Genomic DNA, 143,316 nt, shown 5'->3' on the forward strand with positions numbered 1-143,316 from the left:
CAAGTACTTGTGTCGGCTCCATCATTGTTCGCCCAAGCACCAGCTATGAATGGCTCTAGTTACAAGGATTTAGCTAGACGTTTGCACCATGATCGTATAACTTTGTAAGCGCGGCCCTTTCACACACAGTTTAATAAAATTACAACTAAAATCCTTTTAGCAATTAAGCTGCCAGATTCTGTTTGAGCTCACGCTTTTTTTTGATCTTTTTAATTCTCACAAAGGCAAATTACTTTAGAATACTTGTTATTTTTCACCTTAATTAATATATGGATTTATAATGGCGAAATATACATTTCGCCATTAGTTCGAAATATACATATATAGTTTACGAGTCGTTAGTCTAAACTCCAGGTGGTATAACTTTGCTACAAAGTGGAAGAGAAATTAAGTTAGTCCATTGCAGATACCAAACGTATACTGCACGGTAGAGTATGCAAATATTGTACCAGTTTGAAAGTTTAGAATATTATAATATTGTATTAAATTATTAGTAAACTTATCAAGGACAAGAAGCTTTTGCATGCTCAATATACAACAAATAAACAATAACATACTTTAAGATCAAGCTCTTTCTAGGTTTCTAGTCCGTTTAATTTGCAAATTTACGAATTATTTATTAATTATTAGATGTACAATAATGAAATCACTCAATGCTTGTAACAATAAAAATGCTTTTCAAACCATAAGGTTGTAATGCTGTCTTGATGCTAGAATGCATCGATGGCTCCATGTTGTTTGAAGATAACTTCACTTTAATAAGATATTTCAAATTTACAAATGAAAGGAAAATAAAAATTCAACACCACATAATTGCATTTTCATTTCGCTTTACGGACGATACAGATGTAGCGAAGCAATGAAACCTATAAGCAAATATTATTACGGGAGCAGATCTGAAAAATTCAATTTCAGACGTGATCTATCTCCGGAGTTGATCATGCTTTCCAATACTGATTCCAGTGTATTTTTTTATTCGAAATTTGTGATTATTTTTCAATTTCAATAGGTTTCTGAAATCTATAGATTTTTGATCACTGATTGATGGCCTGTTACCTTGTATTGCGTTATACCATGTGAAACCTCGATATTGATCGAAAACGGGTTCTCACAGCTAATTTCCTGTCTAGGAGATAAGTTCCGTAGAGTCATTTCCAACTACGGAATATGTATCGTAGTTGGAAAGACCTTGATTTGGAGATGCTTTGTTGACAATTTTCTTCTACATAAACCTGACAATAAAATTTATTTAATCATATTGGTAACTTTTTACACTTATGAACGTCAATATTTAACAAAAGGAAGATTAAGTACAAATGAGAAATATCGTTGATGGCCGCTATATTATTTGTATTTTTTTTTATTTATCTTAATTTAACAGGTAAGTATTACGATCAAGTCAGAATTTTACTTGTATTTACGTGTACAATATGATATCAATATATCCAAACCACCGCACTAAATACAAATTTAAACCATAATATGGTTTAATTTGTATTTTGAATCTAAATGCCGCTATCCAAGTAATGAGATTTAATTTCAATTAGAGCCAGGCTCGAAATCAACTCTGCCTCGAAGCCTTGAAGCGCCCCTAATGGCATGATTTACATTCATTTTTATTAACGTAAACAGATAATGAAACGGAAAGCGAAAATTTCTAATGGACAATTAATATTTCCACAAAGCCTGTTACAATATGTTGAGCATTTTATTAAAATATAGAAACGTACGAATTGCAGTATATAAGATAATGTGCCGTATTAAGGCTATGGTTTTTTAGTTAAATTAATTAGTGGTTTCAGCCTTTGGGAACACTCTCAGCCCACTAGCTTTGCGACTCAAAATGTGTCATGGCGTCCGAAATGAAAATCTTCCAGCCGTTTCTATCAAACCTTCCAAACATACAGTTCTGCGTTTCATCCTCCAAATCTTCCTTCAGTGTAAAACTTCTGATAATATGCTGCATGCAGAATTATTTTTGTCTAATGCCTGGTAAGGATTGATACCCACAACTATACAACACTCTTTTCGACATGCTGGACTTTGTACCAATTCTACGATTCATGATGTGGAAACAGAACCTGAGTTTGATAGCGCCGACGTCTTTCCATTAACCGAGTGGATTCAGATTCCCTGAACAGTTCAACATGGCAGGTTAACGCCAAATCTTCAAACTCCCATCGAAGTAGACAACTGCCTGCTTACAACGGCTTCACTCACAGACAAATAAAATTGGATTCAGTAAGAAACACTGAGGATTGAGAACAAGGTGATAAAGAAAATTCTACTACTTCCTTTATCACCAAAATGCCTTGATATCGTAGGATAAAATAGGTAAAAAAATACAACGAATTTACTGGTGCAGCCAAAGACATCAGACAAAAATAAAATACTATACGCAATAGCATTCAAATAAAATTCTTTTTTATGTACATAACTAATAACGCTAGTCTGAAATAAACGTTTTCCTTTTTCCAATTCAGATTTTTCTTCTCTCCATTTAACGACGTATGCATAAAATGCACAGTCCCATCAGTGTCATTATATAGAGTTTAAACTGTATAAATATTAGAAAACTCTCATATTACGAAACCGATTAACAGATTTTTCGTATAAAGTGAATATAAAACCGTTTATAATAATATCGTGAAGTTTTAAAATATTGGAGAAAATTAAATGTTACGTTTATTACGAGATACACCCTAATTTTTCCGGAACGCTTTCGACATCTCATGTAAAATTTAGCTCTCCATCTTCGGTTAATATCGTGAAGATATTATTTGCGTTTAACTTAAAACTTAGCGCAAGTTAAAAGGTGTAGATCCGAGAACATGTGGCCGCATTTCAATGTTTTATTCATCTCGTTATGATTCGAATAAATATTCTTGCTTCGTCTAGACAATCGCTGAATCTATTCTGAAATGTACAAACCCTATATCAAGCCTTCATAGATTGTGTAGAATTATTGCCATCATATCTTGTTAAATTGGCGGAAAATTTTGGCTTTTCAAATCTCCAAATGGGCAATAAATATTTCATGAGGCTTTATATAAACATTGCTTTTGAGTATCAGCACGCTTACGCTAAGTAAGTTTTTATCGCGTAAAAAAATGTCTTGTATTAAATAGACCATAATATATGTATACTCGGTGGCCAAAAAGTCGTGGAGCAACTGAGAGTTAGATGAGGTGATCAGCTGCAAAAAAATGTTCTACGGGAGGTCCTTAAGCTCAGCCCCTCAGCAAAGTTATAATTTCTTTAGCGAATATTCGAGAAAATCTATACCTGTATCTTTTTCATAATTTTCCCTGAGTTTAAACACGTTATTTATGGTAGACTAATGGTGTATAGAATTTATTAAGTTTTACGAAAAAAAATTACTCGAATCAAAACTTTTTAATTACTTCGGTAAAGTACTTATGCTTATTTTCGTATTAAATATATATTATTTCTGAAATATATTCTGAGTATACTTTTAGTTGGTGCGAAAGTAGATTGGACGTTCGACACATTTCTTTGACGAGAAATAATAAAACAGACTCAGAATTTGGTATACGAGCGGTTCCGACTGTTGGAATAGATTTGGAAATAGTTATTTTAATTTTGGTATACACTGACGTCAATTTACCACAGCGCTAGATTATTTATATTACAGATTGAAGCGAAAATTTTCTAAAAAGCTTTGGACATAAAAAGTGTAACTATTCTACATCTTTATTTTCTTATGTGTTAAAGAAAACTGATAAACTAAAAAATATAAGAGAAACTGTTTTATTATTCCCTGAATTATTCCTAGTAGGCATGTTATTCCTAGTAGTTTAAATCAGAAGTATTAATAGTAAAAACAATAATTATTATGATTAATAATCACCTATACAACCAAGAACAACAACCAATCCTGTCAAATACAAACTACTGAAATAAATAATTTAAGCTACTGCGAGCCGAAAATCTGTTCAGCAATATTAAAAAATGGTTTAATAACATCAAAAATCTATAAGTTATTGAACCCAGCGTTCAAATAGACTTATCGGCTAATTCAAGCTTGAATCCCGGCTGGGTCGACTACCCCGCCATTTTTGTATACTAAATGAACTTTGAATCCACTTTAAGAAAATTCTAAGTTGAAATTTATTGTTCCATCATGACTTAAGCCCCGTAACGTTTTTTTGGAATTTCATTTAACCCGAAAAGTACTCCTCGATAATACTACATGCATTCATTAAGGTATAGAGAAAAATACACTTAACAATTTAACAAGGTTGTATAATTTTACATAATCAATAATTACTTATTCAATACCGTGTTTAATTCTATAACAGCTAGTACATATCCGCACAACTTGCAAATAAATTTGTGCCTATATAACATGAATTTCTTATTAATGCTACAATGCTGAAAGCGCTACATTACGTAGCACTTGTGGAAACTAACGTGTATCTGAGCTTGGTTGCATTTTGAACCGACTTCAAAAAACCCAAAGAAGGAGGTTACTTATTATTTTAGTTTGTCTTTCTTAGTATTAGACTTGAAAATGTGTGTGGTATATAATTAGTATTTAGACATTTTCCAGTCACTTATTTTAGAACTTGACTTTTGGCGACCGACCTTTGTCGTTCGAGGCAAACCTTTGAAGTGCTAAAAAGTCAAATACGTCGCTTGTTTGTGTAAACGAGTTTCAGGTATTAAAACGTGGGTCAAGTATAGGGGTCGCTCGCTACTAACTTATTAATACTGACATCAACCTCGCTATCTCTATGCTTCTAGATCTACGCGATATTTACACTACATGAATAAAACATTGTATGAAAGCACCTTGCTGAAAATACGTGAGAAAAAATACTTTTTAACTTTTAAAACTTGTCGTTGCATTTACATTTTCAATTTCTTTGTTGCTTAATTTGTAAGTTACTTTCAACGTTTATTTATTATAGCAAATTGGTTATTTGAAATTTTACGCCATTCGACCTAAAAGAGTCTTGGCATTATTTTTCTCTGATAAAATACGTAACGTATCTGTGGGTTATATGCCGCTTTACAACGCCATAGAGGCAGTTGTGAGAACGGGTTTATAAATTAAGGCTTATTAGCACTTTCCCAACATTGATAAAAAAAAACTTGTACTATAACTATTTATTCCATTAAAAAAGTTTAAAGTGCGTGTCACACGCGAAACCTTTACACCTTAATATTTACTTACCCACAGGTAACCTATTTAATTCAGAGCCCATTGAGCGGGGCTGGTCTGTAATATGATTCCGATTTTCAATAATTCACTAAATAATTGGCGTTTACAATGTGAATCCAAAAAAATGTTCTCTAAAGTTTTCGACCGAGTCGGTGCTCTGACTAATTATGAACTCTCAACAGCGAATTGATTAATTAAACCAAAAATAAAGTTAGTAATTGGAATTCAATATTACAAACCTTTTTTTTGTATATATGAAATACATTCTGGCCGCTTGCGCTCCAGGACAGAAGAGAAGGCTGTATTTGGGTGAAACACAGTAAGTGTTCCGATTACATTTTTATACGGTGTACACGTAATTTGTAAATTGTATATTATACATCTATTGTTTTACAATTCCTTCATTTTTGTGACGTGTTTGCAAAGGATTTGTTCCCAAACTTTGGATCGTTCTTGGATTTTTACAATAAACTAAAAAAGACAACACCGATATATGTCATGGTAGCTACTACATAGGCGCAATTTGCATAAGGATTCTAAAAATTAATAAGTTAATGAGAATAAAAATCGATGTTAAATTTAAAATTGCATATATTTTTTTTACTTAATAATGCAACTTGTGTTATACTAATCTCATCGACATTAACGACATACCCATTGGTTTATCTTTTTATGTGTAATTGGTAATATTTTTTACTATATCTAATTAAGTTTTTTAAAGCGTTATCAGAATCGCAAGGGTTCTCATTAAATCAGATCAGAGCAATAAGAGATTTTCAAAGTTCGAAGTAAAACAAATCCATGTACATATTCCTTCAATGTTTGTGAGTCACAATTGACATAATTTCATTCAGATATAATCGCAGATGCGGATGAAGAAACTTGTATTTAATAAATCCAATACAAGGCACTAGAAATGCTGTACGTGGTTAGTAACAAGTCTACGTCGCTTTGACCAACTATACTAATTTATACAACTGGCGATACAAAGCTTAGGTCGACAATCTCATTTAAATTTCGTTCCAGCAAATTATTTTCATTTGTAAGATTTCCTGTAGCTCTCCGCATTGTATTAATTTATTGTACTGGAAATAGGGTTAAAAGAATCTGAATAGTGCTCGAGGGTTCCATGCAAATTAAAAAAGCCTTTAAACTAAATATAAAAAGAATCATTTGTTTTGTATTGACCGCTTCTAGATATTGATTTCTTGTTAAAGAAACCTGTAACATATGTACAGCTTGTAGTAATAAGACAGTCATCGCGTGTTACACAAATATCTCACATCTTTCATTGGTTGTTGTTTTAAATGCAAGTAGGTGATCAGGCATACAAGTACTAATTAAATAAACGCGTACTAGTAACATAGTATAATAATGATGGTAATGTATCACGTAGATATTACTATAGTGTAAGTAATTGCTAAAAGCGCATAAACTTCTCTATACTAAGCATTAAACGTAACATAACGTAAGTATAGAAAGGGAATGAAAAAGCAGTTATATTTTATTCGTGCGTCTCGTTATGATGTCTGGTTGAAAAGCGTGTAAATTATGAGAAAATGCTGAAATGTTGCCAGAGTTCCTTCGCATTTAAACAGATTAATAGCTCTTGTAAGATTTTCCACGAAGAAATGAAAGCAATTGACGTCCTTCTTTCATTTCTTTTTTATTGTATAGTGATTATAATGTTTTATTTTAAATACTTTACTATAAATTCACTTAAACCTTAGAAGGTTATATAAAACTTTCTACGCTTATTTGCATATATGTACTATATTTTGTATAGTAGTATACATTAGATGTAGTAATGTATACTACTTTAATAAAAAAATAGTACGACAATTCGCAAGTAAGGTTTGTTGTTGTTTTTACAGTATACTTTTAATAATAAAATCCGTGTCATATTAAAAAAAGATAAGGTATTATTCGCAAAATGTCAAGTAATTTCCAAAGTTATTTAAAGTACCAGTACTGGATCAGACAAAATTTGGATATTTTGAGCATGAAAAGTTAAATAAAGGATATTTGCATGCTCAAAATATTTTGTCCAGATTTTGTCTAAACAAGCAGAAAGTTTGAATAAGTATGAGTATACCTGATACAAAAATGTAATTTAAATATTTACACAGAAACGTCATAAATTTTCCTCTTGTAAACTCATTTGCAAGACTTGAACCTACGTAACAATATTTCATCCAAGTTTTGAGTCAGACGCGGAAAATTGGAAAGTGCATTCGCCAAGTTAATATAAGGAAAATGTTTATTTATATAATTGTATGTGTTACAAAGTTACATATAATATATACATACATAAATAACATGTATATGTTTTAACGACTTTCTCCTTTGTATTTTAAGGGATAGGCAGTTGGTAGGTTTGTGATGTTTTTATATTTATTAACCTTATTTACAGGCTAATATGTTTATCGTAATTACAAATTACCAGACATTTTATAGATTGATGCCCCAGAATTACTTTTTTATTTGCATATAGAATAAATGCGCCTGGTGAATGAGAGATCTGGGGCGAATCTCGAATCTATGTATATCGTTCTACTCTTAGAAGGGGCATTAAAGCATAGAAGGAGAGATTATATTATAGCTACTTAACAAAATGGCCATAGAAATAGCGATATTTTTTAATTGATAAGACCTTTTTCTTTATTCAAATTAATAAGAAAAAGACATTACTCAGTACTATCCACAGCTAAGTTTAAGTAAAAGACGTTGCACGAACGTAGTGCAAAGTGTAATTGGCAGAAAAGTGGTGGATCTCGAGTTATCCAGGCGTATATAAATCTACAACTACCTCCGAGATCTGTAATTGAGTTCCGTCTGTACCTCCTCCAATTAATTACGTGTGAATTTTCAATGCGAACTACATTTCTAGACTAACATTTAAACAAAGCAAATCTAAGCTCCGCAAACGGAATGAAATTTATACAGAATTAAAAGCTATACAAACAATAGAATTAATACTTATTATATAATAAGTACTATTGTGGCACTTAAGTCTTACCATTTCACGTGGAAATTGGATTTGTTATCTGCCTCAAGGAAATAATTGAAACAAAGGCCTGAAAGTCTTAGGAGTAACAGGAGGGATTGAAATCGTTAGGAAGATCCAATTTTCTTATAGTAATACACTGCATTTGATAATAAAAATAGCATTAGACCATGACGCTTACAACTGATAAAAACAACATTGTCTATATATGTAATTTAAAAACAATTGCCTACGCTGATAAATCAGCACAATTTCAAGTTTCGCTTGCATCAATAAAGGAAATTAATGTTGTCAATAATTTATCAACATGTGTGACTACATTTCACTGACAACTACCTCGTATCTAAATAATTCATGCGATAGAGGAGGTTCAAATTCCATCTCACTGACTGTTTAAGACGCAAGCCACTGAACAGAATTTAACATGACAGTTACTAAAATAAATCTTTCAAATAACCTAGATTTTCAATTTAAATTTGTTAGCTGGTAGATTAACTTTCAAAATCATATTCTGAGGGTTACAACAATGTTAGCAAGTTAGTATATTATTTAAAACAACAAAATATCAGGATGGCTGAAAAAGATCGCTTATTCAAGCCAGTCGCACTATTTACGTAATTTTTATTTCATTATATTGTTTCTTCTGTGTTTATACTTAATTTTCACGTACAATACAAGAATTTTTAAGTCTAACGTGTGCCGGTTTTCTCACTTTGTTTTCCTTTAAAGTACGGGCGAGTATTAAATGCGCACACAAAAATACCATTGCACAGCCGGGGTTCGAATTAACGATCTCAGGAATGATATTCGCACGTTTAAGCCACTAGAGAAATACTGCTTACTTTTATTTATCTATTTAAACAAAGAATCCACGGAAGCGACGAGATTCTTTACAAAATTATTATTAAAAATAGATTTAACTACAAAAAAATCAAACGAGACATGATATTTATTTTACAATCAACAATTAGGTACAATGTGTGAGGATCGAAACCTGTTATTGATGTCCGTGCCAAGTTTGGAGTTTCAGAATGTCTTAAAAAATTAACTTTATGTTTGCACAAATAGGTAGGTAAATAAATAAAAAACAAATAAAATAAAAATATATATTATGAATACTATTCTATGGTATATATTAGTTAAGATTATATTTGATATTTTTGCTAATCAGTTTTTCATTGAATGATTATGGTAAGGAGCAAACTCAAATTTATTTAAAGGTCAATTCTTTTCGTGCATGGTTATAATCCTGAGCAAATAACTTTCGATAGGCTTTCTATTGATATCTTAGGTTCATTATTTCTTTTACAATTTTCAGTTGTCTGGCCAATATATGTTTAAGATTGGTTTTACTGGTTTTTCCATAGCTGGATAAACGGTAAGATAAAGTAGATTCCGCCAATACTTAATACAGTACTAGAATTATTATAAAGGTGTCGTATATTTTAAAATTATATATTTTTTGTTTTAGTTTGTCACTAACAGTGTAACAGCGGTTTCCAATTTAGACTAAATTGGAAACCGCATATCATCTATAATTAGGCTCGAGGCAACAATTTAAGTATAATAATTCCCTATCTCCATGAATTTACCTGGTAACCATGCTCTGTATATAATATATTAATTAAAAATATAGGCTAGCCTAGAGCTATTTGTGTAACTCTATTTTGTGCAAATACAATTAAACACCCGTTCTTCTGTTGTTGTCAGAAAATGTATAATAACAGTTGGATTTCTATTGTACCTAACACTTTGCATCGAGACTTCTTTATTCAATTGCCTTAAGAGCTTGCCCACTTTCCACAAGTCGGACCGTTTTCCTGCATTCATATTGAACAACATAAGTGGCTTCATATCTGCTCTTCATTTTATACTCCACATAAGAAACCACTCAAAGCCAGAAGGCAATTTCCTTTATTAAAAAAACTATAGCAACAGTTGGCTTCTATTGATTTTTAGATTTATTTTATTATAATATTGTGTTTTCTATTCCCTCCCAATGCGAATAATGCACGTAGGTACATACATCTACGAAAGATTGGTAATAATTCAATTAATTACCGACAGTTAACTTTTTGTTTTTTTCTATATCATACGTGGCTATACGTGGCTTTAGGTGTGACAATTATTAGAATAATTAGATTTCCCTTTATAATCTAAGTTCGACGGATGTTATTCATTACATCTGTCCAACATTATCAAATATACAGGTCAAAAGTCAGAACCTAACCTCTCCTTGAAGCACTTTAAATATAGTAACAGCAGTTCCTACATCAGTCAAGATTTCTAACGCGCATAAGTAAACATACGTTTTTTTTAAATATAACTGATAACCTATAAATAAGTTGACACTAAGTAATAATGTTCCTCTCATAAAATTATTTTTCAAACGAATTGATGGAAACAAGAGATGGTTGGTAACACGGTAATCCTGTAAAATTTTCCGAGTATGAAGACCTGCCGATGTCTTGCTCGCCAATCCCGGGATTTACGATACTAAGTCCTTGCATTTTTACGTCTTCGCTGTTCTTTGATATTATAATTTTGTCCTTTTCTACCTACTTAATATTTATGAACTTATGAAGTCATTGATCTACTTTATAAGACATGTAGGGTCGATTAATATAGTAGCAAGAAAAAAACATACATTATTTTTTAAAGTTTTTCGTCATCTATAATTATTAAAAATACTTCCTACCAGTATTTGCTTTCGTTTACACTACTTAAATAAAAAGGACTGTCGACTATTAATGACTTCTTGCTATTGGATACTTTCACATTTTAATGCATTTTAAAATATCTACTTAAGGATTATAAGTATAAATGGAACATACTATGTATTGTAAATAATAAATAAAAAACGAATGAAGCGACATCTAGCAAAATTTTAGAAAAGTATTTCAACTGTTGCAACATGTTTTGTATGATATTAGTCTTTTAATTTTCTACTAGATGTCGTTATGACAAAAATAATAATTTATTTTACAAATATTGTATAATACTAATTGTATTGTTAATTAACTTAATTAAGAAGTTTCTGTACTAATGAAGTATAATTATTGGACATATCTCTTTATATGAAATTCGTTATATTGTATTGATATGAATCATAGAGCTGCTAGCAATTATTTTAAAATATAGATTTCTTTCAATACTGCGAATATAATACAATCAAATTATTGAAAATGTTGTAAAATTATATTAATTATTATTAATTTAAAAAAATATTTCATTATTAACGTGTACAAATTTGTCATGATGTATTGTAATTAATATATGTATTTACACTAATTTGATTAATTGCTAATTGAATATTACAGAAATTCAGATAGCTTCTATGAAAAACAAAGTTAATTAACCTAATGAAAATCTCCCAATATACATTATTATAATAAATTGTTGTATGTATGAAGTCTGTGTAATACGTTTCGGTACATATCCGTGAATAATAAATACATTCTTTATAAGATATTAGTTAATGAAGGTTGTAAGACTTAAATTTACCATCAATCGCATGTGACGAGGTGGCCGAGTGGTTAAGGCGTTGGACTGCTAATCCAATGTGCTCTGCACGCGTGGGTTCGAATCCCATCCTCGTCGATACTTTTTGTTGTAATTTTTCTTTACTTTTACATACTTTTGAATTGCTATATTTTTTTAAATAACAATTGCGTCTTTTAAGAATGTACTTATTTTGATATCTCTGCTAATACTTTACTACAATTTTTTAATTGTCAACTGTACTACACACTTTCGATGCACTGAACGAATATTTAGCTCTGGAATCTTAAATATTCCTAACCAAATATAATATAGAATGAAAAAAATCTGAACAGCAATTTCCACATAATCGCTATCGTCGTAATCACTTGTGAAAAACAGATATAGGTAGATAATTTTGAGCCCGCTACGAATTTATCTAGACCTGCTTTTACTATCTTATCGTAATACTGCCCTTTATTTTAGGAGTTTGAATAAGCTAGGTGTGCCAGCAGTAACGTGTCGAGTGCGATATATACATGAATTTTGTTTTGTTTTAAATATATGATATTTATAAATATTAGTTACAGTGCTGTGATTGTAAATTGTTCCTAAAAAGATAAGGCGTTTGCTGAAAACAACAGGTATGTATCTTGTTGACTATATGAGATATTTTGTAAATAGTATGACCTTCAACGATTTTAGATGTCTTTTAATAATTTGGATTTTACGTGAATTCATACAGTTTTATTTAGCAAGAATCCTTGTGGGAATTTTCTTATTCTTTTTAAGCGAAATTTTCTTACTCCTTTACCAAATACCAGTTTCTTCAGTTGTATTTGTTAAACGAATTCAGGTTCATCTGAGCCTATAAATTTACGATAGATTAACCTTTGAAAACAAAGAATTTACAACTGCTACATATTTTTGTAATAATACAAATGCAATGTATATTGCACTGACTAATTTTTGATAGCTTATCAAGCGTCCTATTTTGAATCAACCTGATTATAGTGGAAGTACAAACTTGACATACTTTTTTGTTCGGATTTAGTTTACAAAGGGCTTTATTACTATACATTTAGTTTGTAAGTCTACTACAGTAATAATTTTTATGATTAATTGTATTACCAGTTATACGCCTGCCAACACTTTCTACGTACGAGACATTTTCATAGGTTATATTTTGGGGACATAATATTATATACAGTGCATGCGATATATTATATTTATTGTTTTTGACTTATTGCATATGGATATAAAGATGTTATTAATTCAACAATTTGTTGATGATATTTTCAGTTAATTTCTTCTAGGGCGTAACGCTATAATGATAAAATAATTGAAATCTAAATTATGGGCCATGCACATTTTTTATAAAAATATAATACAATTAGAATCTCTTTACTAATACATTCTTATAAATTACTTTATTTTCAGAAACAGCATGTTTTGGTTACTAACAATTGCGTTGTTAGCAAGCGGTGCAAGCGCCCAGCTCACAGCGCAAACGAGTGTAGCCCCAGAGCTTCGAGAATGCTATATGAATGTAACGTTATTGGATAGAAATAACATACCACCTACAACTCTACCAGTATTAATAGATATCATACAAAAGATCGAAGATGATCCCAACGTTAATATGGATCTGCGGCAATTAGTTGTTCAAATATTGCGCACGTAAGTTCACCCTTGATTTTGATTTGTAGATATTCACCTACCTAGTTTTTATAAAAAGAAGCTTATCTTAATCTGGTCTAGTTTCAATCGATATTGTTTGAAAACACAGATTAAAAAATATTATTTGAAAAATACAATTTCGTCGGATTTAGGAATCACATTTCACCCTTAGTAAAAGATTAAATCAATATATATTTTAAAAACTCCATTGTATAAGGTTCTAGATTCTAGTTGAATTTACAAATCTCACTGATCCGGGAAAACCCTGTAAATTGACTTAATTTTTGTTATGACCTTTTAGATATAGACAAGACGGTATAGAGTACCATCAGCCAGATGCCAATGCCGATCGGTCGGGAAATGTGCTCCCATATGCGCCTACATTTCACTCATTTCATAGACACAGAATTGTGTTATCAAAAATTCTTCCCGGCAATATACAAGAATTGCCAAATGTCCTCACACCTCCTTTGAAGGTAGTTTTAATCTTTTTGTTTACAAATTGATGTGGCTCAATACGTGATAAAGTAAAAGTGGGCTGTTATTGGCTCCAAGACAATAAAACATTTGTTCAAACAAAAAATAAGGCAACAGCCAACGATTATGTTTGACTTATCTATATGAGTGAAACTGAAATTGCGACTTTGTCTCCCAATATTGTGATATTGCATTACCGATATTATATATGAGTATATTTTATATATGAGTTTTTGGGTATAAAATACCGTTAAAACTTCAAAGAGGAAAAAAGAGTACATGATGTCGATTCGGGCAATTTATTTTAGACTTAGGTATTTGCATAAAATCCGGTTTTAATGTAATTCTAAAATGGACTTCACTGACAGGAGTAGTCGCAAATTTTACATATTTCCATACAATTTTCTTAACGGCTTCTTAATTAACAGTTCTCATGTTTTAGTGTGCCTTGCATTACATACTATCTACAACCGTGGATGCTAGAGTCCGCGGAAATGAACAAAATTGTAATCAACTTTCTCAATTCCGCGCATTAAGGACAGCCAGGAATATACCAAGTAACTTGAAGATGGATGATGTGGAAATTTTAGATCTCGGTAGTATGTAAGTAAGCGCATAGTTCATTATTTTTTCTAGGTGAAAACTCATTTTGTGATACATTTTTCGTGGCATTACTTTATGTTACAGAGCATACCTTATCATATTAAATTTAAAATATTTTATAGTTCTTACGTTTATCCAACATAAAAATTATTAATATCATTAGAAATCTCACTTATGCTAATATTTTTTTTTTTGTAAAAATATGCTATATGATAGGTTTGTATATGTTTATTTCAGGAAACTCACAAAATCTATGGGTAAAATCAGACACAATCCAAAGGATGACGTAGAGTATACTAGTATGGGAGTTTTAAAATCTGAACGACAGTTATTAGGAGACAGCCAATGTCCTTTGTTGGGTGGGGTAATATCTACAAGATGGGGGGCAGTTTCAGCCGGTCATCTGTTAGCCGGTATAGCAGGAGGTGCTCAGTTCCAACGTATAAGGGTATCAGACTTAGTAAGAGGGTCTATGTCCAACTACGCGAACCTTCAGGACACTGTTTCTTCAATCTTTGCCAGTACAATTTCAGGTTTGTTTCATATTCTTACAGCAAAGGAAACAATCATTGATATTACTTTACTCGGGATGTCTGATTATTTGTTTCTGTGACATGTACAAAATATAAAAGCTTGAGTACGAAAGTTTCCGTTAGATAGTTTTATCTATTAATAAGTATACAATTAATACATGTACAAATTGTAACTTTTGGATTTATAACTGTGAAATATTTGTCTGCTTGTAGGCGATTTAGTGGAAGCTGTTCTTATTCAAGGAACAGAAAGAGGCACGAATGCAATAACAGTCGGCACAGCTGGTAACTGGAATTCCACTCAAGCACCAAGATATTTTATGCTTCACAATCGTGTCAATGTAGAAGCAACAGACCCAGAACTACGTGGCGACATTGATGGTTTCGTACTTGGAACTCTGATACAGTCCAACGTTGTCGACGCTGCTTCAATAAAGCTATCACAGCTTCTAGATATGTACTATAGTCCCAGGGTAAGATGATATCCTCTAGAATTAAGATTCATATAGCGCCATTACATTGTATAAATAGTACATAGCGCGTAACATCATTGAGTACGGGATTGTAATTTAGATCATATTTCACCTTTCGAAAAAACCCACATTGAAAGCATAGAATCAGATCAGCGACAAGTAATTGTTGTGCATGACAATAATTTTAATGCTTTTTTGTATTTTTGTTAACTATCATACACAATGTTTGGGTACAATAAATACCAGTGCTAATACTGATGTTGAATTCTAAACAAAAACCTCTTATTTAGATTCTACTAAAACTTAGCATTACCTCGAAAATGAGTATGGTAATTTGAAGTTTTAAGTGTTACTTTAGTATTATCATGTAAAATGTTTGGGGGTAATATTTTAGTAATTGGTACTAATGTTTGCGTGGAATCTAAACGAATCGTGATCTATTTAACTCCTATTTCAGAACGGTGTCTACGATGCCAACAGAAGGGCGTGTAATCGCCGCGAGTTAAGACAGCAGTTCATAAATAGAGATGCGTTAATTGGTGAAACGTCAGCATTCGCTGCCGCATTGGATACCAATATACCTCTACGTGGAACTATTGTTAGTGGTCTTGATCAACTGGTCTCAACAGCAGTGGAAAACTTCCAGTCCTATACGAGTAACTTATTCTTTTTATTAAAACACTAAATTTATGGCCTTCGTTCATTGTAACAAACGAATATTCAGTTTAACCAAAAAAATTATAAGAGATGGCTAAATTTATTTGTATACTATTAAATGCTCGACCTAGTTGGAGTACTAAAAGCTTCGCTTTTTTATGGTACGACTGTTTACCGCCGCTCATGGACACCTGAAACACCAAGACGTTTGTTAGCCATTAAGATAATCCTGTTCTCTTGTATGCCCCTAATTAGGTGGAAGATGGTTCCATAGAATGCTAGACATCGAAGTAGAACGAGTGAAATTTGAAGTCTTATAGACGATTTAAATCTAAAGTTAGCCGACTTTTAAATCGACTTTCGTTCTGATTTTAATTCAATTTACAATTTTCAGCGAACAGCCTAAACGACTTAAACTGTGTGAATACAGTTACAACAATGGATAACTTCAGACTTAAAACAAATCTTTACATAGTGATAGATTCTACTTGGCCATACCAGGCTGTATATCCGGCGATATCATATCTATTGGACAACATTGAAGTGGGTAAATTCGGTTCCAGTATCACCCTACTGAATGCTTTTGATGGCAGTATTGTATTAGACAAAACTTTCTCTTTGGCTGATTTCCACTCCAACTATACCTTGGCTAGACATCAAGCTCGTAAGTAAAGTTTTTTTTATGTTATAATCATCACTCAAATTTAAATCGCTATTAAAACGCTGCGAATCCCGACTGCGTCTATTTGAGTTGAGTACAATGGATCTGCATTATTTTATAGAAAATTATTAAAGAAGCTGTTTCAGTAGGTTCTACAAATGATGAGAATGTTTATGTTAGAATCTACTTAATTAGGCGATCTGAATGGAATATAAATATTATGTTTGTTTCAGTATTCAATGGAGTAAATTTGGAATCGACCCTACAAAATGTAAGATTGTTAATGGAAAGAGAACTAGAAAATGAAAAGTCATTAAACTATGTAGGTGGAAATTCAACTGTCTTACTATTTTTACTTAACACCGCAAACTTACAAATAACTGTTCCTGTTATTGTCGAGGCTCGGAAAATCAACGAAACAATTCCAGGTAATTTTTTTTAATACGATTTGTGTATATATGGGTACTTATATTCTTATCTAGACATTACAACTACTATAATGTCTAAAACATAATTAAAAATCAATAATAATAATCATTTATTTGCCAAGATTTTTTTTAAACATATGTAAATTTAACCACTTAACTTACTAATGCAATTTGGTAATTTATTTTATTTTTCAGACCTACGTGTCTTATTTGCAACGTCCACAAACCAGTTCGACAGTCTGTGGCAAATGGTTCGTGATATGCATAATGATATTAAAGTTGTGTCTTTGAATGTGGAGGGAACTAATGTCGAAGTTACTATGAACCCAGTACTTACCAGAATTAAATCAGGTGATTATGAAATATCGTAGACTATGTAAAAGTGTACATTCCGCCAAATAATGTATTTATTTCCGTCCACTTATTTCTGCTGTGCGTTCGTGCATAGGATTTTTGTTTATCTTTATCTGCCCATATAACACTCGCTTGTATAGTGAAACATGTTGAGTAAAAATCAAAAAGGCATGCCTTATTCCCAATAAGTCCGCGGCGTGTGTTAGGCACACAACATTGCTGACCTACTTACTGACTTACTACCAAGAGAAATAAATGATCACGAAACAGATACAGTAGACTGAGGCCCAGACCTAAAAAGGTTGGTCGCGATAGGTTGACTTAATACCTCTTACAAGAAAAGTCTTTCGATAATCAGTGGTACCATTTAATACGATTAAAACTTTCAGTTGGAAGAAGAATAGTTAACTCGAACTGTGGTTCCACATTTAATGGAGAATTAACTTCCGGTAACAGACAATTTGACGATTACCTAGAACCAGGCTATATAAATTACTATGCAATAAGTCCAAACTACTTCTATGGTAATGCCAACAGAAAAGTTCGCATTTCGAGAACAGGAGCCGGTGCTGGTAGTCTTATTGTTTGTCAATCACGAAGATTTGAACAACCAAGGTAAAATATAAATGTGGTCATAAATCATGAATAATCTATCATGATAAATTGAAATAACAAATGAAATCATAGGTTTCTACACTATAAAAAGTTAACTACATACTTAGTCTCTATTCTAAATCCACCCTTAAGTATGTTTTCGTTGAATAATAAAAAATACGTTTGGAATTAACAGCTATAAAAAAGTACGTACGTACAAAGTACACATAACAGAAGTGAAACTTTTTTGGCGAACTATTTTTTAAGTCTTGTTCAATACAAATCTAAAACTTTAAATTTCCGAGACTAAGAGGGAGGGAAAATGTAAGGAATTTAATGAATTTAATTGCCATTAAAATATTAAAAGTGTCAAAAATTTATACAAATTATAAATTTAAGTCTTTTTAATTTATTTCTTCGATATTTACATAATTCGACGCGATTTCTATTGGTATTGTTGTGACTAAAGCATTTTGGTAAGTAAAATATGCAATATAAGTTCGTCTTTCAACATATGTAAATATCATTTAAAAATAGTATCTATTGTCATTCTACTATCGCTCCATGGCTATTTGTTTCATGTTACGTTCGCCCTTTCTCGCTCTCTCTCAATCGCTCTCTCCCTTTTCTTCGACAAAAACGCTGCACATCTTCGTGACGCTAATATTATTACTTTTTCGTTTCATCGTTAAAAAAATTACCGTCATTGCGCCTAAAAAAGTTTCACTTCAAAAACATCACTCCTGCTAGAATTAATCAGCAAATTAAAACGAGACGGGGTACTTAATTGTAATGTTTATTTGCTGTTAGTCCTATTTAGAATTAATACTTGTTATTCCGCAACTTATTTTGTTATTGCTATGAATAATATTTTTCAGTCAAAACATGACGGCTGCCGGTGCTGATCAGGATTCGGTTAGTTGTCAAACTCTTGCATCGGGTAACATAGAAATCAGTCTTCAAGGAGCATGCGAAGGTCATTGGACGATTGGTTCCTGTCCATCTTTCTTTATTTCTGTCCAATCACAAGTTCCCGAGGGCTCCAGTTTATCACCAAGTTGTACTGGTGAGTTATGTAATTGTTTCACTAATTATATATTTTTTATACACAGTATCATACGATACAAATAGGTTTTCTGTAAGAAGTGTATAATGAAGATATACTTATTATGTATTAAATATATACGCGTGTGGTCTTGATCTATTTTTTTTTTGGTATGATCCAAACATCCATGGCAATCAAAAGATGTTGAGAGTTATTTCGATAGTATCATCTTTATAGAAATTCTCCCTACAACCATAAAAATCTTAACCATTTAAAACATTAAATTTTATATAGTCTTTCTCAGTAAATGTGTGTTTCAACGCGATTTTTAACAAAAACTTTTCAAAAAGTTTAATCTCAAAGATCATCATACAACGAAATATTTTTCAGTTTTTTAGTACATATTTGAAAATAAGTTGATGAGTACAATGACGGAATAACTATTTTTTGTCTAATTATTTTTTTAATTATTTTCCTTTTCAGACCCTGCCTGTAGATTTCCCTACAATATGAGATATCAAGTTCAAATTGAAGAATTTGGATGTTTTAGTAGCGCGGGAACTATTGCATTAAGTGTAATTTTAATTATTTGTGGTATTTTTATTCATTTATTGTAATTAAGTGTTGTAGGAGCTACTATTTTAATTATTACATATATTCTTATTTTAGCTACTGTGTTTTCTATTTAACGTGATACACATATTATGAAAATGTATAAGGTACCAAAAACTTATTTTTGCAAGCAAGGTCTATCACTTAGAATAATAATTCATGTTGTACTTAAGTAGAAATCCCACCTTTTTATTTTGTAACAAAAAATATCTTATTAAAATAACGTTAAAAATATGTGAGATTGTTGTGTAAAGTTCGATTTTTTTATTAATAAAATTGAATTAATATTATTTTTGGATACTTTATTACCTTTTATGTATCAAACATTATTTGTCCCTACATATAATTAATACGAACAACTTATATCCACGCCATCTATGGAACCAATAATATATTTGTACATAGGAAATAATATAACAACCTTTATGTTAAAGGTGTTAACCTTTATTTGCTTAAAAAATAAATAAATTGATAAGTACTAATATTTATTAATTGAAATAACAACAATTTTGAGTATAACATACTTCCTAACGGCTCATACGGCTATAAAATCGTAAAATAATTTTAAAAAGCTGACTGCTCATTGATAACGGATAACTGACAACTGATAACTGACAACAAGTTACGGGTTTGTATATATGTCAAAATCAGATGTTCAACTCTCAGATTTATTAAAACTTGTTTTTTAATCGTTTGAAAATTTCATGAAACTTACTGTCAATATTGTGTTAATAAAAGTCTATGATTTAATTATAGTAAGTAGTCTACGTTAAATAGCATTTAAAATGTCTGGTGAAGATTGTGAAGCACTAGATAAAGGTGACAATGATAGCCAAAAACCAGATAAGATGTTTACTCTTAAGAAATGGAATGCTGTAGCTATGTGGAGTTGGGATGTCGAGTGTGATACTTGTGCTATATGCAGAGTCCAGGTTATGGGTGAGTCATATTATCGTTTACCTTATTTTAATATACGGTGGTATTAATATTTACTTTAATAAACAAATATACAATAATAAACAGCCCTAAGTCAGCTCAAAACTGATCCCAGTATTTATGCGCCTTCAGTTCTGAAACTTATGTGATTCTGGGTAGACACCCTACCACCCAGACAAAATGGTAATTATCAGTCATAAAAGAAGTTAACCACACTTGTATTCACTTTTATATCACTATTGAAAATTTGGCAAAAGAGTTATTGTTTTAGTGACTGCAGGTTTAGGCAGAAATACCTTATAGTTCTACATATTAATGTTCATTGCATTGTTTATGGATATAAAACTGTATTGAGATATATAAAGTGATGCTAAAGTGGCTGAATCCCTTGAAAAATTATTTCTCCTTCCTCTATCTTCTAATTAAGACTAAGAGCTATGAATCATATGTTAAAAATATTGTATTTTATAATGAAGGGTCACTCTAAATTTCTACATAATCTTACTCTAGAAATGTTAAGCACACTTGGCAGCAAATAAAGAAAATAATAAGGACAGTAACTTAAACCCTGATAATTATAAATTATATAACATTGGAATGGTTCAACTTCTATTATATTTACATATTTATATTACAACTACTTTACAAAACAGTAATAAATAACTACACTTAACTATATTGTAATATGTTTTTGGTTTATTTCTAAGCTTATAAAGATATATTTAGAAAGCAGGTTCTTTAGAACAATTGGTACAGTTCATGAAACTTGATAATTTTAACATTTTTTATATTGAAGTTGGATGACTGTATTTTGTTTGTTTCTTGTTTAGTTTAGTGTAAATATACTACACATCATATTTTTTTTATTAATTCAAATAATTTTTATAGAAATGTTTGAGGAAGTCACCATATTAACATAAAATGTTAATTTTTTTACTGCTGATGCATATAACATTATTTTACAAGGTAAACATTCAGTAGTAGTTCATGCACATGTTTCAAAGATCAACTGTAACTAACACAAACTTTGACATCTGTTAAATAACAATGAATTAATGTTTAATTACTTTGCTTATACCGAACAATTTTAATTGTTTCTGTGTTATACTATACTGTCCAGTTAGTAACTTGAAATGAGCACTTCATATTTAACACCTTTTTCATAATGTCGTTAAATTTTAAAGATACTTACTCAATTTAGTTGGTATCTAAACAATGCAGATTTGAGAGCTATCAAACTTTATACAGAAAACAACTGCTTTTAGAATAGATATAAATGTAGGCTTAGACTAGAAACTGGTTTAATTTATTTTTATTATTTAGGCGTTTAGTAGCTTAAAGCTACTAAAACGCCTTTGCATATACATTGATTTTACTTATATTATTTATGTAGTAAAACAAACAAACTATCAACAACCACTTGGCAGAGGTTTAATGTTTACTATTGAACTTAATCTTCGTGATCTGTTACGCCTACGAGTAAGTTTATTTTCTATTTGTTCGAGACTTTTTCCTCGGGTCTCAGGCACACATATGATCACAAAAAATAATCCTGTAAAACAAATGCTACCAAATAACCAAAATGCACCCGATGGTTCTATCGCTTTTACGAGGTTATAGAAAGTTTTTGTGACTATAAATGAACATAAATAATTAAATGAAGTACACATTGAAGCTGCAGCTCCTCTTATTTTAGCAGGTAGAATTTCACCCATCATAAGCCATGGTATTGGGCCAAAAGCTAATGAAAATCCAAGCAAATAAACCATTATACATGTAAGTGGTATCCAACCTAGACTTGTCGCTTCTAAATTAACAACATAGAAAAATGTACCTAATATCATTAGTGTTATAGTCATTGTAACTGAAGAAATGTACAATAATAATTTTCGACCCGCTCTATCAATTATTGCTGTGGCGATGAATGTTGATACAAAGTTGACGACACCTACAATAATCGCGGATAAATTCTCATCTACAGAACTCCCGGTCATTTTAAATATTCCTACCGTATAGAATATGACAGCATTTATCCCTGAGAATTGTTGAAAAGTCATTAAACCGAGACAAATTGAAATCGATTTTAGATATTTTTTATCAAAAATATCTCTAAACGATGACTGGTTTTGGATCTCGGCATCGGATAGAGCTATATCTTGCATTTCTTTATCAATCTTTGCATGCTTTCCTCGAAGCCATTGTAGTGCTTTTCGGGCATCTTCTGTCTTACTTTGCGATAAATACCAACGCGGCGTTTCTGGTAAAGGCAGCATAAAGACAAGAAATGGAACAGAGAGAGCAGCCCCCAAATACGCCAGCGTTGACCAGTCTAAATATTTACCCGCTGCGTTACATATGAGGATTCCGATGTTTCCGATTGCTGTAGGCAATATTCCTAATGTGCCTCTTACTTCTGGCTGAATGGTTTCACCTAGATAAACTGGAAAAGCTAATGATGCAATTCCAACACATAAACCGCATATTGCTCGTCCCGCAAGTACCAACTGGACAATATTTGCTGATGCTATCAAAATCCATCCGATAGCAAATGGTATTGCAGTCAGTATTAACGTTCTACGACGTCCTAAGTAATCTACTAGAGGTCCACCGATAATACCCCCGATCGCTGCAGTCAAAGGTAGTAACGCACCGACCCAACTTGCCTGAAAATATTTTTTTTTTATTATTCCCAATGTCAATCCATAAACATTCATAGATGTTATAAACGGCCTACTTACGTCTTCTTCGGACACCGAAATAGTTGTTGAATTTTTCATAGTAACAAGTGCTGGTGAAGTGTAAGCTGAAGAGAAACCAACTATCATTGAACCCAACGAGACTCCAATAGCTGCCAGTACCTAAAAATTGATAAAAATAGTTACGTTATAATATAATAAAATTAAATATTTCTAAATAATTATTACTATTAACAAAATGTTAATACTTTAGTATCATGACGTGTTTGAAACAGACTCTTATTCTAGATAAATAATGTTAATTTGCAAAGCATAAGCAAAATGCCTATCGTCAATTTAAGCAATCGACGATGATTGTGTCCACTTTGTCTCATAGTAAATCACAGATGTATTGCACACGTAGTATGCGGTAATATGAGATCTCATGTTTCGAAGACAATAAAGTATTAACAACAACAAAAACTTGATATGCCCTCTCAAATTATTAATTAATTAAAAAATAATAATAAACAAGTCATTATTGTTATTTATTACAGTTTTCAAAAAAGGCACATATGTTATACATTTCATTATTAAAAACGGACACACCCACAAAATAAAATGTTTACAAGCAGGAAGATACTGTAATTATGAGGTTTCCTTATTTGACTAATGTACAATAATTACGTCAAGATGTCAAGTACTTTACTACCTAAAGTAAATAGGTAATATCGATTAATATTTATTAACCAGTCAAAATACTTGTATTTAAATAACGGGAGTAGTGTTGTATATTTTAAATGGAAAACCTTTTTTTATTTAAATATTCTATGATTTTATTATATATTTAAAATTATTGAAATAAAATTTGACACCTACCTGCGAAAATGTATACTTTGGTTTGCCATAGTCACTTTCACCCACTATGATACTACAGTGTGTATCAGCTCTCATTAAAATCTTCATTTTTAGTGTTTAACTACGTCAATTTAAAAACTTTGAACCCTTCCTCTATTTTCGCATAAGATGTGAAACCTTCATGTACAAAAGTACAAATGAGTCTGTCTTATGGCGACCGTCGTATTTTATATGAACACAAATTGATTGACAAAACTGATTGGATTCCGAGGTTGGACCATCAAAACAATGTTTTCATTGGTCATTTGCAAAATGTACTGACAATTATACATTAAATATTATTTTAAGGATAATCAATAATGTACAGTTAAATTTGATTCATTATTCACCGACGATTTAATGTATAAATAATGCAGGGAGTGTTATTTTTATATTTCATTTAAAAAGATACGTTAATAAGGTTTTGTAGTTATTTTCAACGTTTAAAATTATCTGTTAATTCTTAGACATCTACAATTCCAGCTACGAACAATTAATGATTTAACATCTATGTTTAATGTGATTTTATATATAGATATATAACGTTTTTTGCTAACCATACTGTCATGTTTGTGGACTCTACTTGATGAAGAGATACTTAGCAATACCGTTTAATATAACCTAACAGAGGACCTCCAAAAAAGCAATGTTATATTTTATAAATAAGTATTAAGTATGCTCAGCTATGGTCTTTTGCCGAAATCTCTGCAAAAACGGCGCAAATTAACGCGTCTGTTTTAAAGTTATTGTTAGGAAATACTGTCTTCTATAACATTTGCAAGACACTGACCTTGAAATTGCATTTGCATTTTAAGTATAATTAATCAAACTATAGAATTGGCTGGTTGTAGTTAATCTTGACAATGACATCTTCAGTTAATAATTAGCTAACGAAATGTCAAGATTTTATATCAGCAAATATGTCTAGGCATATAAGTAGTTACCATTATATAATAGGTTGGCCGAAATGTTTCTTCGCATTTAAAAAAAAATTCACAACACTTTTTATATAGTTTATTTACATTTAACTAAAGTATGTAGGTACCATTTTGTTCGATAACTTTTTGCCATCTTGTAGGTAAGATGCATCATCCCATTGCTATAGAAATTTTGAGGCTTCTAATCAAAATACCGCGACAATTTTTGGCAGTCCTCTCGTGTTGTTAAGCTGACGCTAAAAAAAAATTCTGAAGAGACCGAAACAGGAAGAAATCTGAAGGCGCAAGGTGACACGGCGGATGCATTAACCTCCCAAAAGTTCTCTTTATTTTTGCCGAGTGGCTAAAGATGTGTGAGGTCTAGCGTTATCATGATGAAAAGCCATTGTTCTGTTGATTTATTCCGGCCACTTTCTCTCAATTTCTTGCTTTAATCTCATCAGTTGTTCCCATTAGAGTTCAGAATCGATGGTCCTGCCTGATGGTAACAGTTAATAATTAATAATGCCCTTCCAATCCCACCACACACAAAGCATCGCCTTCTTTCGAGTTAACCCGGCTTTCACCACAGTCTGTGAAGCCTGACCGGCCTTTGATCACGACCTTTTTCGCACGTTCTTGTTGTACGTAATCCAATTTTCATCGCCAGTTATCAGCTTCTTCAAAAATAGTTCGGTTTCATTACGTCGTAAAGAATCACAAATGAGTACACACGGTTCATTAGGTTTCTTTCAGTGAGCTCGTGACGTACCCAAATATCGAGCTTTTTTGTTTACCCAGTTTTTTTTAAAGGTGCCATAACAGTTTTGTGGTCAATTGTCAGTTCTTCAGCTACGTCGTAACTACTGATATGCCGATCTTGCTCCACTTTTTCAAAAACGGCATCCATTTTATCCGTAATAGGGCGGCCAGAACGACGTGCATCTTTGACATCAAAATTTCCGGATTGAAGACGCTTAAACCAAATTTGTGCAATTCTCACAGCGGCTTGCTTTGCATTTTTACCTTTTTTGTAGTAAAATTTTAAACTGTATCGAATTTCTTCATCTTGACAGTGGGAAAAATAACACACTTTCCTAATTTGAATTTGGATTATCATCTTTAAAATTTAAACTTTTAATGATACCAAAACCAGCCAGATACTAATAGTATAGCCAAATAGATTTTATTACAACATCTTACACGTTCTTACACTATAATACGAAAAGCCTTTTTCCCCAACCTAATATTTATACGATCACTCATACAAAAAAAAAAGATTTTCGCATTGTATTGTTATTTTGTATGTAGGGTAAAAAATCCTTTCTAGGTTCTATAAAAGCATTGATTGTAGGAATTATGATTGATTAAACTTTTTAAAAAGCTAGTTGAATAGTTAATCTATGAATCTGGTATACATAAAATATAATAATAATAATTTAAATGTAAATAAAGTATTAAAAAAATGTGAAGATATTGTATTTTTTTACATTTTCCCGGCCACTTGCCAAACGTCCGAGATTGCGGAAGAATATTTACACTTTTTATAACGTCATATTTCGTTCATAATGTTTGTGTTAAAAGTGATTAAAGGAGTAAAAATCTGAGTTATTGTAACTTTAAATAGACTTCAAAATAAGTTGTATCTGCTACTAAAAAAATAGTTTAAACGTGTACAACATCGTAAAATTTGAAAAAAATGTAATGAAATTCTTCTCGAAAATTTGCATGAGTAGACGGCGAGCGCGACTTAACTTAAGCTCCTACGCTTATTTGCGTTAATGATAATTTTGAGAATAAAGTTTTTAAAATTGCTGCTTTGAATATTAAAGATTTGCTTTGTTAAGTGAATCATATATAAATGTTAAACTCTGATGTTTTCATCTTCTAAGCTCCTTAAACAAACAATCTCAATGTAAGTATATAAATAAAAAAAACATATTTAGTACCAAATATTTTATTAAAATATAACAAATAAATATTGCCTCTGTAATATACGGAGTCAGATATAAGATTCTTTAGACTTTTCTACGGACTAATCCATAGATTACACTAAACACTAATTTAACATACAGCTTATCTGTTTCAAATACCAAAGTTCATCAAAGTTCATACCAAAACTCGAATCTTGTATCTGTACAGTTCTTGATAGTGCTCTGGACTAGAGTGCGAGATTTGGATTTTCGGACTACTTACTTACTACTTACATAGTATTTGAAACAGAATACATTATTTGGTTACGAAACTAATTGTCATGATGTGAATAATGCCACTAAGATTTACCTATTCTATGAATTAACTTAGTTTATTTGTACGTTACATGATGTACTGGGCTATTTTCATATAATTTATTTGTTTAGATATAAGCTACACTTAGCCTATTACCAAATTTTATAAATCAAAAGGAACTATGACAGTTATTCATCTAAATAACTATATTTACAAATATTAGCTAAATACAATCCATATCAGTCTTCAAACGCCGCTCGCAAGCATAATGTTGTATGCTGCAAATGCCCACTCAATTTCGTCCCTATTACAAAATATAACACAGCACAGGATAATCATTCAACATTAACATTCCTTTAACTTATCCTTTACTAGCACGCGTTTTGTGTTTGTTTGCTACTATTTATCCGAATTCTCCGTGAACCAGTTAATTTCTTCTCAATCTCTTCCAAACTTTTGCCTCTGGTCTCTGGTACGAAAAATATAACGAAAAATAGTCCAACTATACATAGAGCAGCAAATAACCAAAATGTACCATACATTTTTATAACAACAATAATATTATGGAATGTTTTCGTAACAATGAATGTACATGTCCAGTTGAAACCTGTCGCAAGTGAAGCGGCTGTACCACGAATTTTTGATGGCAAAATTTCTCCCAACATTAACCACGGAATAGGTCCAAATCCAATTGAGAATCCCAAAACATAAATCACGAGACAAGCTAGTGGTAACCAACCGTATGCACTGAGGTCAATTCCAACAGCTCTCACATAAAAGTAAGCTCCGAGTGTTACTAAGGTTATAATCATTGATACCGAAGAAATATATAAAAGCATTTTTCTTCCTAAGCGGTCAATAATGGCTGTTGCAATAAATGTAGACACAAAGTTTACAACACCGATAATTATACTGCATACATTTTCATCAAGAGTACTGCCAGCCATTTTAAATATTGTGGAAGCATAGAATATTACAGCGTTGATACCACTAAGTTGTTGGAACAACATAAGACCTAAGGCTATTAAAACTGAACGCATATACTTCCTTGAAAATATTAGGCCCAACGCATTTCCGCCAGATCTGTTTGAATCCTCTTGCGAGAGTGCAAGAGCTGTCAATTCCTTATCGATGTTTGTGTTTCGTCCTCTTAACCATTGTAAAGCTTTTCGTGCGTCTTCAGCTCGGCCTTTTGTGAAGTACCATCTTGGCGTTTCTGGTGCAGCTAGCATAAGCAGGAAAAATGGTACTGGTAGAGCTGCGCCTAAGTATGCTAAGTGAGACCAGTTCAAATATGTTCCAAAAAAGAACGCCAGAAGGATTCCAGTGTTTCCTAAAGCTGTTGGAAGCAACCCTAGGGCACCTCTTACTTCCGGTTGTAACGTTTCTCCCAGGTATACGGGAAAAGCAAGGCTTCCTATACCGACGCATATACCACAGAATGCACGACCCGCAAGTACCATAAATACATTAAAAGCAGTAGCAATTAACATCCAGCCTAGGAAAAACGGTATTGCAATACCAATTATTGTTTTCTTCCGTCCAAGATATTCTATTAGTGGACCGCCCACAATACCTCCAATTAGTGCTGCCAAGGGCATTAGGCCGCCAACCCAGCTGCTCTGTAATAAAGAAAATAATAATTAGTAATCATTCATAATAATTAGTACTCCTGATTAAGGGTATTTTATATGGGATTGTGATATAAGATTTAAAAAAAACATTTTATATTTTCAAAAGTGAAAATTTGTCCTTTAGCTCTCCACGTCTGAATCACACAGCTTATGTCTGTCACATGTGTGTGAGTTTTAATTTTTTCACATATTATTTATGAAACGCGTATGTATAATTTAGAGTAATTGACATTTACCTCTTCATTTGTGATGGCTAATGTGGCGTTCATACTAGGTAGGGCGGGCGAGGTATATCCAGATGTAAACCCGACGATTAATGAACCCATAGATACGGCAATCGCAGCAAATACCTATAAATATATAAAAAAAATATTATATTAAATACATTAATCTCTATGAGTATGTAGCAAGACAAAGTATTTTTAACCTGAAATAGCTTTGTCATGTTTATAAATTACAATTGTTTTTCGCAAAACGTCGGTCCTAAAAGCTGACTCAAAAGTTCTGAGCTTTCATGGGCATGCATTGTACACATTTCTATGTTTGGCTAAGTAATAGTGGAAGGTTATTTCGAAGTTTACGAGTATTTTATGGTTCACCCCTAAGCATACAAAACTAGTTCAGTTGCATCACTCTTGACTCAAGTCACTATAGGTTGTTACGATTTTCAAACTTTAGATCTAAATATACTTGTTTTATATGTGGTTATATTATCGATTTCAAAATATTTATGATTTTTCTCTCACTTACTGCGTTTTTGTATTTATTTATTGCACAATGCATTGAGTTAAAACAATGAAAGTTAGGAATGCTATGCTGGACAAATTGCTGAAGTTAACTGCGCATGTAATATGCACCCGTTTAATTGCGTTTTTATCGCATATATATGAATTCTAAAAGCTTCGATAGTAATCTTAACTATTACGTATTAAAACATGAATAAACTAACCTGAGTCCAAAGATAAAGGGCCTGAGGAGCAGCCCCAAATGTCGGTCCATCGCCATTTATTGTATAGTCAGCTTTCGTTTTGTTATTTTCCGTACTCAACTGCTTTACATATGGCACAGAGTTGCGCAAGTTATCCTCTTTTGCGCTCTGGATTTCCATTTCCATCTTGTATTTGAATTCGTTTCCTAAACTTATTTGGCGTAGTTGTTGAAAGTGGCGGCGAGTATTTTCAAGTGAGTCCGGTTCGTCTTCACTGCTGCTCTCAGTTGATACAATTTCTGGTATAGTTGCGTAGTTGGGGGAAAGGGTTCCCTGGGAGCCACAAGATGTTGCTAGAGATGTGCAGGTCGTCGAAGCGGAGAGAGTAGGCCTAGATGGGACCCTGGCGTACTTAGGACCACGTGTCCGGTAAAGTCGCTCCTCGTCGTTTTGAACTCGCCGACCTTGGTCGCTTCCACCCTTTAAAGAGTAAAAAAAATATTATCTTATTCACGCGACCCTTATTAGCAAATATTTAGTAAACGAGACCGCTAAACAATACATACTGGCATCGATATCCGCAAACATGTCCCATTTATTACATTTTACTATCTTATGTACGTAAGCCAAGATAAATAGGTTTGAACTTAACATCTCTGGGGTCACAACAGTATGCTTACGAACCATATGGTCTTTGCATGCTGACGATAACCTTAGGTAAATAACGAATACCCTGACCTCATTCTCGGAAAATTGTAATTTTACTTAGACATAACAGGATCACTAGTTTCCTTCCTATGTAAGCACAACATAAGCGCTCCTATACCAGAAAAATAATGAACGTCGTTTAGGTGTTCCGATACAAATGATTGTTGATGTTATCATTTATTCCTGTCACAGAATAATGGTGTTTATAAAATATTTAACCAAAACAAAGTCTTTCGCTTCGCACCATCCAAAATGGTCCATATTTCTTTCACTAAGGTTTTGTTATGGTTAGGTATTTTTGTTGTCTATTTCAAAAATATGAAAGTGTACCTCGAATTCATTAAAAAAAGTATTGTAACTAATGCTTTTTCTTAAGTCGTTAGTTGCATTATGCATAATTTTTGATAGCGATTATGATTACAAAATTGACATTTTTGACAAAATTGTCAAAATCAATTTAGCAGATCAGTAGATAATATAGGCCATAGACAAAATCCTATTTATCAGGAAACCCTATACGTAAATAATATTTTAATTATTCCAATCCCTCAGGCAGCCCTTAGGTCACGAGTCACACTCATGCGTACGAGAGACTTGTTTAAATATAGATATTTATATTTACATTTTTAATGACCATATCATGGTCCTTCTAGAACTGTCAACTATTAAATTAACAATATTGATAAATTTACATGGCTATAAGAAACTTTGAATATTTTTTTACTATAATTGTCGCAAATTTTGTATTTGTCTAATTTCATGAGTTCTGCTTTTATTCTTATCACTAAAATCATTTGTTGTTCCGGGTTCAATAAAGGTAAAGATTCCAAGATATTATTTATAACTTTCGAAGTAACCTTGACTTTTATCAAAGGTCTCCTCTTGGCCGCGGCCCTTTAATAATTCGGCGTAAGCGCATCAGCCTGTGGTCCGCGTTACCAGCAGTTACTAGACTTATGTGTTATTAAAACAAGGAACACGTCTTTCTTAGTAAACAAAAACATATATATATATATATATATAATTTATTGTAATATTTATATTTACGATTCCTTATTACCCAAATTATAAATTATGTTTATGAATTTTCTATGGGGCGCAACAGCACATAACGTATGTACCATATCGTTTGACTAATTTGCGAAATTGCAATGAAAACTAGCGGTTATTGATGTTTCTTTTAAATTTAATGTAAATAATGCCCTCTATTGGATTTCTATTAAACCTCGTGGTTATCAACGTTTACAGATTTGCGTAGTTTCCAGAAACGCCGTAGCGCCACTGTCACGGTTTTTGCACAATATTTAAGATAATTGTTATTTAATTATTACGTAAATTAAGTGATTTTAATAATTTTGAATTGTTCATAATTTATTACTACATTTAATATGAACGAATTGTTCGAAAAAGCCATTTATAATGAAATTATGAAATACTAAAAAAAACAAGAGTGTTTAATGCATCAAATAATGAATTTTCATGAAGTAGATAATATTTAATGTATTCATGTATTTTATTAACCTTTTAAACTAATACTTTTAGTACATTTTTATGTTCGTTAATTCAGTTGCCTTTATTGGGTATATTTCACTATACATATACTATGTGTATAAAAAATTAGTTTTATTTTTCAAGTGTTTTTCTGCATGGCATTGTTTGTTGTTGATAGTGGTTGCCAGGCAACGGAGAAACAATCGACCGGCTGCCGGCTCCACTGAGTATCTTTCCAGAGCTTTCTGAAGAGTCGCGAAATGCAATCAGTATAGCGACGTTAAATATTCAAGTAAACAGAGTTATAATTCAGTCTAGGCCAAACGGTTACACCAAGGTTGTATTAATTTAAAGAGTGGTACTCACCATTTCGGTGGAAAGTTGTTTTAAGTAACCCATAATTTTCCCCATGGGGTTGGGATTGTTCTTGTTAAAACTCATCTTGTCGTTAGTTTCTTGTACTTGCAAATCCTATTTCCTCTAACGAACGCTGAAGTTATAGAAGATCACTTTAAGTTACAGAAACTTTTCGAAACTTTTTGTCTTTATAATCCAGATACGTGAATTTCACTTTAAAATTGTACACATCACTACTGTTAAAAGTTATTAAGGTCGTATGCGGTTACCGCGAAACGATCGCAGCTCGAACTAAAACTGTACTTCCTGATATTGAAGCATGCACTTAAAATTGTACTATTAAATATATATTCATTCAAGGGAATTTTCTATTCCGCGCCGTTCGTAAGGGCACAACATTTATTTGGACCAACAAGCGAAATGTTGGTAGCGCGTACCGATTTCTTCAGAGTTCAAGTTATCTATTGAAACTTGCAGATGGCAGCGCAGTATTATATAGCGACTTGGTAGAGCGTTGCCGCCCCCTCCCTTTCCCCCCGTGTAAACGTGTTACAGCAGTTTCACTGTGTGCGTTCACGTAGTAGACATGTGTGCATTTTCCTAATACGCACACACGAATTTCCATCTCTGCAACTGAATATTACTTGAAATGTTCGTATGTGTTAGAAATGTAAATTTTATAGTATTAGACTAACTAATCCTTATGTATTAACATTTATTAGACACTTATCGTGCTCTTTTATGTGGAAAATGAATATTATTGGTTATTAAAGTTAAGTTCTATTTTAGGTACGTAGTTAATAACATTGTCAAACTTTGCGTAATGCCACTGTCCATGACTGTCGGCTATTTTTAATGTATATGAACGGTGCATGATAACTTTTGGTTAAAATACCGAATTGGGTAAACATTCTTCTTGAGCCTTGAGCAAATATTTTCCCTTAAATTAGGTGAGCTTGGTTAATATTATTATATATAAAGTTATAATACGAAGACATTAAAGCACATAGATTAATCGATGTTTTACAATACTGAGTACAATAATATTTACCGTTATTTAATGAAATATTGAACGATGAATATAGCGGTTTCATGTAAGTCATAACGATATTGTTCATTATAAAGGCGTGTTTAAAATTGTTTATTATACCTGGTCATAACTTATATACATATATGTAAACAATAGTAAATAAATAATGTTAGTTATCCTATGGTACTCCAATTGAAAGGCAGTCTGGGAGGCGGGACGCACGCGTCATTCTGGTTTTGCCTTTTGCGTGCAACATTCAATTTGATCAATTGCCTTAATGGTTTGATTGCTCTTACATGGCGCTTCTGTTTAATATATTTAAGAAGTTGAGGCCTAAGAAGTTAAGGCTTTGAGTAAATCTGCTTTATTTAAGAGTTTATTACAAGGTATACATTAAATAAAGTTATAAACTTAGTCAGTCTGCGTGAAATGAAGATTCGTTTTTTCAACTTCACGATGCAGTTCAAGAAATCGTAAAATTCAAATGTAGAATATGGGCTGCAGTGGTGCGTGCTCTACGTCACGTGCGCATTGGAGATAGATTGGAAGTTGACATGCCATAGAGGCCAATTGCCAGCTGGCCGCCCCGCCTCCAGACACACACAAGCCTCGTCACACGTGCGTCATCTAACCCCAAATACTGACATGCAATAGTAGTGCAATAATTGAAATATGAGGTAACAATTAAAGTTTGTTATTAGTCTTTCTAATAGTTTGTGCTCTGTATAACTATAATATTCCGTAAAACATTAAGACGTGTACGCAATGCTGGGGTTGCATAGTTTTATGGTGAACGCGTGAATCGCACACACGCATAGACAACCGCATACATCTAAATTCTGTATCGAATTGAATGAATCAATGGAACAAAACTATTGCCGTGCGCCAGTGAGCCCTGTCGTTCTCGAATGTTCCGAGGAATGCTTTTGAAGAAAGTCCGGTGGTTATTGATAACGAGTGTGTCCACTTAGGTGGTCGTTGTTGTAACGATTGCGATGTTTTAACCTATCAGTTCAAGGGTTTTAATAATCCTATAGAACATTTAATGGAATCATATTAATTAAGTACAACGAATAAGGTAAAGCGAATTCATAAATAATAAACCAACATTTTGGACTTTCTTTTACGTGCGCTTTAATATTCGCTCGAACGGTGTAGGAAACATCAGGAGGAACAACATATGGAATCCAAAAAATGTCGACGGCGTGTGTCAGGCACAGGAGCCTGAGCCCCATCTCTTAGCCTATTTGATGATCATGATGTTTCATGATCATACATACATGAACATATCTGTTGATACAGAAATCTGAGGCGCAGACAGAAGGTTGTAAAACCTTTTCAGGTGTGAGCCTCAGATTATATATATATGTTTACATACGCTGTGAAGGATAGCACTGATAAAAAAATTGGTACAGATAAGAAAGTGCAGATTCGTATGCTTCGTCTAAAAATACGTCCTATTTGGTTTATTTCCGAAATAACTGATAAAAGATTCATCACTGATAATGCGCATGCGTCACGCGTCTCGCCGGCGTATGTTTTCTTTAAATAAGATAAAACTCTTTAAAAAATTCCATCATAACCCAGGGGAAAGTATTACCCTTAGTAATTGATTTCATTATAGTTGCCGCGTCTGTATAAATGCGATAAACTTAAAAACTACTAAATAGGTTTTAATCCAGTTTTTCTAGTTCGCGTTTTAAGGAAGGTTTAGATTTACAATTCATAATGGTTTTATCTAAATTGAGTAAAATATAACTATTTCTGTTGAAGCCAAATAAAAATGTTGCCAAATTTAACGCTTATGTGAAGAAAAGTTAACACTGGTTATATTTTCTGACGTCAGTGGATGATCGGAAAATGGCAGTTTATTGCCCCGTTCACCTTATATTCACTTACGTCATAATTCAGGAAACGAATGTGGAGAAATAGTTTAATGTGTAGAAAATGTATCCATTTTACCTACACTCTACTACAGCTACTAGACTGAATACAGTCTGTAGCTTTTTTTTATAGAACAGCGAGCAAACGGGCAGGAGGCTCATCTGATGTTATGTTGCTCTATTCTTGAAGGATCATAAGTCGAATTGGTTCGTATTTCCGTTTCAGTGGGTAGTTAGTTCAACATAGGTGTGATGTATGAACAAGTCCTCTGAGGTCTGAACATTGTCCGTGGCAAATGCGGTAGATCTTGTCTGCGTCGTGGTCAGCAAGGAAAAGAAGCGGACCATATTTTAACTAATAATTATATTAATTATTTGAAAACACTAATGTCTCGTACCTACCGATTATTGCAAGTGTTATGAATGTCCTATAAAAGCCTCGTTAATTATATCTATTCAAAAGTATCTTTTAAAATAGATAAATTATATTAACCGTAACATGTCTGGAACGTGAAAGGCCTTGTCTTGAACCCTTTCATCACGGACCTAATAAAATTTATATAGATATGTATTCATAAAGTTTAATGACTCAGCAGTAGGGCGACCATGTAACTTCCATGTATCATTAATCTATAATATATCAGTTGCGAACGTCCAATGCGTCCAATTTTGAAGTTTGCGCCACAATTTCGAATATTAAGACATTGATATCGGGTTTTATATTAGATAATGACAGGTCGAGTGTTTCGTTAGAGGACGTATTTTTATCCGATCCGAAAAGCAAACAAAACTCGGAGCATATCTGCATAGTTAGGCATGTCTTAAAAATGTTTCTAAATAACTGTGCTATGTTAATGAAAGATAATTCTAATGATGGTGATTTTAATCAATCGGTCTAAAAGTTTTGAATCGTTACTAACATACAATAATAAGAATCTCTTTATACAACACAAACCCAACTATTTCAAATTCCTCGGTCTAATACAATTTGTATTTACTATAATTTACGAAACTCTTTCATCGTATACATATATGTTTTATTTGAGAATATGTGCCGAAAAATCACTTTAAAAAAAACCAAGCATCTTTTGTTTACTCTCATCTATAATGACCATCTTATAATTTATGTACGTGTTTTATATAAAAAAATATTATTGTGTTTTTTTATATAATTGCTCATTGTTTTTAGTTTTTATGTATTGCGTAAGTATGTAGATATTATTGTTACTGTGGGAATACCGGAAATCAAATGAATTAATATTATATTTATAGATAACTGATAACTCTTAACATTATTTATGTTAATTAATTATTTGTTAACTCGCGTCGGCAACATATTGCCACATACTGCACTTATAAATTTTAAGTGATTTCATCATAGTTATATAGATATGTATAATACAATATATATAAAATATATTTATGCGGTTTTATTTAAACTTAAAAGTTATTGTTACATACACTGGGCCATCAACAAATCAATAGATGTCATCAGGGTTCATTCTAAAGAGCCGATTAACTAATTATATATTCAAGTATTGCAATAACTTCATTATGACGTCAAATAAGGTTGAGGCCCAATTTGGATGCCGATTTTGCGAAACATAGAATCAAATACATACTTTGAAGGTATCAGAATCTCTATGAAATGTACGTAGTAACGGGTTTTACTTAGCTTATAGGATATCTCTACCAATATTAAGAATTTATACTTAAGTTTCCTTACAGGCATGTCTTCTTTAGTCTCATACTAAGGCCCTATGATGCATTAGTTAATTCTAACACATTTTTAAAATTATATCTTATGCTATAAAAGATTTATCTTCTCTTTGCTCATCTTTGGTCACGGATGATTTCAGAGTGCAGGGTTGGCTAAGGGCTGGTGATTAAGGTTTATTTGGAGGTTGTACTTGTTTAGGTTGAGTTAATAACAGTTTTTATTGTTTAGTTTTAGTACCTACATAAGAATGAGTTGCGTCTCCACAGTTCTCTCCAGAGTCTCTACGCTCTTGATTTGGAAATTGGTAGTCATTTTTTATTTAATTTTAAATACGATCATAAGCGTAAAGTTTATAAGGTTGTAGAAGGGTGATCTCTTCATTTGGTAGTGAAATAAATGAAAATATTGAAGTTCATAGTGATGATCAAATAAATTTTAGATTTTATATACTAAACCGATTTGGAAAATTCTTCTACCAAAAGATAGCCATGTGAGTTTTGTAGGCTATATTAACCCACGTCACAATTGTCTGTGTAAAGCCGCGCGAGACCACAGTAAATAAATAATGTTATTAATTTAACAATACTGCTTTTTAGCAATAATATACCTCATGAGGCGTCTCACGTGCGGCAATCGCATGATATCTTTTTTTGCTGACCACTGATTAGACATGGCGTGTCCGGTGACCTTGAGTTCAATCCAGAACGAAATAACAGAAATAAAACTATTGGATGATAATAGTTTGTTAATATTTATTATGCTAAATAACATAATAATTGCAATGTAACAGGAAAGTCTGAATCGCTTATGTACTTGCTGTCTATATCCTTATTTCAATTACTATAATATATATTCAAGATTTTAATTCTTTCTTGTTACTTGGCTAAGTTTCGAGTTGAAAAAAGCATTATTTGGTTAAGCTCCTGCATACGCGGAGAGTGCTTATTTGTTATTTAAAATAAATATTTATTTGAAGAAAACCATGAGTTAAAAACGTAAAAGTTACAATAATAATTTAAATTGTTTAAAAGAGTACAATGAGACTGATTTATTTATAAAAACGTCAGATCGGAACGAAGGTATACTCTCGTATGTATACGCTATAATATTCTCAAATATATATTGTTTTTTCCTTAACTTTCGTGTCTTTGCAAGTGAATAATCGGGACAAAACATTAAAACTTCAGACAAGACTAACCGTTTCATTCCACACTACATGTGAGTATTAATATTCTAACATAATGTCTCTATTCAACATTTTTATTAATTATTTTCATGTTTTACAATAAACAAAGACTAGAAAAACTTAAAAGAGAACAAATTATCGTGATTCGCCGGCTTAGCTCATAAAAACGGACTGAACTGGTTCTTGAACTAAATAAGGATAGGTCCTGGCGACTGATGCTATTTCTGGTTTATAACCATTTTAAAAATAAACGGTCTTCACTATTCTGGCGTAGAGCATTCTGTAAACGTTATACATTTACATCAATACGATTAAATTACTTAGTAAACTAATTGGTTACTTTTTCATTGTTTTACTTTTGCTTTATATGGCAAACGAGCTTACGGAACATAAAATCAAAAGTTTTTTATTACAAATAGGCCTTTGCAGGCTCTTATGAAACATCTAGTTGCACAAGAGGAGGAGGATGGTTAATAGCCGATTAAATAAAATTGAAACTAAGAAACAGATAATAAACTAAAAAAGTTCTACAGAATTATTTGTTCCCGAGTTATGTTACCTATGTAACCCAAATGTTAGCAATCATTGCACACTTGAAGCCAAAATTAAGACTTTACTTTCTTACACTCATAAAGCGTAATATAACATTCTCGTTTCCGATAATGTCCAATAAGTCGACTATACTTATATTCATGTGTCACTTATATTTAAAAACTGATAAATAAGTCTTGTTTTTTGCGTCGCAGCCCCACTTTTAAACGATTGAAGCCAGTTGACACCCAGCTTCAAACAAAGAGTTTCATTTAACATACATACAACCCTTCAATAACCGCCACCAAACTTGACTCCCGTATAGGATATCTTAAGTAAAAAATGTCAAAAACAACTATATATTCTTTTAGTAGGTATAAGTAATTTAGGATCTATAATTTATGAAAACGTCATACAATACATTTTATAAATTATTACAATGTATTTATATAAAGAACCTATAAAAAATGTCCTAACTTCTAAGTTTTAAATATTCATAAGTTTACGCCGTCATAACGCCTCAGTTACCATGCTTGTTAACTCGTAAACAAACATCAAGTTCTTATGTGAAAATTATCATGAGTTTGTATAAACTTCGTATAGCCGTAATTCACGAAGCAAAGATTCTCTCGCCGGCTGCAAAGGTAAACCAATTATTGTAAACGGTACATTAGTTTAAAACTAACATTGAATATACATAATGTGAAAGTGCATCATATATGACCATCCTAAAATAAATTTAACTTGTTAAGTCCTTACTTCCTTGTTTATCGCAGTTAGCAGCTTTTCATATTTTAATTTTAAGTTCAAATATATATGCCATATACAAATTATGACTCGACTATGACCGTTTTGTGCCACGTGACTTTTTATTATTATATTTTATTTTTTTATAAATTAATTATTATTTACGTGTTATTTTTAATATATACAATTTCTCAATAATACATTATTTTTCATACTGAATTGAAATAATTAAAAATAATATTTTCCAATACTGGTATAATCTTTTTGTAAATATTGTTTTATTTACTTTATTACAGTAATACGTTATGTAATCATTGTTGGGAGATGTTGCAGTAGTACAGTAGTCACATGTACTACTTCAATAAATGAATTATTTATTTCCGCTTGTTGTTCATTAAGATAGTGTAATTAAGTAATCTTACAGCTACACATATACTTATTTTAAGTAATCTTACAGCTACACATATACTTATTATAAAAGAAAACTATTAGACAATATACAAAGCTTATAACAGATTACATTGTTTACCAAAATATACGACTCAGAAAACATAATTCAATTAAGCACATTAATTGATCAATAAAAAGAAAACTGAATAAAAGATAAACAAAGTACAACTTAATATTTTAAAGAGAATAGAAATTGTTACTATTACTAAATAAAGTCAAAGTCTTTCTCTTCTCTCCTCTTTGGTATGGTGGAAAATGTTGACATACATATATAAATTACATTGTAGTTAGCTAAAACCCAAAATATTGGCGAATTATGCAAATAATTCGTGTTCGTCCGAGGAAAATAGAAAAATTGTATAATAAATATTTTTATATACTATAAACAAATAATGTAATAGGTGTGTTCAAAGTACCCAAAGACATACATTATTAAATTGGATTTTTTTATAAGGTTCTAATCCTGTACCATAATTATTGGATCGACTCAAGACTCGTGAATATAGATGAAACTAAAATAAGAAAGAAGTTTATTTATTTATTGGTTATATAATAGATACTTAAAACATACATAAAAATATTGCTAGAAAAATACAAGTTCTAATCAAAATAAAGTAAGACATCTATCAAACTAACGTAGACTTAAATTACAAAATATGAAAAACAAATCTAGCTCGGTTACAACGAAAATAATGTAGACCGTTTTAAAAGTTGACATTAAGCGTTCGAGTTTAATTTTGTGAGCTTAGATGAATATGACTGCAACAAGGAAAGAGGATATATATATCTATCGCCTACTTGTGTTCATTTACAAATCTAGACATATGTGATATAAAAGAAGCCGCGAGTACACTTCATCGGAAAAGGTGGAGGGAAAGACTTAAGAGGTTGGCTTTACCTTTTTTGGTATTGTGGACAATACATTTTCTTTTGGAAAGTTTTGAAAAGGAAAGTGAATTCTAATCAAGCTGATTATGAAGGAAAGCCCAATACAAAGCATGTACGTTTTACGATTACCACTGTGAAAGGCGTTTAGAATTTACACGCCATACGCGGTAATTACGTAACCAAGGGTATTATTTAAAAAGATAAACTAATTTTATAATTTAAAAAAATATTTGATACTGAAACTAAGCTCACGTATTAAATTTATTTGGTGTCTAGCAAAGTATCGAATCGCTAACCCGGATTCCTGAAGTGGGCCTGGGCAACACACCTCTATATGCACTAAGATTATTAAATAACAAAACTAATTTATACGTCGAAATAAAAAAACTAAATTATACGTCGAAATGATAACTTCTCTTAGAGTTTGGAAGGCGGATAAATATATTTCCACAAATTTACAAATTCTCTGCACTAACTAATAAAACTAAATTCATAAATATAAAAAAATAGTTATTATATATATATATAAAAGGTCAAGTTAAATAGTTATTTCCCAATGTGCGAAACGACTCAAGGATGGACAGCCTCGAACGTGTTTAATAATTAATTAAATAGAAGATTCTAGACGTTTCTATTATCTTAACCTTTACTTTTAGTTAGTACTTGATGTGTACACGAAGGACCTATATTTCTAAATGTAAAATAATCGGTAAAAAATACGTCTGCTGTCTTAACCTATGGGAATTTATGGGATCCTTACGCACTAAACCATAAGTTAATGTGAATGTTAACACATTTAACAAATATAGCACACAAGTAAAGGAAATTTCCTGTTAAACATATTTATTTTGACGCACCAATATTGGTTAAACCTTATGATTCATTCTCGTTTAACGACCTTGTGTATATTTTCAGTAAGGTTTTGTACCACTGGCCGGGTATCTTAGTACACACACACTCAAAGTTTATATTGTAACACTGCACACATAGATAGGCTCAAATATGTTTGTGTGTGGAAGTGTAAATCGTGATTGTTGATTTAATTGCTTATTCGTTGGTTAGGTGTATGTGTGCTCGTGCAGTAGAATGGAGCTATAAACATTTGGTACCTAGTACTATGAAAATCTTTTTTTTTTTATGGAACAGGGGGCAAACGGGCAGGAGGCTCACCTGATGTTAAGTGATAAAGTGCCCATGGACACTCTCAATGCCAGATGGCTCGCGAGTGCTTTCCCGGCCTATATCACTTGACATCAGGGAAGACTCCTGCCCGTTTGCCCCTGTTAGTTTAATAAAAGTGTCAGACAAATTCTAATTTTCTTGTTTACACGCTGTCTCGAAATGTAAATGTTCCTCCGTAAATTAGCCAGTATTTGTTTGTTACATATGCATACCAGATGCCATGAAGATGACAAGATGTCATGAATATGTATGGAAAATATGTGAAATCTAAAAACCCTTTCATGTTCTATGAAATGTAACCCGATAGAAAAGATTATGTCACTGAAGGTTATAGTTAGATAATTTAGCCGTTTATTCTTCATACAACACTTGGTTTTCTTGTCAAAGTCGTGACACACGCTGCTTCACAGGTAAAATAATGACTGCAAAACAGATAAAAATATAATTAGTACACAATCAATTGTATAGCCTTCGTATATTTGAAGTTTTCTGTATAACTGCGGTGTGGGAGAATCATTTTGTTGTTGAATAACTCAGCGAAAGATTCCGATATAAATATTTTGTTACGTCTTTATCGAAAAGGGATGGTGACTTCAGTCGTTACGACCTTACATTGCAAAAAATTCCAACCTCATCATAGTGGTACACACGGAACTTAACAAATATTTATTAAATTAAAATCACGAAATTCATATACGCGAGAATCACATTCAAGAAATTTATCAATTTAGTCTTACGAGAAAGACAGACTATATACGGAAAAAGATGATTGTTTTTTTTATTGCTAAAACTTTTAAAAAATCTGTTTTTTTTAATCGATTTCAAAGTTGAGTTTCATATTCTAAACTTCTCGACTTATTCGACTCGACCAAAACTCATGATTTCTCTGGTACTTCCATAAAAAGAGAGCAAATTTACCGTCATGGATCATTCTGAAACTATATAAGTCAAACTTTGTTAATTCATCTGCCAAAGAAAACTCTGGATCGTATTACGATATAATACGAATAAGGCTGGCATGCCAATTCATAATATTTATGTGACGTTCTTCGTTGCTTATACACAAAGACACTATTATTACTGCGGCTATAACGTTTCAATAGTTATCTTTGTCAATATAGCTAAATTAATTAGCTCATATAACAAGGATTGGTAAGGTTCTCGTGAAACAATTATTATTTAGAGTTAAATGGCAAAGGGATGATAGAAATAACAAGATATGCCCATTAAAAAAAATGTGATATACATATTTTACTAATTTGACAATTCAGTTTAAGTGTAATGTAGAACAAATATCTACTAAAGAAAACATTGAAGTCATAATTTTTAGAAGCAACTGTTTATGTTCCGCATGTTCAAGTGTAAATTAAATTATCAATTCTGAATAGTCAATATTGAGAACAAACACCCAAAATTCATATTAAACAAGATGTGATTGCGTCTAATGTTATATACTGTCATTGGCATGAGGACCTCAGTAATAAAAATCAACAATCTATAACTTTACCATCAGTGAGATAGCAGATGAGAGAAGCAAGAGATTCTCGTACTATCTTACGTGTACGTCTTAATGTTGAGGACGTAATGTTTCATTCTGCTGCCTTCGCGGTTTTAGGTTGTTGCTGACGCACTTGTCCGTTCCTCACGCACTTAGTTAAGGATAACTTACATTATGTCATGCATAACATACAAATTTAAATGAAGTGTATAATTTTATGACTATTTAAATAAAACTAAATAAATATGTTAATCATAAGACTTATCATGGGGGTGAAGTTTAGATGACGTCCGTGCTGACGAAATTTAAACATAACAATATAATTTTTGGGTGTGATGGTGATTTTATATACTTTTATACGGTCCTAGGTTCGTTTCCCGGAGAAATTATGTTAAATACGTCATTTATATTATTTGAATTATTAATTTGAACAGGCAATGCTTATTTGGCGTGAGTTTTAAAATAACAATTTAAAGCAACAAAAAGGATATATAGGTATATTAAAAAATTAATGATTTCTTGACTTTTATTGGGGCATACATATATATTGTCGTTTATACATAAAGTACAGATTTATACCTAGTTACTTGTTACTTCTAGAGTAGATAAAAGAAAATCTGCCAATTTCGCTTGCATATCACTATTAACATGACGTAAGTTGTCAAATGTCATATTATGTTAGGTATGTGTTTCGGCCATATTTAGTGACGATGACGCAACAGAAGCTAACTGTAAGTTAAAGTAAAACTGGATTATATCCCTTCTTCGCCTACAGAATGGGCGCATAATTGAACCCAAATCAAATCCGGAAACGTCATATTAATAATTATAGTAACGAGCTTAATTTTGAATTCTTCTAACCTGTTTAATTGAAGGTTGATCATGAAATAGAAAGTCGACATGTCTAATTCGCTTAACATTTTTCACATAAACGATATGCAAATACATTTTTTCTATGTTGATTTAATATGTATCGATGTATGGTAATGATACCCACATCATTTTCTTGAATTAGCATCTTACCAATGGTATGAAGTGGTTTCAAGGAAATAAGGCTACATTTTACATATGTATTAATACTGTTATATACAACAGAACCTCAATAACTCGAACTAAAAGGGAGACGCCAAAATGTCAGTTTTCGACTTATAGAGGATTTTGATTTGACTTGTAGAGGTTAAGATTTATTCCTCCTAATTTTGAGTTACGAGAGGTTGTAAAATAAGGCATTACTCTGTTCGAGATACAGAGGTGGCGAAAACTCAAACCTCTATTAGTTGAAAGCCGTTTCAACTAATAGAGGTTTGAGTTTTGAAAATTATTCGAGTTTTGGAGTTTCGACTACAAATTATGCTGTATTTGCAACAATGATATTTCTAGTGTGTTAAGTGCGTTAATATAAGATGCTCCATGACAAACTTCATCATTTCTAATCCTATGGGTTGTTTCAGAGAAATGATCGCGGTGTTTAAAGTAATTCAATTCTCTTTGACGACATACATAAATCATAACATAATTCGTTATTCTCTGTAATATTTCAGAATCTGAATGCAGAAAATTTTCCTATATTAAACAGATTTTGTATTATTGGTATGGGTTTGGGACCTTCCCTGAGTTTATAGTTCCATACATCTTATACATAAATGTGTTTTATTATTTGCTTTTTTAAAATTCCTTATACCTAGTCTTGCCATAAATACTGAAACAAAGAAAAAAAAATTCTTTGCAAATAACACATTACTTTTACAGTATACAATTAATTAATACACAAATTGAAAACAATTGAAAACATAAAAACCTTATTCGAAGTGGTCTCAATTGGCTGCAATACAGTCCTTTAAACGTTGAGACCAGTTATCAATAGAAGCACGCACTCTCCATGGGAAAATTCTTCATTGCTAATCGTACGGATTGTCCTAGGGACTTCAAATTATCATGGCGTCAAGAGCAAGCCCAATCATAATCCAGCGGATTAAGATCGGAACTAGACGACGGCCAGTCTTCAGCTCTGATGAATTCTGAAACGTTCGTTTCCAACCAAGACTGCGTAGACCGAGCTTTATGACCCAGCGCCGAGTCTTGCTGGAAGGACTTGATTATTAAACATGGTGTTGTAAAGGAGCTTCACTACCTTCTCAAGAATGGTATCTTGATACAATTGTGCCGATGTTTTGATACCTTTTTCTAAAAGTATGGCTCAGTCAATCCTTCATAGCTAATACCCCACCAAACCATCACTGAATGGTTGCCCACGTTACAATCTGTTGACTAACTGGAAAGCTTCCTTAAAGATTTGAGTATAAATACGGTTTAAATACGGATAAATTCTCTCATCCGTAAACAAAATTTTTCTGTGACCTCCCTTTGCGTACTGCTTCAGTAGTTGTTTCGGTTTTACCACCCTATTCTTTTTTAAATTACGTACAGACTAGTACGTCTCTTATAGGTTACAAGTCCTAAGTGACCTTTTAAAATACGCGACATGGTTCTAGGTGTTATCTTCATCTCCGGAGATAAATTCTTTTGCTTTCGGACAGGATTTCTTCGAATTCTTACCCTTACTGCTTTGACCAAATTTTTCGTACGAACACTACGTGAACGGCCACATCTTTTTTGTCACCAACAGAGGAGGTCTCATTGTACCTATTTATAGCCCGGTACACAAACATTTTACTAATATCAAGTGTATGGACAGTTTTAAAAATTGCATTTGCAATTGCATACCTACTTTGTGTAATGCAATTACAGCGATTCGGTTCTCTTTATCACCACACTCCATTTTGATATCGCAAAATATTGGCGCCAAAATAAGAAAATCAATGAACAATCATATAAAAATGACAAATTCCAAATTCAAATATAATACTTTGTTAATTTTCAATTGTAACAGTATCAATGGCCAGACAAAATTTGTAACGTCATATGTTTTTGTATTCCTTAAGCATATTATTTTACAACTCATAAATAAAAATTCAGATATAGAATTGTGACAATTGCTAAAACTTCTCATATAATTGAAGTCTTGTATAATTGCGTAATTATATGATTTGTTGACGCAGTTTAAATTACTCTAATACAAAACAACTTAAAGATTGAAGCCCTATAATTTAAAAATTAAATTAATGTTGGCGCCATAACGAACAACAAACTAATTATCACCGCTATTGGAAATAATTGTTAGTAACATGATTAGCAATAAATTTTACTCCCGTATTGTATAGCACTTTTAATGATTTGTTAATATCTCTGTGAATTACATGTGATTTCACGAGATGGAAAATTTACTGAACGGAAATAATTTAATCTCTCCTACGTGACTTTCTGTATAGATCCTAGTGTTACAATATTCTAATGTAATATGATTTTGTCATGATTACAGCAAGATTTTTGTTTCAGATGCCTGCCTGAGGTGTCAGGGTGAAAGTAAGAAGGATTCGTATGGTAAACAAGATTGTGTCGTCGTATGGGGAGAGTGCAACCATAGCTTCCACTTTTGCTGTATGTCGTTGTGGGTGAAACAAAATAATCGCTGCCCGCTTTGTCAGCAAGAGTGGTCCATTCAGAGAATGGGCAAATAATGGATCTGTGTGGCACGCATGTGTTTTGTAAGAAAAATTAAAAAAATAAACTGAAATATTATGAACTTTTTTTACTTTAAATCCCAAAATGAATTTATATATTTTGATTAATTAAAGATATAATTAATTTGAGCAGTGTTGGCCTAGTGGCTTCAAGTTCGATCCCCAGCTGTGCACCAATGGATTTTCTTTCTATCTGCTCATTTAACACTCGCTCGAACGGTGAAGGAAAACATCGTGAGGAAACAGATACAGAAATCTGAGTCCCAGACCTAAAAGGGTTGTTGCCATTGATTTTTTTAAAGATGTAATTAAATTATACATAAATATATAATTAAATAAACGTATAATTAATTAAATAGATGTAATTAAATTATATATAAATAAATAATTAATATATATATAAGTTTTGGGAACCCTTTTAAGTAAAGGTGTCTGGTTGTCAGGTCCTGTGTCAGGTTTTCCATAATAGGATATAGATTTTAAAATCAATTCAGTGATTTGGCTTTACATCGAAATAATGAATTATTCACTTAATTACCATTTCACAAAACTGTGGAAGCTGGTGTATCTCTTGGTAAGTTTATTCTTACCTAAAGTACAGTTAGGCTTATAGGCGTCAGGCGGGATCCCTAATGATTGTAACCTGTCTAGACTCCAGACGCTTAGAATGTTACTTAAGTACTAAAATAGACTGGTACATATGTGATAAGGTTGAACGATTAGTTTATTGAGTGTACGTACATTGTGTGCAAAATAATTTACAGCAAAGTTTGATCAATGGCTGTGAACATGACTTTGAATTATGACGTCACACGATATCGGCCAATCACGTTAGTTCGCGTTTGTGATTTGTCAACAAGTTTAGGTAAACAAGTAATAAATCACTAAAGTTCAAATAGTAATTAATCATGTAAAATAACATCCTATCAGTTTGCGCTGATAATGCTTAGTACGTGATATTTTGCGAAAAATATAGAAGTATGTTTACTTTGAACCACAAAATTCATTGTATAATATAGAAACAGGAAGTTTACAAAAACGTCCGTCGTTCCACGACTGAGCGTTTTTCAAGGCAATTTTTGCCGCGCACCACCGCTATGTGGAACCAGCTGCCCACTGAAGTATTTCCGAACCAATTCGACTTAGGGTCCTTCAAGAAACGAGCGTACAAATTCTTAAAAGACCGGCAACGCACTCGCGAGCCCTCTGGCATTGAGAGTGTCCATGGGCGGCGGTATCGCTTAACATCAGGTGAGCCTCCTGCCCGTTTGCCCCCTATTTTATAAAAAAAACACCAATTATAATGTATAGCAGAGCTACTTAAAAGCTAAGTTAATACAATTCTTAAAAGGTCGCACACTTGCCAGCCCTCTCGTTAAAAGTACTTACTTAACACATCACACACATCAGGTAAGCCTCCTGCCCGTCTGCTCCCCATTCTATAAAAATAAAGTCACCAAAAGATCAACAATAATGTCCATAGGAAACATATTTTTACCTTGTCAAACGTATAAAAAACCGGGAACGCTGTATGTAACTTCACCCTTAAACAGTATCTGCAAAGCATATTTGCCATAGATAAATGATTAGTAAATAATTCATAGACTATTATTTAGTTGGCTTATGCGCAATAGACTAGAATGTGGGATGTCATACCATGCATTTGCTAATTGCATATTGCATATTGATATTATCTAATATTTATACAAGAATCTGCGCATTACGGAATTTTACTCTATGGTGCTTACTTTAAATTTATATATGCAAGTATGTATTTTTTGTACACACCATAGAAAAACATCCCACTTCAAGTTAAAAACTGCAAAAATTTGGTTTTATACATTTACTTAATACACAAATATGGAGTATTTACAACATTCTTATTCTACATAGTAATAATAATATATAAATGGATAAATAAAAAAGTAAAGAAAAAATTAAATATTTGGCCGGTGCGGCAGTTGAGCGATCAAAGCTCTGGTTCCATAGTCAGCGGTTCCATTATTATTCAAATTACTTTATATATATTTTTATTTCTAACAAGCTGTATAACTACGTCGTGAATTTTAGTTAACAAATAGCCCTCTTCAAAAGTTACAAACACTTTATTCACTGGCCAGGATCATGCTTTTAAGTCATTAATTAGCCTTAAATGAATAAAATTACCGTAGTAGCCGTAGTCATTAATATTTTTCAAGAAAATAAACCCGTATATAACAAAGACATGTAATAAATAAATAGAAAAATGCTGCGAATCAATAAGCAATTGTTACAATGTCATATTCATTTGAACTATTCATCGATCATTTTAACAACTACACACACCTATATAAACCTTTTTTTTAATCATACATTTATTTCAACTAATAATAGAAAGCTTGATAAACCAATGATAATGTGTTATACTTTTAAGATCACCGTCGGTTACCTGATACTAGTCTTATGTCATGCTCACTATATATATTTAAAAAGATATTTTAAAAAAGATTTACTTCGTAGTGCCTAGAATCAACGCAAGAAGAAGACGGACTGATACTTTTGTCGTTCCACAGTCCTTAACCAATCTAGGTAAACATGCGCCCCTCAGTAGAATGCTTAGGAATTTTAACCAATGTAATTGTAGATTTGGTCTTGACGTGTATTATGACTCACTTCCTAGTTTTAAGAAAAAAATTCAGTCATCTCAGCCATAAGTCATGTAATATTTTCCACGTTTCAATTTATTTATGTTTAAAGATACAAATACTTAAGTAACTCTGTCCGCTATCATTTATTAGAGTCAATGTTGTGTACACCTATTATTAGATTGCATGCTAGAATAAAACCCAATATTGTTAATTAGAAAATGTATACATGTAATCTGTTGGTGTTCCTTAATAAATAAATAAATATATACTATTTGTGATGATGTTCTATTTATTTTATTATTAGTAATCTTACAGCTAACATACATATTATAAAACAAAACACTTAGACAATACAGAAAGCCAAAATAGATTACATACATTGACAATATATATATATAACAAAAACAAGTAACTACATACATTCTAGTTGGGTTCTACCTCTCTGCAACATGGCGAGTTCTAAATTCTCAAAACGTTCTTTATAATGTCTATGTGGTAATAGGTGGTAAATGGTAATATTTTCGATCTAAACTTATCTAGACCTAGTTTCGATGTAATTTTTTCAGGCTATTCAACGATTGGGTCAACCTTAATGAAGAAATCTTATAAAGTGACAAATTATTTGTTGATCGGTAGACAGTGAAATTTTCAGGAATGCTGATTGCAAGTTTGAATTCTCTTTAAATCCTCGAAAAGGTAATGGCGTCTATTACATATTTATTATTGTATTTACAATATATCCACATTTGTTTTAAATATCAGAACCTAACCTACCTCTCGTCTCTAAGACAATTTCGGGGTTCATCGCACTTTTGTGTGCTTCATTGTCAAGAACTTACTGGAAAGAATTCAATTCTATATAATTCCGAGGCTATATTAAATATTTATTTAATATGTAATTACGTAGTACGCGATCAGCATGAAAACTTATTGTAAATTAGCATCAATCAGTCTCATTGACATTTGATGAATATTTTAATTTGACATCCGTTCAACCCTGTCTTAATTTTTAAACCGGTCTTCATGAATTTACGGTTGAAGATATATATATATATATATATATATATATATTATATATATATGATTGCATTCATAAAAATTTAATTACAATGTTTTCTCATTTAAAAGTTGAACCTTAGTATTTTGGTTATAAAGACTTCATATTTCTTTGTATTACTGCATAATGAAAAGAACATTATTAAAATTAAAAGGGGTATAACTGACCAACGAATCCGCGTACATAACAAAGCTTACGCAAAGAAATGTTAAAGTTTTTTTTTATTTTTATGTATAAAACAAAATTTAGCTAACATTTATAAACACAATGGCTTGTGTGCTAAGCAGTCTAGTTAGATAAATAATGTGAACATTATATTTAAGTATTTAGGAAATTTAAACTTAAAATGTCACTTGTCGTGCAACCTGGATGAATTTTGGCACAGTGAATTGAGTAGATATAGTAATTTTTGCTGAAAAACCCGTGTGTATATTATGATGAGCGTAGCGATGCTAACAATTTTTTTATGATGTTATAGAAGGCAAAGTTGAAAAAACATAACTTGTCCATCCAAGCCTCACAACGCAGTTTTTCTACCGTAAAAAGTTTTGAGATTCATTACAAATCTTATATGTTTTAAATAAATATATTGTCCTTGCTCGAGTTGGCGGGCGCACTGCCGTGCCCCCAGTTTATTAAAAAATATTAGAAGTTTGACATTGAAGATATTTCTAGATGACAATTTATATCGAACTCATATTATTCTACATAAACCATATCAGAACGCTGATTGAAATATCGTTGAACATTGCCGATTCAACTTAATTAGGGGGCTATTCTTATAAAATTAATATTGTATCAATTCTAGAAGGAAAGCGATTATCATCGTTTTGGAATGATGTATAATAAAAATATGTGATTTGTCATGACGTACCATTCCTCAGTATGCGATATCCGACGATATTGTATCACTTGAAAAATGATATGTTATCATGATCATATCACAGTAATCTAGATTTTATTCAAATTTAATATTTGAATCTTGAAGGTCTATAAACAACAACAGTAAAGGATTGAAGTGGGTCACTCCAACGGTCTGTGGCGCCAGACTTATTAACGGAAGATTAAAGAATATGTTAAAGTGCAGTCTTGCAAACGAGATTTTTGATTGGGTCAACTGTCCCTTAATTGTATTCATTATTAATAAGTCCTACCCTAATTCAGAAGGCTATAAAATGTAAGATTCATATAGTTAATGTCAAAAGTTCATTCTTTGTTTCTTCTATACATTCTGTAAGACGTAACACAATTACTCTATTGTTTTTATTGTTACATTTATTATTTTTATCGATTTTAAAAGAAGGGAGACAATGGTAATCTCTTGTAAAAAGTTTTAATACAAAAATGATTTAGTCAGACCTCATGCAGACAGAGAGTGCAAAAAATTGCATGTTAATGCAACATATTTCGTAAGTGTCTGTTAAAGCCGGTTTGAACAGAACAAACGATTTTATCTTTTGTTTAATGAAAGCAACAACCGAGCATGTTCAGTACAGCCTATAGGTAACTGCTGTTCAAACTACGATGTCCTCTAAACGTCCTTATCTACTATGTAATAGGAGACAATTATAATTTTAACGACTGCAAGGACACACGCAATAGAATATCAAATTCCCTTATATGGAACAGTCTAATATATGTATTTAAAAAATATTTTTCGACTACAAGAACATTTCATGCGAGATAGACGCCACACCCAGCCAGGCCTCCTGGGAGAGCCAATCAGAAGCGTCCACCGCAAACAGTTCGTTACTTTCAATATTCAACCTTGGATAGAGTTATTGCGTCAGACAAGGCATGTAGGTCCTCATATTTATTAGCCTGAAATATATTATCACGTCGAGGTATATCAATTGTAATGCCTAAATTAATCGTTTTAGTTCTGTAGCGATAGTCTTCAATGATAATGTCATTATACAAAAAGTATTATTTTATAAAGTGTAATGTTGAGAATGCCAGAATTCTTTCAAATACCGAACATAAACACGTTCTTTGTATATAACGTACCTAATTGGTTCGATTCCCAACTAAAGAATATTTGTTTCGAAGTATAAGTAGAAGCCCTACCAAGTGGTAAGAATAAAAGGCTGAATAATACAACTAACGTATTCAGGATAATGGGTGTACAAAATTAAATGTTAAACGTCTAGAGAGTTGTAATGATGACCAGTGTTAGCCTAGTGGCTTCAGTGAGCAACTCTCATCCCTGATATTGTAGGTTCGGTCCCTGCCTGTGCATACATAGACACTCTTTCTTATTGCGCATTTAACATTCGCTCGAACGGTGAAGGAAAACATCGTGAGGAAACCGGCTTGCTTTAGACCCAAAAGTTGAATGCGTGTGTCACAGGAGGCTGATAACCTAATTGCCTATTACATACATATTACATAATCATGAAATAGATACAGAAATCTGAGGCTCAGACTTAAAAAGTTTGTAGTGCCATTGATTTATTTTATTTTAGTCTAGAGAGTTAATTGGAGTAGCACCAATTTCCTGGCATTGCGTCATACTATATCAACTCAAGCATGACTCAAAACAATTCAAATTCCTAGGAGTATATTATATGCACTAAGAAAGATACGTAGAGAAAAGATATGCCGTAACCTTGAATATTATTTTACTTGATAAACATTGCGGTATTTTAACTGGCCTTCACGTTTTGTAAGCAGCAGGATAAAAAGGCTTCCGTGTCTAGGTTATAAAAAATGTAGTTTTTAATTAGATGTCTAAAATCGTATTACAAAACGCTTTAATGCAGCATATACTTGGGTAATATTTAGCTAAACCAACTGACTAAAAGATTGGGTGTTCTTATGTAAGACACCAATAACTGTGCAAAAAAACCAGGCGTAGGTTAAACTTCTTCCGATGGATAACCTAGAAATAAAACCATTAACTGGGAAAACAGGAGATCTGGGATGTCTGTAATTATCTTTGTTTCCAATACGAAAGATCGTTCTAGAAGGCCAATGTTTTTCTTACGGAATTAAGGTGTCCATACGTCAATTAACAGGAAGATTTTTAAAGTAAAATAACGTTACTTACTGAGTTATAAAATTAGTGCTTTATTATTATTTATAAAATTTCATAGATATCAATATAAGGTAGTAAGTATGTACTAAATAATCTAGAGAAATCTTATCCGTTAAAAATATTAACCGTTTGAATGCTTCCAAAAACAGTTGACATCGAAATAAACGATTTTTAATGGCATTTTTTGGTAAAAACACATCACTCAAACGGTTAAGTATTACTTACAAATATATTATTAAAGGATTTCTATATATTTCAAACCACAACTACACACTTGGTTAATACCTGCAATAGGTATAGAGCCTTGATGACAATCTATTAATTCCTATGGTCTACCTGTGCTCTATCTCTATGGTCATCTATACAAATGAATGCCTTAGGAAAGTCGACACTTGCCGCCAACTAATTACAAGTAACGTACAAGTTTTACAACACAGGTAATTAATAGTGCAACGCAATTTCCCATTTGCTCAGGAATGAGTTATTCTTAAATCTGTGTACATAATTTTCACTAACAGTTTGGACACAGCGCATGCTGTAATTTTCCACTTAGTACGTGCATTTTAAGTACATGTTTAAGAAACGGAACACCAACCCATTGTGTATCTCCATATATACCAATGAAATGGAAAAGTACCAGACAGTTCCATTTTTGTTTTAAATTTTCAAGAGAATCTTATGTCAACAATATTATTCAACGATCTTGAGAGTTATTTACAATTAGCATGTTTGTTTACTTGTATAGAAGTAATAAATTCCGTTCTTACACATATGGTCTAAAATTAGGGATACGTACATATATAGAAATCATAAGTTTCAGATATAGCTTCTAATAATCTGGACTACGCATTCGTATTTGAATCAACAACGGCCCGATTTTTTTATCCTACAGGAATAAATAAATATTAAGAAAACACTTTTTAAACACATTAAAATTAATATATAATAAATTACACATTAAAAAAATTAAAATTATGTAAATAATTATAAGGTTTTAATAATAATACTTCAATCCGTTTAAAAAGTGTTTTCTTAATGTGTAAAAGCTATGTTAACAAAAGACAATACTATATATATAAGTACTTACTTCCCTACGAGATAGCGTAGATAATATTGAAATAAATAAAAAATATTGGTTTATAATGCTGATGTCGTTTAAACTGATGTTTATAAATTAGTTTGAACATTTTGTGCTTTGCAATTTTTTGTTGAGATCTAATTACCAGTAAAGCGTATATACGTTATGATTGATTTTGATAATGGGGATGATTGATAAGAAATCTTTAAAAGGCACTATGAACCGGCTCTTAGAAAGAACCAGTTTCCAACCAGAAAGAACAAGTTCTAAGCACCTAGAATTAGTATCATTATTTCTTCAACAGGTCTCTCGGGACTTAAGCATTAAAATGTATAATTACCTATGGGAAATAATAAAGTACCTTAGATAATAAAATATCGTTTAATATTCCGCACGCATAATTGAATTTATTACAATGAGCTAAGCAAACAATAAAGTATAAACTATTGCATCTATGCATATACCATGAACCTAAGATAACTGCGCAATTTATCCAGATACAATTATATAATTAAAAACAACAAATAGTGTAATATTATCTTGTGGCTGTCGTATTTAATAACATTCCCAGCAAAGATGTTTATGTATTTCTATTATCGTTGCTTAGGTGGGTCTTTTACAAGCTCTAATTACATTCAAGTAATATGAATGCATTAGGAATTAGTTCAGTGTGCCATTAGCCCATAGATAATAAAACTCTTTTATACCAAGCCCAAACATTTTACTTATTGTTTCTAGTAGGAAAACACGGCATAAAAAAATCCTTGGAGGTCCCAGCGGAACAGTAACATTTGTGGGCCTATTTCTTTGAACATTTTTAAATAAGTAGATAGATAGTAGAGAAGATGATCAGACCTCTATTCTTCACATATGGTTTCAGACCACCAATGGTGTACCACCAAACGGGCTTTAAGCACACTACCTCGGCGTTGAGGATGGTACGCATGGTTGCATTTTAATAACAGGTAATGTGAGGTTATGGAGCAGTGTGGCTTCAGCGTGCGACTCTCATCCCTGTGGTCGTGGGCTTTCTTTCTATGTGCGCATTTAACATTCGCTCGAACGGTGAAGGAAAACTTCGCGAGGAAAACTTCTTGTCTTCGACCTTTTTGAAAGTTGACAGCGTGTATCAGGCACGGGAGGCTGAACACCTAGTTGCCTATAAGATTGACAAAAGATCATGAACAGATACAGAAATCTGAGTCCCACCTAAAAAGGTTGTCGCGCCACTGATTAAAACATATGTCACCACTTAATTAAGTGTGAAGGTACGATCATTCAAAAGTCTAAATACAATTAAAGCGACCTCGTTTTGTAACCTTAAATTCAAACAATGAGAATTGAATAAGTCAATTACAATTTAAAATCAACCAAATTTCGATATAAAGAATAACTAGTTTGTGTTACAGCTACTTACAAACTCCCTCAAATGTTGTGAATTGAATGAAGAAGTGAAATGCCCTAACGTGACCTTTACCCACAAGAAATTCTAACCTAAATTCAATTGAATATGATTAATATAAAATTTCTAATGAAATTGTAATAAATGTTATTTTAAATCAAAAAGGACTGACAACTTTCCAATTCGGTTTGACAGGTCTTAGAACTCGAGCAAAGCCTTATTAGCGATCCTAAAATGAATCTAAAGATCTGTCAACAACTGTCGTTTAACATTTCTGACATCTGACGGTGGAAATTTTACAGTATATAAAAGACATTACCGTGGGGGATAGGGAAAATAAATGAAAGGAGGTGTGTCGAGGTCATTGACGTTGGATCTTGTGAAAGTAGATACGTTGGGAGAAATTATTTCTAGGTTCTCTATGAATTCTAATCATAGATGCAAACACCCTAATATTATGCTGGCAAGTGTTGTAACTATTACATCAGAATAACCTACGAAGCGAACGACCTAAAAGTATGTCATTATTTTTAGAAATCTTTTAATAGAATCTAAATCCGCTGCTTATTTATACAAAAAGAACATATGTATTTATCATTTATAGAAGACAATTTGATACTCATTTTGTTTGTATTTTACTTAGCTTTAATAAAGATAGATATAGATTAAATTAGATTCTTCTGTTATTTGTTTGTGTGTGTTCAAGTAGATGCAAAAATGGTTAGGTTAGCTAGGTAAGTTAGTGTGTGTAGTGTGTACCGTGGAGACAGTTACAATATATTATTTATAATATGAAGTATGTATATAAGCAATAGGAAGTGACGTGAAATATTAACTTCCTATAAGTAGTAAATTTTTACTTTTCACACCTATATTTACTCCGTACTTTGTTTTTTTGACTTAAAAATAAAAATACTCAATTAATTAAACAGCTATTTGAGAAGAAAAGCAGACAAAGTACGAAATTATACAATGCTCATGTCACGTATAACAAAACTTCGTTTCACTATGACATTTACACGCGGTATATCTAACACAAAGCGATTAAAAAGAAACAAATCGAGTTTCTACGTTTTAAATATTTGCCCCGTTTGGCATGGTAAACCTATTGTGAACTATTTTCCGATAGTGACGCAACTTGCAGCCTGGCATTCGATTGGTGGACTCCACCAAGCCCCCACACGTCACGAGGTGCCACAATAACTCGTGACTAAAGTCATATTGTTATTAATTAATCATAATTACATTTTAGGATTTCATCAGCTATTCGAGGAAAGACACACCTCCGAGCATTTATTGCGCATTGCAATAACATTGCATCATCATTTATGATTAGCTGTCGCTTGATTAGGCATTTTCATGTACATATCGAATATTGTTTCGGTGTATTATTTTTATGACTAATAACATTAAAATATTAAATATCAGCTGTACACTATATTTGATTTTACTTTATTAATGTAATGGAAAAATTTAAATTATTTTTTAAGATTTGAAATTCTTATAAAATCGCACATTACACATTTTTTTTCTTTTCATGAATTTTCTTTATATCCCTATTCTAAATTTAACAAAATCTAATCTTATTAATAAGTTGAACATTAAGTATCTTATCATAAGTTGTATTTATAACGGATTTCTTTTCCATATAAGTTTCTTTACGTGCAGGTATTGTATATTCTTGATACAATCGTCTTGATCAATCTGTTTCTACGGACGGTTTCAATTAATACACGCGAAATTAATTTGTCGTGGGCAGCAGTTTCAGTGGGTAGGAACACGTGAAGAATGGCCTTGGCTTATCGAAACCATGAAGCAAGGAAGCCACGTGGGTGTGGGTGTGTCGTTATACTACGTCAAACTATCATATTTTGTTTAAAAAATTTGCTAAATAATCTATGTAATTAAAATTGACAACGACGGACTTTGGAGTTCTATATTTCGTATCTTATTGAAGTTATACTTCTTTTGGCGCGTTAGGGAAAAATGATGAGAGTATTTGTTTTCTATTGTTAGTGTCGTTTTTTCTTCAAACGTAGAATAAGGCGAAAGATACATATTTTAAAAAGATTTTTATCTTGTTACGACAAAGAAATATAACTTCTAAGGTTTTTTTTTCTTTTTGGTCGAGTTATAACTTATAAACAGCATTTATAACTACTGTTGTTGTAATTTATAATTGCTTCACATAAGTTCGATATTTTTAATGCGTCTTAAGAAGCTCACATCACAAGCAAGTCTTTCAATTAACATTAAAATATTTAATTAATATGTTTTTTTAATAATTTTAATTAGGGCTTCAATTAAGATAATCTGTTATGGCCACCATCGAATGAAAATAAAGCCATTATTATTTCTTAAAAAAATATTTTATACAATTACGATTAAAAATACAATTTTATTATTTTAAATAATAATATTAATTAAATTCTGTATAAATGAAATACTTATTTCACTTAAATAAATCCTGAATTAGATAAAAACTATAAAATACAGTTTGTGAATCAAATCGTTGGTATACTAACCAAGCAATAATTGTGGGGGTCAATTGGTCCGAAAAGTTCACAAAAATTTTAATTGACAATAATAAAGAATTATTGGACTTCAACCGATCTGCGTCAACTGTTGACGTCATTGATTTACTAATTGATGCAGTGGAATTGACAAGGCCGGCCAGGCCTATCTGTTCAGTTCAAATATGCTTATAACACGTCGACCCTGAAAGTAATTCATAGATTTCCTAAGATCTTACTATCGTCATAAGTTCTAAGAAAGGGTTTACTGCGTTCATTTCCTATAGTTGTACAGTATGCCTTTATATAATACATATGTTGTAGTAATTAAAATGCTTTGAGATGAGCGAGGTTTGTAATGTTTATTTTCCTATGTTTCTAACGTGATTTTTTTATATCGAACCACGCCTATAGGTTCTAGTTTAGAAATTTGGATACATTTTATAGTTGATATAAAAATTATTCGTGGAATAAGTAGAACTATAAAATATAAAAACAATTTTATTAACTGACTTTTTTTATATCTACGTAAGCAATTAATTTATATTCAACGATTTTGTAATTTGTTAACCTTTTATTCACAACGTCATTAAACTTTAATACCTACTTGCAAACAATTTATAAACATATGCAACCGAATAAAATAAATGCGAAAATCTCTTCGAAACTATGAAAAAATATGCCGGTTATTTTGTAACGCATTGGAAAATTTATTATGACGAAATCGCTGAAAATAAATATGACGACAAAAATCGAGGTCCCAAACACATTAAATACGTGTTAATAAAACAGACGCATAGACCAAACATAAAAATGTCAATGTATGATTTCTTACAACACGACCTCCAGATGCACACAGTCGCAAGAGCACACAACAGTAATCCGAAGGCGTGTTCGTATACATACACACCGCCCGTGTAGTATGGACACAACTACGTGGAAGAATGCGTACGTGTGTACTTTCCAAGAATGCGATTCGTTTGAAACGGCGCCAGTCGACACGTATGCCATAATGCCAGTCACCTGACCACGTCGCGACGAGTAGAAGCGAAACGTTGGTAAACGCACGTAAATTGCATTCCTTAAGCACTGTAAAACAGCAAGATGGAAAGTATAATCCCAGTAGGCGCCACTGAACTGACTCTGGTCAGGAATGAAGATTTTCCAGTTAAGATTTGTAACGTTAAGATAAAAAGAAATAAAGGTGCTCGCAGCCAACACTTTATTAGTACAATTATAGATACGAAAATAAATAAAAAAAACCCAAACGATCAAATTATATTAATCCTAGAAACAGTATTTTGTAGTCAAAGTGCAGTCGTAATCAGTCTCTCAATGATGTACATATTTTTTTATTTAGTTATTAGTATAGTTTAAGGCCATCGGTGACTACGTTGTTCCCAATTTACGTTCTCAAAATATTAGAAAGGAACAACTCATTAAAATTACCTCGTATTCAATGACAAATATATTTAATTCTAAAACGTAACGTTAAATCGATTTGCATGATGCATGTAAAAAAAAATCTACTAAAAGAGAACAATGACCCCGACGTGATTTGAACACGCAACCTTCTGATCTGGAGTCAGACGCGCTACCGTTGCGCCACGGAGTCGGTGTAGAAAGGTTACAAAATTCTGTATATATACAACAAGTGACACTGATATTCATAAATATTTTTTTACATATTTCGAATCTAAGTATACGACTATTGTTGTAACTTATACATGATAAAAAACAATGAACAGTGCTATCTATCATTAAATGTATGAACGTGATCAAGCATTTGCATAAGCATTTTACATCGAGATATGAGTTTATTTTTTTTATAATTACTCTTACCTCGTTATTTATTCATGTTTCTCCGAAGTAAAATTGTACATGATACTTTATATAGAACCATTATAAAATGTATTATAAATTCAACTTCTCATGTGTAAGCCCCTGTGGCCTAATGGATAAGGCATCGGCCTCCTAAGCCGGGGATTGTGGGTTCGAGTCCCACCAGGGGTACATGCTTTTTTGGTTTTAGCATTGTATTTTTTTATTAATTTTATGGAAGAAAAAATACAAATCTGGAAACTTATTTATTTTAATACACTAATGAGATCACAAGAGAAAGCCAAAGAACTTTCCAAATAGGCGCCGACCGGGCCGCGGTTCCCAGCAGCGGCAGACATCGCAAACCAGAATGCTGTATGTAGTAACCCACTTGGTGCGGGAGGCGGCAGTCAACGTCTGAAACAAACAAGTTATCACCGGCTTCAACAGATGATACATACCAAAGCCAAAGTCCGCGATTAAAATAAGCGTGCAAGTGAGCTTTGATAAAGGATTATTTTATTTGAGACAATAGTCTGTATCAACTTTAGGTTTACAGTTTTAAGAAATACGTGAAACATAAAACACCAAATTACTTTTCACTTACGTTTATATCATTATTTATATACTTTACTAAAATTGTACTCTGTTAAAATAAATGTTTTTTTTTTAATTTGTTCATAATATTGTGTTAAACAAATGTAGCAAAAGCTTGATTTGTACTTCTCGTATTTAAAGATTTTTTTATGAACTTTCACAAATTCACTTTCGAATTCGAAACCCAGTTTTATTTATTACACTTCAATATAAATTTAAAAACGTTTGCGCATACACAATGTCTAAATAATACTCTGTTTATAAAAAATAAAGCTTATTATCGCTTTACACTTTAAATAATGCAAGTTAGTAATCTAAAATGGTAACACTTTATATAAACTTTATTGTAGTGCAAGAATAAAAAAAAAATTAAATATATTAATACTTAAGTTAAGTAATTGGTGAAGATTTAGTTTTAAAAGATGTTTTTGTGGGTTTTTTAATTTTTAAATTATTATATATATAATTTAAATAATATTAAATATTATAGTAAGATACTACTTTTGTTAAAATTGTAACAAGACTGAATTATTTAATACAATTTAAATAAGAATATTCTCTCACTTTTATATTCTAAATCAGTTTAACATTTTACTAACATACCTGAGCTATGTCGTATGTAAATATTATCATTATTAGCGCATCGTCTCCATATGTATTTACCTCCTATGTAGAAAGTCTAAAGACGGTTTTCTTAAATTATTGTGATCATTTATTGGATAGATATTATAGCAAAATTATATTTAATTCCGTATCAGCAGGTATTATAATTACAGAAGTAACCATAAATCTATTATATAAGTGATAGTCTTAATTTCTTACGTGTACATAAGTTCTCTGTAGACAAAGCTGTAACCATAAAATTGGCCGGTGGACAGAAGTTCGGCGATGGGCAGGGCGTCGTCAAATTGAATGTGTGGGTCTCCCTTTCATTCAAAGATTGACAAGTATGCGATGTCTCTGCACCGCGCCACATACAAACCAGGATTCGACCTTGTCCATCGTTACGAAACTAAAAATATTCAACCGGTTTTTATGCTATTCTCACTTTCGTAACTTGGAGACACGAGATTAAAATAGCTATAACTATGTGATCGGCGTTTAATAGATAAGTGTGTATAAAAAGACTTAGTTTAAGATCTTTAGGATTTTATAGTTTCATAAGCATTTCGAATTCCTTAGTGTTTTAATTTTTCATATTTTAGTCTAAATTTGGTCAAAGTACAGGTGGTAGGGAAAAGTTCATTCCTATACTTATTCAGCAAAAAAAAACTATTTTCCTATATGCAAGGATGTCCTTGCATTATTTACTGCAGCTAAATTATTAAAACTATATAATAGATTAGAAATAACATAAGTGTCAACTTTCTCATTTTTACCTGTATTTGTATTAAGTTCTGTTGTCTCAAATAGAAAGGATGAATTCTATAAGGTTGCTCACGCGCAGGCAAAACGTTGTCTTCATACGGAACTTGTACGTAATTCGTGCCATTGAAAGGACACTGAGTACTAACAATTCTTGATGGTATTTCGTTTTTTACTAAATATGTATTCACTGCGGAAATAACATCGCTAACTGACGTAGATGACACCTAGAAGATAATAGGGAAGGAGTATATCTATGATTATTTAAATACCACGTGATACGTTAACAAGGCAAGTTTAAATTAAGACGATAATCGGACGATAATGCTTTTGTGAGGGAACTAACAACTTCGCTTATTAACTTTGTTAATAAACTTCATGAGGAGACGGTATATATACATGGAATAATTGAATATATATATATATATATATACAATTTTTCCAGTAATCAATTGTACCATTGCAGATTTCTTGCCAAAGTTTGACCAGCTAGCGGTGAAAGAATAATAAAATATTTCTTATTATTGTCCCATGATGAACATACGTTTATAACACTCGCTTATACGGTGACAGATTTATACTAACCGTCAAAAATAGTTCCGAATAATCCATATATTCATTGTTGATATTCTTCAATTGTGTAGTATCCCGCGCAGCGTACGCAAAGTAAACGTCAAAAAAACTTGCTCGTAAACTACTCATGATTTCTCGAGTTCTTTCCAATTCTTCTGACGTAATTCTGTCTGTGGGAGTAATTATCAAGACAACTGTACTGGGACCAGCACTACGCATGTCCGTGATGTCTTGTATTGTTGTATTACGAGCGTCTTGTAAAACGGTTGATACCACGTTTGGTAAGTTAAGACGGTTCGGCCCTGAAATGATATTAGTATTACACATTATTATATATCGCTACTGATAGTATCATATTATGTTCTTAGTCTCAAAATAATATTCACTCTTTTGCATTTACACATTTATTTGTAAATGCAAAAGAGTGAAAAATGTCCTCGTACCATATGCAAGCTTTATTTCACAGAAAATTAATGGGATTTAATTGTACATACAATCATTAGTGTAGTTAGCGATCGCTGCAAATAATCCGGTCAAATTCTTCGTTCTCGGAACAATCCATCGGCCCGTGTTACCGTGAAGTAATGATATACTACTTTTCTGCATATTAATCTCTAAAGCGCTACCAATCCATCTAAAGCAAATAAAAAACAATTAACCAATGTATATAATATGAAAGTTAAATAGTTTTTCCATGCGACATTAATGTAATAAGTAGAATCGTTTTTTAATTTATTTTGAAATAGTCCTCTATATCAATTATCTGCAGAAATCCTACAATCAGTTAACAAGTTCTACATCGAGGTTATATTATCAACTCTTTATTGTATCTACAAAGATTTAACCACATAAAATAATATTTTCGATTCCTTTGTCAAAATATAATCAGTTTGTTTTACAACAACACCATTCAAAGCACTTACGACACGAATTGTTCCACCTGATAACCATTCCAGGAGCCATCGGTAGCTAATATTAAGTCCATTGTTGGTATGCTTCTGCTAGCTAGGCATTCCACGTGATTCTGTCTCAACAAGGAAGCTGAAAGCAAATACTTTATTTCATTAATACTAGGTAGTACCAATAATACTATTTTTTTCGACTCAAAACACTTTAATAACCAGTATGTTACCGGTGTGTGAGCAGTGTTGGCCTAGTGGCTTCAGGGTGCGACTCTCATCCGCAGTCGTAGGTTCGATCCCCGGCTGTGCACCAATGGATTTTCTTTCTATGTGCGCATTTAACATTAGCTGGACGGTGAAGGAAAACATCGTGAGGAAACCGGCTTGCCTTTAGACCCAAAAAAAGTCGACGGCGTGCGACAGGCACAGAAGGTTGATCACCTACTTGCCTATTCGATTAACAAATGATCATGAAACAGATACAGAAATCTGAGGCCCAGACCTAAAAAGGTTGTAGCGCCGTAGATATTTTTTTTGATATTGTTACTGGTGTAAATAACTATAAATATTTAAAATTCGTAAGCCAAAAAAGTACAACCATAATCGCCAGTTATTCTCAATTTAAATGTTCTAGTTCATTCCAGTTCTCATACATTCGGTCTTATTACACACTCTTATCAATTACCTATAATACTCACATACATAATCCATAAATACCGTGACCGCTGCCTCAGTGATCCGATTCATTTCATCCACCGGAATATACACTGTGATCTGACGTAACGATAATATATGAGCTAGTCTAGAAGTTTCTCTAACTAGCTCGTCTTTAGTAACGATACTCGAGAACAAAGCCTGTCTGTTGCAAGCGCGAACTTTCGGGTCAAACGATACACCCTCATTAGAATAGTACATATCTATTATTTGCGATAGACGTAGTGTTCTACGCTGTTCGACCCATATTGGTACGTAGTGAGATAGTATTAATCCTGAAATAGAGTAGGTAAGACGTAGGGTATTTGAACGATAGTGAAAAGAAAGTAGAAGAATGAAACAGGAATGTAAAATGAATAAACTATGGTACATTATACTTGTTTGGGATTGGTCAAGTCTCTGGTCCACATCACAGACAAGCGACATGATCTAAATAAATAGTAATTAGACAAAAAAGGCTCTTACTAGCCTTTTTTTCTAAGTAGGGAACGCAATACTACATAAATTACTATTTATGATATAATTATGTATTTCTAAAAACTCTTTATTCTTACAAATTTGTATAAGGCATTGAATAAAATAAAAAATGTGATGTTAACGTGGTCTAGTAATTTGTTTATTGCTTACATTGTTTGGATCCATGAACCATAAATGTAATGGTAGAAGATTATTAAATTACAATCTAGATGGCGCTATAATACGCGATATTTTAAATTAACTTTGTCTTGATAAAATATATAATTAAAAACTGGTTGATAAAAATATATTTTAAAATCTCAATGTTATCTTACCATCAATACCCGCGAGAATTTCTGCATCAGTCATATGCCAATCCGTAGAGGATGCATTTTGCATAAACAAATAATAGTCCCTCGGTAATAAAGTGTCATTCCATTTGTTACTAGAACCAATTACTATTCTTTGTGGTGAAGCCCCGAATCTGGCTCCTTGATTAACTACTACTTCTGCTAAATCACCTGGAAGATAAATATTACATAATAATTATAAATATATCTTATATTATATATTATCTATTTAATCCTCTTGTATTTTACAAATAATCGGGCAAGGGAAATTGTTGCGGTTATTGGCTTGTGTTTTCTAAGAATTTAATGACAGTTTTAGACATCAAGTATGTAATTAATGATTATGATTCATGGCTCCAATATAACGCAGCGATGCTTCGATGGATGCTTGTATGTGAAGCTCCTTCTAAGCATCTAATAAAACAAAATACTTGGTTAATCAACAGCTGAGTGATTCATCCCAATTGTTTTCGTCTGTTCCCCTTTGATTTAAAGATATGTAAGTTTGAAAATGTATTATTTATTTATTGACTTTCATAGGTATATAAATAAATGATATTATAATTTTTTAACTCCCTTTGCCTTCCAAGTTATCAAATATCTCCTGTTACGTAAATAGCATACCTAAATATATAAAAATACCTGTAAAATGTTAATTGCGTAATACTAAATCTAATTCATTTAATGTGAAAATAAAATTACCAGCCAAAGTAGCAACCCATACATTGCTTATATCAGAAACATCAGTTCCAAGATCATCAAGTTCGAGTTTTTCTAACTTCGAACCCCATTCGCCCAGCGCCATATCAAGCAATGTGTAAGGTATATCTTCTTTAAACATTTCAGTTTGCAATATGTCTGTAACTAGCACTTTTTGGTTCTCTAAAGACGAGGCGACAGCAGCTACGATAGTACCAGGAGTGATGCTACCCCAAGGAGTTTGAATAACGCCAATTTCTATTGGACACCTGCTATATAACCTGAAAACGCAATTTCGATAATGAGATTTATGTTCTAGGAAACGAATTATATTTACTTATATTACGTAGCGTACGATTTTTAATTGTAAGTGCCGCTTCGATCAAATCGATTTAAAAAAAAACGTTATACTGCTGATAGGCCAAACTAAAGCCTTAATCGTAGAAAATAGCTTTAAGCTAGACAAAAAGTCAGTCGTGAATTAAAATTGGTATAGAATGTATTCATAAATATATTTAGAAACAAAATCACAGTTTTATCAAAAACAATTTTATATATTTAATGTGTAATGCAACAAGTGTTAATAAAAAATCAATTTAATAAGAATAAATATAGGTTTATCATATCATCATATTCACCTATTTGAGCTTTCTGTACTTATACTTTGTCCTTGTTCCGCTGACAGTGGGCAGACTATGTTTTCATCTCCTCTTTCCCATGGATGGATTGAACAGCTGAGCATAGAATGCAACAAGCATTTTTCGTGCAACGTTAACATTTCATTCACATCTATAAGGTCTTGAGTCGGTAGAAATAGATCCATCAAGATTTTGTACTTGTGAAATTGGAAGGCTGAAGCTCTGTACGGTATTAGAAACTCCGTTTCGGGTGTATTAGCTGCATTTTCTATACCATCGAGGCGCAAACTGTAATAAAATATTTAAGTTTCGAATATTTTTTTTAGATTTGATGAAACTCGGAGGGTAAAGGGGACTTTATTTAATATTGTGCAAGTCATTTGTAGCAGTAATCGATATGTCAAACTATTTCTATTAAATATAATTATTAATATACTATAATAACGTATTACAACTATTATAATGCTGCCCACTTTGTTACATTTCGTATCCTATAATAAAAGCATTTTACCTTCTTAATAATGATGTGCTGAATAGTCTCAAATCAAGTCGACTATCCAGTTCCAGTCGTCTCACTAAACTAAGGAATACATCCAGACGTTTGGGCGTCCCGACTTGGGGTCCTCCTCGACGGTAACATGCCAGTAAGTGCGCTGGTATGCTTTGCAATACTTCTCCATATATAGCTAAATAAAATATTAACAACACGTTTCGTTAATTTACTTTAAAAAATATGTAATGTTTTATTACGCCTAAGCACACAAAGGCTTTTTGTCATCATTATAGTTATATAAGTTTCATAAACATATCAGGCTTCTGATGTGGTAAATTTTTTTCAAATAAAATAAAAGTATGTTTCAAATAAAATATAATATAGCAGATACCACTTTAAAATATTTAGTATTATTGGCGATGTGAACAATTTTCAAATACAACTAGATAAACTAACGTAAAGTGAAAAATTCAATCAAATTACTTACGGCAAATTGTCACAAACAATAAGCACAGTAACTTCATAATTGCTACAAATTACCGTACCATTATCGTAGTGACTTTCAGAACAACGAGGCATTATCAAGTTAGTGTGAACAGATTGGCTAAGATAAGATATTTTTATTATGTAAGTAGGGCGTTGTACTATATTATAAAAAGGATTAGTCATTAAAACAATTTAATCTGTAAAAATATTTATTTCATACAAACCGTATTTACTACAAACTTTTTGGTATAATTGTGATAGTACATTTAACAAGAGTTTTAAAACTAATCTCATATATTTTAACTATTACTTTAATACATTAAAAATATTTGTTCATTGCGGAATGTACTGTAGTTTTTTAATACACATTACTTAATCAATTCCTTGAAAATGGCAACAAGGAATTTTGAAAATCGTTATAGAAATACAAACTGTAAATTATTATCTTTTTTCGATTGGTTAACGAAGTTATTCACTTTAGAGGACATTGCGAACAACAGATGGCGCTTTGTTAAATTAGTTACATAAAAAATTATAAATTCGTTTCTTCAACTGATTTAAGAAATGGTACAACCGAATTTACATACGGTGATCACTTGTAGGAATTTTAAATCACATTTTGATAAAAAAACGCCTAAATGAAAAAATTAATAACATAATGAAAATATATGAAACATAAGTTAAAACGGTCATCTTACATGACAATATAATTGAGTAATAGTTATTGTACTATTGAACATAAAAAATCCTTACAGTTATTTTGCTTTATTTTTAAAATGCAAATTGCTGTAAATCGACAACAAGTAAATAATACAGTTCAATGATATTCACTAAGAAATTATCAGGCATACAAATCTATCTTGAACATTCAATTTCTTCTAAGTATATTTTACACACTATTATAGCTACATTTTCAAGTTATTTTTAAAATCAGCACTGTAGCCCTCATCATAACTTAATGGCATTTTATTCCATAACTTATTTGAAACACTAATTTTGAACAATTTTAAAAATTGAAAGCTCAGTGTAAAATTAGTATTTGAAAAAAGTTGGCTTATCTTTATCTTAGTACCAACTTCGCCGGTTTACCATCTACTTGACGAGATGAGCCATGTTTAAGTGTAAATTCTCTTTTTAAGTATGCAAACATCAAGTCTGTTATGAGAAATATTTGTGCAGTTGCAAATGATAGTGTTACACCAAAAAAGAAGTTTGCATTAGCTGATCCAGAATATATCCATAAATGCCAAACTGTTGGTCCTAATACTGATGTTATAATAAATGCACAACCAGCAATAAACTTCTGTTGCATAACTGAAATGAGAAACACAAAATTATAACTACAAGTGGCAGATTTTGGTAATCATAATGATATACTAATGGGATTAATCTGAACTATTACGAAAAGTATGTTAAAAGACTCTACCTACTCTACCAAGACCCAGGCATCAAACAACCTGCAAATATTTAGCTGGCAATCAAATCAAAGACATTTTGGTTTTACTATGATTGTTTACAATTAAGCCAATTAAATTGTTATACTTACAAGTAAATAAATGCTTCCACATTGGTAAAAGAGCTAAGTAGAAACCAACATCACCCACACATGGATATGATCTAAATATTGTTGACAGAGCAATAAGGACTGTTGCTAATAAAATAGGTTCATTCTTAAACCTTAATGTCAATGGCACTACATACAAAATCAGTGCATTTATTTGAAATGCACATACAAAAAGTAATCTGAAGTGTTCAAACATTTCAGTGAAAAAATACCAGAATAATCCTATGTTTGGTTTGAGATCCGGAACAGTTAGTCTGAAAAAATATATAATTATGGTAGATGTTGCAAAGTAACTTTGATTATAAAAACCTCAGGTTTTCAAATACTTACATAAACCCATATGTATTATAGATATAAGAATATGAACCATTCATTATATACGCAGATATGAAAATCAAAAAACCCCAACACAATATAAATACTAAGAGAGTTCTTATGTATGAGCACTTCTTGCAACCTTTGTTGACATCTGCTAGTAATATTGATATAGGCACAATCAAAGTTATAGGATAGAGAGCTTGATGTGTAGCTAGAGCAATGAAAATACATGCCACTAATCTATGGCCGGCAACAGATCCCCACAATGAGACAGCTAATAATAAGTTCTGGACTACAGTAGTTGTCATTCCAACACAATTTAGGACTGAATATGGATTAAATAAATACACTGACAAAACATATTCTGGAACTTCTTCCAACTGTAAATTTGTCAAGATCATTGCCTTTGACTCATCCGAGATTACTTCTATATTATTTTCCTGATTTCTCTTCAGAATTCTGACAAATATCTTTGCTGTTTTATACAAAAAGTATGCTGTTAATATATCAATTAATGTAAAAACTCCTGGTAATAGGTATGGTGCATACTTTAACAGACTGTAGAAGGATATGAGTAATAACGGGGATTCATGAAAGGAGTCGCCATCATAGGGATCTATGTTATGTTCAAATAAGTAAATGCCTTCAATTAGCCTTTTCCATGAGTTTAGAGGTGTGGCTATTTCAACTCTGTTTGCTAGTGTTTGCCAATAATCTGAATGAATAAGCCAATACCTCACTAGTACAGCCACCACATATTTTAAGACTAAAGCCATTATTTAAATGCTTATTACATTTGGAAAATCAAATTTGTGCCAATATTAGGTATTAACTGTAGCATATAATTCTAAAGTATTATTAATCACTATTGATAAAAATCAACAATCCGGCTTTACGATTCTCTAATTCATTGACAATTGACACCCAAAGGCCAAAGCTAGCTGACATAATGTATGATATGTCAAATAAGAACTATAATATCAAATTCGACACTGATAATACCCATAGAATATGAAAAATCATAGCAACCACGCAAAAGCAACACAATCGCAAAAGCGTTATATAAATAAGTTAAATAAACAAGGAGATAATGAAATTTTGGTCGTGTTTAAATTTAAGTAACTTACTTAGTAGGAAAAAAAACCCTGATTTCATGGCTTGGTATTGAGACCAAGGCCAACGTAGGTTCACAGTTGTTATTTTACGGGTTAGTATCGTCCTTTGTCGACTTCTTTACCCATAAAAATAAAATATCGAGCGCTATTTAATATTTTTAATACAATAATTATTTATCTCTTGTGCTTGCATGTTTAGCGTTTATTTTTAGAATCACAGAAACGTTTACAATACATGTAGAACAAAATCTAATCGGACTAATATGAATTAGAGAATAAAAAAAACTTTATATTGCCGTAAAATATACGGCTAAGTGTACGTATTAATATTAACATGTTCATGAATGTAGTTACTCTATAGTTAGACTATTTTTCATTGTTCAAACAGACTATACCTAACCAGTTCACACAATGCATGCCATGGTTTCTTGTTCTTAAGTAGACCGGGAGATAATGACACAAAATATTGGGTCATTTGTATCAGTTTGGCGGTTCTTCAGGTATCTTATTACGCAATGAAAAAGAAAAATTATGGTCATAGCGCTGCTATCGGCAGTCTATTCGCGTGGGCGTTACGCGAACTCGTCGGATTAATTACGACTGTTAAACGATTTGTTCCACAAAAAGTCTATTATTGTGGAATTTAATTTATTATTAGTATTTTCCGATATCCCATAAAAAATAAGAGGCGGTAGTGTCATGCCATACTTCTCCGGTGTGACTTGCCCGCGAAATATCAACGCAAATGCTTTAATTTTAAAAAAAAATCAACCATTTGTACCAGGCTAATTTTTGCACAGTTAATCATCGTCGTGCAGACATTTACGAAAATCACCATCCCACACTTTTCGGACGGTTCGAAATGTCCGCCATACCGCCGAATCAGCATTTTTTTTGCCAGATACGGTTGTTATAGTAGTTAGCAACAACGGATTTCGAAAGAAGCATAACAAATTAATATATGTATGTAGTAAAATAATAAAAATATCATATCACCATTAAAATTTGTATTTATAATTCATAATTACCTAGGTATAAACAGATTTATGATTTATTAGGAAACAAGTTATCATATGGTATTGTTAAAAATATTTTATTAGCAATTTGAATTCCACTTTTATTCCAGTTTGCTTGAGCAAATGGCAAAAATTCTTTATATAGTAAACGCCAATTTTCATTTGTAATTTTTATGCCCAAATCAGCTGAAAAAGGTAAGGGAATATTTTAAGTTAAGTTTAAAAAAAAACATTTTGCATAAAGCATTCTGTCAGATTTTGTATATCTTACTTAATGGTTTACTGTCAGGGTTTTCATTCGTAATACTTGTCTTCATGGTGCCGACATCGGGTCGCATGTAAAAAGATTTTACTTTTATATATGTAATACCTTCAATTATATGAGGCTTTCCTTTTAATTTCCATGTATACACGAGATCAGCTGAAAGATAAAATGAATTAGTTTTATTCTTCATTTGGTACATGATGCCAATAGAACTCTTTCGGAGGCGGTTTTTTAGAAGGAATATGAAATAAAATAATTTACCCATGAATAATCCTCGAGAAGAATTATATCTTGAAAAAATGAATAAGCATATTTAATTGTCATCCCAGTGAAGTGAAATTATACTTACTCATAGTAGTAGAAAAGTTTCCATTAGCAAGCAGCTTCAAGGAGTTGTAACTACCGCCTCCTTCGTAGTCGCCATAGACTTTAACTTCCGGAGTGAACATGTCTATTTCCAAATTAAATGAATCTTCGTCTGCTTTTAACCTATGCATTATTTACTACTGTCAGTAAATTTACTCTTGTGAACATAATTTTAGCTGGTAAGTGCCGATTAATAATTATAATAAACACCTTATTTACATCATAAAAAGGTAAAAATCAAAGTGGATGTATATGAGGTATCTTACTTCTAAGAAAATTTATTATATGGTAACATTATAATTAATAATTAAAATATAATAAGGTATTATAATTAAAATCTTCACTATCGCGTAACGTGTAAAAAATGTAAAAGGTTGACTGGTACAGTAATGTAAGGTTAATGGTTCTTAAGTCGGTGGTCCACGACTCTAGAGCCGAAATTAAAATTAAAATAGATATTCGAATACACAGTTTAATGACGGTTCAAGCAAAAACGTATACGGAGCTAAACTTTAATTTATATAGGCAAATTTGGTTGTTTTCTAGTCTAATTTGTTAACACATAATTGTTTCTTTAAAGACGCCGAATTTCTATGCCAAACAAATGCTTCATAAATATTGATTAAATCATATATAAATGGTACAAGTATTTTTATCAAGAGTTTTAGTTTACTTTACTTTTATAATATGCGTAATGTTATATCCTACAACTGTTAGTAATGTGTGGGTTATTCATTCGTGATAAATGTAAGCTGTAATCATAAATGCAAAGCTGCTAACCTTGACCATAACCCACCCACAGTTTAAGTATAATTAAGAGGCCGCCACAAGTTAACTGTAGAAAAATAGCACTGTCAAATCAAATTTATAATAAAAACTCCAATATAAACGCGTAAAGAATAATCAGACTCACTGTTTCGATCTTGCCTTGATACCTTACATAATATAATATATAAATATATCCGCCTTTGATGTAAATAGATAATTGTTGCAAACCTTGCGTCTTTAACCGTTGAACTGCTAAGGCCAGCCACAAAAATATTGCTCATTACCATTTTTCCTTGAATCTAAAACAATAGTACGTTTTTTACAGCATATATTACTAAAACGTAGAGTATCTATAGAACATGATATTATCTATTTAATTATTTTTCTTGAATTCGGCGAATGAAAAATATAAGAGTTGGCGGGAAATTTCATAAATGTAGTTGTACTACACAATGCATTCCACAATTCCTTTACCTCGTAGAATAAAGTTACACATATTACGTACATTCTAAAGGTTTGTAGAAAAATGTTAATTTATTCGAATGACAAAATTATTATTATTTACATATCAAGTCTTAAAATATAAGATTTTATTCAAATGATTAGAAAATGTTTAACAACTTAAGCCTGTGAGATAAGTTAAAAATTAATTTTATAATCATATGCTGTTTTTTGTTAGCACGTTCCGCGAATATACATATACTTGTTAAGAGGATTAAAAGAACAAGTATAAGATTTATTTGAGGTCAAACTGATAAAGTCAGTCAGTCTCGTAAAATAAAAAAATGTTCTTTTTGCGTAAAATTTAGTTTTTAAACAGATGAATAACATCCGCCTTTGGACATTTATAATGCTAGAAGGCAAGCGCGTCGCTGGCTTTTAAAGCATTGGTACGCTCTTTTCTTAATCTATAAATGCATGTAGGTATCTAAATCTAAGTTCGGAAATACCTCAAACTGATTAAAGAGGATTCTCATTTGGAACATATAAATTTACTTATTATAGTAGGTTACGTAAAGAAATACGTTTTTATTTTGATAAATATACAATTAATATATAATGTTAGTTACAGGTTTAATGGGAATAGATGCAATTATTATATGCGCAACTCTAAATTAGTCTCACAAAACGTATTGCAAATAATTAGTTAAGTAATAATAATACTAGTTTTATTATGTTTTAAGCTTTGCATTGACATCTTACCTATACAACTAGAATATAATGAAAGTAAACTCCTAATTCCATAATTCTTTGTTCTCCCAAAATAATAAGTGCAAAATTGTAAGGAGCAAAAACTATTTAACTTGTATGAAACTGTACAAATATTGAATTCTAAAGAAGATTTAAAATTCCTAGCCCTAAGGGATATTTCGTATTTCCTTTTTCAATCAATTGTCCTACCCCTGATCAAAACCCATTTAATTATGTAATCTTTCGAATTATTTATGTTTAACCTACCAAATAAAGTGTTCTAATTTTTTCCTAGTACTACGTATACGGTATATAATACATTATATTGAGTTTTTAAAATTATGTTAAAGGTGAATTTGCGACTTAGGAAAAGAATTGACTTACTACAGTTTACTGTGTTAATCGACTTAATCCATATAAAATTTATTCAAAGGAAAAGATTATAAATCTAATTTTTAATATATGTACGTTCCCGCATACATGTTGATGATTTAATTTTCTAACAATTCGTGTTCAAAAAGTTAAATTTATTCTTATATATTTGTAGGAAAAAAGTAATATTTACATATTTCCACTCCAAATAACCTTTTCTCAAGTTAATATTTTAATCGGATTTTGTATAATGCTACATACCTGGTTATTATTGTATTCCATTTTTAATTCATCCTGGTAAAAAGGATCCAATGCGGGGACCCCTAAGTCTGCGTTACCTCCAGCGAGGTCCTTTATCCCCTTTTGAACGGCCTCTACCAGACATTCGTTAACTTCCAAAGAATTTCTATCACATATTTTTAGATAATTTTCTGCAAAACGATATATATATATATTATCGATCAATTAGAATAAGGTTTTGTGTCGTCTTAATGCTTAATAACCAAGCTATAAGGAATATACTTACCAATATCGATAGCCGAACAAATTACAAAAAATAGAAATAAAAAAAAAAATTTAAACATCGTGACCCTTTTTATTATTACAGAGACGACCTAGTGGCTGTAAGTCTGAGTGGTTTTGCGCCTGAGGCAACATTAGCTGTCGTGATATTGCATAAACCCAGTCAATGTCAGCAGGTTCTGCACAATACGTCATGTTTTAATCAAAATATAATTAAGATCAAACTTTGAGTAAAAGTAAAAGTTTCGTATGTTTGTGTTCGTTATGGGAGAAAGTTTGTTGGTATTATAAGAATTAATGGTATATTGTGGAAATGGATGCATCGCAAACTACGTCTGAGTTTGCTGCAGGCTGTGATGTTAGTAATAAAACGGTATTAATCCACTTGAAGCAAATTGGGAAGGTGAAAAAGCTTGAAAGACGCGTACCTCACGAATTGAGTAAATTCAAATCGACAAATATCGTCAAAACTGCGTTACATTACTATACCGGCACAATAACCTGTGATAAAAGTGGATCCTTTACGATAATTGGAAGCGCTCATTGCAATGACTGAACCCAGACGAACCAGCCAAATCGTGCTCCAAGCGAAAATTTACTCCAAAAAAATTGCTTTTGGTGGACTAGTGCTATAACTTTCTTAAATCTGGACAGACGATTACGGCAGATGTCTATTGTTAGAAACTGCAAACCATGATGGAAAAGCTAGCTGCTAAACAACCAAGGCTGGTCAATCGCTCGAGGCCACTGCTGCTTCACGACAACGCTAGAACACACACTGTACAACAACAGACTATTACCAAATTAGAGAAGCTTCAATTGGAATGTCAAACAAATCCATCGTACTCCCCTGACCTTGTTTCAACAGAACACCATTTTTTTTCGAAACCCTTGCATTTCGAAAAAAAATGCTTTCTTTTGCTAGGATAAAAATTCAACTCTGATAGGGCAGTCGAAACCGCTGTCAGAGATTTGATTGATTCCCGTCCGAATATTTTTTAGTAAAGGGATCAATGAACTACCAATAAGATGGCAAAAGTGCATAGATAGCAATGTACTTTGATTAATTAAATATATTTTATTTAAAAAAAAACCCATTTTTTGTTCCTCCCATACAAAACGGCAATTTCATATGTAAGGACCTAATCTATAGGCATTAGAACTTCGTTAAAGGAGCAAATTTATTAAGACTCTTAAAACGTATTAACATTTTCAAGTCTAATAAACAAAACGATTGGAAATTGACAATTTAATAAGCACTAAAGACCAAAGTTCTCTGAGTTCCCTCTTTAATTTACTTATATAGTTTTAATGAATCATAAAAATATACCGAAACCGCGTTAGTGGTTTACTAGTAAATGACACCTGTGGCTGTTATGAGTTATTAATTAAATACATTGCTTTAATATTTTGGTTTGTGTATCCCTTATTTTAGCAAAGATGGCTAAATAATAAGTACAATTTTAATTGAACATTTTCGACTTTATAATATTTTATTACACTTAATAATAATTATCTACACTAAAATATCTTCTTATATCTCTATATTTAAGAATTTAATTTATTCAAAATCACGACTTTTAAGGCATAGTTTCGGTTCGCCAAACATGCTCTGAATAAGCGGTAAGGCGTAAAGTTTTGAAAAATTATACGTTGGTTTGATACACAAAGATTGTATTTTTATTTTTGGTAACATTTATGTTTACCATAATTGTCATACATTTTAGAAAAGATATACTGCACATATAGCATCATTTTGTATGATGTGGTAAACTTTAATTAATAAATAAATAAAGACTTGTATATATTTTATATACCTAGTCCAGCCATGAGTTCTGATACAAATGAATCTGCACTTATTTTAAGGAAGTGTTGTAATAATACTATAATTTATACCTACATATTTATTAAAGTCTTAGCAAAAAATAAAAATATTCTATTCGAAATGGCCACATTTAGCTTTTATACAGGCCTTTAATCTGTTTGTCCACGAATCTATGTATTTATACCCTGTTTCCAAGGGAAATTTCGCCAACGTTCCAAACATTTTTTAAAGAAACTCGTCGCCGTGTCGTTTAGAGCAGGCCATGTCCTCTAAAACTGACCATAATATGAAGTCTAAAGGGTTGAGGTCTGGTCTAGATGAGGGCAAGTTTTCAGCTCTTATAAAGTCCGGAACGTTGGTTTCAAGCCGGGCTTGAGTAGTTCGTGCCTTATGACCAGACGCAGAATCCTGCTGGTTTATTTTTAAAATGTGTATTGCTGAGAGCTTTCACAACATGATCCAAGACTGTATCTTTATAGACTTTGGCTGAAGTTTTCACAAAAATATAGTTTTGTGACTCCTTGATAATACACACCCCACCAAACCATCACTGACCCAGGACGATGACCACGTTGTCCTTAATATAAAATTAAATTCCTTTTAATAGTAAAAATTTAGTTTATACATTAACATAAGTGAAATTATTATAACATATAGGATAAATAATTATGCTACTTTACAACTGAACTTGTCTTGACAAATTTGCTGAATTGAGAGTCATTTTGGCGAAGAAGATCCCCAATAAATATATGTTTACGCCCATTTTAGGGCAATTATTTTTATTAATAATTTTTTAATAGTTTTTGTTATACTATCTACATACCTAATTAATTAATAGTAATTAAGCCTCATTTATTCCTTGAAACACTAACAAAATATACACACACTTAAAATATTTTTTTTTGAAGGATCTCTTATAGAAGGCCTCCTCCAGTTGGCTCCATTTTTCTCTGCCTTCAGCATTTTTGTCTCAGTGTTCTCGTCCATCAAATTCCTTAAGCTTGTCAGCCTACCGTGCAAGAGTGCTTTCTTTTTTCTGTGGCCCTTTCTACTTCGTTACCCTTTGTCCATCTGCCATTATTCATGCAAGCGACGGCTCGACCATTATTAGCTCAGTTTTTTGCAACGGGATAGACCTAATTAATTAATTTCACGTGTCACGTGAGAACATAAACTGTCACCAATTCCGCCAATTCGCAATGTTTTCGCCATTTAACCGCTTTCTCAGTACAATATTTGCGATAGATTTGTGAAGACAGAGACAATTGCAAGATATTTTTGTATGCTAAATGTAGAATGTATCTTGATATATATATATATAATAATGATTGCATTGAAGGTGAAAATAAATATAAATTAATTTATGTAAGTTCAAGTATAGCGTCCCTTCATCGATGTGTTATATGTTGTATGTATATTGTCAAATGATTCATTTTTCTGATATTGTTTGAATACTTTATATAAAAAAGTAACGCTTAGTGACAAACGTAACAAAAAATTAAGACCCTAAACACCTCAAACCTTCAAACTTACAACACTTTAAATTGTGTATGGATACGTCGAACATTCGCAAAATGGCATCACGATAAACACTCGCAAAAAATTAAGCTTAGCCATTTGACTGAAGTAGGTTTAATCCTTTCCCAATGACGTGCTACATTAGAATCGACAAAATATAATATTGAACCCGTGAGTCTGGATGTGCCATTTATCCCCTACTTCATAAGAACTGGGCCATTTTTTCACCGCAAAATTGATACCAGATAATAGAAGTAAACTGTTAACTAAAGAAGTGGTCATGCTGTGATGATTCAGAACTTTAGTTAAAACAGCCTAGAAACAGTTATTCTTATTTTTTATTAATATTTCAAGCGGAATTTATTCATGTGACGAAATTCGTTGTCAGTTGTTGTTGCAGTTAGTTACTTTAGTTATAACAGCTTATGTATAAAGTAAAAGTTATTGAATGTATCAATATTAACTTAGTTTTTAAGCGTTATTTGATATGTGAAAACGTGTAAAAATGTACACAACATCTCATTCTCTAAAGCTTTAAAGAAAACACGTGTCCAAGATCCGTTATATTTCATACACAAACAGTTGAAATAAACTAACTACACCTCAAATATTTTGCACTGCCCCTAATGCGACATTCGTAAACATGACTTAACGGTAAACTTAAGATTAATGAGACGACGAATAGCGTTTTAGCTTTACAATTGTACCTGTAGCGCAGTAGTTTACGGAGCGGGTTCCTCACAGTAACAATTTGTGAATTTTTAACATATTTCCAAAATCACTTAATTTTTATCTTATTGACCTATATTAACACAGTACACATGCTTCAAATAAGTTGATGATTTTTGTATACATTTTCGGTATCTAAAAGTCTTAATACAGTCTCGATTTTTATTTCTACAAAAATATAATGTAATTTTTAGATTATTTCACTGGTAGGTACTGTTATAAGCTAAGATATTCTATACACTAATCTTGTATTACCAATATCAATCAAATGTCAAAGTACTGCTAATATTTCTCTTTTTCGATAGGTCGTTGACACGATAATTATTGTGGATTCAAATGGACTTAATAGATCTAATTATTCGTTACGGTACTTGATGTAGAACGAGAGAAACATGGCTTTGAAGGTCCAACGTAGATAATTTTATAGACTTATGTCGTTGTTCATATTATAATTTGTAACTAAGTATTTCTCGACTAATACCTACACATAAATTTTTGCACAATGATTTAAGTCACTAAAGGTTCGTCATCACAGATTTTGTTGTACACAATATTGTGTATAGGAAGGTAAAATGACTGATCGGAGGTGTTTGTATTCTCAAAAAAAAGATTTAGGCTTTCAAGCACTTAACTCATTATGGTTTCTTTTAAATATGAAGTTTCAATGATGATGAAGGTATATCGATTAAATCATGTAAAATTAAAGATTAGGATCAAATCAACATTTGACATAAAGTGGTACCAAGAATCCATTACCTTTAATTATGTGTCTATATGCATGTAAACAAATTGTTACTTGTGAGAAATACAAAGTACCTAAGCGCCAGATTAAAACGCGTTTATTTATACATTTTTTGGAATCATTTAATAAAATATAATAATTACAATTACAAAAATGTCCCGACGTTTCACGAATTTTATAGCAAGTAATTATGTTTTGTCTCGTCATAGTTGTATTGTCTTTTGTTAACATAGCTTTTACGCATTAAGAAAACACTTTTTAATAAACGGATTGAAGCTATGTATTATTATTATAAACTTATAATTATTTACATAATTTTAAATTTAATTTTTTTCCCGACGTTTCGCGTGCTTTCCAGCGTGCGTGGTCAAGTTTATAATAATAATACATAGCTTCAATCCGTTTAAAAAGTGTTTTCTTGTCATAGTTGTTGTTTTTTTATAGCAATGTAGATATCACATGCATATATCGATAGTTTGGTGCGTGATTTCAATGTTTCTGAATTGTAATTTCGATTGTCGATGTAATATAGGAAAATATCGCATAATGGTATGGAATATGTAATTTCGTCAAAATCTGGTACAAGTGGCTGTACTGACATAGATTGTCAATCTAGCCTCCATCTGCTTTATATAAGGCACACATTAGTTCACTTTTTAGTCTGTGTATTTTCGAAACAGTTTTATTAGGTTTTCCGGCACTCGAATGATTCGAGCTGATGACATCGTTCATTAATTACGTACAAGCTGTTCCTTATACTAAATGTAACAACGTACGGAATTTTTGAAGCAAAAGCCGTCATTTTGTAAGTATCCAAACTCATTATTTCGTAATAAAAATAAATAATTAAAAACATACAAAACAATATCCTCTTCCGAAATCGATAGAAAAAAATATATCAAAATATTAAATGTTTGTCTCATGAAGCTCAATTTTCGTAAGTTCAATAAAACATTAATCGTTTAGATTAAATTTTACGCCAATTTGAGAGCCCTTAAAATTTGTACCCAAAGCAATTATTGTTCCAAATTTTATAATTTGTAATCCATTAAAAGTTACCTGTATAAAAATTTATAATGACTGTTAATAACCAGATAAACCCATCAAATTTTTATCACATCGTACATTTAAGTAGATAGAAGTTCAATGACTTTAATATTCAAAAGACACATTGATCATTCTTTTGTTTTGAAACATTAGAACGGTATTCAAGTCGGATTTTAGATGCACAAATCGAATGGCCATCGTGTATAAAATGTGCCATAATGGCCTGCAAATGTCAAGTTAGTACAAAAGGAGAAAAAGCTCTGTTATCTTTCAAACAAATGTAGAGCGACAGTTTAAAAATATTATAAAGCCCCCGTCCCAAGATGCTTAAGCATTTTGCGAAGAGACTCCTTGTGAGCCACACCTCCTTGCGCCGCGATTACCCTATTAAAATACGTCGGTAGTGAACGCAAACTTGTTTACAATAATTTAAAAAATGACACTCGGAACTATTGTATTTCTCTTAAATTTAATTGCCATACATTGTTTGCACGTGCCTGAAGATTTAGGATTTTCTGAAAATAATGGCGCATTTTATACTGAGGATGCAGTATTTATAAATGGTAAGATTTTGTTTGTAATTATGAATTTAGGAATAAAATTGTTACAATATATAGTATATATAATAATATAAATACAATATATAATATATAGTATAGAAGGATGCTTCAAATGTACAAAGAATAAAAATTACATTTATTTTTTTATTATTCTGCAAAATTGAGATCGCACAACCTCAACACATCAGTAATTCCTTTAGCGACTTCATAAAACAATACGCGACATTGTTCTTACGAGGTTATTAGGCTAGAGAAAGTAAAAAATTGCGCCTTAGCTGTCCAGCAAACCCATAAGCTATAGCTCAATACCATAGTAGAACCGCATCAATACATTAATGACTCATAAAATAAAATATTAATTCGGTCGTCAACCCGGAATCCCTTGTATTAGATCTTCTAAAATTACGTGGGCCATTCTTGTGAACCTTTGAGGCAATTCAATGCAAATGTTTACCGCCTACGCAAACCACTTTACATCAATCATTTCTTGTTATTTAATTCTTAGTGCTCTTATTTTTTGTGTGTGGAAATTAATTAGACTTGTGAGTTGAAGCTGACAAACGTGACATTTCCTAGAGAAGACTGAACCCGGAATGCTACTTGGTACAATAAATCGTTATTATTGCGTTTAATTTTGAATTGTTTATGATGGTTCCGGCGACTTCGAAGCATAACAATAAAGAATAAGTAGCGATAAACACTTGTTGTGTGTTAATAAAAATCGAAGGGATCCCTAGTAAGATGAACAAGACAAAACATTCATACATTAAAATGCCAAGTTCGGATGCCAGGGATAGCTAGTGAACTTCAATGTAAATTAATTCCTCTGTTAATAGGCGCTTAGTTTACTTTCCTCTGATAATCCAATTACTTGAGCACTATTATAAATGTCTACATCTAGGAATACCTTAAGCCTGTATATTCACATTAATGTCACAGGCAACCAGGTTTAAAACCAGCAGTGCTTTGGTTGAAAATAGCCTGCCTTACAAACTGACATCTCCAAGGCCGGTTATTTACTTGGAATTTTTTACTTTATTTACTATTATTTTATTTATCAGGTGAATAATTGCACGCAACATCTGTTGATGAATACCAGGAAGATACTCTATATTTATTTGAACATGTTGTCAGTGTTACCTATTAATTTCGTCATAATTCTTAGGTAGTGCTGACAATTTGTATTTCCGTTGCATTTGTCTGCTGCCCGAAAAATGCTTGTCTGAAAATGTCAATCACGGACTTAGTTTTATCTAAGATATCTTGCTAATCTCCGGAATGTTAGGTAGGTTAGGTAGGAAACAATATCAAAACACTAAAATTTATAGTTTGCATAATGTTCTCACCGTAATCAAATATCTACTGCGATATTACGGTGTACTTCAAATATTTCAATATTTCATAAGCTTATAATCAAAATATTAAATATGTAAATTACAGTAAACTGTCTTTGATTAGATTTATATTGGATTCCGATACGTCCGTGACCGTTATGTTACGATAAAAACAACTTGCATGTAGTGAACAATGTATTTTTGGACGCCCTCAGAATAATAAGGTGATTGCTCATAATTCAATGTTTTATATTGAGATTAACTCTACAAATCAATAAATTCTTTCAACTGTCGAGAAAAACGCTAAAAAACATTTCGTTATGTAAATTACTGTTTGTGTTTAAAAATGTTCTACATCAAGAAATTGTCAATAATGAACAATAAATAGCGTTGGTCTAGTGGCTCTAGAATGCGACTCTTACCTCTGAGGTCGTTCCCCAGCTGTGCACCTATGGAGTTTTTATTTCCGCATTTAATACTCGCTCGTACGGTGATTAAACCAGTGTCCGATCACACACTTAAAAACAATTATTAAGAAACAGATACAGAAATCTGAGGCCCAAACCTAAAAGGTTGTAGCGCCACTGGTTTATTTTTATATCGATATACATGTTATAGTTATTATCGATATACATAATATTAGTAATGACAATATTAAAGGTTAGATATGCTAATTTAATGTAAACGAAAAATAAGGACTTTTTATGACTATTTGTTATATTTCAGCACTTCCACGTTCGAAACGTGAGACGAATACAACACGCGATGGAAAGCAACTTTTATTGTTACAACCAAGACAGGTAGCTTTATTAAATTATTTATTTCTTGTTTATTAATAGCAATATGTTTAATTGGTGCTATAAAGCAATTAATTGTCATTAAAAGATTATCATAAATAAAAAGTAGATGGCCTAACGTTATTTTTATATGCATTTGTCGCGCTCCGAAATAATACTGTTATGGTTACATGTATACATATTTGGATAATATTACTCTCTAAAATAAATCAATAAAAATAAAAATATATATATTAAATGGTCTATCAGTATGACGTAGGTTCCAAAGACTTAGAATTTTTGGCATTTGTAAAGAAAACAATGATGAAACCTAAATTATTTTACGGTCTCCTTTTCGCGCTTAAGATTATAAAACGTAGTAATTCAACGTGGGTATTTGTAGGGTGATGCTTTTGGATTGGATTGCGAAACAACTAATGGAAAGAAAGGCACATGTAAGAGCTTCCGGGACTGCTATCCTTTGTTTAAAGTTGTTGACTTATCCGGCTACGACGGTTGGGTCATGGGCCATTATGACACTTGTAGCTACATCAGTGGAGATAATACTGAGGTATGGAACATACTTTTTACATCTATTAATTGTTTAACGAGAGTTTAATGCCTAACGCACGTGGAAGTGTGGTTTGATTCCACTAAATTATCAATCATATATTAAATTAAAGGGTTGACCTTCAATGCAGAATCATATTTTAAACATAATATTTCCAATTTAATATCTGGTTAATAAATTCATGAATCTTTTAACAAAAATAAAAAAGAGTGTTGTCTTGAACCGAGAACCTTTAGTTTATGTGCAAGAAAAAGCTTAGAATCCACCCTAACAATTGGGTGGACTATTTATTCAATAATGTATCTATATTATACTTTCATTCCTTACCTTTAACAATCGAAATGCTTAGTTAATTTTATTGCATTAACAATAGTGATATTAAGAGAAATTTTTGCTCTAAAAATATGTTTTTATAGGTTTTCGGTGTATGTTGTACACAACCAGTAGGAACACCACCTCAACAGGAGCCTGATGTACAGAGATTAGGACTCCTTAGACCTGCAATGCCCCTTCAGCTTGCACCTATGCAAATATCCGGGTGAGTTGTACCTTTATCAACATTACATTTTTCGTTTGAAAATTGTTGTTGAAAGTTTGAAACCTGTTTTAGATTAGTAAAAAGGAGCACTTATTACCTAACTATGTTTTTTCGTTTAAAGAACCCTAATTACATCATCTAACGAAGTAACTCAAATGCGATGTAGGTAGTTCTATTTATCGCCAGAGGTGTTTAGAGCCATATACTATGTAATAATTTCGTGAATAATAATACTATAATATTGGAATAATGTTTTTTGAGGCTAATAAAATCTTAGTTTAAATTACACTATGAATTTGAAATTCAAATTTAATGATTTCCAACTATCTTTTTGTACCTTAAATAAATAAATATTTGGTCGAACAAAAAAAACAAGAGCTAATGTAATCTCAGAGCTATGCTCAGTAAATGTCAGCGAGTACAAGTATCGAGTAATATTTTGAGTAGCAGGAAGTACACATTTGAATTAGAGCAATTTAATACTTCCAATGACAAAAACTAACCTTTGAATAGATGTTTTAATGTCAAGATTACATATAGTTAAAAGTTAATAATTACATACCTACTTTTTTTCTAGTATTGATTACCCCTTGCGATTTTTTTAATAGTATATTTATTTTTCACTGTCATTCTAAAGAAAGTTTTACCAATATTTATTTATTTTGTATCCTTGAATGTACTTTTCCTATATATTTTTCTTTAGTCTTGTACTTGGAAAACATGATAGAATTGATTTAATAGAATATAATCATTTTTAAAATCACGGCATGGTATTGGACATTCCTTTTATATCTCATATTCTACCTTTGATATAAATTGATCCATAGAATATTATTTTCCATAATTCTAAGAACGACGCCACAAGCACTATTTAAGATAGTGTAAAAACCGTTTGCTTTCAGTTTCCCAAATAACCCTCAAGCATCAGCATACTCCCAGTGGCTATCCAATGCCAACCAGAGGCAGGTCCCAGCCCAATGGCCACCCACTTTACCTCCTCTACCCACTCACCCACCTAATCACACACCAGCCACACACCCGCCTTCTCTTGGTAAGTACGCCTTTATTTCAAATAAAAATTTAACTAAAAACATTTGTAATTATGTAAGCAAATCCATTAAATTTATCGGGAATCAATACCTTTCTAACTGCATCTTGAAATAACTTTCGACTGCAAATTCCCAGCTACATTTGAAGCATAATAATTTTTCTGAGGCAGGCTTTTTTATCAATTGCAAAATAATTCAAATCTAATAGGCCTTTGTCATTTACTCGTAGGTAGGACACACAGGTTTTTTTCACTTAAAAAAGGTGAAAATTTATTTTCACTCTAAATTTCCTGCGAAGACAAGCGGAGTTATTCATTCATGTAAACAGACCAAGCTAGTCACACGACCAAGTTACTTAAATTCATGCACTTAGATGGTTCATAGGGTATAACTGGCTTCTTATAATGATCCGTACTCTTCCAGTTAGTGGACAAGTGACGCAAGCTCCAGCAAATCCTTCGCCCATACCAACAACAACTTGGGGCACTAAACCTCCCAGTACAACAAAACAAGTAAGCACAAGAAAATCATGATATTCTAAAATAGCAGTATGACCATAGACTAATGAGTATATGAAGGTAAGAACGTATTTAATTATCAGAATTGTTTATGAACATCCACATTGAACGACGCAGGCTTCATTTGCTGAATTAAAAAATGATTAAACTTTAATACCTTGAATTCTAAAAATAATTTTAATAATTTTACTTACTTTTAAATGACCAAAAAGTTTGTTTGAAGACGAGTTCTAAATTTTTTGTATTTATTTATTTGTAAATCATTATAGAGCATTGATATATTTTTTTTATTATTCACACTAGATGTAAGTCGCAAAAGAGTTCGTCCTTCAACCTTTTTCATAGTATACGACACATAGTAGACGACATGAATTGAAAACAAGTAAAATATTTAAATCGTCGAAACCAATTTCTTTTCTGAAAATAAAACGTATGTAGATGCTTAGGTATACCATGAAATGTGAAGTATTTTTTACTATTTAAACAAGTTTTTTAAGCAGTCATTTGCTAATATCATATATTATGTCTTACAGACATGGCCGCCTATATACCCAACTCAGCCAACGAAGCCTCCAACACAGCCTGGAACTGACAGTTCTTGCGGGATCAAAAATGGACCACAAGTAGGTTTTCGATAAAATATTTATTAAAAAATTCTCGGTGTTCATAATTATTATAAGGACCAATTTAACAAGTTATGAGGTCAAATAATTTACTTAGAAATTTTATTCCCGATATTTTCAATTTAGCCAAAATATGGTACATGGCTAAAATATTAAACATATATTTTCTCATTATATGGATACTAGACCAATTATAAATGATAAGGAATGGAATGGATGGAATCTGGATGATACAACTGTATTTCTTGGAATCACCATGGATTCAAAACTTCAGTGGTTCCCTTATATTGGCGAAGAGACTTAGTTCTGCAGCTTACGCGGTTAAAAACATTCGCTCACTAACTAATGTCGATACAGCTAGACTTATTTATTTTAGTTACTTTCACAGCTTAAAGACTTATGGCTTATTATTAGTTGTCTAGTTCTGTAGTTATCTAAAAGGGCCTGGCACTAGTGCTAGGTAGGCTACGTCTAATTAATTTGCTATATTTGTTTTAAAATAAGTGTTGTTTGATGAGTTGCTATTTTAAAAGAGTACCGAGAGTTTTTTACTCCGGCTTTTTCTCTCGGGCTACACCCTCTGTCTTCTTTGTCGATGAGTAGGGATGTCTATTGATTCAAATTTAATGACGTAGAATAAGTAATACCTGTATCTTATATTCTATAATAAACACATTTTATTTTATTATTATTTATTTATAATGTTAGTAAAGATATGATAAACATGTGATTTAGTAGTTGTTTCGTTTTGGTATTTTCATGTAGCATGCAAGCATAAATATTTATATTTGCCGCGATGCTGGGTGGATTAAGGACCAATGCTTCTAGTTTTGTACTTAGCCCTTATATGTTAAATTTACGACACAAAATTTTTAATTTATAAAAAATATACGTGCGTTACAATTTACAAATAAAAAACTGAACTGCATCGTGGAACAGAACTCTTCAAACCTTAAAAATATCATCACAGGATTCTTGAAATATATATATATATATATATATATATAATTATGTAATTGTTTTCTATTGAAAATTATCAATGTCTTTCTAGACATATGAGAGTCCCCAAGACGAAGAAAGGATCGTGGGTGGACATAACGCTGATCTGAATGAGTGGCCGTTCATAGTGGCGCTCTTCAATGGCGGCAGGCAGTTCTGTGGAGGGTCACTTATAGACGACCGACACGTTCTGTCAGCGGCGCATTGTGTGGCACAGTAAGTTTTAATGGATTAATTGTTAAAAATAGTCAAAACAAAAATGTACAATTAAATATTCTAGAAATGGAATTGTGTGAAGTCTCGCGATACACAAATGATGCACGGTACGGAAATCTAGGATCTACTACTTTTTTTAAATAAAAACTGATTTTGTGTATTTGAGGACACAATTGGAAAATATGTCGGTTACATATTTGCCAAACAAAAATCATATTTTTTTCGCTTTCCACCAAAAAATCATTGAAAAGATTTCGCTCACTAGAGTAAGGTGTTCGACAAACATATCTAATCTGTTGCGCAGTAAACAGTTTTCGATTGAGGGTTTAAAACAAAACAAAATGACTATTACTCAAGACCGATAATCAATGTTTTTTTAAATGTAATATATCTCGAAATTATTTATTAATAAATAATATTTATATGTATCAAATGTCCCAAATTTAAAACACAACAATGCTACACGGATATTGTTAAACGGAGACTGGGTTTTGTTAATCATTAATATCACAATAAAAAACCTAACGCAAATACTTCAGACAAATACAACTACCCTAACAGCTTAAATAGCCAATGCTATTAATTAGCGTAATTATGTAAAATAATTAGCGAAACATAGGATATTTAACATCGAGACTCTCTCGAGTCTAACTCTGAGAAATTATAAAAACATTGATAATTTCGAAGACAGTATTAACTAATGCCAAAGCCTTTGTTAAGCCCTGTTAACGCCTGATGCCACAATATGTTGTGCCGCTAGGGACTGCAAATAACCTTTGTAGTTTGGTACAAATAAACTAGTTCTGCAAGAACTGCAAATCTGCAAACATGTAACTGTAAGCTGTAATTCCCGTCAGGTTTCTACTTGTAGTATCTAACCATCCCTAACACAAATAACGTTGGGTACATTAAAGGATAGATAGGATAATTACCATACACCCTTTAGTACAAAAACCGTGTAAATCTGTTCTTCTGATCAACGAATTTTTCCTTTCTTGGTGTTACCCCTATACTGATACTTTATAGATATATTGATGATAATAGTAGATACCTAGCAGTAAATAAATATTTGTTTTAAGTATGACGTCATGGGATGTAGCACGACTGACAGCAAGACTCGGAGATTACAATATCAGGACAAACACGGAGACCCAGCACATCGAAAGAAAAATTAAAAGGGTGGTCCGACATCGTGGATTTGATATGCGAACTCTGGTAAATATTAAATCCAGTTATATTGGATATAAAAATTGTGTATATGTTATTTTAGCAGCCTCTACTAGGTTCAATTCTCAGGGCGGATCTAAATTTCATCCTATTTATTTGTACAGAAATATTGTTATAATTATTTATTCAGGTTGATCAAAACGATAATGAGGCCCAATAAAGACAAATTTCTCAAATGTATCTTCCATTCTCTTAATGAGTTATTATCAACTATTCGACTCTCAGCCAAACAATAACTGTTCCAGGCTATATCTATAAAAAATATCAACATTTTTCCCATTTGGTGAAGAAATCTACTGCCATTATGAAATTAATACGTTCTTCCAGTACAACGACGTCGCCATTTTAACTCTAGACCAACCTGTAACATTTACAAAGAACGTAAGGCCAGTCTGTCTTCCGTCCAGCGCACGTGCATACGCTGGTCTAACCGCTACTGTTATTGGATGGGGGAGCTTGAAAGAGAGTAAGTTGATTTTTTTAATCTCTTCATTTATTTAGGGCATAAGACATACAACAATTTAAGACACGAAAATACAAATATAAAATTGTATATTGAATATGGAAATGGTATATCGAAAAGCCAACCCTTTAACATAAATCAATTGCAGCTATTAAATAATAGGTAAATAGGTTATTTACCTTATGAAGATAAATTACATTCAATATGTAACAATCAAGACGATTAATAAAAAAAAATAGATCATGTCATAGATAAAAAAAAACGTGTAGAAACGTGATTTGAATTCAGACTATACAAGCACGAAATAATTATACGTTTGAAGAAACATACTTTATTAGGATTTTATTTTCTAATATTATCAAACACAATAAAGCTTATTCTTAGATTTGTTTCTAAATCCTAACTATATGTTTTATTTATTAAATTTTAGTCACGTTTCAGCATTTGTTGTTTTTTTTTTGATGATATTATTATTTATCAATGTGCTAACTAGTTAGGGACAACAAGGTGTGATGTGTAGTATTCTTTTACTGTCCTTTTTTATATCCATTATAGTTTTTGTATACTGTGTACTAACAAATGTGGTTTGTTTCTAATTCTTTCTATTTTCTTGGAACTTCATTCGCTCTTAAAATTCAATAGGTGGACCCCAGCCCGCGGTGCTCCAAGAAGTGTCAATACCGATCTGGTCAAACGCAGAATGTCGCCTCAAGTATGGCTCTGCGGCACCCGGTGGTATCGTAGAACATATGCTTTGTGCCGGCAAAGATAATATGGACTCTTGTAGCGTAAGTCACATTTTTATGTCACACATATGGTTTTATAATCTGTAAATATCCACTAAACAAAGCTATTTTGTTACAATGTGTATTAAAGTGCCGGCGTGGGTCCGCTCTCGGTCAGTACCCTTAGCTGCTTATCTGTCCCTCGATTACGTCACGTCAATTTGACGAATAAAATTTGTTTTTTGTTAATACCAGCAAATCGCTTAGGAATTTGTCTGCCTATTTTGTTTAGTGGTTCGAGTGACTATTACTTTTTTATATGAAAATAATTATCCTACTTAAATACTTTTTAGGTTTGAGTAAAATACCCGAGAAACTATTTCTTCTTTAAATTCAGTCACTGAGAAACATAGTTGTTTTAAAAATATATTTTCAGGGTGACAGTGGCGGTCCCCTAATGGTAAATGAGGGTGGAAGGTGGACCCAAGTAGGCGTGGTCTCGTGGGGCATCGGATGCGGGAAGGGTCAGTACCCCGGAGTATACACCAGAGTTACAGCTTTCCTGCCATGGATACAAAAGAACTCAAAATAAGATGAAAACTAATTAACGTGTATAAAAGCCTATTTGACAATAATATTTCTGTAAATCTTGTAAGTTTTATAGTAAAATCTACGATTTTTAAGTAATAAAATGGTAAACATCTGTTAATTTTAAATGATATAGTTCTCTTCCAGTTTCACAAATTTGATATGGCATATGACCATCCATTTAACGTAAATTGTTGAAATATATTATGTTGTTAAAGTAAAAAGTATTCATACGAGTAAAAAAAGGAAAATGTATCTAGTTTTTAGTGCTAATACATTTTATAATTGACAGAAAATCATTGATTTAAAAAAATAATGCTTATGTTTCTGACATTATGTTAGATTTAACTATCAATTATTTTAAGAAAGGTGAATATATTTGTCTTTCTTAATAAATTGATATAAACTTATGTCTATATAAATAAAATAATTCATATATTAAAAAATGTTTTATTTTAAATTCCATACATAGTTAGCTTAGAATTACTATTATAACGCATTAGTATCACATAAATTAGTCCTAAGAACACTTTTAATACTTGATTATGAAACACGACGTATTGGGCTACAGTATTTACAAACTTAATAAGAAAAATCATATGTCAAAGTTGGAAACTTGCAGTTGTTGAAGAATGTTGCGAGCTGAAAGGAAAATAAAAAAACAATTATTGCACAAATATATAAGAAAAAATTCAAATAAACAAACGGGCGTATTGTCAAGAACCACAGAAAAGGCTGTAAGCTTGTTTAAGGCTCTCAATAATAATTAATTTCGAATAAAAAAGTATTATTTATACATTTGCCGCGTGTTAAAAGATATGAAGCTTTCCGTCATTACTAGACATCTCTAGTATATATAGTAGATACTACTATAGTTCAAAATTGTATGTCATAAAGGTACTGCATATATGTCTAATTAAATAGTTCAGAGTTAAAATGGCAAGATTGATTCTAACTTTACGACATTCAAACCCATGAAACCTACATAAAATAAATAATCTTTATTATGTACAATAAACGTCTTCTTAAAATAAAAATCTTGCTTCGATGATATATTAAAAAATACTTACTAAAGTGCATACACTAAAAGCATATCGCCTGACGGATGGTAGATATTTTGAATGTATAGAAGTTGTATTTACGTAATATATCATGTTGAGGTTCAGATTGGTCAATAGAGCATTTTTATTCCAACAAGTTTAAAATTACATTACCATAAGTATGTCAGAAAAAATAACAACAGAGACATTATTCATGCCTTCAAACCAGTTTCTTGAAACCTTTTTAGTCTCAATCGTCAGAGAATTAAAACCTTTAAAAACACTTTCTTAATCAACAGATTTTTATTATATATATGTTAGGCTATACACAAATACATAATTAACTAATCCTTCCATCATTAAATGACCCTTTTACGTTTATCCTTTTATTTGATCAAGTTTTATACGTAAATAAACAAATGGAGCTAGACGTCTGTCTTAAAAACGTCGAACTATTAAAAAGGCAATACATTATTTATAAAATTTGTTATATTTTCTAACGTAGTGTTTGTAGTTTCATAAATGCAGTTACAATAAAGACTTCTTTAGAATCATAATATAGATATATGGCAAACTTTTATGCATGTTAAATGTGGTAAACGATAAATAAAATAGGCACAGCAAGTCACGTCCCATATTGAATGCTACATCGTTATTTTTTTAATACTTCCGTCATATAAGACCAACGATTCAAGGTTAGATTAGCGATGATCTTTAAACCTTCAAGGGCGAGGGATAGGTCGAAATAAAAATACAGGCTTTAGCGACCAATAGATGTAACATTCTAAATGGCAGGATAATTATACTAAGCCAAATTTTAAGATAGGAAGTCCAGCAACGTCAAAATACCTTGAAAGTATCCAGTGTCGTGGATATCATCTGGCGTAGGTACGAAAGGCGGTTCCACATTAAGCTGGTTATCCCAGTCCAAGTCTTTGAATAACGACATCCTCTTGACCTCTGCAGCGGCAGGACGTTCCTTCGGATCCATTGTGAGCAGGGCCTCGATTGCACTCACTGCTTCACTAGATAATGCCTCATCATCTTCAGGCCATTCTATGTCTGTGAGCGGAGAAAATATTTTGAATTCGCATGTATGATTAGTATAGAAGATTTCAGTTGTATTCCACGCGCTTCACGGTAATTCGCAGAAGCGTTGAAAACTTTAAATATTGTTATAATAACTTTTATTCATAAGTTTTTTTTTTAATATTTTCTGAAAAAATACTTTTAAGATTGTTTGTGTTAATTATTTTAACATCTAATAAATCCATAATGAGCTGTGTTGGCCTAGTGGCTTATATGTAACGGCCTCATAGCCTAGCGGTCTTTGTATGTGACTGCTGTGGTGAGGGGTACTGGGTTCGATTCCCGGTTCGAGTGCAAGTTTTAAATTTGTTCTCGGCCTTTGGTAGGCTTGTACGGTACCGGGCGAGTGCTTAAACCGTACATGGAGGGCACGGTCGAATTTCTATAGTATGCAGTGGGCATTGAACTTTAGAAAGGAGACTGTGTAGGTTTAGAATATAGCAATACGTTCTAGGCCGACCGATGGAAATTATTATTAGGGACTCAATGCGGTGCCAGACGTCATTCATTTAGAATGAATGTGTCCGGCATAGCAGGCGATATGGAGGGCTCAGGAGGAAATTTTAGTGGGTCGGGTTTCTCCCCTCTGATTAGCAGAGGGATAAGAGTTAACCATCCCCACAGTCCCCGCGATAGCGACTGCATGCGCTCGCGGGCCTGCAGTTGTGCATTTTTACCTCCTTCATAAAAAAACAAAAAAAAAGTGGCATATATGTGCGACTTTCATCCCTGAGGTCGTAAGGTCAATCCCCGGCTGTGCACCAATGTCTTTTCTTTCTATGTGCTCATTTAACATTAGCTCCAACGGTGAAGGAAAACATCGTGAGGAAACCGACTTGCCTTTAGACCCAAAAAAAGTCGACGGCGTGCGACAGGCACAGAAGGCTGATCCACTTGCCTATTAGATTAACAAATGATCATGAAACAGATACAGAAATCTGAGGCCCAGACCTAAAAAGGTTGTAGCGCCATTGATTTTTTTTTAATAAATCCATAAATAAAAAATTACCTAACCTTTAATTTAATAATCTCATAAAAAAATTAATAAATTAAATTCTAATAAAATCATTGAAGTATTTTTGAACTATGTGCAGGTTGATTATATATATTTTTTTAAATATAAAAAACTATTTACATAAAAATAAAACATTTCCGTGGTTCACATGTTTTTTTAATATTTATAACTTACTTTTGGATAAAATATTGTTGAAGACGGCTTGTGGTGTCTCATCATTGAAGGGCGGAATCCCCGTCATGAACTCGTACAAGCATACTCCTAATGCCCACCAATCCACTTGTGGCCCATGTCCTTGCCTAAGTATATTTATTTTATTCACAAAATCAATTCTATTTACATATTAAATTATGTATACGAAACGCTATTAATCACTTGCAGGAATAATATTGAATTTGCAAAGTGAAAAAACTAAATTTGTTACAAATATGACAAACGAATGAACGTAAACCTAATAGACATAAATAAAAAAGAACGTTTGTATATGAAATCTTAACAACAGAGTGGAAAGTGAGTGGAGTGGAAGAAGAAACTTTAGAATGAAAAATTATACTTACCGTTATTAACTTATACTAATACTAAGCTAAGCTAAGCCCAGGTACCTGAGTAATAATTCGGGTGCGAGATAGTCCGGCGTGCCCAATATTCTCTGATCGGAAACTTGATTCCCGCGTCTCACGCTTTTTGGTGTCCTGTAAGGCGTTTGGGCGGCTATGGGCGTTTTACACAGGTCTGTGGGTGATTTGCTGCCTTCGCCCTTCAAAAATCAGTACGTCATTATAATAAATTATTAGCAAGCTCTTTTAATTGTATTTAGCCTACATAGTATCAAAGATTAAATAACAAAAATAATCTCGTGGCTTAACAACCCTATATGGGTCTTGGCCTCGGATTACATCCGTCTCTTTGATCATTCTTATTTCATAGATAGGTTCGATGTTTACGTTCATCTTACGAGCGACTGTTAGTTTCAAAGATTACAGGTCGTATTTATGTTTTAAGAATTTATAACAAATTATACTTAGAAATTAATCATTAAAAAGATGGTCGTATTCTTTTGATGTCTCGAGGTTTTTTTTAAAGTCTTTTTAAAAAAAACCAGTAGCACTACCATCATAAAGGTATAAGCCTAAAATTGTTATATCTGTTTTATGATTATTTATTTTTTGTCAAAGATAATGATAATGTCCGTGCTCGACACTCGCCGTACGTAGACTTGTTTGGCTATGGCATGTCAATTAACTTTCAATGTTTTCTTTCACCGTACGAGCAAGTGTTATAAGCGCCCATAGGTAGAAAATCCATTGATTCAGCCAGGGATCGACACTGTGACCACTCTGATGCCACTAAACCAACTCTGTTCCACCACCTCTACTGGAGCAGTATTGATTGTGAAGTACGAAATTATGACTTCCGGGCTCAAATTTGAAGCTGCATAATAATTACCTTACTTAACCTCCTAGTTGGAAATATTTCTAAGCTGGTGGAAATATGTTTTCCAAATGCCAAGGACTGGTCCTTAGTTTCCGAAGTTGGTTCTTCGGTTGGTAAATTAAATCTCGTAGCCTTTTCTTTTTTCTCCTTGTTCTTACTGTTTGAGACTGGAGTCGAGAATATCACTCCCACGTTGAAATGGTGACTATCATTTTGCGAAACCCATCTATTGATGAAAAAAGTATGTTTAGGTTAAAACCATGTCAGTTTTAGACGGTTCGGTCTCAATCGAATGTTAGACATTCGGTTAGAACAATACCTTGCTGAAATGCATGCGTTAAGTTCCATATACGCCCACGGTTCGCTAAACAAGTTTTCCATTCAAAAAAATTGTTAGTAACACGTATTTCTTCTATAAATTTGTACAAAATAGCAGTAGCCATGTTTATATTAAATGTAAGACACTGACGTGGAATGTTATCTTAATTTAATTTCAGGTGGGATAATTTACAATCTACGACATAGATTATATTAAATAACACCGTTTTTCTCACGTTTACCTTGACCGTTCGAGCAAGACTTATCCATGTCCATGCAAAGCCTGTTTTTACTCTATCAGATAATAAATTGTATTATAACAATACCTCTTCTTTAAAACGCCCTTAATAGGATTCTTCCTGCGTTCCGGTGTGGGGTGTATCGATATCCTTTTCGGCGTGTTCTGTGTGACGTCCAGTTCCAGCGCCATGATCTCCTGAGTCAGCCCACTGTGGTTTTCTTTTGACTCCAAAAGGCTGGTCACTCCAGTTGGTGTGTCACCATCACAATCCAAAATCCGCTTTCTTTTTTTAGCCCGGAAACTAGCCCCATGATTTATTCAATTTTAAGGTACACATACACATTCTTACACCTATTTTATTAAAGTATATCTCCTTATGTGCTCTAAACCACAAATAGTTTCACTGGGTAATGAACTCGTTGAAATAATGTACCATAAATTTTATAAAATAAGTTTTATGAAGGTTTACAATACAAGTCTGAGATTGAACAAATAATAAAAATACTGATAAATAGATCTCTTGTCTTTTGTTAACATAGCTTTTACACATTAAGAAAACACTTTTTAAACGGATTGAAGCTATGTATTATTATTATAAACTTATAATTATTTACATAATTTTAAATTTATAATAATAATACATAGCTTCAATCCGTTTAAAAAGTGTCTTCTTAAATAAATCTCTTATAAAGTATGGTGTAAAGCTGTTATTTTTATATATAAATGCACAGTATAAAAACGATTTACAAAATAATGTCTACAGCCGGGTAATCGTAGCTAAGCGATCTAGGCAACCCTAATAATAGCCAAAAATAATTAAAAAATAATTATGAGGAAGTGCAAAAGTACGAAATACAAGATAATAATTTTATAATAATACAAAAGATTATTGATTTAGATTTTTAACATACCTAGGAATCCTTTTCAAAGTGTGACCCCTGCATAGAGGTGAAGTTGACTGGTCATGTTGTGAATCAGTGAGCGCTGACTCCAAAGAAGAACCATTAGCACTGCTGATGTCTGTTGACTTATTACTTTTATTTGAACTGTTTTTAGAACTTTCACATGTATGGTATGAACTTAGTGATTCCGAGCCGGAGTCTTTTGACTGAAAAAAATATTAAAACTTTATTATGATAGAGGCGACACTTCAAGGCGATAGGGAAGAGGTAAAATATATTTTATCTTAAACAGGTACACTGCTATATTTAGATTCACACAGTTCTTATGTAGAGGCAGTGTCGAAATTAAAATTAAATTAAATAGGACCGGCACCGCAATTATGTGATATATTATTTGCAAAGCCTCATTTAATTTTTTCATATTCGAAAGTAATACAATTACTAGCAAACTATTATGATGTTTGAGGTGAGGTAACAGTTTTGTAAAGATAACAAAAAGGTAATTTAGGATTGTTAAGGCGTAAGTAAGTAATATCTGTATGAAACTTATATAGATTAAGAAGGTTCGCGACTCCTGACAAAAATATTATTTCAACACTAAGTTTACAATACCTTTATTATAGAATCGTTGAAATGTTCGTAATTTAAAAATTATACATACAGTAATGTGTTCCAAGTTGATACTCTCGGCACTCATAAATGGATGAATTCCAGAAAGTTGAGAGTGGTCTATAGATGGGCTGTCTACTGTGCTTACATCATCATAAAATATACTCTTCTTTTTGGCTGAAATACAAACATCTAATAATGCAAGGGTACTTAACTTTAATGAACCTGCATATTATCACTCAACTTTATACAATCAAGTTTTTTTACTCTACAATATAAATTAATTTTTATCTATCAATGTAAATATTTTGCTAAGTTTGGGCTTATTATCATATCACAATTCATTATATGCCCTATTTAAAATTTAATAGAATCAAATCATTTGAATTAATATTATAAATATAATGTATAGTACATCTTTATGTATGTAATGTATGACTTTTATGATTGTATATTGTTGAACTAAACATAGATATATATCATACTAGATTCTTTAAGTGCATGAAGAAGGTTCTCACAAGTTTCTGTAGATAAGGAATCTTTGGAACTGTCCCCTCCAGAACCAAACGAAAGATGTGATGTCAGAGACAATAGTTGACCAGGAGTACGTAAATTCAGACTTGGTGTTCGATTTACAAAGTCAGATATTTCTAAATCTGAAAATAGTAAATAAATATTGATTATGTTTTTACAATAACAAATATGGTAATAGTAACAATATATTTTTAAAATCATTCTCTTTTTTACTCAGATATTAAAATCTTGAGAACCAAATAAAGTTAATTTAATTATTAAGATATGAGACATCTGTGTCCAAAAAAATTACTTAGAAAGCGCAATAGATTTTTACTAGGCCCAGTATAATTGTTTATTGATATTAAAAAAAATATATTTACCTCGATGTATTTCAATCTTCGATAATCCAAAATCAGTTAACTTAACATGTCCACTTTTAGCAATTAACATATTATCTGGTTTAAGGTCTCTGTGAACAATATTATGCTTATGCAAATAATCCAAGGCTAAAGTTACCTCTGCGACATAAAATATTGCCATTGACTCTTCTAGGAAACCATAAACATTTAATAAAGACTTCAGATCTCCACCAACCATATATTCCATGACCTGTAATAATTTAGTAAAATAATTACTTACATTATCTTTAGATAAAGAAATATAACATTAGAATAACCATTTAAATGTTTATATGAAACATGAACAATTATAATTAAGAAGCTCCATATAATCTCAAATAAAAATACTGATTTGTAATACACTTGAATAAATATGTATATATATTTTTCAGTTACATTTGAGGATTTTAACTTTATATAACACAAACAAGTCAAACAATTTCATTCTTACCAAATAAACTGATGAAGCAGACTGTAATGAATAAAACAAGTGAACACAAAATGGACTTCTAGATAAGGCAAGAGCATTTCTTTCCGTAACCACCTGGGTTACCATATTTTTATTGATCATTTCTGACTTTTTCATAACTTTTATAGCATACAACTGTTCTGGATTATATTTTTTCTGTGCAAGAAATACTTTTCCAAAAGCCCCACGGCTTATCGGTTTTATTATAGTGAAATCGGTTATCTCTGGAAGCTGTAACAAATAACATTACTTTTGTTAATTGAGGAAGTCACCAATTCACCAAACTCCTATGTTGGACTAACCTTATTAGTAGGCTCTGCATTGTTTTCGTTAATTTTTTCCAAAATCGTATGGCAGGATCCATTCGGCTCTTCGATTTCATTGGCAGTCATTATAGTCTTTGTAGATATTGTACTTTATAAGCAAATGTATTTGGTATTACATTTACATAGTTTTCTTCAGAACAATGTAATTTTCTAATAATAAAGCAGCTAAATTTAAAGAGAAAACTAAGAATCACCCTAAAATTCCTTGTTGTATGTTTATTATTTACTAAACATGTATTTAAACAGATTCTATATCATCAAAAAATACTACTACACACGGTAAAAATCAAAATAATCACTTTTTAAAGTATAGTATACCTTCACATTTCACAGTTATGAGTTAACCATTTCAAAAATTTAAATTTTAAAATCTTCACCGTGGAACTTAATGTTTGACAATTGTCCTCAAATTATTGTCTCATACCAGAAAATAACCAGAGATATATGGCTGATCTCATTTAAGAGAAAATATTCATTATATTTTACCGTCAATGTGAGATTCTTATATTATAATACAATACTTAATGGAGCGAATTTTTCTAAGGCAAAAGTATTTCGTGGCAACTATGACTCGCTATGGCAAAATTGTCTTGGGCGCTTCAAAAAATTTCACAAAACTAAGTTTGACTCCCGTACGTTAAAAATGGACGAATCGAAGGAATGAATGGCATTTAACACGCGGGAGTCTTAGTCTTCACCCTAATTGTCGTGACCCGTAAAACGGCATATATGTAAGGTATAATTCAGAGGAATTAAAATATAAAAAAAACTGCTTTATCGTGCCTTTTCCGGTACTTGTACTCGCTCGGCACTTTTCCAAAATGCTGGAAGACCGCTTCAATACATCCGATCTCTCTGATCCGTACAGCTATCACCTAATTGGTATAACCTCCTTGTTCTCTAAAATAATGGAATCCATTATTAATTGCCAGCTCCTGAGGTATCTACAGGGCCACCAGCTGATTAGCGATTATCATTACGGCTTTCGTCATATTCGAGCGAGCCTCCTGCCCATTTGCCCCCAGTTATATTAAAAAAACAAAATGTTTGTGATTTTATTACTTTTATATTAAATTAACACTAAAATTCAGGGATTTTAAGATCACTACAATAAAGCTGTAGTTTTTATTGTTTTTACTATTCAATGTAAAATATAACTTTATATTTTTTTAAAAATAAGGGATGCCTGGATAAATTATTGTTCCTCCATTTGGCACGATGTAACACAATTCGTAAACGCTTGTACAGTTGCTGCACACAGTAAAGGTTGATGAGGGTTATCTTCATAGCATTTTAGCATCTGAAAGTTAAACGATAGAGAAAAATGTACGTCAACATTGATTTAGTAGATAAACACAAACGTACTAAATATTTGACCTATATTCTTGTGTAGATGTATATATATATATACATTAAAAGACAGGCAGACATACTTGAAGATTGCAGATTCAAATTAAAACACATTTTAATTAAATTACTTTATTTAAATAATATTAAAACACTGATCTTCAAAATGGGAACTATTTTTATACCACTCTGTAAAAAATACTACAAGCAACAAATAGTTCCTTTTTCCTTGATCTTTTTAAATACATATTTTAATTTCCATTGAAAGCTTACCTTAGAGCGCCAATCATAGCACGGTCTAATTTTTTGTATTTTTTCAATAGTTATTTTCGGCGGATCAAATAGATTTTTTGTATTCTCGACAGTTTTTTCATATTCCGACTCCACAATTTTATTTATTAGTTGATGTTCATTTTTAAGATACTCAATTCGTTGCACCCAATAGTCATGTTCGTTATCATATACTTCGATGGGTCTCGAATTCTCTTTGTAATAAAATTCGTTGGATTTGTCCTAAGAACAGAATTTATCACCAATAAATACAGAATACAGAATTATGTACTACATTGCGTCTAAATTGTGTAGATTCTAAACAATACATACAAAAATAGAACAAGGTATTTAATTATTGGTTAAAATTTGGAACTTGCAATGCCGATCAACTGTAATAATAAATTTAAAATAGGGGCAGATTTTTAACCACTCAGCTACAAAGACGATTAGCCTAAAACCAAGTGCTTCTTAAATAAATAATTTTAATTCGCTATTCTAAAAAAATATGCAATGTTAACTCAATAGCAACAGATATTTTTAATAAAGATCCAAATTGTTATTTAGGGGTTTCTGTTCTCCAGAAAGCTACACCATGAGTTCATTTGCTTTCAATGACAAATCATGCTAAGCTAAAAATTTTACGTCATATTATACGGTAAAAACCTTTCTGCACTTGACCCATTTTTCAACATAGAATCTTTATCTACAATGAAATGTAATAATATTAGTAAGTACCGTTTCAAGGGTATCAATGGTTAAAACTTCATCATCAGCTTGCTTCGGAATAGCTAGTGCTGTGCTCATAGCAAATGTATTATCAAAACTGATGCGCCGTGTATCCTTACTGGGTAAGTGACCCATTTTTAATATCTTTTAAATTTTGTTACAAAATTACTGAACATAGTTTGCTTTATGACATGCAGCTTCAAACAGTAATAATTTAAATGTATAGTAGACAAAGTTACGCGATATGTTAATATGTTCTATGGCATTATGAAATCGCCCACAAGTTTCAATGTTTGTAAACAGAAAAGTTTTTACATTTATTTAACGTCTTTTATACTATTAAAAGGTCAGAATCTGAAATAAAACATACTAAGAAATAAAATAAAATTGATTAGTGAACATACAAACTTTTCAGTTTTCTGATATTTTTCGATTTGCGTTATATTTTGATTTTATGTTACTTCTGTACTATATATGTTTAATGTTATAATAGGGAAATATACCATTATAAATAATGCAATCAAAATAAATATTTAAGAACACAATAGTAGCTCTAGACAGAAATACTTTAAGTGCGTTATAATATGGTGATGGTGACGAACGCCAATTGATTTTTTGTGGAAATGTCACTTAAGCTTATGTCTCTTCGTGGTTTGACTCCTAGTCTGCGCAATATTAGTCTAAAAAAATTTAAGACTGGAATGTTATATTAAATATTTTGAAGTAAAAATATTTCCAAACACAAATTCTTGGTATAAAGATATTAAATTTTTTAAATGTTTGTGCAGTTATAGGGATGTCTTTATACGACGATCTTGACACTATAAAAGCTCGAACTACTGAAAAAGTTGCAGGATGGTCGTCAGGAATTAAGTTATTGCAGTCACAGTTACAATTGAAGAAAGCTGCAGTAACTCAACCGAAAAGAGAAGCATTACGGCGGTCTAACCAGGTTTTGAAATTATTTTCAATAACCATGATGTATAAAAATTCTACAAATTCAAAAATATACAGTATAAAATATATTTTGCAAATATAATGGTGATATGATATTAATATCACTGTAGTGTGATTTATGTAATTTTCTTATATTTTTAGGTCCTAACACCTGTTATAGATTTAAAGAGTAAACAAAAGGATGAAGATGAAACAAATTCAAATAGTCCTAATTCACAATCCAATACTTTCAATGCTTCTATGAATGTTCGAGATTTTGACTGGAATGTTGCAAATGAATATGATCCTATGTGGCCTAATGACTATGAAAAGGTTGCAAAAGGTAATTTAAATTATAAAAATATTCTTACTACTAAATATAGAAAATGTTATTAACTATGTAGCTATGTATGTATTTATTTTACCTATAAAATATTATAAAACCTGATGCTTATTTGTTTAGTTAAACATGTCAATAATCAAATAACATCAACATAAATGTATTTTTATGATGGATATTACATTTGTTAAGAAAGGCCATAAGTTATATTTACAGTATGCTACACCAAAATTATGGGGTGAAACTGAAAAATATATACTTTTTTATTTACTAAAAAGAATTTAATAGATTATATTTTTCAAAATATAAAATTAAAATAAATTCTATTGTTGAAAAGTCAAATAAAGCTATAATCATTATCCTTAAGTTAGAAGTAAATGTTTAATATATTTCAGAAATGCAAGCTAAGAGACTACAACTTGATGGTGGGGATAGGGACAGATCAGAAAGGAAACGTAAATCACGATTTGGTGATGATGATGCTATTCCAGAGAAAACTATGATACCTATGGTAGTTATATTTAACAATTTTTAGGTATAAAAATGTTGATAAAAGTTCAGTGACTGTTTTACTATACATTTTTGTATGATTGATTCTACTGTACAAAAGAAATAATTGAAGGCATTAACAGTTAAAGATAAATAAAGTTAACTTTATTTAAAGTTGTATAAGAAATGTTAAATATTATATATGATATTTGAAGTGAGTCCACATTTACAAATATTAAATCCTTGTATAACTAAAATGTTGCTTTGCCATTATATTATTACAATACATTTAAGGTTTCGTTGTTATTTTGTTGCTTTAACAAAAACAATGCAGAGACCATTCTTAAACATATTGTTTGTTATCCAGCAACCTGAAGAAGAGGAAGCTGAAGAGATATCAAAGAGAGCAGCAGGAGCGGCTATTGCCCCACCTCCCTCACTTACAGTGGAAACTCCATCAACTCCACTGCTATCAAATGCACCTGTTGCTCCTAGCTTCTCTCTTGGTGGTTATGGAGCCAGTTCGGTAGCTGCTAAAATTATGGCCAAATATGGATTTAAAGTAGGTTTGCATATGTATTTATAAGGTAATCAAAACTAGAACTAAGAACATTTAAGATTTCAAACAATTTATTTTTATTTACTTAAAACTAATTATTATTGTTTATTATTCTAAGCATTTTTTAATATAATTTAAAATAAATTATATTTAATAATTTTGTAATTCTTATGTGTTCTGTAAAGTATGTAAATAATTATCATAATTGTTTGTTGTATCACTACTTTAATTAAAAATGCTGTAGGTATAACTATTACTACTATTACTGTATATATAATTATTGCATAAAGTTTTATTTTTAAATTAGATTTCTTCATTTATTTGTAATTTATATTCCCTTTCTTTTTAAATACAATACATTGACAGGAAGGACAAGGTCTTGGTAAAAAGGAACAAGGTATGTCAGTGGCACTACAAGTTGAAAAAACATCAAAACGTGGTGGAAGAATAATTCACGAAAAAGACACTGCAATAGTACCACCTAGTTTTGCTCTACCTGTGTTACCAGGACCTGGTACGTAATAATTTAAATAAGAAAAAGATACAGGAATGTGTCTGCTCCATGTCCCAAGTAGGAATGACTTGCAAAGATAGGAACGGAATGACATTTAGGAACGACTTTATACATATCTTAGACTCTCTTCAATTTTCAATGTGATCCTGGTTATCTGTGTGTTTCTGGTTACCAGGTTGAATAATGTCCTAGTTTTGCTTGGTCCTGAGCTATGCGAGCTATGAGTTATGTGATAATATTATTTTTGAGGTGTTAGGTTTGACTAAGGGCTTCTACAAAATATTCTGTTCTAACTATTTCAGATTCACCAAATTCAACTCAACTAGCAAAGCAAGAGCCATCTATTACAGAAATAATGAAATCACCTAGCAAAGTTGTTTTATTAAGAGTAAGATTTATTGATAATTTTCGGATATTTTGTTATATATTCTAGTAAATTTCATGACACTAATAATATATTATAGTATGTTATGAATGAAAAGCATAGTTTCATAAATCACAATATGTTACAGAATATGGTTGGGCCAGGTGACGTCGATGAAGAGCTTGAACCAGAAGTTAAAGATGAATGTAACACAAAATATGGAGAAGTCATTAAAGTTGTTATCTTTGAAATGCCTAATTCACCTCAAGATGAAGCTGTGAGGATATTCGTTGAGTTTAAACGTATTGAGAGTGCTATAAAAGCAGTGGTTGATTTGAATGGACGTTTTTTTGGAGGCAGACAAGTTAAAGCAGGATTTTATATGGTAGAGAAATTTAATGCCTTGCAATTAACTGAATAAAAAAATACCATATATTGAATGTGTTTTTATTAAGCGAATATGTATGCGATTTTTTTTATTTCTATTTTAGAAAACATAGTCGACTAAAGTTGTCATTTCTGTGCCAAAATTTAATAAAATTTATAGAATCAATGACCATAATAAATAATAGGCCAGTTGCCTAATTTGTTAATATTAAAAATTTAATTAACAATTCAATGTCACGTGTTAAGTGTCAAAGCACTTAAAATTTGGCTGCTGACTTTGACACATTATTTTTTATATCTTGTAAACCTATGATGTGTTAGTGCTAACAGCTAAATTAAATTACACTTTAGACCTATAAAAGGAGAAGTAATTACTAATTAGTACGACGATTTAGTATATGTGCATAAGTTAGTACTTATTAAAACCAATGGATGCATAAAAATTACATGGAGTATTAACCTTAGACTTATTTTAAATTAATTGTAATAATCAAGAACACATCAAAGTATATTTATAGACAATGGGATTTTACTTATGTAGTCGTTATAGAATAATTGTTCTTATTCTTGTTGTATTAATTATGTGGCAGATTTATGCTAATTATTCACATTTTATGTTGAAAAAATCTACCACTACTTCAGCGGTAAGTTTTGTCATCTGTATGATTCACTATCATTTTGAATTTGTGGTTTTAATAATGCTATTTTATTTTCAGAGTAATATTGTACAGTTAGAAGATGATTCTTATAATACACATAAACAAGATAAAGTTAAAGTAAGAGTGTATTATGAAACATTGTGTCCTGATTCAAAGCATTTTTTTGTGAGACATTTAGGACCAGTGACAGAGAAACTTTCTGATTTTCTTGATGTCACATTAGTACCATATGGTAAAGCAACTGTAAGTATTGTATTGAACTACACTGTATATTCAATGAAAAGCCCTAATTGAAAGAAAGTTTTATTGAAACTAGTAAATGTTGGAAAAAGATTCAGACTTTGTTAAAATTTATGAATAGTTTTCAGTTATATTGTTACAAATGTAACTTCTTAGAAGTTGATATTCATTTAAAAATATTGTTTTTAAAAATTTTTTTTTTCTATAGACAACTGAAAAAAATGGACAGTACTATTTTAAGTGTCAACATCAAGAAGAAGAATGCTATGCAAATAAAATACATGCATGCAGTATTGATATATTAAACAATATAGTATTAGCTGTTAAGATAACAGTGTGCATGATAGAAGATAACTATGATGCTGATGGTGCTCTACATAAGGTATATATAGAAGTATTATAATCTTCAAATTGGATTGTAAAAGATAAAGAATATATAAGAATTAATATATTGGTCTTATGTAATCATCATCTTTGTTTTGATAAGATGCATACCAATTATTCATTAATAACTTTGCTGTTTCAATAGTGGAGTGTAAATTCAATTGGATTTGTAAACTCCTACAGAAATATTTAGGAAATTATTTATTTAAAATGCATGTAAGGGACATTTTATCAATACATGTAAAAACTGAGTTACTGCACTTAGACTCAAACTCAATCCAGGCCTGTTTCTAGGTCTTTGATATTCCAAAAAAAAAAATACATATTTATAATGGTTGTAAAAAGAGGCTTTTGATTTATTGCATATTTTCAACCATTTTTAGTGTGCCAAACAACTGAATATTGAACCAGAGCCAATAATCAACTGTGCTGGAACTACGCATGGTTCAGAATTACTGAAAAAGTATGGAGATGACACACATATCCTGAAACCTACTTTTATACCTACTGTTACATTAAATGGTTCGAGGGATAATCAAGCTGCCATATTGAAGAATTTTCTTCTAGAAGTTTGTAAGTTAATTGCTATGCCCCTACCACCACCTTGTTTGTGACATTTCCGACTTATTAGAAATAGATATATTGAAGTGAATTAGATGGAAAGATATTGTTTTTATATAGTCTGTTAATTAAATTTGTCATGGCATTATTGCCTACATGAAAAAATGTGTATGTCACTGTAAAGTTAGGCATTACAAATCAAGAGATTGTACTCTAATGCCAGTGATGCTATAGAGTCTATTGATGGTGTGGTACATGTTTATTTGAATTATTTTTTTTACAATAATTTTTATATTTTGAAGTTTTTCCAGCCATAAAAATTACATTTGAGATGTTGTAATTTGTAAAAAGTTCCTATAAAAGCTAATAATTTAATATTGTTTCTGAAAAAGGTCACAAAATGTGTATTGTTTAAATGAGGCTATTATACAAATTTACATTATTTTAGAACACAATTTATAAATTGTATAAATTTTCCTACTTCATTGAAATTTATTTGGTTTGGTTGTGATATTTATATAAGGATCATTCTTTTGTGAGATATTCTTTAATTATTTAGGGTATTTTATGGTTTTTTAAACCTAAAACTTCAAACAACAGAAGTACATAATATTGTATTAATTATAACTGACTGAAATTTTAAATAAATGAAATCAAATCATATTTTATCCATTGTTAATGTCACCACTTTTATGTTAATTATAGAATCTTGAAATTTAGATCAATAGTTTTAAGTGTAAGATTCGTAATAAAAGTAAATACTTTTTCATAGATAATATAACCAAATAGTTATATTTTCTATGAAAACAGTAGGCATGCAATTTTATAGCCATTAAACATTCCCACTAAATCTTTTCGAAATCCAACTTAAATCTGGTATGCGAATAAAAAACCCCAAAATAGGGATTTTATATGAACATAGTTAGATTTTTTGCTTTGTGACGTACTGAACTAACGAAAAATCTTTATTCATATTTTGAATTAAATTTACGTTAATTCGATAAAATAAATATTGTTAAATGTACTATTAAGTTTTTTAGTAAATTAAATCAAGATATAGCACAATAATCAAGTTTAAGTAAAACAGTATGCATACATTGGTTTCGTTACGTCGCTATTTTCAAATAGCTGTGTCTAAAGCTGTGAAAGAAATGTGGTTACTACTACATAGTAGAAACACAAATCTTTCATTATAATACAAAATAACACATTAAATCCTTTTTATTTCAATGCAATTTGCCTCATTTAGTCCATTACGTCACTTTCATGTCTTTTCTTGTCTTCATTTTTTCTTTAATCAGTTAAGTTAGATATTTTCATCCATTTATAGATTTAAATTATAGTGTACTGGTTATATTTTGATCATAGCATGTTTTTATATATTCTAAATAGATATCAAATTGAATTTAATTTTAAATAATGGGACAGTTACGTAATAAAAATTCTCATGTGACGTAAAGGACAAGTAAAGGCATGTCTAAATGGCAAGAAGAAACGGTGTATTAAAAAAAATAAAACCACTTTTGCATGACCAACTATGTTTTATTAATTATTGATGAAATACAAACTGTATACTTAAACCTAGACACAAATATACTTATGAAACTACGAGCTTCGGGCCAGTTTTATTCATAATTTAATTAATTTAGGTCAGTGCCCTTAAAGCGCACGAGGCATTAAGGTCTTAAACTTCTTATAATATACTTATTAACTCTTACATGACTAAAATGAACTGCAGGTTCTGGTAATGTATATTCTAAGCAGATAAATAACGAAAAATATAATTAAAATCGCACTGGGCCTTAAACAGGTTACAGATAGACCTCTTAAAGAAAATAAAAAGTTAATTGGTTTACATTAGAAAATAGCAAACAAAATAAAAAATAAACACGAATAAAGAACGTAATATGAAGTAGTCCTTATAGTTCTAATACGTCAATTTTTTTATCCACTAATACATAACGTTGCGTAAAGGACGTTACGTATTTAAGCCGGCCGGTATTAGATCCCAGATTATAATGTTTCTAACCCAAAGTTAATAAGGAAAAAGCAATCCACTGATGAAATAGTAAATTACGCAATGTGGGAAATGACTAAGAATTTAATAAAACTGAGCTTACGACTACTAATAAGGTTTTAAATTGATAGTATGAAATCATTAGAATGACACTTATAACCTTACAAAAAATATTCAGTATTGATATTAATTTTAGCTGTGAAGGTGTGGGACATGCAAAAACGCACGTTTTGATTGTTTTTTTTGCAATATAAACTTAAATATTATGATCTTCTACGGGTTTAAACGCTATAACTACAGAAAAAATAGATCCTTAAGAGTAAAATACCGTTTATGAGCCTCCTGAAACATCAACGGTCTTGTATAACCGCACAAAGTTAGAGGACAGGGCTATTTCGCCCTAAGCAAAGAAAACTAACTATGCCCATATATAAAAATATTTTTTTTTATATTACCTAGTAGAGTCTACAAGAAATAACCGGTATATTTACAATTAATATATGTATTAGTAAAATAAAATAGAAATTATAATATTTATTTTGCTACGCGACATTTATAAAATTCATAAAAATTTATACTGCCGAACAATTATGACGAAACAGAATTGTCACCATAACAAAGGTAATTTAAGAGTTTCAATCTCTCTTCTCAAAAGTCTTTCCGAATAGTTGGTCAATATCAGAAATAGATAGCTACAATATCAACTAACCTTGTTTGCTTTATAATATACATACAGTGTGGATGGCCAATTTATTCTTTAATTTGGTTTTGGTCAAATAGTTTTTGAGTTAACCAAATAAATAAACTGTTTAAAATTTGAAATATCGTAACCTTTTAATTGGCTATTTGATCTGTTGCTAAACACATTTTTGTCTTGATTCATTGATCACTTGTTTCACCGACACAACTACTTTGGCCGAAAAACGAATCCAGGACATCAAATGCGTTTACCTCAAATACGCAAAAATAAATTGTGATACACTAAGGTAATATTCATAGTTCGACTTTATGACTGAAAATAACATTTCCAATGTTACCAAAAGTTGTTTTATTACGCTAAATAAGTATCCGGCTTCCTTCAACAAATGCAGTCCACTAAAATAGGAATAAATTGTAAGGATCTTCGCAAAACAATAGTTGGAAATGGTCTCTGCGAGAAAAAGCGGGATGCAAATGCTATTCATATTAATTAGCAAAGCGAGACGGGGCTTTCACGAAATTAGAGCGTGATTTCAGTGAAGATTTATTATTGCGTTCGAAACAGTTTTTGGAGCAAAGGTAGCTATTTAGACGACAGGAAATTGGTGTTGTCAGACTTGGTTAAATTGGATTGACTTAGGTAGTTTTCTTCCAATCAAAATTATGGTGTACACGTGACCTACTTTGCTTCGGCGTGCGTTCCTTCTTGGTTTTTATATTTCAACCCATTAATCTAAATATACACTGTTTGATTTTATTTGTACATGATAAAGCTTAATAACTTCTAAATATACATAATACTTTTATTCACCGTTAAAAACCACCTAAAATATAAGCAAGGTTCTCGAAATACCTGGGTATAACAGGAGGATAACCAATTATTTAGGGCGATCGCAAAGCGCGCACAACAGTTTCTGCATAGGTACCTATCTGTTGGTAGAGCTAACCGTATAGTCTCATTAAAACTTTCCTCAGACTGGCTTGCACGTGTTTTTAATTTTTATCGAGAGCTCTCGTCGTTAGCGGACGCGGGGCGCGCTGCGGCTTCGAGCTTTGATTGCGGTAATGACGTGTCTCCCGTCTCTACCAACACTCCACTCATCTTTTCACTATCTTCATATTTTTTTCTTGCAAATTAATGCATCTTTTTAATTAAGAGATGACATACATGTAAAGTACGATTCTATGTTGCTAGCTGGTATTCAGACTTAATTCGTATTCATGTTCAACTTTCAGGGGGCCTACCATGAGCTTGTTTAAAACAATCCAGTAAAGCTGCTGATGAGTTTAGATTCCTAACTTCAGTCGCATTTTTTCGTACCATGACCTCCTATGAACTGAACTGAGCGTATAGGAGTCGCAAGACCGAACGAGAGAAAGATAATTTTGTTTGTGATTTCTACGTAAGTTTTGAAATTAAACAGTCAAACTTGCATCGATAGTTCGATTAAAATTATTTTAAATAATTTATTAATCATAATAGGCTATTGTGTTTTTATTATATATAATTGTCTAATAAAAACGATTATTTTGATATATTTTAAACGTAAAGTTCCTGGTTTTATTAATTGATAGGAGCTATCAATTAAGTATCTATCATAATATCAATATTTGTTGTTTTTACAAATTTTAGTTTTATAAATTGTTTAAATTATAAATATGATGAGGTAAGTATTGTTCACAAATTAATTTTCGAAATAAATATATTATTAATCCCTTTGCAAAATATATAACATTACAACTTATAACTCGTAAATCAATATAAAAAGTAACCTTTTAATTGTACAAATTAAGTTAATACAATAATTTATTCAAATAATATAATTATTTATATTTTCTTTACAGCTTAAGCTTGACTTGACAAACTAGCTGAATTGGGTAAGAAAAGCCCCAATGAAATGTAAGAATATATGTTTATACCCAATTAAACATTGCCTGAAGACATGATCTTGATTGCGTCATCCTACCTAAATAAATACTATTATTAGAACACTTTCAAGTGGCTGTTTATTTACATATCGATTATAAATTTTAAATATACCTACCTTTGTTTATTTACAGAAAAAAAACAGCAGAGGTGAATAATACAATTCATGAACATAATAAAGAAAATTGTAATTTTTAAAACGTGTAATAAAGTATTATCTATTGTAATATTTATTGTAAAATAAAAACTGGGCAGCGTCTATTTTTGTAAGATATTATTAGGTGTGTAATTCAATGTGCTATATTTTAATACAACATATAGAATTAATTCAACATTAAGTCGCAAGAGAATTTGATAAAACACACTAAATCAACGCGGGCGAAAGTTGGTTTAAAATATTATTTTAAACGTTTTGTTGTTTTTGTTATAATATCTTCTTACCTTATTAATTGAATATTATTGAACATAGTTTCAAAATTTCAACGAATCTAAATCGTTGAGAAAATTATAAACTCAACATCGAAGTCGGTAGAAGGGGATGGTTGTCCTGTTTCTTATCTCCGTCAAATTTTTAATAATTTCTAATCACACTTTCTAAATTCATATTAACCCAAAATCAAACTCTTTAATATTGGAAATATAAAAATTATAAAGTTTTTACTATATTATGTATAGTATATTATAGTATGAGTAGTGTTGGCCTAGTGGCTTCAACGTGCGACTTTCATCTCTGAGTTCGTAAATTCGATCCCCGGCTGTTCACCAATGGATTTTCTTTCTATGTGCTCATTTAACACTCGCTCGAACGGTGAAGGAAAACATCGTGAGGAAACCGGCTTGCCGTAGAGCCAAAAATTCGACGGCGTGCGTCAGACACAGAAGGCTGATCACCAACTTGCCTATTAGATTAACAAATGATAATGAAACAGATACAGAAATCCGAGGCCCAGACCTAAAAAGGTTGTAGCGCTATTTTTTTTTTTAAATATTATAGTATAATATCTTATCAATCTTACTTTATGAACTAGTTTTAATGAAAATATTGAATTTTATATGTTTAAAACTATTATTTGAATACTTGAAAGTTGAACAAAAAGTATTTTTTTAGAATGGCTTATTCGGTCATAGTTTGAAGACTTAACGGTCAAATTTTCGTTCAGTCGCAAGGTCAGTACGAAGTCTGATTACCGCTAAGATCACTAGGAAACATAAACTGGCAGTTAATTTCGACGTCATGGTAAAAAAAAACGATTCATCTCAGTTGTAGATTGTCAATAAGTGATCATCGTAGACCTGGGGGCCTACCATCCCTTTTGTTAAAGTTAAAAATTGAATTGAAATTGAAATGAATAAAATATGTACATTGGAAAGTAGGTTGGGAAATTGTGGCGTTACTTAGAAGCCGTGAAAAGCCCGTCTTGAACGTAGGTTTAGGTAATGTCTGAATTATTTTATATAAGAAATCATGTGCATCTAAGCTTCGTTTCCTTGCGTTTCGTATTTGATTTGAGCGCCTGTGGAGTTTCGTTGGAGTCAAATAATGTGTGTATTGATGCATCCTGGGCATCTGCATAGTAAGCGCAAACTGCATGCGGATACAGCCGGCAGCCAGCAGGGAGGACGCAACAAATCCGCTTAGTACGGTCACTGACGCCGCCTACGTCCGAAACGACCTTAATGGATTTTTCATGTCGATTGCACTTTGTGAAAGTGTAACAGATTATCGAAAACTTTAATAGATGTTTTGTAAAATTTAAACTAAAAATAAACCCTTTGTTCTATTTAATAAAAACACGCCAATGTTGTTATATTTTTCAACGCGAAAATATTTTGTGCCAACTTCATCAATTCAGAGCAGATTGTCTGCCCTTGTTAGTTGTTCCGTTACAAAACTATTGATATCTATATTTACTGATACACGCAAGCGTTATTTGTCTAGTGCTTCACAAAATTTTGTTTTTTAAAAGTTAATTTGTTCGTATTACATTTTATTAACTGAACACTGGGCGTTATATGTATCAAGTTATTATTAATAATGCAGATTCTATATCACTAATTTAACATAAAGTAAGGAATATTTTGAAATAAAATACAACACTTAATAACTATTGTACGAAAAATCTGACGTTGTTATGAAAAATGTAATGAGTTAAGTAATAAATAGTTTTCTTGGCGTAAACATTCCATACCAACCATAAAAGATCGTGCTAATTCTTAAAAGGCCGGCAACGCGCTTGCGAGCACTCTGGCAATGTGGGTGTCTATGTGCGGCGGTATATATATAAACCGTGGCATTGCTTACCAGTCCTATTCTAACAGGATATATATGAAATCCAAACTATAGTAAACTAGTAGAATCAGCCTTAATCAACATTCCAAATCACCATATATTGAAATTATTAGATAAACCACTTGTTTTCGTTAAAGTCTTAGCTTGGATGTTAAGCTATAATTAATAATATAGGTAACAAGATTTCTAATCGACAGTCGACAATTTAAGTTGTATGTACAATAATAATAGGAAGCCTTAATTACTGGCCAGTTCTAATTGCTAGGCTTTGATTGAATATAAGGCTATGTTAATTGTTAACTTGCCATAGTGGCACGCCATGTCGGCGTCGCTACTGATATTTTTAATAGTTATCCCATTTGGATATGGGGCAAAAGAAAAACCGGTAAGAATAATTTAAACCGTTAAGTATAAAGTTAAAAAAAAAACCGATAAAATTTATATTTAAATCAAAGCAAATTGACGTAACTTGGAAGACACCGTAATACTGTCTTTTTTCACATACAAAAACCGATATTTAAAAAATAGTTTTATGACTCTTAGTATCTATTTACATATCTATTTCACATACATTTTAATATATATGCCACGTACTTAGTTTGCGTAAATAAACTAACAGAACTAGCTAAAGTAAATTGCTAAGGCACAGTGAAATACTATTACTCACTGTCAGCCACTCAACATCGTGCCCTCATGACATTATAAAACCCGACATCCCATCTTTTCCAATATGCTAGTTCCTCTTCAGACTTGAATCGACTTTTCTTGTACTGTCTCCCCTTAAATAGTATTTCGAATATCCAGTTGTGAGTTGCCTTAATTATTTTACTTAATGTTATGTTGGTATAATTTTGATTTGATATTAATGTAATTAGTTTGAAAAAAATATTTACTTTTCATTCTGGGTGTTTCAGGAATTTTTAAGTTTAATAAATCACAAATGTCTGTGTATTATTTTTTTTCTAACTAAAGCCACTAATCCGGTGTGAGTATTAGCATTTTGGGAAGAAAGTCTAGGTACATACAAAGTGCTTGAATTTCGGTTACCGAATGGTATTTTTTTACAAAAGTGATTGAGCTTTTTGTACCTTCATTTGATTTTTATATTATTTTATTTACTGTAAAGACATGTTACGAACGCAGCAGTGTCAGGCGAGTTATTCAATCTTACGTATATCAATATTATTGACTTTTATGGCAGTATTAAACTTAGTTTTCAGTAGTACAAAAACTGTGGAAACAAACATGTAGGCTTATTCATATTTAATAATATGATATAAACTTGATATGTTGGGGTAGTCCCAATGGAATCTCTGCTTAATAATTTTCTTTGAATCGTTTTTAATATTAAAGTTACATAGCCTTGTCATTCACAAAGAGCGACCTTTTATTATTCACAAAAAAAATATTTAGATAAATTATATTAGTCTAGAACTTTTGCATTATATTATAAGCAGTTGTAAATTTAAATTGGTTGAACTTTTAATATCTTATGTCCGTAACGACCGTAAACACATGTCTGACTAAAGGTTAAGCTAAAAGAATAAATAAAATTATAATGTAATTTGCGTCTCGTATATTTTCAGGAGCTTAGCGACGAAATCAAAGAAATAATAGGGCATGTTCACAACGAATGCGTCAGTCAGACCGGGGTGGCTGAGGGTGAGTTGAAAAACGAAACAGCTATTTATTTCATCTAACCTTTGTTCTTTTACTTTTGAAGCAAACACCGCTCTATTTCCAGCTTAACTTTTTCCACAGACCTAATAATTTATAGACTATCTGTGCAGAATAAATTATTAAATTCTGAGAGGAAAATTGCGTTTTTGCTACCATAAATTACGCCACTTTGACGAGACATTCGTCACTTGACAGACGGGTGCTGTCTACATCAACGGATTCCTTTCCTTCTAAACCCAAGCTGGAAGCGACGGAAAGGGTCATCTTTGATTTAATAGTTCTGCTAATTAAATAAGATCTGCTCTGATTCGTTTTCATACAAATCTAGCTCATTTCCAAAGTAGCCTGTTAGAAACGGGGATGTAGTAATATATAAAACAATTCAACAGAGCCTAGGTGTGACCATGACCAAAATTAGCAAAATCGTTTTATTATTACTATGAATTTTCGTAGTTTTTTATTTCTTTGTCTACTAATCCACAAAAAAAAGGATTGTTCATACCTGCTTTTGTCATAACAAGATCTATACACTATATATGTTTAAAGATATGAAACCTAGTCAGAGACTACTGTGGCAAACGTATCTGCGTTTATTTTCCAATAGCATGCATTGCTTGAAATGGGTGATAGGCAAACGCCAAACAAATTTTAATACGAATACTCGTAGCAAAGTTTGTATATATCAGAACAGCTATACAGGGTGAATAAGCTTTCTTTGTGTTAAATATTAACCTGTGTCACGTTTACATACCTACATTAAAGAGTCTTTATTCTACTTGCCCCCAGAGGATATAGCAAATTGTGAAAACGGCATATTTAAGGAGGACAACAAATTGAAGTGCTATATGTTTTGCCTATTGGAGGAGGGGAGCCTTGTGAGTTATTTTTCTTTTGTTTACTGTTGAATTTGTTTATAAAATTAATTTATTTTATCCTTTGTTTTTTGGGTTTAAGAGTAAATGTAGAATGTTGTTTTTTTAAAAGCATGTGTCTATACATGTACGTGTAACACAACACCCAGACATAGGTCTGGGTGATGTGTTAATATTGAATAGTTAAGGAACATGGAAATAATAAATACATTTCGATAAGCCGAGTTTTTCAGAGTTGAAGGTCGAAGAACACAGTAATTTGTACGACGAACATATAATTTTTACAAAGTATATGTGACACAGTTACAAGTAATAAAACATTTTCATACCTAAATTTTAAAAACATATTTTTCGTATTTTTTTCAATTGCAATTACATTTAAGCAGTTATTCAGAGCAAGAATAATTAATTGGCCAATTGTTCTGATATAATTGAAATAGGTTGATGATGAAGAAAACGTCGATTATGACATGATGATAAGCCTCATACCTGAACAATATACTGACAGAGTCTCTAAAATGATATCTTCCTGCAAGCATTTAGGTAAGTAGAAATTACATTAATTGCAAATTGCCTTCAAATAATATGACAAGACGCAATTATAATTACAATGGGTAGTGGGAACACAATATGAAGTCTTTCCGTTGTTCATAGATAAATACACATTTGTAGGTATAGTTCTACATTGTATTTATAGTCTAGATATAGGTAATATATACATTTATCGTTTCCGGCCGAAATAACAATTATCTCGCGTTGTAAAGAATGTACTTCTTCGGATTTCACCATATTACCGTTCGCTTGACCAGGGTATTTTAATAATACAATCGAACATTGGAAGTTTAAGCCTACAAAGTGTATTATTTATAGTTATTAAAATTATTTTTCAGATACAAAAGACAAAAATAAATGTCAAAGGGCGTTTGATGTGCACAAATGTTCATATGAGCGTGATCCCAACGTAAGTAAATTACTTACTATTACTTACGTTACTATTAGTTTATCTTTACATTGAACAACTTATCCGGCCATGGGAACTTATTTTGGTTGGGTTAAGGAAGGTTATACACTACACAACACCCACAACTCTTCTTAAATACTACTTACCTTAGGAATTACTTTACTACCGATTTGAGATGCTCTTAATAACGGTTTTGCATTCTACCGGTGCCTATTGGTCTGGTGTGTCAACACCACTGCTGTCTGTGTTTCGATACAGAGCGTGTGACGAGTACTCCATTGGGTGTTGAGAAATCTTAGTTTGCTACGACTAGGATCTAAACAATATTTTTTATTCTACTTGTAAAAAGTTAAAATGTGTCTTTTTCAGTTCTACTTCCTATTTTAAGTTAATGTAAGGAGCACCGCTGTACTACGGGAGAAGCATTAATTAAGTTAATATTATAAAAGCAAACATTTGCAGACATTTTTATTTATGACCAAAACCTGATGTATACGAATTCATAGCTATCAGCGATAAAACTCTATAAAACTAAGGATCCTCTAACAATGGAAGTTGTCGCATTTTAACCGATTTTTTTTAATAACATAGATGAGATTCATATGTTATTTACACATAAATAATCTACTGTGTTAAATATAATATATGTTTATTAAATAATACGGTTCAAAAACGCTTCGTATAAATTAAATAATAATTTTTGTAACCAATCAGTAGAAGTACTTATTCCTTAAACAAATCAGGACAATTGTAAAGGATTTATCAAAAGCTTTGTCGTATTTCTTATTAATTTAAAAACGTTATTGCTACTTCCCGTAAGAAGGTATACCTACTTGTAAATAACGACGTAATTTGGCTTTTGCCGCGGGCACACCGCTCGGCTATTTTTTATGAAATACTTACTCCTCAAGTTTATTCAGATTTTGAAAGAAGTATTATACTAAGAAATTAATTTGCTTCACGAAAAATAATTTCAACCAAGAAATATTAAATGAGTTTGAATCTTGTTAAATGTGTAATTGTAACCATTAGTGAATTTCAAAGGAACTCCTTCGTTGAGAAGTAATTTCAAATCTCATTCTTTCTTTTGTATCTTTGAGAGAAACGTTTTATGACCTTAAATGTTTTAATTTAATAGAAAAGCAGTTAGTGGGGTTAACATTTTTTGGCAGACGGAAAATTTGTATATAAATAAATCATAGAATGAAATTAAGAACGTCAAATTAGAATTAAGTGAGTATAATTCCGACGTTTTATGTTAATAAAACACAAATATAGAGTATTTACAATATTTTTAACCTACATAGTAATAATTAACAAAATAGAAAACTAAAATACATTTATAAAGTTTGTGCCTGTGTAATTTTCTTGCTGTCAGTGTATTCTCGTTATTGCGATACTTATTCCTTGAGCGAAGAGAGCACCAGCTCTGGGGCCACCGGTACTATCTACCAGGCGCCAACAATAATATTTAATTATAATCTATGCACTTCAACCACGACTTGGCCCAAGAGTCTTTACAGCAAAGGTAACCAAGTGGTATACTCTTAAAATAGTTTTTAGACAATATCTAAAACAACTGTTACTGTATTACTAGAAAATACAATTTAAGTTCGAGAAAATCTTTAAGTTTTGTTACATTTTGTCCACCGACGATGACAATATGCATTGAAGAGAACGAAGTAAACTTAAAGATTCAAATTACAATGAAAGCGCACGTTATTTAACAGCAAAACGACATTCAAAAGACGGAAAACCGAGGGTCGGAACATCTGCACATAAAGAGGCAATTTGGAGATTGCCGAGGGCGAGCAACAGCCACAGAATTGTACTCAAATGTATTCAAAATTAAAAAAATTGTTCAGGAATTCATTGTGACGCATTAAACATCAATGGTTGTTACAGTAGAGATGAAGATAAGCGAGCGGTTTTAGCGCAATGAGTTGACTGTTTGTGAACTATTTGATAGTTTCTAAAGGATGTCCGAGAATAAAATACAATAAAGGAACTCTTAGTTGTCTGAATCTGTGATGTCTATTGTATCAGTTATATGAAAATATATTTATAATATTAAAAACCTGTAACAGGGAGGTATTTTAAGTATATTAGTCAGGTCCACAATTCGCACTAAACTAATAAAATTTTATTTTTGCGGTTTTTAGGCTATTTAATAATAAACTTACTTTTTCTTCTGAATAGGATATCTACGTATTGTAAAATATATAAACTAAGTTTATATATTTTACAAAATATAATCTATTGTTAGTTTACAACAAGTAATCTTGATGCTTTGAATTTGTCGATATTAATTTACGATTATGACAAATAGTTATTATAATTTATCTTGGAAAAATATAAATAGTTCGTACGAGTACAACGTTACGTAAAAAGTTTCCATTCCAATTCAATTATCAAACATGTGGGTGGAATTCCAAAATCAAAATATATTTTCTAATGAGAAAATCCCAAATAAGCATTATGTGTAATGACAAAATTGTTGGCTCCTACGTGGCCTGCAAGTGCGACGCTAAAGGCTGCGGACGTCGCAATTTGGCGACGCGCCGCAGTAATGATGGCCTGGACGTTGCGGTCCCGTACGTGCGCAGCTAAACCAATCCTAGTCTTCGTTAGCCTTATCATTTTATGAATATACCCTAAAATTTTAACGTAGTCTTCGCCACATATTTATAATTTGCAAGTTATTTTCTTATAATGTGACAAAAGATACTATTAATGTAAATTATAAAGAGTTTTCACAAATTACTTATCCTAATTTTTTATTTGATATATAACAATTAATTTAAATTAAAGTCCAATTAACTTATTAGTTAACTTTAACTGAGCAGCGTAAATTTTAAATAAATTCGTATTTGCTCATTACATTCTGTCGGATACAACTGCATCAAACCAATTATGACATTTCCGTAATCTATTCAGTTACGTGGAACAATTTATTGGTGTAGAGCACGTTCATGAAACAAGCCAATTATCCAAACAAATTGAGTTAGCCCCCTCGCGACGAGCCGTCACCCACGTCATAGTTCTCTTCAAAGGAAGCGTGTTATGCTACTTCGGAAAGGTGTTTGTTTGGCGGGCGCGCCGCAAAATGAATATTGATGACTTCATAGGGACCGGAGATGATTTGCTGAAAAATTAGCTGCTTTCTATCGTTTTATTGCCCGCCCGAGCCAGCTTTATGAAGACTAATATAGGCGTTAATTTGAACAAAAGATTGCTTTATGATGATAAGCGATTCCGTATTCAAAAATTTTTAATTAATTCCTGTAACAAATGTTTTTCACGCGAATAAAAAGCTTTATGAAAACACTGAAGAATCTCTTTGCTGTAGCCTATGTTCCTTTTTGTTTCTGGATAATATTGTTTATATCTAATTACTCTGCAATAATCAAGAAGTTTAAAGAGTATACAATTTTCGTATGCGTTAAGTTTTTAGGGGTAGCAGCACGGACGTGTGTCATCTTGGCGGTGTATCTGACCGGAAGATACAATTTATATGCAAATTGAAGAAGATACAAGCAGAGATACTGCGCACAACGGTCTACAAGACACCCGGCTTGTATTACCACTTCTGAAATTACTTTCACGCTTAGAATATTATATTTCAGTCATTATTCATTCGGATTATAGTTCTGTTTCATGTAATGAATATACAACTAGGGATTGCAGGATATCGTTATGGTGCATGTCTAGTTAACTAATATTTTCTTTTGAATGATACCAAAAATAATGTCAAAATGTTTCGAAAACTACGTTTCCAGGTTTTTGTTCAGAAACCCATTTTTAAAATGTTATTTGTTATAATAGCAATGAATAAAATTGAGTAAGCAAATAAACTACAAAAGTAATAAATTTTACTTTTTAGAAGCTCTTAATTAATTAATTCTTACAGTAGCTTTAAGCTTCCATTTTTAAAATTATATACTTGCTTGTTGAGAATAAAATTAAAATTCTGTTACAGAAATTGTCACAGTTGTTTTTATGTGGAATTTAGTTAATAACGATTTCCGTTAAATAATAAATTGTACCGTTTGTGACGGTCCTCGTAGGACGAATATTAGTGGAAAGATTCAAGCGCCCCAATATTTTAATCTAGTAAGCCACACATATAGGCAGCGTATTTCATTTGTTTCAGATAAAACACAGACAGGTGTATACGTACAGCAACGGTGACAGTGTTTTGCTCTTATTGTGCCCGGGAAAAATCGTCTTATTGTGTTAATACTAATTATTATCATAGCTAAACCTTTTAGATTCAGTGATGTACTCAAAACGAATTAAAAAATATATGTAAAAATGTAAAATGTAAAATCTCATTATTCGTCGGCAAACCTCCGTCTGTTTATTTAAATTTTTCTCCTGGAGAAGGTGTACATACGACTAAGCTGTGCCTCGCGGCATCTCACAAATTGCCCTCTACTTATGAAACCATTTCATTTGCTTTATTATTCAAATATTTACTGCAAAAAAATCTTAAACGTTTCGTCGTTTAATACGCTAAAGCAAAACTTTTTAGAATCCCGTAGTTTTATAAAGTAACCTTTCTCCAAGACACATGGTTACAGTGATTGCATCTTCATTCAGGGATCCTTCCCGCTAAATGGTGTTTAAGTAAGAAGTATCAGAAATGGATATGGTAAATATAATCTAAAATTGTCAATAGTTTTGATTTTTAGCTAATTATATTCTGCATATGGACATCCTCAATATTCAATAGTTAAAACTTACGTACGTACGTACGTATAAATACGAAACGTAAATATTTTTAGGGTTATTACTTCAAAATACTCATGAACAATTTGGATTGTTTTCATACGGTAAGTCTGGCCATTGATTTGAAAACATTGTCCAATCTTTCCAAGATATGCGTGTTCGTATACATATCATTAGAACGTCACAAGTTTCATCTCGTATTTCTTTATTGCAAAAAACAAAGTTAAAACGCTTGGTTTAAGTCAAAAAGCTTGTAAATAATATTATTAATATAATTCATATAAAAATTCAAATAGAGAACTTGCCTTGTCCATAGATAGTGGGTCGATTTGTTTTGTTTTCAGTGCAATGGCGACCGCTGGCTAAGCCAATTAGTGTCCACTTGGGTAAATACCGGCTCGTTAGCGGACTTGTGTGTTTTATTCAATTCAATTTGCCAACTCCACCACCACTTATTATTGACAGTACTTTCTTCGCTCACATTTAATTTAGTTAGAAGTTGCTCAAGATTTCACGTTACTTGGGTTGTTATTTTAGCAAAATAAATTAGCTTTGTTCAAATGTAAAAAAAACATTCTTGGTCTTATACACGTAAAATATAGGAATTGATTACATACAATACTTAAGACATTTATAACTACACAAAGTACTGATGCATTTTTATTAAAATATATGTAACTGTAAATAAACCTGAGCAGGAAGGAAAATCTAGATTTTTTCACTAAAACGTATAGGTATATTATGATTTAGGAACTTGCATACTATATTAACCCAATTTATAATCCACAAAATCTATGCGATAATATGTAAATAATCTTTCCTCTTTATAATATTTGTATATGTAAAAATTAAAAGACGTCGTTTGTATACATCTAGAGGTCGTGTCTATTCTTCTTTAAAGATTCCAATGCATAATCATTCCACGAGTCCGATTATATTTATATCAATACAATACGACAATATGACAAGTAATTGAACATCTGTTCCATGAACCGAAGCAAAGGATTCTGTTCCCCAATAATATTGTTCGTGACTTGCAAGTGAAATGCGTGGTTTCATTACCTCCCTGAATGTGTTACGTTTGTTCGTATGACGTATTTGGATCTGTATACTTTATAAATCTTTTAAAAATTGAGTACCATGTTTTTTAGCCACCTATTTTTTACAAAATAATTACATCCAAACTATGGAGATAAATAAAAACGGAAGGGTGTTTATTGTAGGCTCCACACGCACGCTGCAGGAATAAATCGTGGTTAAACAAACACACTTCATATAAATTTAAGCCTACGGTTTTCGCATATTAAGTAAAAGCAAGCCATAATGTAGACACATGTTCTAGTGAATGATTATTTTTATTAATGTGTGATGCGAATCAGGGCATTTGTTTTACTTGCTTAAATGACTTTTTTTGAATTAAACAAACATATCATCCTAAACATTAACCTAACTCTGACCCTCAAGGCGTAACAATAAATTAATTATAAAAATCTCCTAGTTTTGTTTGTTTCCAAGATAAACAATTTTGATCGATGCGACAACTCAAACGCTTCGCGAATATAAGATTTTTTTGTTACAACCTATTACGTACGTTTTTTAAACAAACATTTTTCATTCTAATTTTACGCAAATCGTCGCGGTCTCCACTGATATCGGATAAATTTATAAGTAGCTTCCTCTTTTACGTACTACAAAAGAGTAAAGTGAACGTTCATTGAGAAGAAAATTATATGCAAAATCACGGCTGACGTCACGGTCCGACATATACCCTAGGGGGAATAATTAATGCAGCCTTGGAAACTCTGAAATTTGAATCTTATATAGCGGATAATATTTTCCTAAAAAGATTATCCAAATTTTATGAAACAATATTGTAGTAGAGGATTAATTTGGATCAAGGCATGTGCTAGCTAAAGCCGTTTTAAAAACATGGCGCCATAATGATTGCTTGATGAGAGCCAGCATAACCCAGATCCCTGCAGCCCGCAGAAAATTAGTTTTCTTTATTAATAGCAATAAGGCTTGAGTAGTTTTAAAAGAGCTAAATCAACATTACTTTGAAACGAGATCTTTCTGATTGCTGAAAAAAGGAAATAAATCCTGAAAACTGAAAATCGCGTTCCTGAGATTTTTGATTAATAAAATATACTATAACTTACTTTGGCCATAAATACTAACATGTAAAAGTTTTAGTTTTTTAAACTTTTTGAGGAAGTTTTTTGAATTTGGACCATGTATATTATTTAAAAAACTTCTTTCAATTTTGCGCCATTTCATATATTGTTTCGTGTTCATTATCAAATTACAATATGGAATGGGGTGTTAAAGAGAATAGTTAGGAGTTAATAGGAGTGCAGTTATCCAAAGTGGGTAGGGAGCCGTCGGTTATATTCCAGAAACTTCGATAGCTTGGTTCCAGCCGTATGTTCGGATATCGTACTATCAGCAGATACAACATCACTTCATCTGTCGAAGATCAGAAATCGTCGTGTTGTTAGAACTACAAAGGTTGTTAATGCTGTTAAAGCCAGCATTCGTCGAAATCCCATAAGGAAGCAAAAAATCTTATCGCGAGAAATGAAGATTCCCGCTAGGACTCTGTCGCGTATTATAAAACAAGACTTGAAGCACGATGCCTTCTGTCGCGATACGCAATACATAAATATCCTACTTACCGATGAAAAAAATCCAGGATTGAACAACTATAAGCAAAATGATTGAAAAAATTTAAAAGAAACTGCTCAAGTGGTCGGAAAGGTACAACGTGGTTATCATAGTTGCGTCAGTGATGGTTTGGTGGGGTGTGGTTTGTCGAGGAGTCACAAAACTACATTTATGTGAAAATGAAGTCAAAACTTCAGTCAAAGTGTATCAAGATATAGTCTTGGGTTTTGTTGTGAAACCTCTGAGGAATACATTTTTTAGAAATATGAATATGTAATATGAACTTTACAGCAGGATTCTGCACCTAGTCACAAGGCATGAATTACCCAAGCCTGGCTTGAAACCAACGTTCCAGACTTGGATAAGAGCTAAAGGCTGGCCCTCATCTAGCCCAGACCTTAAACCTTTAGACTTCAAATTATGGTGAGTTTTAGAGGACATGGCCTGCTGTAAACGACACAGCGACATTGAGTATCTTATAAAAATCTTTGGAGCAAACAGTGCGTAAATTCATAGAGGCGTGGATAAAAGTCAAAGGTTGCTATTTCGAATAGAATTTTTTATTTTTATTTTTGCGGAGACTTTAATGACTTCATAAAAAAATCATTTTCATTTGTAACAGAACTTATGGCTCGACTAGGTGCATACGTAATTATGATTAGTTATCCTTATCCCGTACATCTCAGATTGATGAAATTTCATTTTTGTTTTTGACATTTATAAGCGTACAATAAGCATCCCTACATTAATAAATTATGTTTTGACTTCGAATCTTCATAGAAAAATATACATTATCCGATTTTCAGACACCATTATACCTATACCTCAATAATCTCTAATTGTAATAAAAAGTCTAATCAATTACACATATTTTACTTATAAAATAATTCAGTAATGGACTGTAAAAAGTAAAAAATTACAACTTCCGTGCAGGTTCGATTTTTTTTTATAATAAAGGTATTTTTTTTGATATAGCATATCTGTACAGCTGCAAATATAATTCAATAACTGTAAATTGAATTAAACGACCAATTTTGTAAAAGAACGGTGCTTTTGTTAACAGTTTATGCGAATTATTTGTGCCAAAAACTTTGTTACTTATTTTCCTAACGAAATGGCGAGGAATATTAAAACAAAAGTGTAATTAATTCTAATCTGATATCTATCTAAGCTCTGACTCATTAAATGCAATTTACTCTTGTTTATATATTTTTTTTACTTCCCACACTTTAACTCAAAAAACGAAATATATCTTTGTTATTGTATAACTAAAATGTAGCTGACACAATGTTTTTATGTACGTAAAAAGCAAATCATTTTTTATCTACAATAAAAATACTTTCATATTCATACACACTTTTGTAAACAAAACGGATACTAAATGTTTTATCTACTTCAATAAATATATACAAGCCATTATATTAAAAAAAAAGAAATAAGAGAAACAAATAAAAGAATATACAAGAAAGAGATATTATTAAATTTGATTATATTTGACGAAGTATTGGCATGTTACATGAAGAATCCTGGCATGAATCTTTATGTTCCACATTGTGAAATTAACTAAAAAAAGTATAATTTATCTTTTTAATACGAAGCATAGACAAGAAAAATATATAAAGACAAGACGATTTACTAACTTTTTAAAATAAAAATAAATTACCTAATTTTCTCTGGCCAAAATCACAGCTTGAATTGAAGCTATATAATTCAGCACGTCTAGGATATTCTAAATGGACATGCTCTACAAAACATTGGGGAAACAAAGAAGAGTTATTACAGAAGAGTGGGAACATATTCCTCAAAAAGTTATTAAAAACATCGTAGAAAGCAGACAAGGATTCAAGCTATAATTTTAGCAAGAGGACAAGAGGTTTACATTTGTAATCCTTATGCACTTATATCTTTTTCTTATCTATGCTTCTTATTAAAAAGATAAATTAACAATCTCTTTTTAAATAAAAGCATATAAATAAAAATGTCACTCATAACTCTGATTTTAAATATAATTACAGACTTTGAAAAAAACAGTGGTACTACGACCCTCTGGTCTGGCCTTCAGATTTCTCCGTGCGAGCGAGTATTAAATGCGCACATAGAAACTCCATCGGTGCACAGCCGGGGTTCGAATTTACTACCTCTGAGATTAGTCGCTGCGGCCACTTGGCCAACACCTAGAGACTATGATATAAATCTTTTGATAATATAATTCAGAATAATACTATTAAGTTGTTTTGTTAACTTGATACCATGTGTTAGCGTTTGAGAGAAAATTACAGAGCAAACTACGGAATACTTACAAGTTAGTTTTGTCATAGGCACTAGAGACGAGGGCGTGCTAACAACTAAACTGTCCCGTCGCGTCGAATAATAATGTAGATCCAGTCCAACAATGACACTTAACTCAGGACATGTAAAATAACACATCTCGGAATTTAAATAAATTTTGTTCATAATCGCGGTAATATATTTAGGTTGGGGAAAAAGTCTTTTCGCATTATAGTATGTATGAACTTGTAATAAAATCTCTTCGGCTATACTATTTGTATCTGGCTGGTTTTGGTATCAATAAAAGTTTACATTTTAAAGAAGATAATTCCAAATTCAAATTAGGAAAATGTGTGATTTTTATTTCTTTTTCGTACTGTCAAGATGAGTAAATCTAATGGAGAAATTTGATACATTTTAAAAATTTACTATCAAAAGGTAAAAATGCAACGGAAGCCGCGAAAAAAATTGCGATGTATGTGGATCTAGTGCAGTGTATAAAATGGATGCCATTTTTTAAAAAGTGCAGCAAGATCGGCATATCGGTAGTTAAGACGTAGCTGAAGAACAAGAGTACCTACATACTTAAGTTAAATCTAAATAAACTACCTATATTAAAAAATGTTGTGAATTTTCTTAAAAAATGCGAAAGGAACTTTGTCCCCAATCTATTATATATGTCTAAAGCGTGTTACTTAGTTTCTTATTATTCATTCGTTTATCCAATGTTATTTAACAGTGTGCCACTAAAACTAGAGACGTTATATAAGTATTTGGATAATTGGGTTGCATAGGATTTGTGTGATGGATCTGATCTGGAGCGAAAAAAAGGGCATTAGCCGTAAGGAGTAATGCTGGCCAGGAGATTTGCACTTAGCTCACCAGAAGGCAATTATTTTGTTCAAGACGTATAGTCAGTCATTTTACTTGTGCAGCACATGGGCCTGTTTTAACCAGAAGGTATTGAATATACTCGCTGTATTCAGTATAACAATATAACAACACGTGCAGGTTGCTAATGGGCTTTCCGAGGTTCTGCAGTTCGTGAGGTATGTTTGCCGAGACCCGGACTGACGGTTTTAATGCCATCATTCTGCAAAGGGTGGAAACCTTGATGCATCGTGTTAGGCAAAGCAGCAATGATATCGTAAATGAGTTGATTACAAAGAGTACACTTATCTTAAAACGTTGGGATGTTGCTCATGATCGACTATAGGAGATTATCCATAATTTTTTTTTTGTTTACAAAATAATACTAACATAGCAATTCAGACCGAATTATTCGAAACCCTCTAACTTAAACTGCATATGGATATAATCTGAAATAAATCAGTTTTATAAGTTACATAGATGTTGGCATATGATTGCATCCGTTGCTTCGATAAAAAAATGATAGTCAAGTAGGTGATCAGCCTTCTGTCTGACACTTGGCGATGATTTTCAGGTCTAAGATATGCTAGACGATATTCACCATACCGTAATTCGAACGCAGGAGTTGATAGTCGCACGATAAAGCACATTTAACTAGATTATACATTTTGACAGAAACTTCAAGCATTTTTAAATTTAGAAAAGCTATTGACAATATTGATGTACAGGCCAAGTCGGCCACGAAGGCTTATCTCCATAGGACATGTCAAGCACTCTCTTAATTCTATGGCTCTCTATACTTCAAAAGCTTGGATAGTAGACCCTAATTCCTAATCAATGGTGGGCTTTAAAGTTTAAAACTTTAACCTTTAAACCCGATTCTTTCTACGACTGGAGGCACTCGCACGTGTAACGACTAATACAATTTTTTTATATAGTAATTTTGATTCCTTTTGATAATGAACCATCATTATTAATATAAAACAATTACTTGAAGAAATTATGTTTAAATTTAAATCATACTTAGGTATTGAGACAAATGAATGGACCAGATAGACGAATAGTCACAATGCATCTCTTTGTATAAATAACATTGAAACCAATAGAGATTGGAATAATGAGGGAATATTGTTATTTAATAAAAAAAAGGGAATCTTAAAAGGAGACAGTAGAATGTATACCCTCTAGGGATAAGATAAATAATATTTCAGTACGACTAACATAAATAAATTGATGCTACTTACATAAAATAATAAAAATATTAATCGCCGACAAACGCCGGCGGAAGATACAAAAAATAGCTAAGTATAAAGTTATTCTAGTTTACCTTGGGTATATTTATACATGCAACAGTACGAGTTGAGCGGAGTTTTTCAAAAGTTTTCTTCTTTACTTATTTGAGGACGTTCGAAGCGAGCGTCGAACTCCCTAACTCGTGTTATTGAATTTAATGTACCCCGGCTTCCACCTAGTTCTATTCCGTGTCGATAAAATCACTTGGACTAGTTAGACATTGCTATTTGCGGTAACGTTTGCAGTTAATGGAATTTAATTCGAAGAAAATCCCACATTCTATGGCTACGATATAGATTAAGTTGTAAAATTGTATCCATATAAATGTGTCGTTTGAACGGTATTGATTTTGATTCAAATAGGCGTTTGTCAATACAATCACTCTAAATAATTCTATAAATTATAATTTCTGGAAAAACAAGGCAGTGTTGAATATGTATGAATCGTTTTTTCACTCATAAGACGAATTAGTATTTGTTTTAACGCTGTTAAAGAAAATTTACCTGGACCCTTGTTTAAGCCTATAGAGAGACAAGATGGCGGACGCCTACGATCAGTTGAGATTATTTGTTAAAATTGTAATGGCTGTCAATCATTATATTTTTGATAGATAATGTGGCCAGTGGATAAAACGATTTTATCAATAAGACAAAATTTAAACATTGTTAAGAGGTTGAGATTTGTGTTGAGACGTGTTTAAATGTTGTTCCGTTGGGAGTCAAACCTGCGGGACTTTCCGGTCTGTGTATTCTAATCAAAAATCAAAAGTTTTCTCTTGATATTTATTAAATCTTATAACCATCATTCAACAAACACGATTCCACATAGCATCGGAATCCTTTGATGTATCTTGTCATCTTTGCTTCATACGATGCTTATAAAGTCGGTGTAAATTTTTCTCAATGTAAACCGCAAAAGGTTTCTTGTGCTAACATTTACATTTGTCGTCGCTCTCGTTTGCGCCGTGTGTTTGCAGAAACGCACTTTAATCACAGAGAACAGGTGGAAAGCTCTGAACAATTTCCATGTTGCCATCTCTGATCAAATCTTACTTCTCAAATATATTTTCGCAAATTAAATACGTTATTCAACTAATTCCCTTTGTGGCGACAAAGGATGTGAAATGAAATTACAATATATATATCGTATAGCAATCAAATATAAGAATAATATTTTTGAGAAAATTATTTTTAGGAATTCCAGTTAAGTTTTCTCCTATTATAATGTTAGAGGTATATAATTGTTCATAAGGTATAACCGAATACTAAAGTATCTAGGAATGCCGAGAGGGCACTGAAGTGACTGTGAATACCTGCACGTATTCAATTTTCCCGACAATATTTCACCCTACCGACATGCTGTGTTGCTTTTCGAGATACCACAAGTACCAAAACATGTTTGGTTAAGAATATTGGAGTTAAAATGTTGCGAGTCATGTCGTTACAAAGTTACACGAGAGTAATTTATAATACCGTTACATGTAGGTTTTTATTGGCGTATATTTTACATTAGTTTAGTTCACTTTATCACAAAATAAATGTTATAATTTTCGTAAAATATTTAATTAAGGGTTGGTTTAGTAAAAACATTTTTAAATGACAAATAAATTTAATTCTTCGCCTCAATTTTTTTAAAAACAAAAAGTTTTAAATAAAAGTAGTTCTAACAAACAATGGAATTCATACATCCGTGATATCGTTAGGACACACGACATTGTATCAATATCCGGATTATATTGTATCAAATTTGTTTTGCAGGATCAGGATTTATGCAGCGTTCTCAATTTCCTGCGACGACAGCAGTACATCCGGCATGCTCTTCCCCAGTACGCGAATCCTTCTCGGCCTAGCGGAAAATGGAGCATACATTTGCATATCGGCAAAGTCGAGTAGACCGGCAAATTGTTGTCGCATCGATGACTCGATCAATATGCCATCTATATCTATGCGTGTTATCCTTGGACACTGTTTGCATATTACACATGGTTCAGTTATTTTGATTGTATGCAATCAGTTGTCCACGCAATTGCATAACAGCCGATTTGTCAGTGTTCACTTAACCAGAAAACTCGTGTCTTAGTTGAGTCATTGTGCCTCTATAATTAATGTTCAATCAGGACTGCTCTGGGGTGAATTTGAATTCCAAAGAAACAGCAAAGTTGTGAGGGACCGAGTTTTTTCTTTGTATTGAAGCTGATATTAGTACTATTCACATTAATTATGATTTTCATATAACTTACATTAGTTTAACTCTTTTTAGAGAAATAATAATAATAGTATAATAGTTTAATATGTTCATACAATGTCTTTTCAAATAAGCATACATCAAAGTTTTCTTGAGAAATATTTTCAGTGCGGTTCGTTAAGGCATAGTTCAGTCACGTTGAATTTAAACTCGCCTCGAGGGATGCTACAAAGACGAAGAAGTTTTTTTGTATAAAAAAGACACCTTTACAGCGATTCCTATGTACATTTGCAAAACATATATTCTCAATTAACGTACAAGCGATACGTGCGTATTAAAAACTATAATTAAAGTTATGTGTGAAGTGTTGATAAAAATTTTAACATACAAACATTAAATATGATTGCAAAAAGTCTTGAAAGAGTGACAGTTTGTACCTTTTTTTAAAAGTTGAAGAGTGCCAACCCCATTCTGTTCACATATATTCAGAATCACAGGGTCGATTTCGGTTCGTTTAAGTTTGACATCCATAACGGGGATGTTTGTGCAGGCTGTGTAGTCTACATGTGGCACGGTGACAGAATTTGCAATGAAAATTTTCGCTGTCAGAGTGCAATGCGGTAAAGTGACAAGTTGAAAGATGCTTACGTAATATATTAGTTTTATTTGACCGTAAAGTTATCCGCTTCCACTTATATAGAAGTTAGGTCAACATTAAAGTTAAAGTTCAGACATCTTATATCCAAGGCTTCTTCTTCTAAAATAAGTTAAAGTAAAGTATAGTATTTTAATCCTTATATTTAACTGAAATACGATTCAAACTAAATATTATGTTAAAGATCTCTTTATGTAGACTTATATTATATAGATAGTTTAATATTGTATTCGTCTCTTTTCCTCGGACGAAAAGTATCACCCATATTTTGTAATCCCTATTCAAACGGAACTAAAATAAATTATATTAAAACATTTATACGTACCAATTTAACTAATTTTAGACTAAAACTCATGTGAAATGAAGCATGAAGGTATTAGGTAAATTTTATCATTATTTCCGTTGAATGTTTACGTTCAGAAATACAAACAAAATTGTTTTATGAATGTTTGTGTTTCTGATTTTCAATTGATATGAAGGCGGTATGTAGAATGTTTCAGGTTTAGCCTAGTTGATGAGGACATGGCTGCATTTTGTGTTCAAGTCCTTCTTACGTCTAGAATGAAACGCAAACTTTTGTATTCTTCAGTGTTATCGTAGATAATAGTAGAACAGTGTTAACCTAGTGATTAGGGGGGCATGATCGACTAATTAGAATTGCATAGTAATCATTCACAAATGAAATGTATATAGTAAATGACTCCCTGTAATGTGTAACATTGCCGTAAAATAATATTTCTTTAATTAATTATTGCTAGCCAAAAGATAGATCAAATTATTAAGAAGAAGAATGATTTAGCACTCTGTGGGGGTGCGCGATCGTTCTCGGAAGTACTTACAAGAATAGCCAGATGTTGCGAAAGTAATTACAACAAGCTGCTATTAACCTACAATTTAGTCTGAAAATTAAAGTCGATTTCAATTGTCTATGAGGCAATAGACTTTTAAATTAACAGTTTGTTCTCTTTATTATACAAAATAATATAATATAATAAGAATACGTTACATTAAAAAACCCCAAAGAAATTAGAAAAAAAGAAATTAATGTAACCATAGCAGTCTTGTTTAGGAGCGCGACAATTGCATATAAAATTAGTTGAATTTAATTTACTGTTTATGTTGGGTAGCCATAGGCTATCTAATATCTGATTGGGTACACCAATTATTAGCCGCGGTAGCAAATAACGTTGAGGACGTTCTCTAGCCATATACGTTGTTTGCTCTCGATGTACAGAGCCGAATCTGCGTTACCGCTCGAGTCTTTACAACATGCTCCACTCGTTTTTTTTATGTCATGTCGAAAAAGTGCTCGACTATGAGACATTTATTTACTTTTTCTGTTATGGGCAATATTTTGCAGTGTTACATTAACTAAACTAAAAGATTTTTGGTAAGATGACATATATTATCTAAGAGGGAGGCACTTAAATTATGCTATATCACTAAATAATTCCTGTTACAAAATAGACATACAATACACCTGACTCTAAAGGAAATCAACAACATACTGACTGACTTCCAAGTAGTCCGATTTGTCTGAGATGGAAACAGAGTTGTAATAGATCTATGCTGTTCCAACTGGGAAAAGTTGAACAAAACATTGGTGACAAAATCTCTGTTACGGGAATACTTTATGGGTAAGTAAATATAGTTCAAACACATACCATAAATATACGTCTGTATCCCAATAGTGAATTAATGGGTGTACATTATTTTAATGCCTCTGACGATCAGAATTGGTCACATAGTCTGTCAGCGACAACATGAGAAAGAAGCAGAAGTATTGTTGTTAATCGAATAGAATAAATAAACTTTCATTAATTAAGTAAAAATTAAACAGCTCTATATAGATTCCTAGATCAAAGTTTTCATTAAATCTTTCATTTTCCCGTTATATGAATGTAGTCACTGAATACAAATGCACGTAGGATTGCACAAGTTTATATTAATTTACTTGAAAACTTTACGAATTCTCGTGATTTATTGGTATTCATTACCAATAACATATCAGTTCAAATGGCATAGAAGTTGGGACCAAATACGGGACTTGCTTATCATATAGATAGATTTTCCTCTGACAACAGTGCTACTGCATAAATAAACATAATTTACTTTCCTTACGAATAACGGGTCACCCCTTTTGCATCCCATAATTTTTGACTTTGAATGGATTGTACATTTTACATAAATATGAGTATTTGAAAAATAACATAAAAATCTTTTGCTTTAAAATGTAATGATTATTTGTTTACAGTTGTTGAAAAGTACTTTTATACAACGTATTTAATATAAAATTAATAGTTTTGAAGAGTTTGTCTTACTTATATTGCCAGTTTTACATGTTAAGCCATATTCAACATTGAATATAAAATACAAATCAAAAGAAACGATCGGCAGTTTTAATTAGCGATTGCAGTTTTCTAGCTTGTTCATTTTTGTGGCAGAATCACGAGGACAAAGTGCGAGAAGCCGTGCGAACCCAATTAAAGCAACAGAGTTTGTCGTGTATTGAAGTCTCTATGTAACGCCGTGTGCACCCAATGTAGGTTCGCGAGATATGCAGATTCCAATACTTTTGATTGCATTGCACCAATTTATTACGTATCTGATGAAAGACGACATATTGATTTTACCAACACTTGTAAATGTCTATTGAATATATTTCTATGAGTCATCATTACTTCATGTGAAGAGGTATAAGATTATTCAAACCCTGTCGATTGAAGCTTGTTTTGAGCACTTCTTAATCACGCCTCCTTGATGTTCTCTCAATATATTACCATTAGGTAATTAATGAAGCTAAAATTGTCAGGTGGCCGGTTTTCAGATTCAATAAAATGATTTGCATAATCAACATAAAATCGAATGAAAAATAAATTTCATGAATCCGCTGTCGTCAACAAACGTCTGGGGATTAATAAATTTAATGCTATTCTTATAGTCCATAAACCCGAAAAATACGTAGATTTTTCTTTGCCGGTAGCTATTTCCCTTGAGTGTAGGTTTCCAATCGTTGGCAGGTCAGTCGGGAGTCAATGAAAAGCGGTAAAATGGTGCCGTGGCGCTGATTAAAGCCTGAAGCAATCGCCCCGGAAAGTATTTATAGGTACACCTGTTCGTTAGCGGCGTGACTCCGGCCAACTCCTTGATTAGGCGCCAACGGGCGTTGTTCCTGCAACAAATAAAAGTATTTCCACTTTATGGCCAAGAAATTAAGTTGATAACATTTTAACACTGTCAAGACCTAGCGATATTCTTCCATTTTATTACGGTGTACATGTATGTAAAAGTCAAATAAAATATTGGTCTGTACACATTATGAAATCTACGGAAATAGTTGAAAAGATTTAAAGAAATACTAGTACTTATTACTAAAATATTTGCTCCTTAACAATATTTACCAATTTTAGTCTCGACTTTATTTTTCACAAGTACTTGAGGTATTTTTTTGCTACTAAATTGTTCTTAGAAATTGTAAAAAATCATTTTGCATAGGTTTGTATTCGACGTTCGCGACTCCGGTCACGGAGGGCTTTAATAACATCACGTTTGATGCGCCTCTATTATTATATTTTCATCTTCACAACGTCCCATGACTGGGAGTTGTGTATGTGGAGTTATGAGTTTTTTGGTTTGACTTTTTGCCGAAGTTTATAATTGATTTCTTTTCGCCAAACTTTTATTTTTCTGACGTGCGAGCAATAGATAAGCTGCGTCTTTACTCAATCTCAGATTATTTAAAAATCAAATTGAAATATGAGAATGGTAAATGGAATATTTTTTCTCCTTTTTAATTATCATGATCATAAACTTAGTGCCTTAGTAATATACGTATTTCGACAATCTTTAACACGCCACTGTAACTAAGTGTTTAGTTATATTATTATAATTATTATTCTTATCTAGTTTGAAAAAAGTTCTTCTCTTATTTTGATGTTATATTATTGTTACAAGTTTGATCGAGAAATGATTAGTAGTCAAAGCATTTGTAAAAGTTTTAACTCGGGGTAACTCTACATTATAAGCAGTTGTATGTGTATATCAAATGCGGAAATATCGTAGGCCTCTCACGTGTCGCCAAAGTAGATGCTTACGTGAAATTTTTCTCGCCCCTTAACACATTAACTCACTAACGTATGAGCTTAAATGAATATAGTTTAGTTGAATCCATTATAGATTCAGTTAAATGATATTTTGATTTGTATTTTCTATATGAAACCATTTCATTTATGCATTTTGTCACCCTGGGCTAGGTTTTTAAAGTCAATTAACATTAGTTGAAGTACACAAAAGCTATTAATTGTTTATTAAAAAGTAGTAAAACTAGTTGTTTTCTAAATTATTCCAATACATTTTAAGTTCCCAAAATGTGTAGAAATATAATACTTTTGCTGCCATATATTTTGACTATTTTTTGTACATATTATTTTAAAATTTAGTAATAATATTGTTTGTTTCTTCAAATATTAATATATATTTCTACAAATCGGATAGGCTGTGTTTACTGCAAAGTATTAAATTTTACAGAATTTCATAAACTTAAGTCGAGATTGAAAGTGATTGGTTGAATTAGGGATATATTTTACATCGAAAGGTAAGAGCGACCCTCACCGCGTTGTGCACAGAAGCAGGCTTCGTTAGGTGCGCTTCGCTGAGCCCGCGAGTGACAGTCGAGTCTCTTCACGAACAAATCTCGCCACAAAATATTATATTAAAATAAAAAACACCTTTTTCAAATTTCTGAACGAGTTCCAAGTGGATAAAATAACACTTCAGTTTTACTAGTTCCCGTCATTATAATCGTAAATGGGACCTTGTTCGGAAATTGGGGTAAAGCAAAGTGTTTTAGTTATAGCTTTTTCAAGTCGCAAGGTCCAATTTTCGACATAATTAAAGTAAATTTTATTGCGATGTTGTATTTGAAATTGTTATTATCAAAACCTAGTAACAACGATAATATACATAACAACAACTTTACTTTAACTAAATTGATACATATGTGTGCAAATTAAATTAATTACAATATAGAAAATTCAAACAAATTAAAAAAAAATGTTGCTATAGCAATGCATCTTTAACGCTGGCAGCATTTCCTTGCTGTCTTGCGAAATTTTTTAGTTGTACGAGGACAGCACCAGCTCTGGGGCCACTGGGTACTATCTACCAGACGCCCACTTAAATCTTTATCTCCTATACACTTGAACCCTAAGACCCGTTATTTTCCGCCTGCTCTTAGGCCACCCCAGCTCAACCACATTATACCCCAGCGGCGTATAATGTGGTTGAGCGCGGCGAGAAGAGAAGAACGACCTGCACTCTTATGGCAATGGAGGCCATAATGTCCAAGGTCACTTACTTCAAAGCCTCAGGGGGACTACACATGGGCACTCCTAAGTGGAGACTGATGGCAATGCGAAGTAATTCAGGGTCCAAAAGGGTGCATTAAGCCAATAACCGGCTTCCTTATACCCCACAGCCACCAAACTTGCGTGGTCTGTAATTGATTTTTAACCTAGTAAGGTTTGTTTTATTTATGCTTATTTATAAGTTATTATATATACAATTTTGTAACATTTTCGTGGAAATCGCTTTAGGCCGGCAGTATTGAACTTGGCTTACCATCACTTCATGTCAGCTAATTCCTATTTTCAACAAAACATCCGGAAATTGGATATAAGGATCTGCGCGTTTGGATCCGACTACGTGACGTTTGTCGAACACGTCACTTCACTATGTGGTAATTTCCGGTTTGCGCTCGCGGAAAATTACTTTAGCCGCATTAAATTTCCGAAGTGTAAATGCCAAAAAAATCAAGACAAGAATTACAATTTTATAAGATATAAGATTCCCATTAAAATATTTTAAATAAACATAATCTTTATAGCATAGATAACATACAAAACGTCGCTATTTAATGTTATACTTTTATCTCTAGAGGCTGGACAAATTTTCTACATTACCTAACTGGACTACAGCACTAACGTTCTGAAAATATAATTATGACAAATGGCTTCAAACTTTATAGATACCTATACTGAGGAAGAGAAGTTGGAAAACATCATTAGTTTAAAAGCTGAGGGCCAACTTTATTAGGAAACAAACGTAAAAGCTATTTCTATTAGCCTCTATGAGAGTAATATGTACTGCTTAATGCAATTTACTTGCTCTTTGCTTTGAGATTTTACAATTAGATAGTTTTTAATTTTTATTCTACTTCACTCTGTGTGTAAAAATCTAGATTTTACCCTTAGTGCAACTGTGAAAACCATATAGGATTTGAGATAAGGGAACCATAGTTTACGAATGTTCAACAATTTTAAACGTTACGAAATATAGAAAAAAATACTACCAAAATCACCAATCAGAACCACACCTCCACCTTACATTCTACGAAAAAACAGTTAACAAATCCAGTATTATTTAATTCACGTCAAGAATATCTCTTATCTTATATCTATCTATGCAATGCTTTCTGTGTTGGGGGAAGACGTCTGGCTATACGGCTTGCTTCTACGGCATTTTTTTCAGATTCATTGTTGATAAAAATTAACACAAATCAAGTATAATTTTAAAGCTTTCTTTAATAATATGGCAAGTTGTATACAAACTAAGTAATAAAGACATACGTAATACATCATTGTAATAGAATAATTTAATATGGGAGAATTGAACGCATGTAGAAGTATTAGTGAAACAGAACATGTTTGGCAGATTACCATAATTTGCTTCGATGCATTTGAATAATGAAAACGTGAGTCTTGTATCCTATTTAGTTTCGATATAATTATAGAAACCATATAATTTTTTTCAAATAAATTTAGTTTTACAAGTTCTATTGAATTTTACCTCGATATTTAAGAAATTATCAAATCTAGTCCTTTAGTACTGCTCTTTAGGTCTTCGAAATGTATAATGTTTAATAGGAAAATAAATAAGATAACCAATAATGAAAATAGTTTATAATATAGATTAGTTGTTTAAAATTTTAACCTATAATCCTAATGTATGAATTATAAACTATAGAGATAGTAAGACAAACATACAAAGCATAAATTTCAAAGCGTTAATTTGAAGCGAAAATATAATTAATATGTCTTACACATAATATATTTCAAAATACATCTATGTCTATGAACTTTTTATTGTAAGTCTTATATCAGCCCTTATTAAGGTTGAAGAAAATTTATTGTAATATTATTTCAATTCAGAGCGAAGTGTAGGTGTTTCGATCGCATCCGAAATGGGTTATTGTGATACTAGTGTCTCATATTGCTCAGAGATTTATGGAGGTAGCTATTATATTGTACAACCGAAACTGTGGTCTATCGACTTTTGCAATATTACTTTGTAATAAAATCGGGTCAGGAATGTGTTAGCCCATAAAAAAAACTATTTCTGAATGAGTGAAAGGTGTTTGGACTCGACAATTGCTCGTTTTTGTTTCTTTTTTATAAGATAAACACACTGGAATTGTATACTACACTGTAAAAGTCATCATTATGTATAAGATGATAATAAAGACATAAACTTAAAGATTTTTGTAAATATATTTACACTTTTAATAAATTAATAAATTGTTTGGTTCCAATTAGTCAAGCGCTAGGTTTTATTAATTTATACGTAAGGCACACCACACTTAGAGACACTGTTAGATAAATATGTTATTTTATTAATTCTATTTCAAAACAATAATTATATTATGAAACCTTAAAAGCAGAAACGTTTATTAGAAGTAATAATTGTATGTCTTACTATTAATTTCTTTTTAAATAGTGGCGCTAAAAATCAGTTTTGGTGTCACTTCATTACACACATTAGCCTTCAGTACCTTCGGTGCCCTTAGCTAATGAATTTTAAATATATGTACTAGTTACTATTGCATACGTAATTTGTATATGTTCGAACAAAGGTATTTCATTTTAAAACTTACCATACGTCGGTTTAAGATTCGCTTCAACTATCTTAAAAATGTGAAATAACAACGAAATTTCTAACACAGCTTATTAAACAAAACAATGTGGCACAGAGCACTGTTGGCAATAGTCACGACTGTATAATTCAAAATAAAATCTGATTTAAATTCTATACAGTATATTCTCATAATCATAAAACTTGACAACTTTGTCTATAAAAATTGCTTTTAATAGAATGCGATTGAATTAAAATCGTATTAATTGAAACTTTTCAAATTCTATGCCAGGCATCGATTTGCAATTCTAGATTATTCCATAGTTTTATAGTTTTTGTTTTTTGTATATACACACAGCAAGAAATATTTTAAGAGTTTCTACAAATTAACTAAAACAGATTCTTCAATGCTTACTGTTTGCATGCTTATTATTTTTGTAAGAGAGGGACTGAGTTCAGACTACGTCTAAGTTCCCGCACTAAGTTGCTTAGCAAAATATAGTCCAGTGCAGAATATCGCTCCCGAATAAAAGTTTAATTGCAAAAGTTGCTTATAGCGCGCAGCTAAGGTTCTGCTCAATTCAAGATGTTGACAAATTCATGTTATCCATTAGAATGCCTTTTCTAAAATAAATATTTTTAGTAATCGTCAATTTTATAGAAACCATTAACTTTGAATTTGAATGTAAGGACCTTTATGTCTCATAATAACAGGATCAGTGTTGGCCTAGTGCGACTCTCATCTCTGAGGTTCGATCCCGGCTGACCACCAATAGACGTTCAGTCTACGTGTATATCTATCATCTGCTCGTACGGTGAAGAAAATCGTAGTGAGGTTACTGGCTAAGACAAAACCTAGACGGCGTGTGACGAGGCGAAGGCAAGCGACCTTCAAGATACAAAAATCTGAAGCCCAGATCTAAAAGGTTGCTGTATGTAGAGCCAATGGCTTTTTTAATATATTTTTTTTTAAATCTTAATCCACTGATTTCTGCAGGTATTGGTATATAAAGCATTCTTATACCTCTAACTACATTCAAGCTACTTCGAGACAAAACTATAAGGAAATAGATGCCATAACTGAAGCCTGTAGCGGAGGCGTAGCAACCTATCTAAATACTAATTTTAAATGCTATTATATGCTATTAGCGTAGTGCAGACTACGTACACTAAGTACTAGTGTCTAAATAATTAAACATATAGTTATTTAACATACAATCCAGCCTTGACTAAGAAATAAATTTATTTTTGCAAGTCATGAAGGCCTTTACTTAAAAGTCTAAAATACGTTGAAAATTTATCGCCATTATAACTTCTTAAACTCACAAACCAAACCGCTCATAACAAACATAATTAGCCACGAACACGGCAAAACAGTTCAAAATGAATAAATAAACGACCTTTGTTAAATAGCAATTGCGTTAGCGGTCACATTACGGTAATGTTTATTTGCAACATGAAGCTTATCTAGTCTTCTCAAACGGCAGTAAAATTGTTGGTTGCAAGGTAGTTAACCCTTGTGGGTGCCGCGAGGGGCGCGGGAGTCGGTGAGCCCCGCAATAGATAAAACAGTGATAGAACATGCACCGCTCCGCAGACATGAATAATTCATTAGTTTCAGTTGCCACTTTTGTTGATATCGGTGGCTTTTCAGAGCTTCACACTGTCAAAAATGTGCGTTACGAGCTCGTTATTATCAGATTGTGTACTTTTACGGTTTATATAGCTTGTATGAGATACTTGAATATCGAGAGATAACGTGAATTATTTTCGGATGTAATTTGCTATTTTAGATTTAGAATAAAATTATCGTTTTATATTGTTTAATAAATTTTATTTAAAAAAATATAGCTAAATATATGTATAAGTTTCCACTACAATTTATAATTTTTTTTAAATTGATTGTTATGTCCAGAATACATATGGATTTCCGTAACCCCCGCAATATGTTGCAGCACCATTTCTGCTGCATATGAATTATTGACGATTCTTTCTCATTTACAATTAAATAATCAGCTTTCTTGGCATCCTAACCCAAAACAATAATTATTTACAGGATTAAACCCTGTACTCACTAATACTACTACTGTACGTTACCAACTAAGGCATGGAGGGGTGAATATAATACAATTTATTTTATTATAAAAGATCGAATGTTCCAGAAGCTAACACTTTAGTAATCATTAGGATTTTTTGAGACGCGGGAAAGCCGCGCCGATTGCGTCCCCCATGATTTACGATTATCCTCAAATCCATGGATTATTTTTATTCGATAACAATAAAGGTGCCGCGAAGGGTAACCCTTATTATCACCCGGATTCTTTTACACAACCCGCTCGTAAAAGTGTTTTATACGTTTATTGTAGTTCATCGTTCTTGATTACGCAAGTAGAATTATTGTATGTGTTGTGTTTAAAGCATTTGAACATCTATCCTCGATTGTATTCATAATCACCACAATAATGTGAAAACTCTGACTGATTGATTCCTCGCATACCTATTCTAAATAATAGCAGATTAAAGTACGTATTATTCATAAACACAGTTA

General features: G+C 31.7%; 13 protein-coding genes, 1 long non-coding RNA gene and 3 other non-coding genes across 20 annotated transcripts; 8 read left to right on the plus strand and 9 right to left on the minus strand.

Moving 5' to 3' along the window:
• Window positions 1–11,713: 11,713 nt before the first annotated feature.
• On the plus strand, window positions 11,714–11,795 carry Trnas-gcu. Its single transcript has one exon. It is a non-coding gene; the product is annotated as a tRNA-Ser (tRNA).
• Window positions 11,796–12,161: 366 nt separating this feature from the next.
• On the plus strand, window positions 12,162–20,044 carry LOC123716591. Its single transcript, XM_045672411.1, has 13 exons — window positions 12,162–12,319; window positions 13,116–13,355; window positions 13,657–13,831; window positions 14,275–14,435; window positions 14,673–14,968; window positions 15,182–15,441; window positions 15,899–16,097; window positions 16,493–16,762; window positions 16,993–17,187; window positions 17,383–17,538; window positions 17,931–18,156; window positions 19,014–19,201; window positions 19,664–20,044. Exons 2-13 carry the CDS (start codon window positions 13,123–13,125, stop codon window positions 19,795–19,797), a joined length of 2,493 nt encoding a protein of 830 aa, XP_045528367.1. The 5' UTR covers window positions 12,162–12,319; window positions 13,116–13,122; the 3' UTR covers window positions 19,798–20,044.
• Window positions 20,045–20,452: 408 nt separating this feature from the next.
• Window positions 20,453–47,322, plus strand: LOC123716759 (RING-box protein 2). The gene is made up of 2 exons (XM_045672648.1): window positions 20,453–20,731; window positions 47,076–47,322. The coding sequence occupies exons 1-2, from the start codon at window positions 20,578–20,580 to the stop codon at window positions 47,255–47,257; spliced, it is 336 nt and encodes a 111-aa protein (XP_045528604.1). The 5' UTR covers window positions 20,453–20,577; the 3' UTR covers window positions 47,258–47,322.
• On the minus strand, window positions 21,409–24,453 carry LOC123716758 (facilitated trehalose transporter Tret1-like). Its single transcript, XM_045672647.1, has 3 exons — window positions 24,283–24,453; window positions 23,467–23,586; window positions 21,409–23,391 (listed from the first exon to the last, which is right to left on the minus strand). Exons 1-3 carry the CDS (start codon window positions 24,367–24,369, stop codon window positions 22,138–22,140), a joined length of 1,461 nt encoding a protein of 486 aa, XP_045528603.1. The 5' UTR covers window positions 24,370–24,453; the 3' UTR covers window positions 21,409–22,137.
• Window positions 27,159–33,015, minus strand: LOC123716757 (facilitated trehalose transporter Tret1-like). 2 transcript variants are annotated; one of them, XM_045672645.1, is made up of 4 exons: window positions 32,574–33,015; window positions 30,030–30,488; window positions 29,317–29,430; window positions 27,159–29,068 (listed from the first exon to the last, which is right to left on the minus strand). In XM_045672645.1, the coding sequence occupies exons 1-4, from the start codon at window positions 32,646–32,648 to the stop codon at window positions 27,818–27,820; spliced, it is 1,899 nt and encodes a 632-aa protein (XP_045528601.1). In that variant the 5' UTR covers window positions 32,649–33,015; the 3' UTR covers window positions 27,159–27,817. The 2 variants fall into 2 exon arrangements, with proteins under 2 accessions (XP_045528601.1, XP_045528602.1); XM_045672646.1 differs by lacking the exon at window positions 32,574–33,015 and adding an exon at window positions 30,575–30,626.
• A 13,195-nt stretch (window positions 47,323–60,517) lies between the features above and the next one.
• On the minus strand, window positions 60,518–60,589 carry Trnaw-cca. Its single transcript has one exon. It is a non-coding gene; the product is annotated as a tRNA-Trp (tRNA).
• Window positions 60,590–60,914: 325 nt separating this feature from the next.
• Window positions 60,915–60,987, plus strand: Trnar-ccu. The gene has a single exon. It is a non-coding gene; the product is annotated as a tRNA-Arg (tRNA).
• A 68-nt stretch (window positions 60,988–61,055) lies between these two features.
• On the minus strand, window positions 61,056–68,168 carry LOC123716679. Its single transcript, XM_045672527.1, has 12 exons — window positions 68,070–68,168; window positions 67,601–67,775; window positions 67,090–67,377; window positions 66,455–66,732; window positions 65,738–65,923; window positions 64,931–65,221; window positions 64,254–64,371; window positions 63,825–63,964; window positions 63,343–63,632; window positions 62,772–62,984; window positions 62,215–62,404; window positions 61,056–61,212 (listed from the first exon to the last, which is right to left on the minus strand). The coding sequence occupies exons 1-12, from the start codon at window positions 68,104–68,106 to the stop codon at window positions 61,067–61,069; spliced, it is 2,352 nt and encodes a 783-aa protein (XP_045528483.1). The 5' UTR covers window positions 68,107–68,168; the 3' UTR covers window positions 61,056–61,066.
• Window positions 68,169–68,342: 174 nt separating this feature from the next.
• Window positions 68,343–71,000, minus strand: LOC123716555 (phosphatidylinositol glycan anchor biosynthesis class U protein). The gene is made up of 3 exons (XM_045672355.1): window positions 69,963–71,000; window positions 69,615–69,886; window positions 68,343–69,382 (listed from the first exon to the last, which is right to left on the minus strand). Exons 1-3 carry the CDS (start codon window positions 70,724–70,726, stop codon window positions 69,129–69,131), a joined length of 1,290 nt encoding a protein of 429 aa, XP_045528311.1. The 5' UTR covers window positions 70,727–71,000; the 3' UTR covers window positions 68,343–69,128.
• Window positions 71,001–72,055: 1,055 nt separating this feature from the next.
• LOC123716694 (circadian clock-controlled protein daywake-like) lies at window positions 72,056–75,703 on the minus strand. Its single transcript, XM_045672551.1, has 6 exons — window positions 75,570–75,703; window positions 75,305–75,474; window positions 73,709–73,779; window positions 72,696–72,835; window positions 72,353–72,502; window positions 72,056–72,267 (listed from the first exon to the last, which is right to left on the minus strand). The coding sequence occupies exons 1-6, from the start codon at window positions 75,625–75,627 to the stop codon at window positions 72,110–72,112; spliced, it is 747 nt and encodes a 248-aa protein (XP_045528507.1). The 5' UTR covers window positions 75,628–75,703; the 3' UTR covers window positions 72,056–72,109.
• A 6,064-nt stretch (window positions 75,704–81,767) lies between these two features.
• On the plus strand, window positions 81,768–91,882 carry LOC123716190 (proclotting enzyme-like). The gene is made up of 12 exons (XM_045671801.1): window positions 81,768–81,989; window positions 84,047–84,120; window positions 84,500–84,667; window positions 85,084–85,205; window positions 86,108–86,256; window positions 86,678–86,766; window positions 87,306–87,395; window positions 88,447–88,610; window positions 89,690–89,825; window positions 90,165–90,303; window positions 90,943–91,088; window positions 91,462–91,882. Exons 1-12 carry the CDS (start codon window positions 81,863–81,865, stop codon window positions 91,615–91,617), a joined length of 1,560 nt encoding a protein of 519 aa, XP_045527757.1. The 5' UTR covers window positions 81,768–81,862; the 3' UTR covers window positions 91,618–91,882.
• Window positions 91,883–92,047: 165 nt separating this feature from the next.
• On the minus strand, window positions 92,048–100,472 carry LOC123716212 (serine/threonine-protein kinase greatwall). 3 transcript variants are annotated; one of them, XM_045671841.1, is made up of 12 exons: window positions 99,947–100,472; window positions 99,627–99,875; window positions 99,158–99,386; window positions 98,747–98,917; window positions 98,314–98,438; window positions 97,662–97,858; window positions 96,836–97,033; window positions 96,204–96,417; window positions 95,360–95,514; window positions 94,932–95,056; window positions 93,503–93,715; window positions 92,048–92,255 (listed from the first exon to the last, which is right to left on the minus strand). In XM_045671841.1, the coding sequence occupies exons 1-12, from the start codon at window positions 100,034–100,036 to the stop codon at window positions 92,209–92,211; spliced, it is 2,013 nt and encodes a 670-aa protein (XP_045527797.1). In that variant the 5' UTR covers window positions 100,037–100,472; the 3' UTR covers window positions 92,048–92,208. The 3 variants fall into 3 exon arrangements, with proteins under 3 accessions (XP_045527797.1, XP_045527796.1, XP_045527798.1); XM_045671840.1 differs by having other exon boundaries at window positions 96,836–97,051; window positions 99,947–100,471; XM_045671842.1 differs by having other exon boundaries at window positions 96,836–97,051; window positions 98,780–98,917; window positions 99,947–100,469.
• Window positions 100,473–101,025: 553 nt separating this feature from the next.
• Window positions 101,026–102,887, minus strand: LOC123716215. The gene is made up of 4 exons (XM_045671844.1): window positions 102,820–102,887; window positions 102,326–102,670; window positions 101,591–101,830; window positions 101,026–101,270 (listed from the first exon to the last, which is right to left on the minus strand). Exons 2-4 carry the CDS (start codon window positions 102,449–102,451, stop codon window positions 101,166–101,168), a joined length of 471 nt encoding a protein of 156 aa, XP_045527800.1. The 5' UTR covers window positions 102,452–102,670; window positions 102,820–102,887; the 3' UTR covers window positions 101,026–101,165.
• Window positions 102,888–102,955: 68 nt separating this feature from the next.
• LOC123716213 (splicing factor 45) lies at window positions 102,956–105,953 on the plus strand. The gene is made up of 7 exons (XM_045671843.1): window positions 102,956–103,268; window positions 103,415–103,595; window positions 103,988–104,103; window positions 104,449–104,643; window positions 105,007–105,154; window positions 105,457–105,542; window positions 105,667–105,953. The coding sequence occupies exons 1-7, from the start codon at window positions 103,113–103,115 to the stop codon at window positions 105,937–105,939; spliced, it is 1,155 nt and encodes a 384-aa protein (XP_045527799.1). The 5' UTR covers window positions 102,956–103,112; the 3' UTR covers window positions 105,940–105,953.
• Window positions 105,954–106,200: 247 nt separating this feature from the next.
• Window positions 106,201–108,231, plus strand: LOC123716150 (gamma-interferon-inducible lysosomal thiol reductase-like). The gene is made up of 4 exons (XM_045671732.1): window positions 106,201–106,549; window positions 106,622–106,807; window positions 107,013–107,186; window positions 107,572–108,231. Exons 1-4 carry the CDS (start codon window positions 106,427–106,429, stop codon window positions 107,800–107,802), a joined length of 714 nt encoding a protein of 237 aa, XP_045527688.1. The 5' UTR covers window positions 106,201–106,426; the 3' UTR covers window positions 107,803–108,231.
• A 6,770-nt stretch (window positions 108,232–115,001) lies between these two features.
• LOC123716292 (general odorant-binding protein 83a-like) lies at window positions 115,002–118,664 on the plus strand. The gene is made up of 6 exons (XM_045671955.1): window positions 115,002–115,067; window positions 116,269–116,344; window positions 117,149–117,237; window positions 117,675–117,777; window positions 118,125–118,195; window positions 118,565–118,664. The coding sequence occupies exons 1-6, from the start codon at window positions 115,002–115,004 to the stop codon at window positions 118,580–118,582; spliced, it is 423 nt and encodes a 140-aa protein (XP_045527911.1). The 3' UTR covers window positions 118,583–118,664.
• A 12,951-nt stretch (window positions 118,665–131,615) lies between these two features.
• Window positions 131,616–133,251, minus strand: LOC123716272. Its single transcript, XR_006754543.1, has 3 exons — window positions 133,186–133,251; window positions 132,643–132,962; window positions 131,616–132,430 (listed from the first exon to the last, which is right to left on the minus strand). It is a non-coding gene; the product is annotated as an uncharacterized LOC123716272 (long non-coding RNA).
• Window positions 133,252–143,316: the final 10,065 nt, after the last annotated feature.

This window comes from Pieris brassicae, chromosome 11 (genome assembly GCF_905147105.1).
Source record: "Pieris brassicae chromosome 11, ilPieBrab1.1, whole genome shotgun sequence".
Taxonomy (NCBI): Eukaryota; Metazoa; Arthropoda; class Insecta; order Lepidoptera; family Pieridae; genus Pieris; species Pieris brassicae.

Excerpts from the sequence above, each read along its gene's own strand:
- LOC123716758 (XM_045672647.1), bottom strand. The coding sequence starts at position 24,369 with ATGAAGATTTTAATGAGAGCTGATACACACTGTAGTATCATAGTGGGT. Across the intron at positions 23,587-24,282 it reads CAAAGTATACATTTTCGCAG|GTACTGGCAGCTATTGGAGT; the intron begins GTAGGTGTCAAA and ends ATCAATTTTTAG. Across the intron at positions 23,392-23,466 it reads TTTCGGTGTCCGAAGAAGAC|GCAAGTTGGGTCGGTGCGTT; the intron begins GTAAGTAGGCCG and ends AAATATTTTCAG.
- LOC123716679 (XM_045672527.1), bottom strand. The coding sequence starts at position 68,106 with ATGAAGTTACTGTGCTTATTGTTTGTGACAATTTGCC. Across the intron at positions 67,776-68,069 it reads ATTGTTTGTGACAATTTGCC|CTATATATGGAGAAGTATTG; the intron begins GTAAGTAATTTG and ends TATTTTATTTAG. Across the intron at positions 63,633-63,824 it reads CGCTAACTACACTAATGATT|GGCCGAACCGTCTTAACTTA; the intron begins GTATGTACAATT and ends ATATCATTTCAG.
- LOC123716757 (XM_045672645.1), bottom strand. The coding sequence starts at position 32,648 with ATGAGTTTTAACAAGAACAATCCCAACCCCATGGGGAAAATTATGGGT. Across the intron at positions 29,431-30,029 it reads CCCTTTATCTTTGGACTCAG|GTATTTGCTGCGATTGCCGT; the intron begins GTTAGTTTATTC and ends ATATATTTATAG. Across the intron at positions 29,069-29,316 it reads TAGCCATCACAAATGAAGAG|AGCAGCTGGGTTGGCGGCCT; the intron begins GTAAATGTCAAT and ends TCTTTATTACAG.
- LOC123716591 (XM_045672411.1), top strand. The coding sequence starts at position 13,123 with ATGTTTTGGTTACTAACAATTGCGTTGTTAGCAAGCGGTGCAAGCGCC. Across the intron at positions 18,157-19,013 it reads CGAAGATTTGAACAACCAAG|TCAAAACATGACGGCTGCCG; the intron begins GTAAAATATAAA and ends AATATTTTTCAG. Across the intron at positions 19,202-19,663 it reads TTTATCACCAAGTTGTACTG|ACCCTGCCTGTAGATTTCCC; the intron begins GTGAGTTATGTA and ends TTTCCTTTTCAG.
- LOC123716759 (XM_045672648.1), top strand. The coding sequence starts at position 20,578 with ATGTCTGGTGAAGATTGTGAAGCACTAGATAAAGGTGACAATGATAGC. Across the intron at positions 20,732-47,075 it reads ATGCAGAGTCCAGGTTATGG|ATGCCTGCCTGAGGTGTCAG; the intron begins GTGAGTCATATT and ends TTTTTGTTTCAG.
- LOC123716555 (XM_045672355.1), bottom strand. The coding sequence starts at position 70,726 with ATGGCTTTAGTCTTAAAATATGTGGTGGCTGTACTAGTGAGGTATTGG. Across the intron at positions 69,887-69,962 it reads TATAATACATATGGGTTTAT|ACTAACTGTTCCGGATCTCA; the intron begins GTAAGTATTTGA and ends ATATTTTTTCAG. Across the intron at positions 69,383-69,614 it reads GTGGAAGCATTTATTTACTT|TTATGCAACAGAAGTTTATT; the intron begins GTAAGTATAACA and ends TTCTCATTTCAG.
- LOC123716694 (XM_045672551.1), bottom strand. The coding sequence starts at position 75,627 with ATGTTTAAATTTTTTTTTTTATTTCTATTTTTTGTAATTTGTTCGGCT. Across the intron at positions 75,475-75,569 it reads TTGTTCGGCTATCGATATTG|AAAATTATCTAAAAATATGT; the intron begins GTAAGTATATTC and ends ATCGTTTTGCAG. Across the intron at positions 72,836-73,708 it reads TCAACGGTTAAAGACGCAAG|GTTAAAAGCAGACGAAGATT; the intron begins GTTTGCAACAAT and ends AATAATGCATAG.
- LOC123716292 (XM_045671955.1), top strand. The coding sequence starts at position 115,002 with ATGTCGGCGTCGCTACTGATATTTTTAATAGTTATCCCATTTGGATAT. Across the intron at positions 115,068-116,268 it reads ATGGGGCAAAAGAAAAACCG|GAGCTTAGCGACGAAATCAA; the intron begins GTAAGAATAATT and ends GTATATTTTCAG. Across the intron at positions 116,345-117,148 it reads TCAGACCGGGGTGGCTGAGG|AGGATATAGCAAATTGTGAA; the intron begins GTGAGTTGAAAA and ends ACTTGCCCCCAG.
- LOC123716212 (XM_045671840.1), bottom strand. The coding sequence starts at position 100,036 with ATGACTGCCAATGAAATCGAAGAGCCGAATGGATCCTGCCATACGATT. Across the intron at positions 96,418-96,835 it reads AAGGGCGTTTTAAAGAAGAG|ATGGGTTTCGCAAAATGATA; the intron begins GTATTGTTATAA and ends TTTCATCAATAG. Across the intron at positions 95,515-96,203 it reads CAACTAGGAGGTTAAGTAAG|GGCGAAGGCAGCAAATCACC; the intron begins GTAATTATTATG and ends TGATTTTTGAAG.
- LOC123716213 (XM_045671843.1), top strand. The coding sequence starts at position 103,113 with ATGTCTTTATACGACGATCTTGACACTATAAAAGCTCGAACTACTGAA. Across the intron at positions 103,269-103,414 it reads CATTACGGCGGTCTAACCAG|GTCCTAACACCTGTTATAGA; the intron begins GTTTTGAAATTA and ends TTATATTTTTAG. Across the intron at positions 104,644-105,006 it reads TGGCCAAATATGGATTTAAA|GAAGGACAAGGTCTTGGTAA; the intron begins GTAGGTTTGCAT and ends ATACATTGACAG.
- LOC123716215 (XM_045671844.1), bottom strand. The coding sequence starts at position 102,451 with ATGGGTCACTTACCCAGTAAGGATACACGGCGCATCAGTTTTGATAAT. Across the intron at positions 101,831-102,325 it reads CCATTGATACCCTTGAAACG|GACAAATCCAACGAATTTTA; the intron begins GTACTTACTAAT and ends TTCTGTTCTTAG. Across the intron at positions 101,271-101,590 it reads GCTATGATTGGCGCTCTAAG|ATGCTAAAATGCTATGAAGA; the intron begins GTAAGCTTTCAA and ends TTTAACTTTCAG.
- LOC123716150 (XM_045671732.1), top strand. The coding sequence starts at position 106,427 with ATGGGATTTTACTTATGTAGTCGTTATAGAATAATTGTTCTTATTCTT. Across the intron at positions 106,550-106,621 it reads AATCTACCACTACTTCAGCG|AGTAATATTGTACAGTTAGA; the intron begins GTAAGTTTTGTC and ends TTTTATTTTCAG. Across the intron at positions 107,187-107,571 it reads CTGATGGTGCTCTACATAAG|TGTGCCAAACAACTGAATAT; the intron begins GTATATATAGAA and ends AACCATTTTTAG.
- LOC123716190 (XM_045671801.1), top strand. The coding sequence starts at position 81,863 with ATGACACTCGGAACTATTGTATTTCTCTTAAATTTAATTGCCATACAT. Across the intron at positions 85,206-86,107 it reads GCACCTATGCAAATATCCGG|TTTCCCAAATAACCCTCAAG; the intron begins GTGAGTTGTACC and ends GTTTGCTTTCAG. Across the intron at positions 88,611-89,689 it reads GCGGCGCATTGTGTGGCACA|TATGACGTCATGGGATGTAG; the intron begins GTAAGTTTTAAT and ends ATTTGTTTTAAG.